This window comes from Mirounga angustirostris, unplaced genomic scaffold (genome assembly GCF_029215605.1).
Source record: "Mirounga angustirostris isolate CCGP_5_RB_7025 unplaced genomic scaffold, mMirAng1.0.hap1 SCAF_16, whole genome shotgun sequence".
NCBI lineage: Eukaryota > Metazoa > Chordata > Mammalia > Carnivora > Phocidae > Mirounga > Mirounga angustirostris.
Window position 1 is genome coordinate 47,287,370 of NW_026991724.1, and position 116,665 is coordinate 47,404,034.

A 116,665-nucleotide genomic window follows, 5' to 3' on the forward strand; every position below is an offset into this window, starting at 1 on the left:
GATGTGTGACTGTGACCCTATTTGAGTGTGTGGCTGTGGGTGTTAACTATTTGTGACCTCTTGTGACTGTATGATGTATGAGTGTGTGACAGTGCAGGATGTGTGACCTGTGAGTGAGTGACTGGTGTGACAAGCTTGAGCGTGTAAAAAAGGGTGTGACGCTGTGTGACTGTGAAACTGTGTGTGACCTGTGAGTGTATGACACTCCTTGTGACCCCATTGGAGTGTGCGACAGTGTATGACATACATACACTGTCTATGTGTGTGCGTGACACAGCGTGGGTGGTGGTGGCACTATTCAAGTGTGTCACTATGTGTGGGGCTGTGGGGCACTGTGCCAGTGTGGGACCCCATGTGAGCGTGTGACTGCGTCTGAGTTTGAGTGTTTGACTCTGTGTGACCCCGTGGGGGGTGATACTGTGTGAGTGTGTGGCTGTGGGTCATGTTTGCGACGCTGTATGTGACCCTGTGTGTGTGTGTGTGCCAGGGTGGGAGTGTGTGACCCCGTGAGGGTGCGTGGCTGTGTGTGACGCTACCTCTGGCCCCGTGAGTGCTGTGGCTCGGTGTATGACCGCGCGTGGGCCGGCGCTGCAGGCGGCCGAGGCGGCGGGGGACGGCGGGCGGGAGGGGGTCCCGGGGGCGCGCTGAGCGCGGCGGCCGCGCGAGCGGGGGAGGCGCGGCGGCGGCGGCGGCGGCGGCGGCGGCGCATGCGGATCTGGTCGAGCGGCGGGGCCGGCGGGGCCAAGCGGAGCCGGGCCGGGCCGGGCCGGGCCCCCGGACGCCTACAGGGAAGGCGGTCGGGCGCCGCGAGCAGCGCGGACAGCGGCACCGGCGGCCGCGGGCCCAGGTGAGCGGCGTGGGGTGAGAGCCCCTCCCTGCAGCATCTCCCCACCTGCCCGAGCATCCCTTCCCCGCGCGCTGTGGGCACGGCCTGAGCCCCTAGGGTCTCCCGGGCTGGAGGAGGGGAAGGGGCCAGGGCGGAATGAGCCCCCACCCCTCCGCCCAGCCAGCCTCCCGCCGTGCGTGGGTCTTCCACCCAGGCCTTGTCCTTCCCGGGCCCCCTCCTTGCGAGCAGTGACTAGACTGCAGGGACAGAGAGGTGCGGCCTTCGAAGGGTTAAAGCATCGATTCCAACCCCCAGCCTCCAGCCTTTGCTGGGGCCGCAGGAGACCTCTCTCCGCCTCCCCCATCTCCTTCTCCTCCCTTCCTTTTCTCCATTCAGCCGCGTAATGGCCAGTGCCCTTCCGCGGGCTGACGCTCACCAAGTGCTAAGTGCCTCCCCATGCCCAAGTATCCTCCACTGAGGAAACAGTTGTGATCAGCATTTAACAGGGAGGGAAACTGAGGCAGAGAGGCCAAATTAAAGATGGGTTAAAGACACAGCGGGAATAAAGCAGGGCTTGAACTCATGTCTGTCTGACTTGAGCACAGGCACTTTGATTTGCTAAGATACGTGACCAGAGGATGAATAATAATAGCAAGGACCATGTATCAAGGGCTTGCATGTACTAGATACCATGTTCCCTGCATTATTAACTGATTTCATCCACAAACATCCCTAGGAAATGGGCACTGTTATCATTACCATTTTACAGATGAACAAACTGAGGCCTAGAGAGAGGAAGTGACTGGCCAAGGTCACACAGGTGGTAAGTAGCCATGTGCCCACTTAGAGCTTTCCGTGGAAGGAGAGAATAACAGTGAATTTTGGAGTGTCCACCAAAAGGGACAGTCTCCACTACACTGACCAAGACCTGGACCCTGCTTTCCTACAATCTGGTGGGTTGTCAACTGTCTGAGTCTTTGAGAAGGACATTGATCTCCCCGCAGTTCCCTCCTTTCTTAGTTTTGGAATCAGGGGGCCGGGAGGGAGGAGGAAACGCATCTGATGTCTCTCACCCCCTTAAATTTCATATTCGCAATCTGGTGGTGTTCTGGATCAGACAATATGTCAGGTAGCTGTTACCACAATAATGCTACGTAAGGAACCACCCCCAAACTCAGTGTCTTAAAATGCTGAGCGTTTATTTAACCATCAAGTCTGAGGTCAGTGATTTAGGCTGGGCTCAGCTGGGCAGTTTTTGGGGTCTCGACTGGGCTTATTCACTTGTTGGATGGGGGGTTGGGAGCAGTGTTGACTGTTAGCTGCTGTAATTGGCCTTGGCTTTAGTGACTGGGGCCTTAGATAGGGACTATGCTGACAATGTTTTCCTCACCCCCACAATCAAGCACAAGCAAAAACATGCAAAGTCTCTTGAGTTTTAGGCTCAGAATTCACCAGCACTTCCACCTACTTCTGTTAGTCAAAGCTAGTCATGGGGCCAAACCCAGAGTCAAGGTTGCAAGGGGACACTCTTCCAATTTTCCCATCCCTACAGTAGAAGAACAGTCAAGAGTTACATGGCAAAGGATGCAGTTATAAGGGTGAAGAATTGGGGCTGTTTAATGCAATCATTTGATCACAGTACCTGCATTTGAACTCTGGCTACCCACTAGCTTTGTGACCTTGGGCCTCAGTTTCCTCCTTTATAAAACAGGCCAAATACTAGCCTATCTTTAGGGAATTAAATTTGTGGGAATTAAATAAGATAACACATATAAAGTCCTGAGGGCAGCACAAATGCTCAATAAATGTTATTTCTTGTTCTTACTGCATTGTGGAGTTCTCCTGCTAACAGTGTCGTCGTTCTAACAATAATACAGGGAGTTTGCCCAGCCCCTACCCTGTGCCAGGTGCTAAGCTTCACCAACAGCTCTATGAAGTGGCCAGGATGAACATGACTGTCAGAAGTAGTCTGTGCACTTGAAAGACAGGGAAACTGAGGGTAAGGGAGTCGACAGGACTCACAGCCTGTCCACTGTTAGAAGCGGCACCTCTGAGCTCAGGCCCTGTTTCTAGCCTAATGTGCCTCTGCTTCTTCCCAGGCCTCACCTTCCCCAATGGCGCAGGTACCGGGGGAAGTAGACAACATGGAGGGCCTACCGGCCCCCAACAACAACAATCTCGCAACCCGCTGGGAGAGTCCTGATCGGGCCTGGGAACGTGAGCAGCCAGCAGCCTCCACTGCAGCCGCCTCCCTCTTTGAGTGCTCCCGGATCAAGGCTTTGGCAGGTACCTGGAGGAGCGTTGGGGTGGGAAGGAGAAGGGAGGAAGAAGGGAGGAGGCTGCTGGGGTGGTCTGTGTACCTCCGCGCTCCAGAACCTTGGTAGCCTGCAAGATGGGAAAGAGACTCACAGACACTTTGCAGGTGAATCTATAGACCAGCACCATCCAATGGAATGTTCCACAGTGACAGGAAAACATTCTCTCTCTGGGATGTCCAATATACTAACCACTAACCACTAGTACTTGTGACTGTAAGCACTTAAAATGTGGCCAGTGCTTCTTGAGGGACCGAATTTTTAATTGTATTTCGTTTTAATTAATTTAACTTTAAATTTTTTTTTTTTAAGATTTTATTTATTTGTGAGAGAGAGAATGAGAGACAGAGAACATGAGAGGGAAGAGGGTCAGAGGGAGAAGCAGACTCCCTGCTGAGCAGGGAGCCTGATGTGGGACTCGATCCCGGGACTCCAGGATCATGACCTGAGCCGAAGGCAGTCGCTTAACCGACTGAGCCACCCAGGCACCCTTAATTAATTTAACTTTAAATAGCCACATGTGGCTGGTGGATGCTGGATGGGGCAGTACTGCCTCAGAACCTTAGAAATGTAGAGTTTCAGAAATGTGGGATTTTATAAGCATATTTTCTTAGAATTGCAAGATGCTGAAATATTGGATTTTTGGACCTTGGAATGTCATGCTCAGAGATTCTTCAAACTTGAGGGCCTTTAGAAATGACATTCTTAGAACATAGAACTTTATAAGCACAGACCTTAGAAATTTTAATCTTTGATTCCCCCCACCACCACCACCAGGATCTTAGACCCTTAGAAACCTAAACTCTAATACACATAGATCCTTGGGGCTTTATAACCCTAAACCTTTAGAATTTCAGATTAGAATTGTAGATCCTGAGAATTTTGAGATAGAATGACCATACCTTCCAGCTTTTAGCACTGAAACCCTCAGTCTGGGGCCAACCAGGATGGTTGCTCACCCAACTTTGATGTTTTAGAACAACATAAGCAAAGACGAGAGAACTGTATAGTTATAGAATCTTAGAACCTTAGACCTTTGGAATTGTAGATCCTTGAACTTTAGGACTTCATATTCAGAGGGCTGTAGAACTTCAGAAGCATTTGATCTTCAGCATTAAAACTATGAGCAAAGGGGCGCCTGGGTGGCCCAGCTGGTTAAGCTTCTGACTCTTGATTTCAGTTCAGGTCATGATCTCAGGGTCATGGGATCAAGCCCCGCCTCAGGCTTCTGCGCTCCGTGTGGAGTCCGCTTGGGATTGTCTCCCTCTACTCCTCCCCACCACCACCATTCGCACTCTCTTTCTCAAATAAATAAATTTTATGGAGCACCTGGGTGGCTCAATCGGTTAAGCGACTGCCTTCAGCTCAGATCATGATCCCAGGGTCCTGGGATCGAGCCCCGCAGTGGGCTCCCAGCTGAACAGAGAGCCTGCTTCTCTCTCAGCTGCCACTACCCCCCTTGTGCTGTCTCTCTCTGACAAATAAATAAATAAAATCTTTAAAAATAAATAAATCTTAAAAAAAAAAGCCAACCATGAGCAAAGAGCCTGAGAACCTTCAGAGACATGTAACTTCATAATCATTAACTTTAAGCCTTTAAAACATTAGACCCTTGGGCCTTTATTATCTCGGGAACACGGTCGGGAACGCGGAATGTTAGAAACATAAACTATAGATTGTAGTAATCATGAAATCTTAAAACCCTAAGGTCGGAATCAGTTCCCTGAGAATCTCAAGAATTTTAGTAACTCAACATTTGACAATCATGGGATCTTTGCTACTAAGAGTCTTGGAACTTCATAATTGTAGGATGTTGAACAGTGGTGTCCAACCCAAGGGCCTCTGGGAAGCAGGTGACATGAAAAAAAGAGTAGACTGGGGACTATGGTCAGCTGGAAAGCAGCACCCTGGTCACCAGCTCCAGCCATGGGGAAATGTGGGCCCCAAATTGCCAGCAGAGATGTTTATCCTCAATTTCCCAATTAAAAAAAAAAAATCTGTATGTGCCACAAAGTATGAACCAATATTAACTCACAGACTGCCGGCTTCCTCTGATTGAGAAACTACAGCGGTATAAAAATGTACTCTTGGAAACTTAAAATCATACTTTCAGACTCTTCAAGCCTTAAAAACTTGGGATCACATCAACTTAGAATTCTAGAATTTATCCACAAAATATTTATTCAGTGCCCGCTCTGTGCCTGCCCTGTGCTGGACAATACGAGGGACATAATGGTGACTGAGCCAGCCCATGGGGCTCCCAGGCCACTGGGAGAGTTAGATCCAGCCAGAGAGTGATGACCCTGAGCAGTCAGGGCCCAGATGGTGAGGCACAGGCGGAGGGCTGGGATGGGGAAGCCCAGGGACTATAGAAGCTCAGATGAGGTACCTGATTCAATCCAGAGGGTCAGGGTGCTTCCTGGAGGAGGAGGTACCAAAGCTGCGCCCTGAAGGATGAATAATAGTGAACCCTGGGGTGGAGAGTGGAAGAAAAGACCTCCAAAAGTTGCGAGTGGCTAGATTGAAGTAGTGAGTAAATGACAATGTGAAAGGAGGCAGTGAGTTAGACCCTATAAGCCACCATGAAGGGTGGGAGGGCACTGGGGAGCTATGGTAAGATTTTAAGCAGAGGTGGGATGTGGTAACATGGGGATCAAGGACTCTTCGCATCTGAGAACCACTGATTCACAGAACATCAGTGCCGAATACCACAGACAGATAAACATCTAGTCCAGGGAAATGTAGGGATCCCCTATAAGAAAAAAAAATTCTCATACACTCCCTGTGTCTACTTAAATTATTGTATCTATAATTTTCCTAAGTGCAACAAACCCACGGTTCTGTTTATATCTCTTATGCCTACAGTTCTCTAAAACTAAAACACGTTATATTGGACTCCAGAACCAAAGTGCAAAACCAGTTAACGTTCAGCTTGGGGTGCCTGGGTGGTTCAGTTGGTTAAACGTCTGCCTTCAGCTCAGGTCATGATCCCAGGGTCCTGGGATCGAGCCCCACATAGGGCTCCATGCTCAGCGGGGAGTCTGCTTCTCTCTCTCCCCCGCCCCTTCAGCCCACTCGTGCTCACTCTCTCTCAAATAAATAAATAAAATCTTAAAAAAAAAAAAGATTCTGCTTAACAGTAACTTCAGGATGCTGTTTATACTGTTTAAATGATATTGCTGCTCGAAATCCTAACATCGTGACGTAGATCGCTAGGGTGCATTTTCTTTTGCATCCCTTTGCTTACTTCTCTCATGGTTTTTCTCTATTCAGACTATAAGGGCAAACCTTTGAGCAGAGTCCTGAGTAGCACGCTTTTGTATGAACACGTTTGGGAAAATTGTCTGGACCCCATGCTCAAGGGAGTTCCCTTAATCATGCTCCCCAGTTTATGGCTCGCTGTCCTCATCAGTCTATGTGAGGACCCTCCCCTCCTCTTTATCTATTCACTTATTCTCTTTGCTTTTTAACATTTTTTAAAAAGCAATCTCTATGCCCAATGTGGGGCCTGAACGCAAAATCCTGAGATCAAAAATCTTGTGCTCTACCAACTGAGCCAGCCAGGTGCCCCTATTCATTTATTCTCTTTTATTCCCACATCTCACACCAATGCCTTCTCTCCTATGGGCCATTCTAATTGCTTGCTTGTTTGTTTGTTTGAAGAACAGGCTATTTGCTTATTCATTTTTATTTTTTGAGAGAGAGAGCGTGTGTGCATTTGCTCTAGTGGGGTTGGGGGAGGGGCAGAGGGAGAGGGAGAGAGAATCCCAAGCTGGCTCCACACTCAACACAGAGACCATCATGGGGCTCGATCCCATCACCCTGTGATGAAGATCTGAGCTGAAATTAAGAGTTGGTCGCTTAATCAACTGAGCCACCCAGGCGACCCCCATTCTGATAGTTTTAATGCAAATTATTATCTTTGCATGCCGATGATTTTGTAAAATGTGCATTGTTAATTAATGTGCATGTATACATATATTTTAACTGTTTATTAAAGTATTACATGCACACAAAAAGGCAGATAAATCGTGAATGTCCAGCATTTCCACAGGTGAACACCCTCTGGTAACCAATCCCCAGATAAGGAAAGAGAATAGGACCGCCCCAGAGAAGTCCCCCTCACGCTGCCTCTCTCACTACATCCCAAGAGTAAACACTATCCTAACTTCTAACAGCACGCACTGGTTTTGCTGGTGTTTGAACTTCATATAAATAGAATCCTGAAGCGTGTACCCCTTTGTGTCTGGCTTCATTCACTCAACACTGTGCTGATGAGATTCATCTGTGTCTACCTGTCCTTGTAGGATATTCCTTCTCGTTGCTGTATAGTATTCCACAGTGTGAATATGCCATAGTCTATCCATTCACCTGTTGATGAGCATTTGGGTTATACCTCGTTTAGGGCTATCACAAGCTAGACTATTGCAAACCCGTAATTCCTGGTATTTCAAACTATTACAAACTGTTGCTGCTTTAAACTTTCTAATACAGGTTTTTGGTGGGCATAAGCCCTCATTTCCACCCATGAGTGAAAGCGTTGGGTCATAGGGTAGGTGTATATCTAACTTCAGTGGAAACTGCCTGTTTGTGTCATTTTATATTCCCTCATATTTGTATGAGGGATTCAGTTCCTGTACATCCAACCCTTAGTATGGTCAGTCTTTTTAATTTTAGCCATTCTGATGGGTGTGCATTCTATTGTGGTTTTAAAAGGTTTTTTTTCTTAAGATTTTATTTATTTATTTGACAGAGAGAGATAGCGAGAGCAGGAACACAAGCAGGAGGAGTGGGAGAGGGAGAAGCAGGCTTCCTGCCAAGCAGGGAGCCCAACATGGGACTCGATTCCAGGACCCCAGGATCATGACCTGAGCCGAAGGCAGACGCTTAACGACTGACCCACCCAGGCGCCCTCTATTGTGGTTTTAATTTACATTTTCCTGGTGACTAATAACAACTAATGAGATAGAGCACCTTTTCATATGTTTATTGACTATTTGGATAGCTTCCTGTGAAGTGCCTGTTCAAGTTCTTTACCTATTTGCATATTAATTTTCCTGCTTTTTTCTGATTGTTTTGTAGGAGTTCTTATATGTCCTGGGTACAAGTCCTTTGTCAGATAGATGTGTTGTGAATATTTTCTCCCACCATGTGGCTTGTCTTCTTGTTCTTTTAATGTTGCCTCTTGATGAGCAGTATTCTTTTTTTTTTTTAAGATTTTATTTGTATATTTGAGAGAGAAAGAGAGAGCATGAGCAGGGGGAGGGGCAGAGGGAGAGGGCAGACTCCCCGTTAAGCAGGGTACCTGATATGGGGCTCCATCCCAGGACCCCGAGATCATGACCCGAGCTGAAGGCAGAGACTTAACTGACTGAGCCACCCAGGCACCCCAATGAACAGTAGTTCTTAACTTAAATGTAGTCTAATTTGATCATTAATAATTATTTCCTGCGTGGCTAACACTTGGTGTCTGAAGACATCTTCGCCTACTTCAAGGTCATGGAGATATTTTTTAATGTTTTCTTCTAAAGTCTTCTTTATCCCTTTCACATTTAGATTTATAAGCCAGCTGATATTTACTATATTTATTACTGTGTACAATGTGAAGCGTCGGTCAGGGTTCTTTTTTTTGCCACATGGATATCCAGTTGACTCAGTTCCATTTATTGAAAAGACTTTCTTTTCCCTACTGAACTGCAATTTCACTGTTATAAATCTGAGAGCTCTATGTATATGGGTTTGTGCATGCAAGCATATTCTAGATGGTGGGTTTTGTTTTTAAGTAAGCTCTAGGCCCAACATGGGGCTTGAACTCATAATGCTGAGATTAAGAGTCACATGCTCTTCCCACTGAGCCAGCCAGACGCCCCTAAGATTGCAGTTTTTGCATTGTTTTCCCATTCAGCACTATGCCTTAAGACTCAGCCATGTGGGTGCCCCTGGTGGGCTCAGTCAGTTAAGCGTCTCACTCTTGATTTCAGCTCAGGTCATGATCTCAGGGTTGCGGGATGGAGCCCCCGGGACGGGCTCGCCTTTGGGCATGGAGTCTGCTTGGGATTCTCTCTTCCTTCTCCCTCTGCCCCTCCCCACTTGTGCCCTCTCTCTCTCTCTCTCAAATAAAATAAAATAAAAATCTAAAAAAAAAAAAAGAAAGAAAAGGCTCAGCCATGTGGCGCTGTGTGCATTTACTATATTGCTCCTAACTGCTGCATGGAGTCTATGGTATGAACTCACCATATTCGATTTTCCCAGTGATGGACAATGAGGCTGTCTCGAAGCCCCAACCTGCCCCTCCCCCTCCCCCCCAACTAGCATTGCATTGGACATCCTCATTCATCCTCCTTATAAACCAGCGTGGAAAAGTTTATGGGACATAAGCACAGGGCAAGAACTGCTGTGTCATGGGGGTATGCCCTAATTTAATTTGACTCTGATCGCTTCCCAAATAGCTGCCCCAGTTTCTAACTCCCACCAACAGGCATGGGGGTTATGATGTCCCCACGTTTCCACCACTACTTGGTATCCACCGGCTCCCTAACTTTTCTCAGACCAGTAGCCAAACATCCTTGACATGCTAAGTGTTACTATATCCTTTCCCCTAACCAACAACGGATAAAAGAGTAGTTAGTTATTCCTCAGCTCTATGAAAGTCTCCATGTATTAAAGATATGAATACATTGAGGTCTTATTCTAAGGAAATGTGTTTTGCTTCTGACTAGTGATTACCACAGCGGAGAATATATAAATGACAACTCATAAGATGCCTGGGTGGTGCAGTTGGTTAAGTGTCTGCCTTCGGCCCAGGTCATGATCCCAGGATCCTGGGTTCAAGTCCCGAGTCGGGCTCCCTGCTCAGCGGGGAGCCTACTTCTCCCTCTGCCTGCTGCTCCTCCTGCTTGTGCTCTCTCTCTCCTTCTCTCTCTCTCTTTGACAAATAAGTAAATAAAATCTTTTTAAAAAGTCACATAAAGGGCGCCTGGGTGGCTCAGTCGTTAAGCGTCTGCCTTCGGCTCAGGTCATGATCCCAGGGTTCTGGGATCGAGTCCCACATCGGGCTCCTTCCTCGAGGGGAAGCCTGCTTCTCCCTCTCCCACTCCCGCTGCTTGTGTTCCTGCTCTCGCTATCTCTGTCTCTGTCAAATAAATAAATAAAATATTTTTAAAAAATAAAAAAAGAAATAAAAAATAAAAAGTCACATAAAGGGGCACCTGGGTGGCTCAGTCGTTAAGTGTCTGCCTTCGGCTCGGGTCATGATCCTAGGGTCCTGGGATCGAGCCCCGCATCAGGCTCCCTGCTCAGTGGGGAATCTGCTTCTCCCTCTCCCACTCCCCCTGCTTCTCCCTCTCCCACTCCCCCTGCTTGTGTTCCCTCTCTCGCTGTGTCTCTCTCTGTCAAATAAATAAATAAAATCTTAAAAAAAAAATAGGCCAGAGTAGCCAACAAAATGTGAGAAATCACTAAGTGATAAGTAGACATTTCAATCAGCTGAACACACTTTCACTGAATTGTAACAAGGGCAGTTTGGCTAAAACCTAGAAACTTAAATTGGAAGGTACTAATTGATAACTGTTCATCAGATGTCTATTTTCACACCCACCATATAAGGTAAATGCTAAAAATTAGTGTTACACACATCATTACATAAGCATTCTCATGTAGGGTAACTTTTCTACAAATACAAACTTGGCTTTAGCGACAACTAAAATTCAACAAGCTTTGAATCCCATTTCATGAGAAAAACTAGGCAGCAGTTCTCAAACTGTGGCCCAGGGACCCCTGGGGGGGATTCCCTGGGACAGTTTCAGGGACTCTGTAAGGTCAAACTTTTCATACTTCAAATACCTTAGTCTTTTTTATTCTTCCCTTCTGAGCGTATGGTGGAGTCTTCCGGGGCTGGAATGACTTCTTCACTCTACTGGCTCGTCGACTGTGTGCTTGTGTAGACTTGTATTTGAAATTTTTCTTAGTTTGAATGCCTAATATGGTAAATATCAATAAGTAAAACCACTATAAACAAGAAAAAAAAAAAAAAATAAAAAGTCACATAAAAAAATGACAACTAGGGCACCTGGGTGGCTCAGTCGTTAAGCGTCTGCCTTCGGCTCAGGTCATGATCCCAGGGTCCTGGGATCGAGCCCCGCATCGGGCTCCCTGCTTGGAGAGGGGGGGAAGCCTGCTTCTCTGTCTTCCTCTGCTGCGCCCCCTGCTTGTGCTTTCTCTGTCAAATAAATAAATAAAATCTTAAAAAAAGAAAAAGATTTATTTATTCATTTGAGAGAGAGTGCCCATGCCCTCGAGTGGGGGGAGGGGCAGGGAGAGACTCTTTAAGCCGACTCCCTGCTAAGCATGGAGCCCGGGATAGGGCTGATCTCACAACTCCTGAGATCAGGACCTGAGCGGAAACCGAGTCCGAAGCTTAAGTGACTGAGCCAGCCAGGCGCCACACCCCCACTGTGTTTTGTTTCTTTTTTTAATAGATTTTATTTATTTATTTGAGAGGGAGTGAGAGAGAGAGCGAGAAGGAGCAGGGGGATCAGGCAGAGGGAGAGGGAGAAGCAGGCCCCCCACCTAGCAGGAAGCTCAATGTGGGGCTCCATCCCAGGACCCTGGGATCATGACCTGAGCGAAGGCAGATGCTTAACAGACTGAGCCATGCAGGCTCATCCCCCACCCCCTGCACTGTGTTCTATACAAACATAAATGAGTTGCCAGCATTTTAAAAATAGGGAGATTTTTGTCTTTAGAAATCCAGATTTAGGGGGTGCCTGGGTAGCTCAGTCGTTAAGCGTCTGCCTTCAGCTCAGGTCATGATCCCAGGATCCTGGGATCGAGCCCCCGCATCGGGCTCCCTGCTCAGCGGGAAGCCTGCTTCTCCCTCTCCCACTCCCCCTGCTTATGTTTCCTCTCTTGCTATCTGTCGCTCTGTCAAATAAATAAATAAAATCTTTTTAAAAACAATCCAGATTTGGGGCTTCTTGTGGAATATCAAATGATATGACAACACTGGGGCTCCGTTCCAAGGAGGCTCCGGTCACAGGGGCTGTGTGGCCGCTGCCCCTGTTCTAGGGCCTCGTTTTCTCAGTTTCAGAGCCTGCCTGGCCCCTGTGGGCATTTCAGTTCTGGACCCCAATTCCATGCTAACAAGATTGTAGTCACAAAAACCAAAATCTCACGGCATCGTGCTTTATGATGTCACCATCCGGATGGCCCCGGAGGTGTTTCTATTCATTTCCTTTGGGTATCATCAAAATGAAATTATGAAATAAAAAAATATTCTCTTGGATCCCTGTCTTCCAAGCATAAGTTCCATTGATAAGAATCCATTGATTTAGTCCAAACCCCTCATTTTTCAAATGGGAAAATGGAGCCCAAAGAAGAGAAATGTCCGCTTGAAGTCAAACAGCGTGTTATCAATAGAAGCAGGACTGAATGCAATTGTCCTCATTCTGGCACCTCACTGGGGAGTGCACAGAAGTCCCACTTTGGCTTCAGCATTGGCCAAAATCTGATGTTTGGCTCGGGCACCCACCATTGGAAGGCAAAATAACCAAATACTCAATTCAGTGTCTATTCCATTACCACTTCCTGGTGTGTGATTGATGATCAGGTGTTCACATGGGTCCTCATCCTCTCCACACAACACAAAACGCACATTTTTAAAAAAGATTTTATTTATTTATTAGAGAGAGCACGAGTGAGCGAGCGTGCGCACAAGTAGGGGGGAGGGACAGAGGGAGAGGGAGAAGCTGTCTCCCTGCTGAGTAGGGAGCCCGATGCGTGGCTCGATCTCAGGACCCTGGGATCATGACCCGAGCTGAAGGCAGACGCTTAAACGACTGAGCCACCAGGTACCCCCAAAATGCACATTTAAACAAACAAGGTATTTCATATGGATTTACTATTAATTTCTGCATATTTACTTTTAAATTAGAAGTAAACATTCAAGATCTTGTTTAAAGTAAAAAAAAAAAATACAGGTCAGTCAGTGGCTATTTTCTAGCAATTTATATATATTTTCACTGCCAGAATCAAGTGCAATATTTAATATTACAAAAGAGGGGCGCCTAGCTGGCTCAGTTGGTGCAGCATGAGACTCTTGATCTTGGGGTCATGAGTTTGAGCCCCACGTTGGGGGTAGAGTTTACTTAATAACAAAAATAATATTATGGGGCACCTGGGTGGCTCAGTCGGTTAAGCGTTCGACTCTTGATTTCAGTTCAGGTCATGATTTCGGTGTCATGAGATGGAGCGCCAAGTCTGCTTCCACACTCAGTAGGGAATCTGCTTGGCCCTCTCCCTCTGCTCCTCCCTGGCTTGTGTTCTCTCTTTCTCAAATAAATAAGTAGAACCTTAAAAAAAAAAGACTCACCCAATTTAAAAATGGACAAGGGATTTGCATAGACATCTCTCCAGGGAAAATACACCAATGGCCAGTAAACATAAGAAGATGCTCACCATCATTAGTCACCAGGGAAATGCAAATCAGAACCACATTGAGAGACCACTTCATATCCCTAGAATGGCTGTGATCAAATGGGGAATAGCAAGGAGTGGTGAGGATGTGGGGACACTGGGACCCTTGTACAGCGCTGGTGGGAATGTAAAATGGTAAAGCCACTTTGGAAAACAGTCTGGCAGCTTCTCAAAAGGTTAATCGGAGGGGTGCCTGGGTGGCTCAGTCGGTTGAGTGTCTGACTCTCGATTTCGGCTCAGGTCACCATCTCAGGGTCGTGAGATTGAGCCCCACTTGGGGCTCTGCACTGAGCGGGAAGGCTACCTGGGATTCTCTCTCCCTCTCCCCCTCCCCTGCTTGTGTGCAAGCTCTCTCTCTCTCTCTCTCATAAATAAATAAATATTTTTTAAGAAGTTTAGTCATAGAGTTAACATAGAACCCAACCATTTCACTCCCAGGTATATACTCAAGATAACTGGAAACATGTGTCCACACAAAGACGTATGTACCCGAATGTTCATAGCCACATTATTCATAATAGCCACAAAGTGGAAACAACCCCAATGTCCAACCGCTGGTGAATAGATGAGTAAAATGCAGGATATCCACAGAATGGATATTATTTAGCCATAAAAAAGAAAGAAAGTACTGACACATGCCACAACATGGATGAACCTTGAAGACATGATGCTAAACGACAGAAGTCAGACACTGAAAAGTCATATATTGTATCATTCCACTGATATGAAATATGCAGAATAGGTAAATCCATAGAGACAGAAAATAGATTCATAGTTTCCTAGGGCTTGGAGAAGGGGGAATGGGGAGTGACTGCTCATGGGCACAGGGTTTTTTCTTGGAGGGATGAAAATGTTCTGATATTAGATGGTGATGCGGGTTGTACTACCCTTGGGAAAATACCAAAAATCACTGAATTTACACTTTAAAAGGGTGAATTTTATAGTGTGTGAATTATAGCTCATACTAAAGCTGTTATTTAAAAAAAAAAAAAAAGACAGGGCGCCTGGGTGGCTCAGTCGTTAAGCATCTGCCTTTGGCACAGGTCATGATCCCAGGGTCCTGGGATCGAGTCCCACATCGGGCTCCCTGCTCGGCGGGAAGCCTGCTTTTCCCTCTCCCACTCCCCCTGCTTGTGTTCCTGCTCTCGCTGTCTCTCTCTGTGTCAAATAAATAAATAAAATCTTTAAAAAAAAAAAAAAAAAGGACAGGCGCCTGGGTGGCTCAGTTGGTTAAGCGTCCCACACTTGATCTCAGCTCAGGTGTTGATCTTAGGGTGGTGAGTTTGAGCCCTACGTTGGGCTTTGGTCACGGAGCCTACTTAACCAACTGAGCCACCCAGGCACCCCTTCGCCGAGCCTACTTTAAAAAAAAAGAAAAGCTAGTAGGAGAGGTTCCCAAGCAATGTCTTTGCCAGTGAGACAGCCGTTGAGCAGTTGCACACAATCTTCCGCCCCCACCTGTTGGCAGTCACGTGCCTACTCTGGGCCCCAGGGATGTGGGAAACTCGGGGTCCAGCTGGCAGTCCAACTACCACAGGGTGGGGGTGGAGGGGTTCGGGTGTGTGTATGACATGGTTCCTGTCCTCTGGGGGCATTCCTCCTAGCATATCCCTTCCTTTTCATCCCCCACACCTCGCCAGTGCTAAGTCTTATTTTTTTCATCTGTGATTAACTCTCCAGTATGTCCCCTTCTCCCATTCCCAGCTTCTGTCCTGGTCTGCTTGTCATCTCTCTCCAGAGTCGCCTCCCCAGTCTCCGCCCTGAGCTGCCATTCTTGCCTTCTCTGACCTACCCTCCCCACTCTCCACGCGGGCCAGAGGTGGTCCTGAAACACAACTCTCATTCTGCCCCACCCCCTCCTTAACCTTCCATAGCTCCCTAGTGTATTATCTGTGCCCCCACTAAACTGAGCTCTGGGAGGGAAGGCCTCTGTCTGTCCCCAGTGCCTTAGAACAGTGCGGGGCACACAGTAGGTGCTCAAATATTGATTGAATCAACAGGGTCAACTGGGATGAGACCCGGGGAAGGCTTCTTGTGGGAAGTGATATCTCAGGAAAGCTTTAAAGGACCTGTCTCCAGGTGGGCAGCGAAGGGTTTGTGCAAAGCCCTGATTGTTGCAGAGCTGGGCGGAAACAGGATCTGGGCCAGGAGTGGAGGGCTGGGGAGAAGCTGCAAGGGGGAGGTATTGGGGATGCGGGGTATCCTCAGAGCCTGTCTTTCAGATGAGCGCGAGGCCGTGCAGAAGAAGACCTTCACCAAGTGGGTGAACTCGCATCTCGCCCGCGTCGGCTGTCACATCGTGGACCTCTACGCCGACCTCCGCGACGGCTTTGTGCTCACACGGCTCCTGGAAGTGCTGTCTGGGGAGCAGCTGGTGAGGGGACCTGAGGGCCTGGGGGAAGGCGGCGGCCCTGGGATCCCGGGCTGGGTTATCATAGGGTCCGGCTTATGGGTGTGTGGAACGTCCTAGAAGGGCCCGGCGAGTTAGCGGCCCTTTATTCAGGTGGGTAGGGCTATGGCACAGAGCTGGGGCTTGGGTGAGCCTGGGGGCGTGGCTGGGAACGGAAGCGGGGTTCTGTGGAAGGTGAGGGCCGCGGTTCCTGCGGACTCTGGGCTTGGGGTGGGGAGGAGCTCTGTTGGAAGGGGTGGGGCTATTGGAGAAGGAAGGGGCTTTTTTAGAGGGTGCTGGCCTGGGTAGTGCGGTAGCAAGGCGGAGGGCTATAAAATAGGGGCAGGATGCTATTGCAGGAGGTCGATGGGTGAGGGTGCGTTTGTCATCGGAAGGGGAGGCATAGGTCATGGAAATCTGGGGCACCAGACAGAACGCTGGTGTGAGTTTGGCTTGTGGTATGGGTTGCAGTTGTATTTCTGGGCTTGGATGAGGCTTCATGGCAAAGGTGATTCTGATGGGAGTTAGAGATTTATTAAAAGAGCTCAGAAATCGTGGGTGGCATGGCTATAGCACAGAAACAAACTAGTGCTGGGGCGCCTGGGTGGCTCAGTCGGTTAAGCGTCTGCCTTCGGCTCAGGTCATGATCCCAGGGTCCTGGGATTGAGTCCCGCATCGGGTTCCTTGCTCCACGGGGAGCCTGCTTCTCCCTCTCCCTCTGCCGCTCCCTCTGCTCGTGCTCTCTCTCTGTCTAATAAATAAATAAAATCTTTAAAAAAAAAAGAAAAAGAAAAAAAAGAAACAAACTAGTGCTATAAACGCGGGGAGACCTGAGGGAATGGGCGTGGCTCTCCGCAAGGGCCTGAAAGGGAGGCAGTGAGGGGTGTGGCCATGGATCTAGTGGCCAGACCAAGGTGGCCTGGAGCAGACATCCAGCGGAAAGGACGGGGAGTAGGGTTATTGGCGAGGTTGCTGAGGCCTCTAGATAAGAGGTGTGGCTATCAGGTTGGAGGCGGAGCTTCAGTAAAATGGGTGGAGACGGGAACTAGAATAAGCCAAGAAGGGAACCGGCTCTTAAAAGGGTCTCGTTACGGGAAGGGGCAGGCTTCTTTAAAAGGACCGGGTCCTGGGCGCCTGGAAAAAAAAAAAAGGATTGGGTCCTTGGTCTTTGAAAAGACCAAAGGGGCGTGGCCTGGGCGTGGACATCCAGGGGGCGTGGCTATGGGGGCCGGTCTTCTTTGGAAGGGGTGAGGCCGAGGGCACAGTGTTCTCGGCCAGGCCGCCCCCCAACGCCCCTGCCACCCTAGCCAAGGCCCACGCGCGGTCGCATGAGGATCCACTCGCTGGAAAACGTGGACAAGGCGCTGCAGTTCCTGAAGGAGCAGCGCGTGCACCTGGAAAACGTGGGCTCTCATGACATTGTGGACGGGAACCACCGGCTGACTTTGGGGCTAGTGTGGACCATCATCCTGCGCTTCCAGGTGATCCCCAGGTGACCCCTGCCCGGTCCGCCCCCCAACGTGTGGCCTTAGGAGGGCATCCCACGCTCACTCCCCCACTTATTCATTCATTCCAAACATTTTCCCAATAGGATCCAGGAAACCTAATCCCAGTGGTGGGGGTGAAAATTAAGATAAAAATAATAATAATTATCACCACCATCACTATGATCATTTACATATTTTTTACTCTGTTCCAGGCACTGTTCTAAGCACTTGGCATTTAATAGCCCAACAACCCCATAAATTAGATACCATTCATTACATTTTACCATAAGGAAAGTGAAGCCCAGAGAGGCAAAGTAATATGTTCAAGGTCACACAGCTGGGGAGTGGAGCTGCAATTCAAATCCAGGCATTTTTGCTCCAGTTCAGAAACAAAATCGACAAATTTTCTGCCTCTATGGAGCTTACACTGTGGTGGGGGAGACAGACAATAAACAAACCCTTAAATACATAGACAAGAGATGGATGAGAAAAGGATCAGCTCTAGGTAAGAGCTATGCAGAGAAGAACAGATTATGATAAAGCATAAAAAATGCAAAATATCAGGTTGATAGTGTTGAGATTTTAGACTCGGTGGTCAGAGAAGGGCTCTCTGAGAAGCTGATGGCTGCATGACATGAAGATGAAGGGAGAAAGAATTCCAGGCCAGAGACACAGCATCTGCAAAGGCCCTGACTAAGGTGGGAAGGAGCTGGAATGTCGAAGGTATAGAAAGGCCAGTGTGGCTGGAGAATGGGAGGCAAGGGGGAACCAGGGAGGAGATGAGGTCAGAAGGGTTGACAGGGCCTAGGTGATCTGCGATTAGCAGTTTTGATTTTTTTCTGTTTGAGATGGGGAGAAATGAGAGAGTTTTATCAAGAGGATAGACATAGGGATGCCTGGGTGGCTCAGTCAGTTAAGCATCTGCCTTCGGCTCTGGTCATGATCCCAGGGTCCTGGAATCGAGCCCCACATTGGGCTAAAATCTTAAAAAAAAATCAAGTGGTTGTCGAAGGCCTCACTGAGAGGTGACAAATGAATCAAGACCTCAGGTTGGGGTGGAGCCATGTGGGCCCCTGAGGGAATGAACAGGCAGTGCAAAGGCCCTGAGGTGGGAGGGCACTGGTGATTAATGAAGAGGACAGCAGGTCTCTGGAGCAGAGTAGGCTGTTGAAGATGAGGTCAGAGACATAACAAGGGGAAGTTTACTTTTGCTGTGAGTGAGATGGACTCACCGAGGGTCTTGAGGATGGGAGGAGGCATGCGATCTGATCCGGGTGCTCACAGGGTCCCTCTCTGCTGTGAGAACAGACTGTGGGGGCAGGAGCAGGGAGACCAGCATGCACGTGACTGCACTAGCCCAGGCCAGAAATGATGGTGGCTTGGATCAAGGAGGTGGGCCAGACGCCAAAGTGCGGAGGCTTCCCTGGAAACTGAGACCCTAGTCCACAACTGCCTCCCCCAATTGTAGATGTCCCGGCCCACTCCAGATCCCACTCTCACGCTCCTGAACCCCCAGCCCCAGCCTGAAGCTGCCTCTCCCATCTCCTCTGTCACCTACCACTCTCCCTGGCAATGGGGGATGCCGGTATCTCCCAGGCTCAAGCCTTCCGGGTCCCAGCAGCCATGTTTGGTATCCTCACAGATTCAAGTGATCAAAATCGAGACTGAGGACAACAGAGAGACCCGCTCAGCCAAGGACGCACTGCTTTTGTGGTGTCAGATGAAGACAGCTGGGTAAGCACACCCCCTACCCGGTGCCCCCACCAGGCCGGCGGGCCCTAACCTAATCTGGAGAGTTCCTTCTGGGACAGGACTGCAAGGGGCCACCCAAGTCCTCAGTGTCCAAAGTTACATCTGAAGTTAATGAACTGATAAATAAAATACATCCACTCTTCTGACCTTGACAAATAAACCCGTGTAACAATCGGGAAGGCCAGGTTCAAATTTAGAACTCGGGCTCGTCAGAGCAGTGTTGTAGAGTAGTGGACTGTCCCCTCCGTCCCCGCACCTCGAGAGGCCTCACGTGCACCTGTGTGGACATCCCAGTCCTATTCCTGAGCTGTGGCCACCCTCCCACCCTGAAAGCAGCCACCCCTTAGCCTAAGAGGGCCCACCCTGGGGCTCGGGCGGGCCCAGGGAGAAGTTCAGGCTTCTGGGTACCTTCAGTGGGACTGAGAACGGAGCTGTGCAGGCTCTGCTGGGAAGTCCCCAGGACCCCCAGCGCTTTACCCTGCGGGAGGGGTGTGGCCTGGACCTCCGCTGCCCTCTGGAGAGCTGCCCCTGGGAGGCAGGGGAAGCATGGATGGAGACCGGGCTTTCTCTGACGCTCAGCCTTCTGGGACTGGCTGCCTGTCTTGCAATGCTGTCTTTCCTGGTGTCTTGTGTTTACCTCCATGTCTGCTTTTCCTTGTTTTCTATCCTCCCTCCCTCTTCTCTCTCCCCTCCTATCTCCTCCCCTCCCTCCTTTCTTTCCCCATCTCTGTCTGTATCTTGTTTTCTCTCCATCTCTCTCTCTTTCCATCTCCCTGCCTCAATTGATCCATCTATCTATCTATCTGTTATCTATCCACCCACCCATCCATCCATCTCTGTCTATCTCTCTCTCTCTTCCTCCCTTCCTCTTTTTCCTCCTGACTGTCTCCATCTGTGCCTCTGTCTCTCCCTTCCATGCTGCCAGTTACCCTGAGGTAAACATCCAGAATTTCACCACCAGCTGGCGGGATGGCTTGGCCTTCAATGCGCTCATTCACCGGCACAGGTACCACCGGCCTGGGGGAGCCTGGCCCCGCCCCGCCCCGCCCCGCCCCCTACCCTGCGTCCCGTGGGTACACGCCTGCACACGTGTGCATGTAGATGCACATGTAGACTTGAGGACCCATCCCTTCACACGCATGCCCTTCACACTTACACAAGGCACACACCCCTATGGAACCCTGTCCAGGCCACGTACTCTGTACACACGTGCCCTCACATGGATGTGTATACACACTCACGCTCCTGTGCACACACGGCCTGTGTTTGCTGCTTCAGTGCCCCCAGGATGGAGAGCTCACCTCCCCATGGACTGTCCTCTCTGGTGTGTGCACGGCCGCCTCCCCCTCATTAGCAAGTCCTTCCTCGAGGCGAGCCCCAGAGCCCCCCTTCTGCCTCCCTGCACACCCACCTTTCACACCCCTACGCCTGGCGCTGAATTGCCCGAGGGGTGGGCATCCAGACAAAGGGCACCCACATCGTGATTGTACACATGGCAGTTTAGGGAAATTGAGGCCCGGAGCCTGGGAAGGACTTGCTCTGGTGTGGTGGGAGCGGAACCCAGCCTTTTCTGCTGTAGACACGTGTTCAGTCACAAGCCTTGCCTGTCACACATACACACTCATACACATGGGGAGACCCAGCCCCACCCCCACAGCTAGAAACCCACCAGCCCTACCCAATGGCAACATTTACTGAGTGCTTCCTGTATATGCGGCATTGTTCTCAGTGCTTTCCAGTAAGTCACTTAATATTCAGTGAGCCCGTGAGGTGGATGCTAGTATTATCCCCATTTTACAGAGGAGAAAACCGAGGCACAGAGACAAAATAGCGTGAAAGCCAGGAAGTGGCCAAGTGAGGGTGTGGGCCCTGTGGGCCGGCTGCGTGATATTGTTTAGAAACACCCCCAAGTAGACACGGATGCGTAGTGAACTCAGTCACACACGTGCCCTCACGCCGTTCTCACAGCCACAGATAAATGCACGGACACGTACCAGCACACACAGCTCTCCCTGGGCCAGGTGGCGCCCCTCCTGCCCCTCGCCGTGGGTGGGGCTCCGACAAAGACGTCCTTCTGCCCCCTTGCCCACTGGCCTGGGAGCCTGCCTGCTGCCTGCCCGCTCTGTGCCCCTGCCCAGGCCCGATCTCGTGGACTTCAGCAAACTCACCAAGTCCAACGCCAACTACAACCTGCAGAGAGCCTTCCGCACAGCTGAGCAGCACCTGGGGCTGACACGTCTGCTAGACCCTGAGGGTGAGCCCTGCACAGCCCCAGCCGGACTTCCTCTTGGGGGGACTTCCGACCCCAATGCCACCCGAAACTCCACTCCATCCTGCTGCAACACCATCCCAAACCCAAGGCCTTCCAAGTCCCAGCTCCCTCCCAGCCCCTCCCCTTCCTCATCTCCAATCCCTCCTCCTCCCCGTCTTCCTGTCCCTTCCTTTGGCATCTCTATCACCAACCCCAGCCTCATCCCCCTTCCTGTCTCCAACTGAACGCCCTCCTCTCCCCAACCCCATCCTGAGTAAGCTCCCCCCAAGCCCAACCCCCTCTCCCTCCCTAACTCCGGTCTCAGCCCCAAAGCCAAGCCCACCCCCAACATGATCCCCATCCCCATGCCCTGACTTCAGCCTCACTCCTAATCCGTGATCATGCCAACACCAATCCCCCAATCTCTGGAATAACAGCTGTTCCTTTTCTCTGGTCATCTACTCTGTGCCCAGCACAAGGCTGGGAATTTTATGGAAACTTCTCCCCTTCATCCTCATACTGACCTGGTTGGATAGAACGTATCCATCCTGTTTTAAAGTGATAGAAACTAAGGCTCAGAGATGTGGAGTCACTTGCCCAGCGTCACACTGCAAACCAGCAAACGGGACTCGTGTTAGCTGTATTCTTGCTCAGTGCCTGGCACATAGTAGGTGTTTAGTGGCTGTCGGTTTCATGAGTTAGTGCAGAGTAAAGGCCAAGTATAATATTGTGCACTCAGTGGGCAAATCAAAATAATAATCGGGATTCGTTGAGTTTGTCCTCTGTGCCAAGCTATTCTTTCTAATACTTATAGGTCTCCCAGGTGGCAGGTACTGTGATTATCCTTCCTGTTACACTGGGGAAACTGAGGCTCAGAGAAGTTAGGTCTATTTCCTAAGGATATACAGTGAGTAAGTGGTTGAACAGGGATTTAAGCACATGCTGCCTACAAAGTCCATGTCCTCAGCCTCCAACCTCACATTATTTATACACTTCATATTTATTGAGTTCCTACTGTATGCTGAGACAGTGGTGAAAAAAGACAGGCAGGGGGGCGCTTGGGTGGCTCAGTCAGTTGAGGGTCCAACTCTTGATTTCAGCTCAGGTCATGATCTCAGGGTCATGGGATCAAGGCCCACCTAGGGCTCTGCGATCAGCTGGGGGGGGGGGTTGCTTGAGGATTTTCTCTCCCTCTCCCTCTGCTCCTCCCCCGACTCACATTCACTTGCACACGTGCTCTCTCTCTCTGTCTCTCAGATAAATAAATACATCTTAAAAAAAAAAAAAGACAGGCCTAGCCTTTGTCTTCATGGAGCTTAAACTCAAGCTAAGGACATGATTGCATAAATGAGTATTTAATTGCAAATTGTAAGTCCCAGGAGGCAATGATAAGATCCATGAGAAAGACTAACAGGCTGAACAGGGAGGCTTATCTGAGGCAATGTAAGTTGAGTTGAGCCCTGAAGGATGTGTGGGAGTTAGGCCTACAGAAGAGGGAACATTGTCCTACATAGTGAAAACAGCATGTGCAAAGGCCCTGAGGTGGAAGGCAGAATGGTGTGAAATAATTATGGTCATTTCTCTATGGTGGTTTGCATGTGTCAGGTACTATTTAATCCCATGAGGCCAATCCCCATTTGGCAGATACAAAAATTAAGGAACAGAGAGGTTAGTTATCTTGCCTGAGGTCACACAGCTAGTACGAGTGGGTTCTCTCTCCCTCTGCCCAATCCCTGTCAGAATGCTCACCGTCATGCTCCCCCACTCTCCTTTCTCCCCAGATGTGAACATGGAGGCTCCAGATGAGAAGTCCATCATCACCTATGTGGTCTCTTTCTACCACTATTTCTCCAAGATGAAGGCTCTGGCTGTGGAGGGGAAGAGGATCGGGAAGGTTTGGGGAGGCAAGGGATGGGGTGGGGGGAGCTTGGGAACCACCTGGAGGTACATCTGGGACAAGGCTGACCCCAGCTTCCTTTGCCGGCTCAGGTCCTGGACCAGGTGTTGGAGGTGGGGAAGATCATTGAGCGCTACGAGGAGCTGGCAGCCGAGCTGCTGGCCTGGATCCACCGCACCGTGGGCCTCATCAGCAACCAGAAGTTTGCCAACTCACTGAGTGGGGTGCAGCAGCAGCTTCAGGCTTTCACGGCCTATTGCACCCTGGAGAAGCCAGTCAAGTGAGGCCCAGCTCAGGAGGGAGGGCGGCAAGTGGAGGTGTGGAGGCAGGGTTCCTGAGCTCCAGCCCCTTCAGGTTTCAGGAGAAGGGGAACCTGGAGGTGCTGCTCTTCAGCATCCAGAGCAAACTGCGTGCCTATAATCGTCGCCTCTTTGTGCCTCGGGAGGGCTGTGGCATCTGGGATATTGACAAGGTGAGGTTGAGAATGTTGGGGAGAGGCAAGGTTACTCTGTGCGGGTGTGTAGGTTGTGCACTGCTCAAGGGAGCCATCTACATTGTAGATATCATGGACTGGATATTCATCCTGATGGTTTTCCATCAGGGAAGTGCCATGAAGGAGCAATTTTCTTTTTTTTCCAGTTTACACAAAGGTGCTGTAAATGCTAGGAGTCACCTCAGACAGAGAAGCCAGGGCCATTAAAATGTGGGACGTTGTTGGGGTCTGACAGCTGCCTCCTGTCTCCCTAGGCCTGGGGCCAGCTGGAAAAGGCAGAGCACGAACGGGAGGCTGCTCTGCGGGCTGAGCTGATCCGGCAAGAGAAGCTGGAACTACTGGCCCAGAGGTTTGACCACAAGGTGGCCATGAGGGAGAGCTGGCTGAATGAGAACCAGCGCCTGGTCTCCCAGGTACCGCGTGCAGGGCTTGGCTCTGGGGGAGATGGAGGGAGGGCGGGGCTGCTGGCCCTGGGACCAGAGAGGGAAACTCTATCTCCTAAGCGACAGAAAAGTGTCAGATTAGTCTCCCAGGTGGCAAATGACGGTGGGAAGGGAGAACTGGTCTCCTAAGTGAGCGGTGGGGGAGGGGAATGGGCCTGATCTCCAAGGTAACAGGAGAGTGAGGTTGGTCTCCAGGGTAACTAGAGAGGACGGAATTAGTCTCTTCAGAAATAGGGAGAGTATTTAATTAGACTCTAAGTGACAGAGAAGGTTGTATCTGGTGTCCAGGGTAACTCGGGAGGATAGAATCAGTCTCCTAAGTAACAGGGTAGGGTAGGCCTGGTCCCCAGTCTCTAGGGCAATGGTAGCATGGGGACTGTTTCCTGAGTGACGGGTTTCAGGCTACAGATGTGATGGAGAAGTGTGGGGCTGGTCTCCAGGGTAACAGAGGAAGATGGGGCTGGTCTCCAGGGTAACTGGGGATGGTGGGGGCAGGGGCAGGGTAACAGATGGATGGCTGGGGCAACATGGGTGAGCGTCTGTGGCCTGGCCTGGCCTGCCCTGCCCCAGGACAACTTCGGGTATGAGCTGCCGGCAGTGGAGGCCGCCATGAAGAAGCACGAGGCCATCGAGGCTGACATTGCGGCCTACGAGGAGCGGGTGCAGGGCGTGGCCGAGCTGGCCCAGGCACTGGCAGCCGAAGGTTACCATGATGCCCGGCGTGTGGCGGCCCAGCGTGACAGCGTCCTGCGCCAGTGGGCCCTGCTGACCGGGCTGGTGGGGGCCCGGCGGACGCGGCTCGAGCAGAACCTGGCCCTGCAGAAGGTCTTCCAGGAGATGGTGTACATGGTGGACTGGATGGAGGAGATGCAGGTGGGGCCGGCCCCAGGGCGGAGGGTGGGCATGGTGGGCCGGGACAGCAAGGGAGGGCTGTCGACACTGAAAGTGTTGTCAGGGAGCTGGAGAGGGATGGAGAGAGAGAGAGATGTTGACAGGGACAAGGAGATTGAGACAGAGATCAGAGTTCAAGAGATGGTTTGGAGGAGCAGAAGAGTAATCCAGGACAGTGCGGGGTGGGGCTGGCCTGAGGGCCAATGCCAAGCATGTGCTCAGTGCTGCCCCCTCTGGTAGGCTCAGCTGCTGTCCCGCGAGTGCGGGCAGCACCTGGTGGAGGCCGAGGACCTGTTGCAGAAGCATGGACTGCTGGAGGGGGACATTGCGGCCCAGAGTGAGCGGGTGGAGGCTCTCAACGCTGCTGCCCTGCGTTTCTCTCAGCTGCAGGGTGAGTTTGGGCTTGGGGGTTGGGTGGAGACTGTCAGGGCTGGTGCTCGTAGAAACTCCTAAGAGACAGTAGGAAGCAGTGAGCTCCCTGTCTTTGGAGGGATCCAAGCACAAAATAGGATCACACTCCATTGGGGATATCATGGGGGAAATTATTGCTTGGAGTGGAGGTTAGACCACATGACTTCTTCCTGCTTTGAGATTCTGCAGTTATTTTTATCGAGCACTTATATGTATACTTTTAAGATTTTTATTTATTTATTTGACAGAGATAGACACAGCGAAGAGAGGGAACACAAGCAGGGGGAGTGGGAGAGGGAGAAGCAGGCTCCCCGTGGAGCAGGGAGCCTGATGCAGGGCTCAATCCCAGAACCCTGGGATCATGACCTGAGCAGAAGGCAGGGGCTTAGTGACTGAGCCACCCAGGCGCCCCTATCGAGCACTTGTCTTATGCTAAGCCCTTCACAGCCAAATGTCAATGAATACCATAAAAAGACTGTGTAAGGTAATATATAGTCAGGGCCTGTTCGGCAGCAAATGAAAGAAGTATCAGTTAGCTTAAGGAGAAAAGGGGAGTCGCTAAAATGTCCAGAGAGGGGCAAGTTCGGCTTCAGGCATGGCTGGATCCAGGGATTGTCCCATGATGCTTTTAAGACTCCGTTTCTCTGACTGTAGTCTCTGTGTTTGTGTCACTGTTGGGCCGTCCCTCCTGTTGTGGTATAAATCTGGGGTCATTCAGCCCTGTGTTTACATCCTAGCAACTTAGACCCAGCAGGAGACAAGCCCCTCTCCTCCAATATTTCTGACAAAAAGTTCAAGGAAAGCTGTCATTAGCGCACTGTGGGTTCCCTCCCCTCTGCTCAGCCAAGCATTGTAACCCCTGGCTCTCCAGTGAGCTAATTGGCCACATCTATGTGACATGGCCACCCCGGGGCCAAGCGTAGGGTCAAGCTCTTTCCAAAGGCATGAACCAAGGAAGAGGAGGGTGGGAAGCCATTACCAGCAGCAGGGGCGTGGATGCTGATAGGCAAGACCAAGACTGGCTCTGATAAGGTTCTCATTGTATTGATGCCGATACCCTCCAGTCACAGACCAGGAGGAATCCCCCTGAGGTCAAACCCAGTTGGGTTTGTCAGCTCGTTGCACGCACCCTGGGAAACCCTGGGGCCTCTCAGTAGGAGGGTGTCAGGACGGGCTTGTTATAGGATGTGGGCTGGCGTTAGGGGATTTGGGCATGATTTGTGCAGTGTGTGTGGCTGCGGGTTGCACACTGTCAGGAGGCGGGAGTAACTAGGTGGTTGCTCATCTTAATCGTTTGTATCCAGGCCGTGGGAGAAACAGGAAGTGGTAGTGGTCATTCACCTGAGCTGGGTGAGGGGGATGGCTGGCAGTTTCTGTGGCTTGCACAGTGACCTCTATTCTGTGTGCACTCTGACATGATCATGGAAGGGCCTTGTTTGCATCCCACTCCCTCGTGGTCGCAGAGTGGCCTTGTCTGAAGCTGGTGTCCTGAGAAACCGTATGCTAGTCGCCGATGCTGCCAAGGCTGCTTTTTGCTTTCTTGCAAAAGAAAAGGAAAGGGGGCCCCTGGCTGGCTCAGTGGGTAGAGAATGCAACTCTAAATCTCAGGGTTGTGAGTTCAAGCCCCACATTGGGCATGGAGCCTACTAAAAAAAAAAAATTAAAAATAAATTATTAACGGGCAGCTGGGTGGCTCAGATGGTTAAGCGTCTGCCTTCGGCTCAGGTCATGATCCCAGGGTCCTGGGATCGAGTCCCACATCGGGCTCCCTGCTCAGCGGGGAGCCTGCTTCTCCCTCTGCCTCTCTCTCTCTCTGTCTCTTATGAATAAATAAATAAAATCTTTAAAAAAAAAAAAGAAAGAAAGAAAAGGAAAGGAAAGGAAGGCCCAGAGCTGTAGAGCTAAGAGGGTTCCAGGCTGGCCTTTCTCACTCCGGTGTCTGGAACCTCAGCCCTTGGGAATCTTGAAACATCGGTAGAAAAGGCAGGGCCTGTCTGGTTTGCAGGCTGGTGCAGAGGGGCGGTTCTCACCCTCATGGGCTAAGTCCAATGGAGAAGTCTTCTTCCAAGCCCCATCGGGACATGGCCACCCTGGTTCAGCCCCTCGCCCACATCCCTACCCCAGGAGATGCTGTTGGGACCCTCTCCTTCCCCTTATGGATGTTTGCCCCAGGAGCCTCCCTCTGTCTTCTCTTTGCGAGATCTTGGCGCCAGGTGGCAGCCAGCAGGCACCACACAAACGGCAAAGAGGCTGGTGTGGGGTCGGTGTTGTCATGGTGATGGGAGGCCGTGCTGCCTGATACGGGGTCCGAAGGTTGGGCCTCCCGGTCTGCCACTTCTTAGCTGATCCTGGGCAAGTGGCTTCCTTCCCCGAACCTCAGTTTCTTCATCTGTAAGATGGGGCTAATAACGATACTGCCCCACAGGGTGGTTGTGAGGATGAAGCGACACTCTGCCAGAGTCAGGTCTGGATACACGGATGCCTGTTGCTGTTGATTATTCAGTTGGATGTCGCGGTATTTGGGTCAGTTTCAGCGAATGTCCAGAATTCCAGAAATGGTGCATTCCATCTAGGGCAGCGTCTCTCACAGGGTTTTGACCCAGTAAGAAATACGTTTACCTCCTGACCCAGAGTTCACATGCACGCATGCACACACAGGCACAAAGGTTTTATGAAACAATGCCTCCTCTTGCCCCGTGTGTTGCATCCTGATATTTTCTATTCGTTCTATTCTATTCCATTAAAGAAATGCTGAGCCATTAAGTTAATTTCACAATTCTCTCGTCACAAACCAGAAGTCTAGGAGGAAGGCAAATGAACTATTTGAAGAAAAAAGGGAGTTCAGGTCATCCCTGGAGTTAAGAGATAAGGTAACAGAGGACGAGAGGGGGAACCCAGAAAATTGCTTAAGAATAGAGACATTTCCCACTGCCTAGCTGGCTCAGGGGTAGAGTTCGCATCTCTTGATCTCTGGGTTCGAGATCAAGAGTTGCGAACTCTAAGTTCGAGCCCCACGTTGGGTGTAGAGATTACTTAAAATAAAATAAAAATAAAAAGAATAGAGATTAAAAAAAAAAATAGAGATGTTTCATTTGGTCCAGTCCTGAAGGAAACACAATTTACCCTAAAACAGAGAGAGTCTAGGATTCTCTGAATCTCAGTTTCTACCCAACATCCAATCAGTATTAAGTCACCATTTTCATTAGCTACTGCTCTGGGCTCCACCCACTGCTGGGCAATGGTGGGGACCCAGTGTGACGGAGACAGCCCCAGGCCCAGCCCTCGTGGGGCTCCCAGTCCAGTGGGGTTAGCGCCGGGATGGGGGGAGCGGTGCACAGGCTGAGGGCTCAGGGCTGGGATGGGGGAAGCAGAGAAGCCTGGGGGAGCCAGAGAAAGCTGCCTGCTCCAGACAGCGTATCAGGGAAGGCTGCCCGGAGGAGGGGACGCGCAGCCTGGCACCAAGGACCGGGCAGGTAGCCTGCACCTCGCTCTCGGGCGCGCCCTGGTCCGTGCCCAACCCGGGATCCTCCCCTTCTCCTGGCCCAGGCTACCAGCCCTGCGACCCGCAGGTCATCTGCAACCGCGTGAACCACGTGCACGGCTGTCTGGCGGAGCTGCAGGAGCAGGCGGCGCAGCGGCGCGCGGAGCTGGAGGCCTCGCGGAGCCTGTGGGCGCTGCTGCAGGAGCTGGAAGAGGCCGAGAGCTGGGCCCGCGACAAGGAGCGCCTCCTCGAGGCGGCGGGCGGCGCGGCGGGCGCGGCGGGCGCAGGGGGCGCGGCGGGCGGCGCGCACGACCTGTCCAGCACTGCGCGCCTTCTGGCGCAGCACAAGATCCTGCAGGGCGAGCTGGGCGGGCGGCGGGCGCTGCTGCAGCAGGCCCTGCGGCGCGGCGAGGAGCTGGCTGCGGCCGGCGGCGCCGTGGGGCCGGGCGCCGAGACGGTGCCCCTGGCGGGCCTAGCGGAGCGCGCGGCGAGCGCCCGGCGGCGCTGGCAGCGGCTGGAAGAGGCGGCGGCGCGGCGCGAGCGGCGGCTGCAGGAGGCGCGGGCGCTGCACCAGTTCGGCGCGGACCTCGACGGGCTCCTGGACTGGCTTCGCGACGCCTACCGCCTCGCAGCCGCGGGCGACTTCGGCCACGACGAGGCGTCCAGCCGCCGCCTGGCCCGCCAGCACCGCGCGCTCACCGGGGAGGTGGAGGCGCATCGCGGGCCGGTGGGCGGCCTGCGGCGCCAGCTGGCGACACTGGGGGGCGCCAGCGGCGCCGGGCCGCTGGTGGTGGCCCTGCAGGTGCGCGTGGTGGAGGCGGAGCAGTTGTTCGCCGAGGTGACCGAGGTGGCAGCGCTGCGGCGCCAGTGGCTGCGAGACGCCCTGGCGGTCTACCGCATGTTTGGCGAAGTGCACGCGTGCGAGCTGTGGATCGGGGAGAAGGAGCAATGGCTGCTGGCCATGCGCGTGCCCGATTCGCTCGACGACGTCGAGGTCGTGGAGCACCGGTGAGCGCGCCTTGTGGGACTTCCGGCGGCCCCTTCCTCACGCACGCAGTCTCGCCTGCCTTGGTTCAACAGTGCCCACTTTCGCTCCGCGGGCACCGGGGTTCCAGGGGAATGGGAATGATAGTAGTTCCCACCTCACGGCTGGCGCGTGATGAGTACTTGTAGAACACTTAGCAAATGTCTCAGTACAGGGAGCATTTCAGGAGCGTTTGCTGTTACCATGAGGCTTGCATTCACCTGGCGGGAAATTAACGTGAGCTTCTCCAGAGACACCCCAGCCTGGCCCCTCCCCTGGGACTGCCACAGTTCCCACACAATTGTCACCTCCCTAGCTCATGAAATAGCTCCGACCCTGTCACTTCCTCTTCCATCATCCTCACCCTGCTTGACGTTTCTTCATAGCACTTAACCACCTGGTGACACGTGAGATGCTGACTCGTCTGTTGGCTGACTTAGTAATGAGTTGTGAAATTAGTGGATGACCCCTTGTATTCATCCACTCATTCATTCAGTTGGTAGTTACTGAGCTCTTGCTGCGTTCTAGGGCTTGTGCTGGGCATGACTGACACACAGGCCTGGTTCCTACCCTTGCTGTGCCCACACTTACCCAAGTCACAGCTTTGGGCATTGTTTTAAAGAGGGGAGGACTGTGCCCAGCTTTAAAAAGATCTCCCTCGCTGCCATGTAGAGGGTGTGTTGGAGGGGTTGAGAATGGTGGCTGGGAGCCCAGAAAGGCAGCTGGGATGGGACCCCGGGTGGGAGGGGACAGGAGTGGACCAGGCTAGGAGGCCAAGTGGAGAGGCCATGGGGGTGAGGAGTCTGGGGAGGGGCGTTGTCCAAAACAGAGCCCAGAGCTGTGGCCTAGGGGATGGTGGGGCTGCCCCTGAGATGGGGACCCAGGGGATAAACAAATCTGGGGGAAGATACCGAGGCTTGTTTGAGTCACAGTGGCTGCAGGGAGCCCTGCAGAGGTGTCCGGCAGCTTTGAGGTTGCAGACATGTTCCAAAGGAACGAAGTTGAGGCTGCAGAGACAGATGTGGGGGTCACAAGAACTGAGACCATGGGGATGGATGGGATGGCCCAGGCAGGGTGGGAGAGAAAGGTAAGGGAGTTCAGGACAGAGGCTTGGGGGATGTAATGTTTAGGGGGCAGGTAGAAGGAGGAGGAGCTGGTCCACGGTCCTAAGAGTTAGAAGGAAGTGCAGTTCAGAAGGCCAAGAGGTGGGCAGGTCCCCAGATCCAGGCCTGCCTGAGCACGACCATCCTCCTTCTACAGATTTGAGAGTCTGGACCAGGAGATGAACAGTCTGATGGGCCGTGTCCTGGATGTGAACCACACGGTCCAGGAGCTGGTGGAAGGAGGCCATCCCAGTTCAGACGAGGTGCGCTCCTGCCAGGACCACCTCAACTGCAGGTAGGCGGGGCCTGGGGCCTCACACCAGTCCTTACCCGTTCTTTCCATCATTCTTTTCCTCATTCATTCAACTGTCAGAAATCAAGAGTGTGCGATTTTGACTCCCTGAGGTAATAATGGCCACCTAGGAAATCAGCAGAATCTTGGGGGGAAATGATAATACCCAGTGCTAGTGATGATGTGGTAAAATGAGGATACAATATATTTTAGTGGGTTATTAGTTTACTTGTATAGAAACAATTGGCTGAGTATCTACTATCTGCCAGGAATTTTTCTAAGCACTTTATGTGCCTGGTTTTATCTTCCAATATTCCAATTTCCATAGTCAAGATTCCAGAATTCAGAACTCTTTAAAAATGGTAACAGATTGGGGCGCCTGGCTCAGTTGTTAGGCGTCTGCCTTAGGCTCGGGTCATGATCCCAGGGTCCTGGGGTCGAGCCCCGTGTCAGGTTCCCTGCTCAATGGGAGACCTGCTTCTCCCTCTCCCACTCCCCCTGCTTGTGTTCCTCTCTCGCTGTGTCTCTCTCTGTCGAATAAATAAAATCTTTTAAAAAAATGCTAACAAATTAATATCTTTCCCCCTAGAACACTACCAGCTGTTCTTCCAATGAGGGTAGGGTTCATAGATGAAGACGCAGATCCAGGGAGGTGAAATCCTTAACATGATTACTCAATCCAGTAAGTAGGAGTCAAACCCAGTTCTGTCTGAATCCGGAGCTGGGGCTCTTGAGCACTTATACTGAGTCTTCTCAACAACCCTATGGGGCATAAATTGCCCCATGTTAGAGAGGGGGAAGCTGAGGCTCAGAGATGTGAAGACATTGGCCCAAGGTCAAACAGCAAGTTAGGAGTCAAGCCTGGATGTGAAGTTGAATTTGTCTGACTCCTAAGACTATTTTTAAATGCTGTGCAGTAAGATTCCAGTAACCAGGGATTTTAATTTTTTTAAATTTTTTATTGTTATGTTAATCACCATTAGTTTTTTTTTTTTTAAGATTTTATTTATTTATTTGAGAGAGAGAGAATGAGAGAGAGCACATGAGAGTGGGGAGGGTCAGAGGGAGAAGCAGACTCCCCGCCGAGCAGGGAGCCTGATGTGGGACTCGATCCAGGGACTCCAGGATCATGACCTGAGCTGAAGGCAGTCGCTTAACCAACTGAGCCACCCAGGCACCCCACATCATTAGTTTTTGATGTAGTGTTCCATGATTCATTGTTTGTGCATAACACCCAGTGCTCCATGCAGAACGTGCCCTCTTTAATACCCATCATCAGGCTAACCCATCCTCCCACCCCCCTCCCCTCTAGAACCCTCAGTTTGTTTTTCAGAGGATTTTATTTATTTATTTATTTATTTAAAGATTTTATTTATGTGTTTGACAGAGAGAGACACAGCGAGAGAGGGAACACAAGCAGGGGGAGTGGGAGAAGCAGGCTTCCCACCAAACAGGGAGCCCAATGCGGGGCTTGATCCCAGGCCCCTGGGATCATGACCTGAGCCGAAGGCAGATGCTCAACGACTGAGCCACCCAGGCGCCCCTTCAGAGGATTTTAAAGCCTCTTTAGCCTTGACTATCTCAAAGCAACAGGGCCTCATGATAACAACAATAATGATTTACAGCTTAGTAAGAGTGTATGCCAAGAGCTTTAGCCACATGATATCATTAAACACTCATTGAAATGGACATTATTATCCCCATTTTCCAGATGAGGAAACTGGATCGGAGGGAAATGATTTGCCCAAGGTCACATGGTGAATCTGGCCAAAGCAGAACCTGAACTTTCGTCCTTTTTTTTTTTTTTTTTTAAGAGAGAAAACACAAGAGGTGGGTGGAGGGAAAGAGGGAGAGAGGGAGAGAGAGAAGCTTAAGCAGGCTTCATACCCAGCACAGAGCTCAATGCAGGGCTTGATCCATGACCCTGAGATCATGACCTGAGCTGAAATCAAGAGTCAGATGCTTAGCCATCTGAGCCACCCAGGCACCCCTGAACTTGGGTCCTTCTGATTTCGGAGTCCTAATCTCTGCCCTGTGGCATGTCCAATCTAGAGGGGACAGAGACAGTGAACAAATAAACTAATAAATGAACAAGATCTTTAGAGAATTCTCGTGACCTGGTAGAACATAACTAGAGGGCTGGAGGTGATTTTAGATCTTGTGATCGGCCATGACATTTTGAGCTGGGCCCTCAAAGGGGTTGAGAAGGAGCCAGCCACAGGCAAGAAGCACAGCTGAGGCAGAAAAGAGCTTGCTATGTTCCCCCAAATTGTCCCCACTCATACACACATACACGTCCCCAAATTGTCCCCACTCATACACACATACACGTGCACACAGATTTACTAAACATATGCCTCCCTGAAAAAAAATAAATAAATAAAATCACAGCCATAACCCCAGGATGTTAACGTCACAATGTATTTTTTTAAATGAAAAATAACTACTTTTCAACACAAAAAATGTAGCGAGAAGAGTGGCTTTGTATTGCATTTTTGCAGATCTCTTTGCTGTCTGGTTGAGGAGAAGGCAGCCAAGTTCTCGGGTCTGTTCCTGCGTTCAGTCTTGGTCATGCAGCCTCTGAGAATTACACGGGACTCTGGGGACAGAATAGGAGAGAAAAGGCAAATAGCATCTTAGCATTATTATAAAGATAGTTTTGACCTCGCTCAGATTACATTTTGAGAACTGCTGCCCTAAGCAAGTGTGCCTTGTAGGGTTTTATTTTACAAAGGCAGAAAGTGGGGCTCAGTGAGATAAAGTGACTTTCCAAAGTCACACAGCGGCCGGGTTCTATCTCAGGTCGGTGGGCCCCCCAGGCCCGAGAGGCGTCCCCGTCCTCCTCAAGCCGCCCTCCTTACCCCCACCCCCACCCCCGGCAGGTGGAACCGCATCGTGGAGCTGGTGGAACAGCGCAAAGAGGAGGTGAGCGCAGTGCTGCTGGTGGAGAACCACGTGCTGGAGGTGGCCGAAGTGCGCGCGCAGGTGCGCGAGAAGCGGAGGGCCGTGGAGAGCGCGCCCCGAGCGGGCGGCGCCCTGCAGTGGCGCCTGAGCGGCCTGGAGGCGGCCCTGCAAGCGCTGGAGCCCCGCCAGGCGGCCCTCCAGGAGGAGGCCGCCCTGCTGGCTGTGCGCTTCCCGGCTCAGGCGGCGCGGCTGCACCAGGGTGCGGAAGAACTGGGCGCCGAGTGGGGCGCGCTGGAGAGCGCCGCCCAGGCCTGTGGCGAGGCGGTGGCCGCGGCCGGGCGCCTGCAGCGCTTCCTGCACGACCTGGACGCTTTCTTGGACTGGCTGGTGCGCGCCCAGGAGGCGGCGGGCGGCGTCGAGGGGCCCCTGCCCGGCAGCCTGGAAGAGGCGGATGCGCTGCTGGCTCGCCACGCCGCGCTCAAGGAGGAAGTGGACCAGCGCGAGGAGGACTACGCGCGCATCGTGGCAGCTAGCGAGGCACTGCTGGCGGCCGACGGCGCCGAGCTGGGCCCGGGCCTGGCGCTCGACGAGTGGCTGCCGCACCTCGAACTTGGCTGGCACAAGCTGCTCGGCTTGTGGGAGGCGCGCAGGGAGGCCCTGGTGCAGGCACACGTCTACCAGCTCTTTCTGCGCGACCTGCGCCAGGCTCGCGCGGTGCTCCGCAACCAGGTGGCCGCCTCGGGGTTCACGCGGTGGGGGTTTGAGGCCGCGGGGGCTCGCGGCGACAGGGAAATGTATGGAGGAGTGTTTGCAGGGACCACCGGGTTCGTGGCTCATCTGAGGTCAGTGGGATGGGGAGGGTATGTGGTATGGATCGCGGGTTTGTGGATCATCCGCGGTGAACATGTGTGGGCGTGTGCGTAACAGCATTGGAGGATTATGATGGGCGGACTGGTGTTTTATCTAAGGCGGCTGACAGTTTGTGGAGTATCCCAAGTGAGTAAGGCACTTGGATTATACGTTGCAGTGACTTCCAGGGTTTGTGAATTGTCTGGAAGGAAATAAGAGCGCGAAGTTGATTGGTGATGGTTAATGGAGTTCAAAGATCTTGGGGTGGATGATGGAGGGTAAAGATCATGGAAATAGGTAATTCAGGCCCAGAGGTTATCTGGATCAGCAACTGTTTGTGGCTTATGTGGTTGTAGGTGCTCAAATGAGCAGATAATCTTACTGGGAATGGCAATTTGCATGCCCTCTGGAGAGGGGCACTGTTTATGGTTTGAGAAATCAAGTGAAGTGCCATGGTTATCTGGGAACAGCTGATCCATTTGGAGGTCATTCTGGGATGGGAAGCAAGTTTGGGGATTTGGACAAGGTAGAACATCCCGTTCTCAGATTGTCCAAGAGTAGCTAGCAAGCTTTAGAGATCATTTTAGAAAGGGTGACCCGGTTTAGAAAGCTCACCCGGTTTGAGGATTATCTGGGGGAGGACAGACAGGGAGCCTCTGGAATTCTGAGGCTACTGAATATGGGAGCGGAGGGGGACTTAAGAGAACCTTTCTGGACCCCCCCCCCCATTTTACCAGTTAGAAAATTAACCCCAGAGAGGGAAAGAACTTCCTTGAGGTCACCCAGCACCCAGTTCAGGCTTCATGGATTAACGAGATATTTACCAAATGCCTTCTCTGCGTCAGGCACTAGTCTTAGGAAACAAAACACCAAATCCCACCTTCATGCAGCTGCCTTTCATGTGTGTGTGTCTGTGTGGGTGGGTGTGTGTGTGTGTGTAGAGGGGGAGAAAATGATAAACAAGTAAATGCATACAAAAATAATAAAGCAGGATGAAGGGATATAGCTGGGGGTGGAGGGTGGTATTTTTTGGCGGATATTCAGAGACCTGAAGAAAGTGAAGGAGCCAAGCACGGGGTTATCTGGGGGGAGGGACTGCCAGGCAGAGGGCCTAGCATGGGCAAAGGCCCGGAGGTGGGATCCTGCCTGGCATGTTCAATGCTAGAGCACAGTGAGCAAGGGGGAGGACAGAGGGAGGCGGCAAGCCCGGCGGGCAGCGTCTCCCAGGTCCTGGAACGGAGCATGGCTGAGCTGAGCCCCACCCCTCCCCCCTCCCCCCCCAGGAGATGGCACTGTCGGGGCCGGAGCTCCCGGGCACGGTGGAGACAGTGGAGGAGGCGCTGAAAAGACACAGGGATTTTCTCACTACGATGGAGCTGAACCAACAAAAGATGCAGGTGGCCGTGCAGGCTGCCGAGGGCCTGCTGAGGCAGGGCAACGCCTATGGGGAGCAGGCCCAGGAGGCTGTGACCCGGCTGCTGGAGAAGTAGGTCCCTCAGACCCCAGGGGCACAGGGGAGGGATGAAGCGGCCAGGGCTCCTCCCTTTCCATCCCGATTTCCGCTTCTCTGCCCCTCTCTGGTTTCTCTTTAATTCCATACTGATTTAGATTTGATTTAACTTGGTGTTTCATGAAAAGGTAACTAACTGGAGGTCAGAAACCCAAAAGATACAGAAGGATATGCAGTGAAGTTTCTCTGCCAGGCCGGCCCTCAGCCTGGGGTAGTTGGACGGGTGGTGAAAATGTTAACTTCGTTTCCTCAGTGCCCTGCCTCCGCCCTGCTGTGCTGGTCCCCAGATCCAGCAGCTGAAGGCCAGACACAGGTTCTGTTCTAGCTTTCCAGACGGGATGACGTGCCCTGCCATACTGGGTTTTTGGATATGGTGAATGAGCCCCTCCGGCAGGCCCCGGCGGCCAGGTTCCCTAGGAAGCTCGCAGAGTGTGTGTGTTTGTGTGTTCCTTTCATGCTTCCCTTGCACATTATCGGCCACCATCTGTCTCTCACCACTATCCTGTCTCTTGTCTGTCCTTGCACTAATTGGGCAAAGACATTGACTGAGTATCCACTGTGTGCCAGGCACTCTTCTAGGCTCCGAACAAAACACTTCCCCCTACCCCCCCCCCAAAAAAAATCCCAGCCCTCAAGTAGAGTCTTTCATAGGGGCTCCTCCAGGCTGATTTCTATCATAGATGTTTCTGCCCCTTGTGGTGAGTCAGTGAGGGCCCAGTGCCCCTCCTTCTGTGCTTCCATCCAAAGCATGCCTGGTCACTCCACCACCATCTACAGCCTGGAGACCCCAGCCCTTCCTCTGTCTGGGGCTCAGTTGTCCTTTTCCCCTAAATTCATCTGGGACAAGGCTGGAATTTTCTAAGGGAAACTTTCATGGGGATTCTGGTCCTGAGGGTGTAAACTCATGATCTAGGGCTCCCAGTGCCAGGCCTGGACCTGTCCTTCCTTTACCCCACATTTCTTTTTTTTTTTTTTAAGATTTTATTTATTTATTTGAGAGAGAGAGAGAAAGAGCACAAGCAGGGGGTAGGGGCAGAGGGAGAGGGAGAAGCAGACTCCCCGATGAGCAGGGAGCCTGATGCGGGGCTTGATCCCAGGATCCCGGGATCATGACCTAAGCTGAAGGCAGACACTTAACCAACTGAGCCACCCAGGCGCCCTAGCCCACACTTCCTGAGCACCTGCTTGCTGTATGCCAGGCTCTGCAGAAGGAAGAGGTGGGGCCTGGGGGACTGCCCATTCTGTGATTTTCCTCTTCCTTCCTTCCTTTTCTGTCATTAATTGCTCCTTTCATTCTATCATTTATTCAGCTAATTAAACAGGTACTGGGTCCATGCCCCGTTCCAGGCCCTATGGAGGAAAATGCTGGGCATGCACCAGTGACCAGGACAGTACACAATTCCTGCCCTCACAGAGCTCACATGCAGTCTGACAAGGGCAGCCTGGGATGGGAGAAATACAGGGGGTTGAGGGAGCCCCGAGGGGGCATCTGCCATAGGCTTGTGCTGGATGAGGCTGGGAACACACCAGGAACCGAGACCAGTCCCAATCCCCACCCCGCCTCACCCTCAGGCTGCAGTTCATTTGTCTAGGGACAAGTTTCCTACCCGCCAGAAGTCATAAAACATCCATTTGCTGGGGCCTGCGGCTCTACCCCTCACCCCGGAAGATGCAGGGCGAGTCACTTAGTTCCTCCCTGTGTCTCACCTCACCTGAAACCTGGACCCTTCCTGTGTGTGTGAACTGCTTGACTTACCCAGGGTCACAGCCAGGAAGTGACCCAGCCCGGATATGAAGGATGTGACCTCTGTTGTTTTCTTGCCCTCCGGGAAAAGAGGGATTTTCCTCATTCCTAGGAATGATGTTTGCAGGTTGGCTGGTAAAGACCTGTAGGGATTATGTCAGTTCAATTTCTGAGGCATTTCCTATTTCCTGGCTCCTGAGCTGAGTCTGGGCAGAAGGGAGTTAGTATTTTGCTTGTCTCTGAGTTGTCCTGTTCCTCTTTCCAGCTGCGCCCCTGGTTCTCAGTGATTTTTCTCTCCCTCTTTGCCTCCGTTTATCTGTGTATCTCTGTGTCTCTGTTTCCTTCTGTGTCTCTGTTTTTCTCTCCCTCCATCTGCATTTCTCTGACTCCGTGTTCTGTTCTGCTCCTTTCTCTGTCTTTCCAGAGACTTTACCTTTGTTTCTGTCATCTCTCTTTCTCTCTGCCTTATGTCTCATTCATTCATTTGTTCATTCATTCATTCAAGAAATGTATATTGAGCACCTGATGTGTGTGAGGCTCTTTATCTAGGCATTGGTGATACATCTGTGACCAAAACAGAATTCCTGCCCTCATGGAATGACATCCTAGTGGGAGAGACAGACAAGATAAATAAGTAACATACAGCGTGTTAGATAGTGCTAAGTGCGAGAGAGAAAATTAAAGAAGAAAAGAAAGCCAGAAAGTATTGGAGAGCGATCAGGAGGGGCCTCACTAAGAAGGTGGTATTTAAGTAGATGTTGGGGGGGCAGGAAGAGCATTCGGGCCAGAGGGAGCTGCCTGTGCCAAGGCCCTGAGGTGGGAATGGCTTGTTCAAGGCAAAGGAAAATGGGATGTCCCCAGCCCCCCCTCCACCAGGACTTCTGGGCACTTTGTACTGTGGGCAGGAGGCCAGGCTGCCTGGGGCTGCGGCCCCTGCTGGCTCCAGGGTGGCGGGGCTTGGGTCCAGCCCGGTCCGTTCACTCAGACCAAAGGTCTGGCCCTGCTTGCCAGTGCACCTGCGTACCCTCTGATGTGGCTCTAGCCCCATCTTTGCCCACGCCCACTCTCTTCCCTTTCTCCAGCTCTGCTGCACCCTCCCATCTGGCTAGCTGTGTCTTTTACTCTGATATCATCTTGCCACCTCTCTGCCCTTCCCTCTCCCCATTGTCCCTGCCCCAACTCTGTCACCTTCCCTCCCTCTGCCTCCTCCTCTCTCTCTCCTTGTCCACTGCTCTTTGTCTGTCTGTCTGTCTGGCACTACCCTGCTGCATTTCTTTACTTGTCTTTCCTTATTTCTTCTCTCCCTGGGTTTCTTTCTCTTTGTCTGTCTGGGGGTCTCTGTCAATCACTTCCTCTTGAGGTCTGTTTCTCCCTGTCTCTGGTCTTGTCTCCGTGTGTGTTTCTCTCTCTCTCTCTGTAGGCCTCTGCACCTCTCTCTCTCTTTCTCTCTGAGTCTGTCTCCCCCTCCTCTCTCTCTAGATGTCTCCTGATCTCTAAGTTAACTGTCTCTTGGTATCTCTACTCTGCAAGTCTCTTATCTCTCTGGGCTTGTGTCTCTCTGTCACTCTTTCTTTCTAAGTGTATTTCTTTCCAGGTCTCTGTCTCTGTCCCTCCCTCTCCCATACTCTCTCTCTTGCTCTTTCCCTCTCCTTCTGCCCCTTTCCAGCTCATCCCTGGCTCTGCCCTCACTGATGTTTCTTTGCCTCTCCCCCCAACCCCACCCTACTTTCTCCTCGTCCTCACTCTTACATATGCCCCGGGTTCCTAGCCCTGCCAAGCCCGATGCCTGCACAGCCCTCCTGCCAGTGCCCCCCCCCCCCTCCAGGCTTGCCCCAGCCCCTATCTCCCCATCCCCAGGAGCCAAGAAAACCAACTACGGGCCCAGCAATGGATGCAGAAGCTACACGATCAACTTGAGCTGCAGCACTTCCTCCGAGACTGCCACGAGGTAGGAACTCCAGCTGTGCTGGGCGCGGTGACTTCTTTCCTAGGGAGGGAAGTGCTCCAGGGCTGAGGCGCCATGGGGGCGGGGACGCCCCGTCTAAGTGGGTCGTGGAGCGATGTGCATTCGGAGCCGCCAGGAGGCGCGCGGATTCCAGCCTCAGTGCGCAAGCTCCGCAGCTCCCGCCTCCTGTCTCGCGGGGGGGGGGGGGAGGGAGGGGCCCTGGGCACCCCTGGCAACGGCGCGCGTTCGCGCCTACGGATCCCGCGGGGACGCGCGGTGATCTCACCTTTCTCTCAGGAGATTTGTGAGAAGCGCCTTGCTGGGGAGAGTGGTGGGGAAGACTGGCAGGGGCGGGGGGGGGGGGGCGCAGGCATGGGTAGACCAGCTGCCCAGAACGCAACTTTGGTTAGAGACGGTCCAGAAGCAATCCTTCACCCCTTTAAAAGTGTCCAGGAATCAAGCTCTACCCCTTTAGAGATGATCTACCCATCTGTAAGGATCGCCCCAAATCAGAGATGGTTCAGGATCCCCTCCCCATTAGAGACGGTTCAGGAGGCATGCTACCTCCCCCTCCTTCCCCTGTATTCCATAGAAACTGTTTTGGACCACATAAAAGATCGCCCCATTAGAGATGACCCAAGAAACATTTTCCTAACCCCCAAAGATGATCCCGGCCTCATCCATCTACCCAGGATCATCACCACCCCCTCCAAAATGATCCAGTGCCTAAGTTTCCCCCAAACAAAGATGGTTCAGGAACCAGGCCCCAATTTCTCCTATGAAAGATGATTTGACACCCTCCACGGTGACCCGCCACGGGAGATTGTTCTCTCCAGATATGACATGGACAAGGGCCTCCATACCTCCCACCTCCACATAACTCAAGCCCATTAGAGATGGGTCTGGGACTCAAGCCCACTAGAGATGGGTCTACGAACACGCTGTCTCCCTCCTCCCCAATGGAGATTGTTCTGGCAGTCCATCTTATAAGTCCATCTGGCAGAACATTTTATGAGATATTCCAGGACCCCTCCTATATCCGCTGTCTATATTCCTGAGATAGCCAGGAATCTGAGTCCCTTCTCATTAGAGATGGTTCAGGAGCCCACCCCACCCCCACCCCGTACTTCACAAAGCTGAGGTAGCCCAGGCCCCAGGCCCTCCCTCCTGTCCTTCGATTAGGTCCAGGAGCTCCTTCTCCCTCTTGTAAGATTGTTCTGGACCAAGTAGCAATAATCTGAGATGGCGCAGAACCACCCCCCCACACCCCCCATGCTCCTCAACCCCCCCAGCTGAGGCCCGGCAAGGAGGCGGGCACGGAGGCAGGCAGGGGGCGCGCGCGGGCGGGCGCGCTGCCGCGGCGCGGGGGCGGGGGCGGGGGCGCGCGTCCGCCGGAGTCTCAGCCGTCGCCACCGCTGCCACGGCCGTCGCAGTGGAGGGGACGAGAGCCCGCCCGCCGCAGGGACGCTCCGCCAACGCCGCCGCCACTTCAGGTCCCCGGGGCGCCCAGGGGAGGGGGCTGACGCGCGTCCCCGCCGAGGTGTGCGGGGGAGGGGGCTCGGGCGCGTGCTCGCCCGCCGAGGCCGCGGGAAGGAGGGGCGCGGGCGGTGCGGGGGCGGGTCGGACCTGCGCCGGGACCCCAGCCCTGGGGAGGGGCAGCGAAGCTGGGAGCTGTCCGCGGTGCTGGTCGGGCGGGACTGAAGGGCTGGGTCCCAAGGGAGGGAAGCGGAAAAGGGGGGACTTCTGAGGCTACTCCGGAGGTAGTCTGGATTTGCCCTGGGGTTTAAGGAGGTCTCATCGTCTCTAGGGGGCTCTCCTCTGGGTAACGGGGGATCTGAATTTTTGCCCTGGGGCTAGGGAGCTCTCAACCTTTTGAGGGGTTTCTTTCTTGGTTCTTGGGCCGTCTGTATGAGCTTTAAATGATGGGAGCGAATCACTTTTTCGGGGGTCTGCTTTGGGCGATGAGGGACTTGGATTTGTTCTGGGTTTGGGGGCTCTGATTTTGAGGGCCGTTTCCTTGGTTGTTCCGGACCCTAGCTTTGCCCTCGGTGATGGGGGTCAATCACTTTGGGGGGACTTTACCTTAATGACGAAGTACTATCTCCTTTCCGGGCTTTGCCTTCACTGTGAGCTGTGGCTGCCATTGGCGAGCTCTTCCCTGTGTCAGAAACCTGTGAATTGAGTTGGAGGGTTCACTTGGCTCGTGTGTGTGTGTGTGTATGACGGAGTCTGAAGCTGACCTGGACCCCTAGGGAGCACATGCTCCGGGGACACAGGGTGGGGTTTGGCCGGCTCAGGATTTGTCCTTGGCTATGACTGCATTTGACTCCCAGATCGAGCTAGAGTCTTTTTTTTTTTTTTTGCAGGAGGCAAGAGGAGGATCTTGTGACGGGGGGGGGGGGGGGGGGAGGAGCAAAATGTCCCAGGTGCTAGGTTTGGTCATGAGTGGGTGGGGAGATTCCGGCTTGGGGGATAACTCATATTGGGGGGGGGGCTCAGAAGGCAGCTTTGTGATTGGTCCTGCTCAGGATAATGAGGGGGGTTATTCTGTGCTTGCATTTTGGATGACTGGTCTTGCTGGTGAGTGGGGGAAATACAACTGGCTTTAGTTTGGGAGGGGGGCTGGCTTAGGAAGGTTCTGTCTGATCCTGTTGAGGAGTCTGGGACTAGATTTTGGGGTAGGCTCATTTTGGGGAGCCAGAAGGTGGCCCTGTTGCTTACATTTGGGAGGTTGGCTTTGGCTGGGGGCTGGAACTAGTCATGGTTTGGGGGAACTGCAGTCCTGGAGTGCCAGGGCTGAATATGGGAAGTCCTGGGGGATCCTTAGGGAAGCTGGGTTGTGGAGGATGGGTTTACCCCAGATTGGAGGGCTGGTTTGGAGGGAACTAAACTTGGCTATGGTTGGGAAGTTGTTTAGGGGTTCATCTGGCTATATTGGGAGGTTAGAGCTAGATAAGGGCTTCATTGGATACCCTTGGGAATGGTTTGAGAATGTTGAATTGATCCTTATTGGAGGTGGCTAAGACTGAATCAAAGGGTCAAAGTGTTGTTATTGGGAAGATGGTGCGGGAAGCTGGGGCTAAATTAGAAGTTAGCTAAATTAGGTGGAGGTCTAGTTTTGGAGGGTTGATTTGTCCCTGGGTGGGAGGAGGCTGACTGGCCCAGGAGCTGTGCCTTTGGGGGCTTATGAGGAGTTGAGAAGGGCTGCCCTGAGGACAGGGCAACTAAGAGATTGGGCATTCTGGGGGATGCCCATCCATCCTCCACCCCCTAGGAAAGAGCTTGAGCTGTGCTCCCCCCTCCCCCAACAAAGACCTTATTGCAAAGGCTCTTCCATTCCTTCCTCCCTCCCTACCCCTAAATCTAGCTGCCTAGGCTTTGAATCTGGGACTTTCTGGAGGGGATAGGGGTACTGTGCCATGTTGGGGGAATCAGCTGAGCTCTTCTCCCTGTCCTGCACAGCTGGATGGCTGGATCCATGAGAAAATGCTAATGGCTCGGGATGGCACGCGGGAAGACAGCCACAAGCTGCATAAGAGATGGCTCCGGCACCAGGCATTCATGGCTGAGCTGGCTCAGAATAAGGAGTGGCTGGAGAAGATTGAGAGGGTGAGGATGTAGAAGGTCCCTCTGCCCGTGCCAGGTGCTGGAGGCCTCCAGGGGACCTACATCTCAGTTCCTGAACCCTCCACTGCCGCCCTGCCATTCCCACCCCTCTGAACCCTTTCAGATCATTTCCACGTCTGCTTCTAGCTGTGGCCGTGAGCTTCAGTTTTGCCATCTGTAAAATGGCTAGCATCTCTTCTGCATGGTGCCCATACCCTCCTGGTTGTTAAATATTTTACCCCTTCCTGTAACCTCCCCCACCAGGTTTTCTTCCACTCCACTTGGAGCATCTAGGCTGGAAGGTCAAGTAGACAGGCTGGAGCAGTCCTGGGAGACCCAGGGTTAACGTGAACTTTGGATTCCTCCAACCCTGGACTCTGATTGTGTCTATGCCTCTTACCAGTTGTGGGTCTTAGCAAATTGTGCTAACCTCTTTGAGCCGCAGTTTGCTCTGCTTTAAAATGAAGGAAATAGGGGAGCCTGGCTGGCTCAGTCGGAAGAGCATTTGACTCTTGATCTTGGGGTCGTGAGTAGAGATTACTTAAATAAATAAAACTTAGGGGCGCCTGGGTGGCTCAGTCGTTAAGCGTCTGCCTTCAGCTCAGGTCATGATCCCAGGGTCCTGGGATCGAGCCCCGCATCGGGCTCCCTGCTCCGCGGGGAAGCCTGCTTCTCCCTCTCCCACTCCTCCTGCTTGTGTTCCCTCTCTCGCTGTCTCTCTCTCTGTCAAATAAATAAATAAAATCTTTAAAAAAAAAATAAAACTTAAAAAAAAGAAAGTTAAATAAGGAAACAATGAACACTGCTACTTCCATGGGCTCTCTTTTTTTTTTTTAATGTTTTATTTATTTATTCATGAGAGTCAGAGAGAGAGAGAGGCAGAGGCAGAGGGAGAAACAGGCTCCCCGCCTAGCAGGGAGCCCGATGCGGACTCGATCCCAGGACCCCGGGATCATGACCTGAGCCAAAGGCAGATGCTTAACCATCTGAGCCACCCAGGCGCCCCTTCCCTGGGCTCTTAACGCAGTGAAGTCCTTAATACAAGGCCAGGCACCTAGGAGCATAATTGCTATGGTATTGTTATTTTTAATATATACTCTACCATATGGAGCTCTAGGCCATCAAAGGAGCTTGACTTCAGTCTTGGAGGAACCCAGCCTCAACTCCCAAAACTGATCCCTACTCTTGTTGAACCCCTAGACCTATAGCCCTCAGTACCCCCACTCTTCTGATGCAAAGGGGACACCTGGGTCAGCCTTAAACCCACTGATGCCCCATAAATGGTGGCACGGGCCAAAGCCACACTGAGTTTAATGGAGGTTCATTCTTTCTGCTTCTTTTGCTCTCCCTCTATCTCTTCTGTCTCCATCTCTCTCTCTCTCTCTCGTCTGTCTTTCTTTGGTCCTCTTCCCATGTTTCTGACTTTATGGGCATGTCCCTGTGTCCATCACTCTATGTCTGTCTGTCTCTTGCCTCATCTTTCTCCCCATGCATTGCTTCCTTCCATCTCTGGGCCTGTCTCTGTCTCCATGTCTCCCCCAGTGTCCCATTGCCCCCATACTTCTCTGTCCCTCCCCACCACGTGCCCCCTCCTGATCATTTCCTATCTCCCACCTGTCTGGGGCAGGAGGGCCAGCAACTGATGCAGGAGAAGCCAGAGCTGACAGCCTCGGTGCGGAAAAAGCTGGGTGAGATCCGGCAGTGCTGGGCCGAGCTGGAGAGCACCACCCAGGCCAAGGCGCGGCAGCTCTTTGAGGCCAGCAAGGCCGACCAGCTGGTGCAGAGCTTCGCCGAGCTGGACAAGAAACTGCTTCACATGGAAAGCCAGCTGCAAGACGTGGACCCTGGCGGGGACCTGGCCACCGTCAACAGCCAGCTCAAGAAGCTACAGGTATGGCCTGGCTGACCCAGACAGGGCCTCTGCATGCCACTGGGGGGCCTGAGTCGGGGTCAGACGCCATTCAAGGTATTGCACACAGAGGGGATGTCATACAGGGGTTTATTTCAGATGCGTTACAAGGGCTGAAGAGCAGAAAGGGAGTACCGAGGGAATCCAATTAATAGTAACTCACTGCTTCCGGCAACCCCAAGAGATTGGTCCCATGATTATCCCCCATTTTACCAATGGGGAAGGCGAGGCACAGAAGGTGAAGCACCCTGCCCAAGGACACACAGCTAGCCGGCGGCTCCCTTGGTACGCGGGGAGGGCTCGGGGAGCAGACGCAGCGCCTGCATTATCTCGGCTCCTAGCTGGCCGCCAGTCAGTGGTCAGGATCTGGTCGTTTGTCATGACCGGCTGAAGGCGCGAAAGCGGGCATTGCTTTTCACCTCTCTGGATGTAACAGCTCCTGCCTGCGTGTGCCAGGAACAATGCCTGACCACCACGGGAAACTGAGCCTCCAGGAGGTGAACTTACTGGCCCAGGGGAGCCAGTGAAGAGCCTGGATTCAAATCCAGGACGCTTGACTCTTCACTGCTCCTTTTGATATATCTCCTTCAGAGTTATGCTGCTAGAGGGGGCTTGGCATAGGATCTGGGGGAAAAAAGAAAAAAAGAAAAAAAGAAGTTAGCCAATAATAAACGCATAAAAACGCTGATTAGAACCTATTCATTCATTAATGCAGCACATCTTTACTGAGCACCGACTGTATGCCAGGTGCTCGTCTCGGTGCTGGAAAGTAGCAGTGGGCAAAAGTGCGCCTTCGTGGGGCTCACGTTCTGGTCGGGGAGAGAGACAAAGGAGCAAAGAGACACACAGATCTGAACCTGATGCTAGTGATGTCATTGCTTTATACAAAGCAGCGGCCCTCACGTGGCCTTGGTCTCCAGGACACCCTTCCCCTCTTAGAAATCGTGGAGACCCCCCAAGAGCTTTGGTTCGGGTGCATTATACCTATCGATATTTACTGCACTAAGAAAACAAAGGATTCACGTAAAAACAATGGTAATAAATCAACTTTTTGATATTAACCCCCGAGCGTTCTTTTATGAAGAACAACTCTATTTTCCCAGCCAAAAGAAATATTAGGAGATTGGCACCCTTTCCAGTGCTGCAACTCTTTCGTGTCTGGCTTAACAGAACATTCACACCTTTGCTTCTGCACACGTTCTGTTTTCTGTGGCAAAAGCACGGATCATATGGTCCCCGACTGAGCCACCCAGGCGCCCTGCATCTTAGTATTTTAATAAAATAGTTGTAACCTTGCAGACCCCTTGGAAAGATATTGGGGATGTGGTGAGCTCTCAAGAAATGGGGATCTGTGGGGTGCCTGGGTGGCTCCGCCCGTTAAGCGTCTGCCTTCAGCTCAGGTCATGGTCCCAGGATCCAGGGATCGAGCCCCATGTTGGGCTCTCTGCTTAGCAGGAAGTCCGCTTCTCCCTCTCACTCTGCCTGATGCTCCGCCTGCTTGTGTGTTCTCTCTCTCTCTCTCTCTTCCTCTGTCAAATAAATAAAATCCTGGGGCGCCTGAGTGGCTCAGTCGGTTAGGCGTCTGCCTTCGGCTCAGGTCATGATCCCAGGGCCCTGGGATCGAGCCCCGCATCGGGCTCCCTGCTCTGCGGGAAGCCTGCTTCTCCCTCTGCCTGCTACTCTGCCTATCTGTGCTCTCCCTCTCTCTCTCTCTGTCAAATAAATAAATAAAATCTTTAAAAAATAAATTAAGTAAATAAATAAAATCTTGAAAAGTAAACATATTTAAAAAGAAAAGAAAAGAAAAGAAATGGGGATCTGTGACTGTCAGGGAGGGCCAGCCAGAAGCAGAAGGCATGCTCCACTGAGGGCAGCTTGAGGAAGTTGGTATAATGGTGCAGTGCTCTGCCATCGCTGTCTTGAAATTCTTAATCAGATCTGAACGCAGGGCTCTGCATTTCCATTGTGTACCGGGCCCCACAAATTATGTAGCTAGTCCTGAGCCGAACCCATCTGGAAGCCAGAAGGCAGGGGAGGCGATTGGGGCGGTCTGTACAGGTCAGCCCCCTGGACCACAGAGCAGGGGAGAGAAGCTTAGACTCTGGGTCAGGAGGGGCAAAAGAAGGCAAAGGAAGGCATCCAGTGCATTTTTCCCCTATTACAGCATTGTTAGTGGTCTTACTGTGCTGAGTCACTCGTTGCCAATAGGACTGTGGTAGACGGTGTGGCACCATGGTCAAGGCCCCGGAGGTGGGAGCCTGGCTGCCCAGGGTCAAGCCCTGGCTCTCTGACTTACCAACGGGGTGACCTAGGGATTAATTCTCGCTTTGTGCCTCAGTTTCTTCTTCCGTAACCTGGGCATAACGAGAGTACTGACCTCATGGGGACGTTGTAAAGATGAAAAGACATAATTCATCTAGTAGTTTCAGACTTGCTGACTCAACAAATCTGAATTTCGGTTTTTTGAATTTTCGGAATTTCAGGTTTTGAACATTTTTATTTTAATGGTCTTCAACGGGAGGGCGTTTATCATCACTCTGCTGTGTTCAAAGTTACTTGGTCATTATTTCCTGACCTTCCTTGTGGCTCTTACTTATGCCAACGTTGTTTCCATTCGGAGCATTTCTCACCCCCTCCCCTGCCACACACACTCCTTTTGCTGCTTAAAAATGTATTTTGGGGGGTGACATATGGAACGTTAATATAGTGCCAAAAGTTAGAATGGTCTTCCGTTCACGTGATCTTGCCAAATAACTTGCCCGAAGCCTGCTGCCATTTAATGCTCTCTCCCCAGTAGCCGATGAGAGTTCCTGGTATTGTCAGACTTCTTCGATTTTTTTCCCCAGTCTGATGGAGTGGTGTTTGCGTTTGTATTTTTTCCTGTGACCAGTGAGCTTGAACATCCCTGTCTTTCTTCTGGCCATTTAGGTTTTGGAGGGAGGATTTGGGGCCTCCTGTTCTTCCCACCCCATGGAAGGAAGCACTGTTCAAGCATTGTTCCTGGGAGAGGCCTAGGCCCAGCAGAGACAAGGGTCTGGCTGGGGGGGTCACACAGAGATGAGAGGCAGGGGCGGGCCCCAGCACAGGACTTTGCCCGGCAGAGGGAGCCCGAGGTGGCAGGGAGTGACTCAGTAGGCCACGGCCCCCAGATGGAGCCCAGCTGGGCCTCAGGAGCTGCCGCTGGGGAAGGGAGGGGCTGCCCAAGGCCCCCCCTGTCCCCTGGGGCCGCCTGAGAGCTCAGACGCTGGGCACAGGCAGGAGGGCGTGCGGCTGCCATCCAGCCGGCAAATTTCCTGGCTGCTGCACCCCTCTGGCCCTGGGGCCAGGCGGGGCTGGAACAGGCTGGTTTAGGCAGAGGGGGTGTGGATGTGTGAGCGGTCTGCCCCCTTGGCCTTTCTCTGGGCCTGTCTCTCTGTCCTGCTCCCCAAGATCCTCTGTGTGGAAACTCTGGGAGTTGCTGTCTCCCGTGTCCGTGTCTATGTTTCTCTTACTTTCTCACTCTCTTCTCTTTTTGTTTCCATTCTCCATCTCTGCCTCTGTCCCTTGATCCCTGCATCCTCCTACATCCTCCCCAGCATCCCCTGCCCCAGCCGCTGCAGCAGGCTTCCTGGGAGCCCACCTGAGGGGTAGGCCACGTGACCCCGAGTCCTCTCTCCGAGCCTCCTGCCCAACTGGCCTTCCTGGCCCAGGGACCAGATGGTGGCGTTCCAGGCCCGTGCTTGCCAGTCCTCAGGGGCCTGACCAGCTGGTCTGGCTCAGCCACGGGCTCCTGCCTGGGGAGGGTGGGGGTTGCTGGTCTCCTGCCATCTGAGGGGGAATGGCCAGGGGAAAATGCACTGGAGACTTTGCAGCTGCTAGGCTGGGTCCCTGGGGACTCCTTACCACCCACTCCACCCCCGCAAACCACCCCCCAACACCAAGCAAGGCTCTTTCTCTGGCCAAGGAAACACCCCCCCCATTCTTTGTGTCATACGTCTTCCTGAGCTCAGCACGGCCTAGAGGGAGAGTTGGGGTACAGGAGCGGCACGGCCGGGGTTGGAAGCCCCATTCCACTATTGCGTGACTCAGGGCAAGTGACCCCACCTTTCTGAGCCTCCATTCTAGAGAAGCAGAGTGACCGAGAGCCGCTGGGATTTTGTGGTCACATGGCCCCGGGGTTCAAATTCCAGCTCTGGCAGTCTTTACTCTGGACCAGGGACAGCTCCTCAAGTCTCAGTTTCCCCGACTGGAAAATGGGCAGGTAGCAAGGTGGATCCAAGTAGGGATGAGAATGATCTGGGGGTCAGGGCTTGTGTGTTACTACCTACCACGTGGTTAGTGCCTGAGGGTTTTTCTCAAGTAGGCTCTTCTGGTTTTGATTTTGTTTTTTTTTACATTTAATGTCCTTTTTAAAATTAAGATTTAATTCCATACCATAAAATGCACACTTTTAATGTGCACAAGTCAGTGGTTTTCGTGTATTTGCAAATCACTCCACCCCCCAAAAAATTCCATTCCCATTAGCTCCCTCTACCAATTTACTCCCTCTATGCATCTTCTTTTTGACTCTATAGATTTGCCTATTTTGGACATTTCACATAAATGGAATCATACAATGTGTGGTCCTTGGTGTCTGGCTTCTTTCACTTAGCACCCTTTTCAAGAGTCATCCTTGTGGTAGAATATATCAGTACGTCATGGCTCCTCTGGTTTTGATGTGTGTAAAGCTGGTTTGCTTTTTAAAATTCTTCATTTTTAATATGGCCCAGCATACTAGCCTGGTGATTGGTCCAACAAATGCAGTGAGCACACATTTACAGAGACCTACTCTGTGCCAGGCACAGGGCCAGGCGCTGGGATCCAAGTGTGAACGAAACAAACATCCCCTGGGGCGCCTGGGTGGCTCAGTCGGTTAAGCATCTGTCTTTGGCTCAGGTCATGGTCCCAGGGTCCTGGGATCGAGCCCCCCATCAGGCTCCCTGCTCGGCGGGAAGCCTGCTTCTCCCTCTCCCACTCCCCCTGCTTGTGTTCCTGCTCTCGCTATCTCTCTGTCAAATAAATAAATAAAATCTTAAAAAAAAATAATCCTGGTCCAATGCTAAGAGCAGTGGCTGGTATGGAACAGGCATCAAGATGTGTTGCCTATCATTGCTGTGAGGGTAAGAAGTATAATGTGAAAAGTGAAAAGGCTTTCTTCTCCCACCACACACGCATGGTCCCACTCCCCGGGGGTGTCACTCTTTTTTTTTTTTTTTTTTAGATTTTTATTTATTTATTGAGAGAGAGAGAGCACGAGCAGGGGCCGAGGCAGAGGGAGAAGCAGGCTCCCTACTGAGCAGGAAGCCCGAAGCGGAACTGGATCCCAGGACCCTGGGATCATGACCTGAGCTGAAGGCAGACGCTTAACCGACTGCCACCCAGGCGCCCCATGGGGGTGTCACTCTTGTCACAGTTTCTTCTGAGTCTTGGAAATCTTCCATGCATACACACACATACACGTGACATAGAGACAGACCAAACTGAAGCTTGCCCTTTTCATTGGACAGAACACCCCAGGTGTCCTTTCTTGTCCAAGAATATATGGATATACTGGTTGCATGGTATTCCATGGGGTGATTCAACAATCTATCTTTTTTTTTTAAAGATTTATTTATTTATTTATTTATTTATTTATTTATTTATTTTATTCCTATGTTAATCCCCATACATTACATCATTAGTTCTAGATGAAGTGTTCCATGACTCATTGCTTGTGCATAACACCCAGAGCTCCATGCAGAACGTGCCCTCCTCAATACCCACCACCAGGCCAACCCATCCTCCCACCCCCCTCCCTTCTAGAACCCTCAGTTTGTTTTTCAGAGTCCATCATCTCTCATGGTTCATCCACCCTAAAGATTTATTTATTTATTTGAGAGAGAGAGAATGAGAGAGAGAGAGAGAGAGCACGTGAGAGGGGAGAGGGCCAGAGGGAGAAGCAGACTCTCCGCCGAGCAGGGAGCCGGATGCGGGACTCGATCCCGGGACTCCAGGATCACGACCTGAGCCGAAGGCAGTCGCTTAACCAACTGAGCCACCCAGGCGCCCCTCAACAATCTATCTTTAACCAGCCCTCTGTCATGAGACCTCTGGGCTGTTTCTCTTTTTTTTTTTTTTTTTTTTTTAAGATTTTATTTATTTATTTGACAGAGAGAGACACAGCGAGAGAGGGAACACAAGCAGAGGGAGTGGGAGAGGGAGAAGCAGGCTCCCCGCGGAGCAGGGAGCCCGATGTGGGACTCGATCCCAGGACCCTGGGATCATGACCTGAGCCGAAGGCAGTCGCTTAACCGACTGAGCCACCCAGGTGCCCCTCTGGACTGTTTCTAATCTTCTGCTAGTATAAATAACACCGCAGTAGACATCCCTGTCCATATGCATTTGAGCCTATGTGCAAATATTTCTGTAGAAAAGAGTCCTCCAGGGGCGCCTGAGTGGCTGAGTCAATTAAGCGTCTGCCTTCGTCTTGGGTCATGGTCCCATGGTCCTGGGATCGAGCCCTGCATTGGGCTCCCTGCTCAGCGGGGAGTCGGCTCCTTCCTCTCCCTCTGCCCCTTCCCTCTGCTTGTGTTCTCTCTCTCTCTCTCTCTCAAATAGATAAATAAAATCTAAAAAGAAAAAAAAAAGAGTCCTCCAAGTAACATTTCTGGGCCAAAAGGTGTACACATTAAAGTTTTTGAGAGATATTGCCAAGTTGTCCCCGTGAAAAGGCAGTGGACGCATCTGCACATGATCGCGCTCTTCTCCCCACATGGTCCCCATGATTAGGTATTATCAAGCTTTCTCACCTCTGCTAATCTGAGAAGTGAAAGATACTGTTTCATAGTTATTTTTTTAAGATTTCATATATTTGAGAGAGAGAGAGAGATAGAGCATCGGTGGCGGGGGGGGGGGGGACAGGGAGAGGCAGAGGGAGAAGCAGACTTCCCGCTGAGCAGGGAGCCTGATGCCTGGCTTGATCCCAGGACCCTGGAATCATGACCCTAGCCAAAGGCAGACGCTTAACTGACTGAGCCACCCAGGTATCCCTCTCTTATAGTTATTTTAACTTGCATTTCCCTTAATGTTGAAGGAGGCTGAACATCTTTTTGTACATTTAATGACCACTGTACTTCTGTATCCTTTGCTCATGTTTGCAGGGAAGGATCCACGTTAAATGGGCGTTCAAAATATGTGGCATTCTTGCAAGAGTAGAAAAGTGTTAGTCCTGGAATTATTCCATCTCGGGTCATACGGCCACTTGGTGGGCAGATTATGGAGAGGTTTTCATCTAGTGGAGAACTGGAATTTATTAGCATTTCAGATTATATTTAAGAGTTTCCAGAATTTGAATGCATTTTGATTTTCTACACATTGCTGCAATGATTTTCCTAGTGAAAAAGGTTTTGGAGTGACTATTTTCTTTGATTTCTGCAGCTTGTGATTGTGCCTTTTGAAATTTCCTTTTATATGATTTTGGCTTATTACAACGTTTGATTTTTATCCATTTTCATGACTCCTACAGATTGTGAACTGTATCAGCTGGGACTCTTTGGGGTGCAGTTCATAGTACTTCAACCCACATTGACTTAGCTGATGGGCGGTTCTTGGCTCACGTTGCTGCAAAACCCAGGGGGTAGGCGGCTTCAGGCATGGCTGGATCAGTTTCTCAAATTATGTCCTCAGCAATCTGTCTCCGTTTCTGGGCCCTGCTTTCCTCTCTGTTGGCCTCACTGTCGGGAGCAAGTTGGCAAGTTGGTGGCAAGGTGCCCCCCGACCCCCACCCCAGGCCCATGTTCTACCTACTGAGGAACCCAATGGCGAGTACCCTCCTGAGTTCACATACATTTTCTGCAAAAGTGGGAAGGGTTTGGGGCGCCTGGGTGGCTCAGGTGGGTTAAATGTACAACTCTTCATCTCAGCTCAGGTCTTGAGCTCAGGTGGTGGGTTAAATGTACAACTCTTCATCTCAGCTCAGGTCTTGAGCTCAGGTGGTGAGTTCAAACCCCAGATGGGGTTCCACACTGGGTGTGGAGTCTACTTAAAAAAAATAAATAGGGCGCCTGGGTGGCTCAGTTGGTTAAGCGACTGCCTTCGGCTCAGGTCATGATCCTGGAGTTCCGGGATCGAGTCCCGCATCGGGCTACCTGCTCAGCAGGGAGTCTGCTTCTCCCTCTCCCGCTCCCCACTCTTGTGCTCTTTCTCTCTCTCTCACTCTCTCTCAAATAAATAAATTAAAAAAAAAAATCCTTAAAAAAAAAAGATAAAAAATAAATAAATAAGTTTAAAAAGTGGGAAGGGCTTTCCTTGGCTGATCTTAGGTCACACGCTATCTCTTACCCAGTCCCCGTGGTCAGGATGGTTTCAGTGTTCTGATTGGCTAGTTTGGCTCGTGTGACCGACCACACTTGGAGCTGTTGGTTTTTTTAGTCGCCCGGAGCTCGGGTCTGAGAGGGGCGTAGGAGGTGCTGCAGAGAAGGCATGGACGGTGGGCTGGCAAAACTAACAGTTCTGCGCTACAGAACCTTGCAACAACAGTATTCACTTGGTTCTTGGGTTTTGACTGTTGAGTTGCAGTCATTTGCTCTAATCTGTTACCACTTAATTTCATTATTGTAATGTTGTTTTCTTTTATGGCTTTCCCCCATCTGTTTGGAGTCACACAAGTAATACGCAAATATATTCTTTTGGTTAAAGATCTTACTAACGTAGAAGTCTTCAGTGAAACATAAAGTCTCCCTTAACCGTACCTCCCATTCCCACACCCCGAAAGGAACCTCCGTTATGATTTGGTGTGCATCCTTCTAGACCTCTTTCTGTGCATTTACTAGCTACCTGTGTGGATTTTGAATATTTTTAATTTTTAATGTTTAATTTAAAAATTTTAAAAATTACATTTTATGGCTCAGACATCAAACGCTTTATAAAAAAATCCTATGTGACAAGTCTCTCCTTCACCCCCGTCCCCATTCACTGAGTTCTCATCCCCCGCCCATAGGTACCATCTGTGATTAATTTCTTGTTTACTCCAGGGAGTTTTTATGCATGTGCGACCCATGACAAATATATCCAAATGTACTAAGTTGTTTTTTTCTCTTAACAGCAAGTCTTGGCCATTATTCCATACTGATGTGGATTTGTTTAACCGTTTCACTCTTGATGGGCGTCATGTTTGCTTTCAGTTGTTTCCCGTTATAAACTCTGCTACAACGTGATCCTTGGGCGAACATCTTTATGCACATGTGCCAGTATTTCTTTAGTTATATTCCTAGAAGTGGAAGTGCAAGTGCTGGGTCAAAGCATATGAACTTTTTTGCATTTTGATAGGATCTGCCAAATTGCCTTCCAAAAAGGCTCTGCTAATTTACACCACCACCGGCCGACAGCGGCTGAATGTACCCATCTTGCATCTTTGCCAATAATAAATATTATCTGTCTTTTACCTGGTTGCCAATCTGGTGAATAAGAAAGGGTACCTTGTTTTAATGTGTATTTTCCTGCTGATTAGTGGGACTAGGCATCTCTTCCATGTGCTTACTTTTATTTCTGTGTGTGGCCTGTTCACTCCGAGAGGTGCCTGTTCACATGGGGGCAGTCTTTTTCTTTGCCAGTGACATTCATTTGTGCATTGATCAAATCACAACCGAAGACCTTTTACATGCCAGACACTGTTCTAGGCACTCAGGAATACAGAGGTCAACTGACACAAACCCTGCCCTCATGAAGCTCCCACTCCAGAAACAGGAGACCAATAAAAAAGCCACAAGTAAAGACAGTATTGGCTGATGGTGGTAAGTGGAGACAGAGGAAGCAGGATAAAGGAAATTCTTTGATTGTCAAAGAAACTAGCTCCTTGTTCTAATAATATGTGTTATGTTAAATATTTTTTTCAGGCTGTCATTTGCCTTCTAAATACATCTAGAAATTTTGGCTGATGCAAAAAAAGTATTTTATGTGGCCAAATTTATAAATCTTTCCCTTTATGATTTTTTTTTTCTTGGAAAGATTTTCTCCATCCTAAGATTATAAAAGCATTTGCCCAGGTTTTCTTCTGTGCCTTATGGATTTACTTATTCCATTTAAGTCTTTAATCCATCTGGAATTGTTTTCAGCATAAAGAGCAAGGAAGGGATCCAGCTAAATTGGTTAGCCAGTTGGCCCATGACCACTCGTTGAATAATCCATCTTTTCCTTGGGGATTTGAAATGGCATCTATAAAATGTATGAATTCTCCAGTGTATTTGGGTCTGCTTTTGCACTTTCTGTCTGTCCCTATGGCATACCAACTATTTAAATCACTATAACTTTGGGGCGCCTGGGTGGCTCAGTTGGTTAAGCGACTGCCTTTGGCTCAGGTCATGATCCTGGAGTCCCGGGATCGAGTCCCACATGGGGCTCCCTGCTCGGCAGGGAGTCTGCTTCTCCCTCTAACCCTCCTCCCTCTCATGCTCTCTGTATCTCATTCTCTCTGTCTCAAAATAAATACACAAAAATCTTAAAAAAAAATAAATCACTATAACTTTATATTTATGACATTTGGAAAGGTTGGCTCTTTGGACAAATTACCTAACTTCTCTGGGCTTCAGTTTCCACCTTTGTAAAAGGGGGATATCACCAAATTTGAAGGCTGGTTCTGAGAATGAATGAGTGAATGGGCCGCTCAGGGGGCCGCTCAGGGGGCCAGGTAAGCCTCTTTTAGAAGGTAATGTTTGAGCTGAAATCTAATTGACAAGGAAGAGCATGCCTGTTAGAGGGAATAACAAAGGCAAAGGCCCTGAGGCAGGAACTAGTGTAGTGTGTGGCGGTTATCAGTGAGGAGCCTAGCGCTTCCGGAGGGGATTGAGCAGGGGCCGAGTGAACCCCTTGCGGAAGGGTTTGGCTGTCACCATAAAGGTACTGGGGAGCCACAGCGGATTGGGAGGGAGGGTGGAGCCTGTTGACTCTGCCCCTGTCCCCACAGTCGATGGAGTCGCAGGTGGAGGAGTGGTACCGCGAGGTGGGAGAGTTGCAGGCGCAGACCGCCGCCCTGCCACTGGAGCCGGCCAGCAAGGAGCTGGTGGGCGAGCGGCAGAACGCGGTGGGCGAGCGCCTGGTGCGCCTGCTCGAGCCGTTGCAGGAGCGCCGCCGCCTGCTGCTCGCCTCTAAGGAGCTGCACCAGGTGGCGCACGACCTCGACGACGAGCTGGTGAGGACCGGCGCGGGGACTGGGGCGGGCCGGGGTAACGGGGAGGAGATGGTTGCGCGGCTGGGGCGGGATGGGAGGCCACGGGAGAGCCGGCGGGCCGGCGGGGGCGTGGAGGTTGGGAGTGGGGGCGGGGCCGTGGGACCTTGGCGAGTTCAAGGGCGGAGCTGGCTGGGAGACCTTCCCACTGACCTGCTGCTAGACTCAGTCGTCCAGGCCTTCCCGTACTCATTCACTCGTTCACTTATCCACTCATTCATTCCTTCGCTTTTTCGCATTTACTCACTTTCATTCATTCATTGATTTATTCATGAAGCCATTTAGTTATTCATTGACTCATCTTTATTCCTTCCTCCACTGATTTATTGCTATTCATTTATTCACTCGCCCTTCATTCATTCATTTCCTAATCCAGTCACTGGCTTCCTGATTTGCTCATTCATTCTTTCTCACTGATTTGCTCATTCGCTTGATCCTTATGGGCCTAGCTCTGTACTTGGATGATGCTGGGGTCACAGGGGGGACCAAGACAGACCCCATTCCTGCCCATAGAGGGCTCAAGAGTCCAAAGGGGAAAATGGACTTATCTCCAGTGATAACCCAGGGTGATTAGGGCTGTGATGAGGGAGTTTAGGAGGCTGTGGGAGCTCAGAGGAGGCAACTGGCCAAGGTCCAAAGTCAGGGAGGATTTCCTAGAGAAGGGGATGTCTTGAGTTGGGACATGAAGGAAGAGTCCCCATGATCCTGCTGAGGGAATTGCAGGACGCAAGACCTGCCCGTGCCAAGGACAGAGGTAAGTAAGCCTGAACCTGGCTTGAGTGCAGACAGCAAAACAGTGCAGCGAGAGAGGAGGCTGAAGAGAGGTGACCAGGTTCTTTGGTGAGGAAGGGTCTTAGATCCTATAAAGGTGGCTTACAGTTTAATTGGGGTGCAGGGGTCCTTGGGTGCATTCTCCCCTTGACTTGCTCCCTGCATCCTCCCCAGGCATGGGTCCAGGAGCGACTGCCACTGGCCATGCAGACGGAGCGAGGCAGTGGTTTGCAGGCTGTCCAGCAGTACATCAAAAAGAACCAGGTGAGCAGAGCTAGGGTGAGGATGTGGGGTAGGACACATTTGGAAACACGTGAGAGAAAACAGCTCAAAGTGGTTAAAGCCAAAATTTGTTGGCTGTTGTGATTGAGAAGAGTGTGGACAGCAGGTATAGATGCATCCAGGTACTTCCATGATGTCATGAATCTCATAACTCCATTGTGTGTGTGTGTGTGTGTGTGTGTGTTTCTGTGTTAACTTTGTTCTCAGGCCAACTCTCTCCTCTCCTGATGGTAAAAGACCTCCAACAGATTCAAGTGTACATTCCACTTGAGAGAAGAGAATTTCTCTTTCTCAATAATTTCAGCAAGTCCCAGGGATAACTCTCATTGGCTCAGCTTGAATCACGTGCCCATCCCTAACTAATCATGGTGGCCAGGGATTTAAACTGTTCTGTTGGCCTGGTCTGGACTCAGGGCCCACTATTGGAACCTGCAGATGGAGTCAGCCTTCACTTAATTACATGGGCTGAGAAGGGAGACAAGGGGGTTCCCCAGAGGAAAGTCAGGGTGCCATGAGTAACAGTAAGGCGAATGGCTTATTGGACAAGGAAAAAGAAAAGCAACAACAAGTAGGAACTCAAAGCACCCATAGGGAGAAAGGACAGAGATGATCAGCGAAACAGTGCAGACTCCTAATGGTGTCCACTTTACTCATGGTGGGGGAGCTCTTGAGCCCCTAAGATCTCTGGATCTCTGTTCACCTCCTGGGCCTCAGTTCCACATCTAAACAAGTAGAGCTGCTCTAGAGCAGTGGTTTTCAAATCACTTAGCAGAGGAACTTTCTGGACAAAGCAACTCCTTCACCGAAGCCCAGTGTAAGACACATGAGAGAGGAATACTACTACTACTACTACTAATTACACGTTGACTGAAGACTTACTGTGTGCCAGGTACGGTCATAGGAGGTTGTACGTAGGCTTTTTAAATTTAATCCCCACAATAACCCTATCAGATGGGTATTCTCATTACTCCCCTTTACCAAAAAATATGAGTTGGGAGAATGGGCACTGAAGGATGGTGGGGAGGTGGGCTTACAAATGATTCTCAAAGGTTTTTGACCATGCTGCCCTAGCTGGAGTTCTTTAAGAGGCTGGAGGGGGTTTTTTAGCTTTCGCTTTTCTATTCTGATGAAAACACTCTTGGCTGTATTTTTTTAAATTTTATGTATTTATTTGAGAGAGAGAGTGCATGCGCATGCGCACGAGCAGGGGGGCGGAGAGGGGCAGAAGGAGAAGGACAAGCAGACTCCGCGCTGAGTATGGACTTGATCCCAGGACCCTGAGGTCATGACCTGAGTGGAAGGCAGACGCTTAACAGACTGAGCCACCCAGGCACACCAGAAAACACTCGACTGTTGACAGTGTTGGGGACAAGTAGAACTGGCCCATCCTTTTCACGGTTGAGGGAAGCAATCAAGTGCAGTTCATGCTTAACCCTGGGGGAGCTCCACTGTGCGTGCACAGGAGCACTGGATGCCCCGGATGGCCCGGAGCCAGAAGAGTAACAGCAGTTACTGTATTATATATTGTATTATATAATATATATATTATAATATATATAACTATTATATAATACAGTTAGTTACTGTATTATCGTATTGACTGAGCACCTACTACGTGCCGGGCACAGTTCTGAGTGCTCCAGGGTACAACAGCCCCACGAGGTGGACATTAAGCACGCCACCCCCAGCCATGGGAAGTTGGCAAGTTCCCCAACCTCTCCGTGCCTCAGTTTCCCCGTCTGTAAAGTGAGACAGAGAACTGGAGCTGCAGCGAGGACTGGATGAGTGGCCACATCCTGCAAAGCCCTTGCTTAGCCAAGTGCCTGGCAGGTGGCAGGCGCTCAGGGTCACCTATTATCACCTCCATTTGCAAGTCGAGGAAACTGAGGCACAGGAGAAGCTAAGTAAGGTGTGCACCAACCACAGAGCTGGTTGAGGGAACCCTCGGGGCTGATGGAAGTGTTCCATATCCTGCCCTGGATACGCGGCGTACCCACGTGTAAATATGTTGACCTGTACCCAGAAGATGTGCACACCTCACTGCACGTGAGTTCTACACCCACTGCCCCCAGCAGCCTGATTCTCAGCCTGTTTCGGCCATTAGGGGGTATCTTACACCACCAGGCGTCTTGGTTGAGAGTACAGTGTCGGGAGCCTGTGTCCTGTGTGGCCCCCTTACTAACTGCTTGTTCCCCGGCGATGAACTGCGCCTCTCGGTGCCCGTTTTCCCACCGGCAACATGGGGGTGTGAGCGAGCGAGGAACGGCAAACTGCCTAAGCGGTGCCTAAGGCGGGGGGCGGGGGGCGATCTGCGGCGGCTTCTGATTACGTCGGTGGGCTGTGCGAGTCTCCGAGGCGCCCGAGGCCCCCCGCCGGGCCTTGGAGCGCCCCTCTCCACCCCCACCCCCACCTCCCGCCCCCAGGGCCTGCGGCGGGAGATCCAGGCGCACGGGCCGCGGCTGGAGGAGGTGCTGGAGCGCGCGGGCGCGCTGGCATCGCTGCGCAGCCCGGAGGCGGAGGCCGTGCGCCACGGCCAGGAGCAGCTGCAGGGCGCTTGGGCCGGACTGCGGGAGGCGGCCGAGCGGCGGCAGCAGGTGCTGGACGCCGCCTTCCAGGTGGAGCAGTACTACTTCGACGTGGCCGAGGTGGAGGCGTGGCTGGGCGAGCAGGAGCTGCTCATGATGAGTGAGGACAAGGGCAAGGTGCGCCCGGGCCGGGGGGTGGGGGGGGCCGGGGGGCGCTGGAGCCCGGGGCCGGCCGCTGCCGCCTCATCGCGGGCGCCATGTGCCCCCAGGACGAACAGAGCACCCTGCAGCTGCTCAAGAAGCACCTGCAGCTGGAACAGGGCGTGGAGAACTACGAGGAAAGCATCGCACAGCTGTCGCGCCAGTGCCGGGCGCTGTTGGAGATGGGGCACCCGGACAGGTGGGCGGGAGGGCGGGGTGGGATTGGGGCCGGGGGGGCGGGGCCAGTTCTTAAGGAATGATCCGGAAGGATCTGAAGCTTCACTATTGGAAATTGGGACACAGCCCGAAGTGGACATTGGGGTGGGAGGGGCGCTCACTGCCAAGAGCTGGAGCCTTGGGATTTCAGCGTGTGGGTGGGGCGGCGAATGGAGGGGCAATGCCCAGGGATGGTTGAGAGGGTGGGGCCAGGGGTATTGGGATTTCAGTGTAGGGGTGGGAGGTGATGTCTCAGACTGAGGAGAGAAGGAAGAGCTCAGGACAGGGAAGGGTCCTCTTCCTACCCAGTGTCTGGGAGGACAGAAAAGCTCGGAGTGCTGTGATTGGGCATAGCCTGATACCTCCCGGGTGGCCAGGCATGGGGCCTCCCTGAGGCCAGGAGTAGGGGCCATATCTGGGAGTCCTGGGCTAGGGGTGAGACCTGAGAGAGGGCACAGGGCTAGACCTCTGTCCTCCAGAGCCAGGAGACGGCCTGGAGGTGAGGTGGGTTGGCTGGGGACCCACGTAGGGAGTCAGCAGCCCCACCCAGGTCCCTGGAGGGGCGGGGAGAGGGACCACAGAGAGGCTGGGGGAAGAGGGAGCAGTGAACTTGTCAAGCTTAGGGAAGCAAAGTTTTTCCCGGAGTGCTCAGCTGCAAGTATTGGGTTCACTGAATCCAAGCCTTGCAGAAAACAGAGGCCCCGGCGAAGGAGTCTGAGCAGATACTACTCCGGCTGAAGGTTCAGAGGACACACAGCCTTGCCCCGAGAGGGGGGTGTCAGGGGGTCACAGCTCTGTCCTGGAAGTCTCAGGGGGCTCTGCCCCTGCCCCTCCCTGTCCCCCATCAGCGAGCAGATCAGCCGGCGGCAGTCTCAAGTGGACCGTCTGTACGTGGCGCTCAAAGAACTGGGGGAGGAGCGCAGGGTGGGCCTGGAGCAGCAATACTGGCTGTACCAGCTCAGCCGCCAGGTGGACGAGCTCGAGCACTGGATCGCCGAGAAGGAGGTGGTGGCTGGCTCGCCTGAGCTCGGCCAAGACCTCGAGCACGTCACGGTGAGCGTCGTTGGTAATACTATGGGTACCGGTGGCTACTGTGTATGCTACTAAGGTTCTCCGGGCCTCGGTTTCCCTAGCTGTAATGTGAGGATAACAACAGCCCCCACCGCCTGGCTCTTCTGTGAGCCCGAAGAGTCGCCCTAGCGTAAAGCGCTTAGGACAATACTCAGCACACACAGTGCCTAACAGAGGAAGTGTTAGTTGCTATCATCTGGTTGTTTGCTTGTTGTTGCTGTGATCGCTACAGAGTAAGTGCTCCTGTAGGGTTAGGTATTACTTTTCATCATGCCGGTCATCGCCAGCATGATTATTGTTACTCTTACCTGCTACAAGATGGACTGGAGGGGGCTTGTGTGCGCAGGACCTTTGCCCATGCCGTATTCCCGGGGGCAGGTGCTGCAGGAGAAATTCTCAGAGTTCGCCAATGAGACGGGCACTGCAGGGCGGGAGCGGCTGGCGGCCGTGAACCAGATGGTGGATGAGCTGATTGAGTGCGGCCACACGGCGGCGGCCACCATGGCCGAGTGGAAGGACGGGCTGAACGAGGCCTGGGCTGAGCTGCTGGAGCTTATGGGCACTCGGGCCCAGCTGCTGGCTGCCTCTCGGGAGCTGCATAAGTTCTTCAGCGATGCCCGAGAGCTTCAGGGACAGATTGAGGAGAAGCGGAGGCGACTGCCCCGCCTGACCGCCCCGCCTGAGCCGAGACCCAGCGCCAGTTCCATGCAGCGGACCCTGCGCGCCTTTGAGCATGACCTGCAGCTCCTCGTGTCCCAGGTGGGCAGGTGGGAGGGCCTGGACAGCGTGGCCAAGGTGTGTTGGGCAGCAGAGCAGGCAAAAATGTGGCTGTAGAGCGGGTGGAAATTAGACAGTGGAGCAGGTGAAAACAGACCAGGGAACAGGCAGAAGCGAGATGATGGGGCAGGTAGAAAACCCACTGATTGCACGGTGCCTAGAAGTCAGACAGTGTCCAGAAAAGGTGGCGGAGTATGTCTGATAGAAATGAGACAGTGTTTCCAGTGGAGACTGGGCAGGGGTTCTCCTAGAAACTGTGAAGGGAATCTTACCCAAACCCAGATGGAGAGCCTAAAGGAAATTTCAGAGGCTTCAGAGAAATTTGGCGGTGAGGCAGATAGAAATTAGATAGCAGGTCTCTGATGGAAATCATATGACTTTCCTGCAAGAAATTTGATGGGGGTGGAAAGTAATGGACACGGCAACAGAGCTAATAGAAATCAGGCTGTGGATCTGACAGGAATTGGGAGGCGGATCTGAGAAATCAGATGAAAATGAGGCTGTGGGCGTAATAGAACTCCCACGGCCGAGGGAAATTGGGCTTCCGGTCCAGCGGACGGCAGAAACAGGACAGTCATCTTTATGTGAACCATCCAGATGACTGTTAGGAATCAGGCAGAGAGATTGATAGTGATTAGGTGGTGGATCTGATAGAAAGAGGGCGGTCACTCCAAAAGAAATCAGGCGGTTGAACCAGTAGAGAGTGAGCAGTGGGTCTGCTAGAACTCACGTGGCAGAACCAATAGAAATTGAGCAGGAGACCCAATAGGAACTGAGTAGCCATTCTGAAGGAAATTGGGCGGTAGGTAGCGATAAGAGGGACACAGTTGTGGGATCATGAGGGTGCGGGTTCCTGGCACCCAGCCAGCCGATTGAAGGAGGGCGGAACCTGGACCCCATGGAGGGACCCCCCTGATGGGGGAAGAAGGGCAGAGCCTGGACCCCATGGAGGGCCCCAGGGCTGGACCTGGCATCCCCCGCAGGTGCGGCAGCTCCAGGAGGGGGCAGCCCAGCTGCGGACGGTGTATGCCGGGGAGCACGCAGAGGCCATTGCCAGCCGGGAGCAGGAGGTGCTGCAGGGCTGGAAGGAACTGCTGACCGCCTGTGAGGACGCCCGCCTGCATGTCAGCTCCACGGCCGATGCCCTGCGATTCCACAGCCAGGCCCGTGACCTGCTCTCCTGGATGGATGGCATCGCCAGCCAGATCGGGGCAGCCGACAAGCCCAGGTGCCGCTCCTCCCCCCTCGAGCTTCCTACCTGCCGCCTCCAGCCCATCAGCTGCCCCCTTCCCATGACAAATCACAATAGCCAATAACTGGGTGGCACCTGGGTGGCAGGCACTGTACTAAATGCTTCATGTGTGTTAGGACCCCTTGTCAGGTCTGGCCTTGGTGACTCAGAGCGCAGGGCATCCTGCCTTCTGGTCTTCCCAGTTGCCCACCACTGCCCTCCCCGTGGGATGGGTTGCAGCCAGGATAGGGACAGCGACGTGTGGGACTGTATTTGTGGCTTAACCTAGTGGGTAGTGGGCACTAATGAAGTGATGGTGAGTTGGGTGAAGTTTTGGGGGAAGGGTTTTCCAGGTGGAGGGATCAGCAAGTGCAAAGACCCTGAGGTAGATTGTGGTCATGCGTGTTTGAGGAAGAGCCAGACCATCATTATGGCTGGACGGAGTGAGTGAGGTGGGGGAGTTAGCGGAAGGTCACTCCAGATGCCCTGTGGCAAAGAGTAAGGAGAGCAAAGGGTAGAAATAGGTGGACCAGGAGGCCGCTGCTATATCCAGGTGAGAGGTGGGGGTGGCTTGGTCTAGTGTGATGGTTGTAGAGATGGGGAGAAGTGATTTATCTTAGGGATTAACATCTTTTCATTACGAAAAATTTCAAATATACCCAGAAGTAGCAGTAACAGTTAGTGACCCCCCCCCATGTGGAGAGTAAACAGCCATCAACATCTGGCCCATCCTCTTTCATCTGTATGCTCCCCGCTTCCCGACTCCCCCACCACCCCTTGCTGAGTTTTTTTTTTTTAAGATTTTATTTATTTATTTGACAGAGAGAGACACAGCAAGAGAGGGAACACAAACAGGGGGAGTGGGAGAGGGAGAAGCAGGCTTCCCGCAGAGCAGGGAGCCGGATGTGGGGCTCGATCCCAGGACTGTAGGATCATGACCTGAGCCAAAGGCAGACGCTTAATGACTGAGCCACCCAGGCACCCCTCACTGAGTTCTTTTCTTTTATTTTTTAAAGATTTTTATTTATTTGAGAGAGAGAGAGAGAGAAAGAGAGAGAGCATGAGAAGGGGGAGGGTCAGAGGGAGAAGCAGATTCCCTGCTGAGCAGGGAGCCTGATGTAGGACTCGATCCTGGGACTCCATGATCATGACCTGAGCTGAAGGCAGTCGCTTAACCAACTGAGCCACCCAAGCACCCCTCACTGAGTTCTTTTAAAACAAAATCTCAGGTTTCACATCATTTTGCAGGGTGTTTTAAAGTTATAAATGTCCAGTGTGACTGATGGATTAGCTTCAGGAGCTGAGAGAAAAAAAAAAAGAGGAGTTATGGATGTATGATGGGTGAATTTACTGAGATGGAGAACTTCAGGGGAGGACACTTTTAGGAAATAGGAGAGAATCAGAGAGATCATTCTAGACATACCAAGTCATAGGTAGGCATCATTATAAGGCGGGACCTTCAGAAATAAGTTTGGACCAAAGGAAAAGAAAAAAGTTTGGATGTATTAGGTCTTATAAGGTGATACTTGCTGCCTAGTGGGACCTTCAGAAATTTGGGATTTGTTTCGGACATATGATAGCTGAGAACAGTCCAATGGTTATATAATGCAAGCCATAAATGTGAGCCACATACAGAATTTAAGATTTTCTTGTAACGGCATCAAAAAAAGTACAAAGAAGCAAGTGAAAATTAATTTTAGTAATTCATTTTGTTTAACCCTGTATGCCCCAAATATTATCACTTCAACATGTAGTCAAAATTAAAATTACTGAGGGGCGCCTGGCCGGCTCAGTCGGTAGAGCATGTGACTCTTGATCTTGGAGTCATGAGTTCAAGCCCCCCGTTGGGGGTAGAGTTTACTTTAAAAAAAAATTTTAAATATTTTTTAAAAATAAAAGTATCGAGATATTTTACCGTCCTCAAAATATGGTGTGTACTTTACATTTCCACACTAGTTCAGACTAGCCACATTTCAAGTGCTGTGTTGCTTACCCATGTCTCGTGGCTACCTACCATTTGGATAGCACAGACGTAGAATGTTCAGATCACTGACTAGTGGAGCCTTCAGACATATGGCTTTAAAAAAAAATTAGGAAAAAAAAATGGACCTTGAAATCTGAGGCTAGAATCATCAAAGTGTGACATTCTAGCACCTTGGAAAAAGTTGGAATCACTGAGTCAGTGAAGAAACTTGGGCCCTCAGAGCCTGGTCTGAGAAGGTGGGTGTCATGTCCCAAGATGCTCAGGAATTGGGGCTCCTCGGGAGTTGCATCTGTCAGGGCGGCTACCTGAGACTCAGATTCCCACCCCTGGCCACCACCGTAGGGACGTGTCGTCAGTAGAGGTGCTCATGAACTACCACCAGGGCCTGAAGACGGAGCTGGAGGCCCGGGTGCCCGAGCTGACAGCCTGCCAGGAGCTGGGGCGCTCTCTGCTGCTCAACAAGAGTGCCATGGCTGATGAGGTGGGAAGGGGCACCGCCGGGGGTCCCCCTCTGCCCTCCGTGCCCACTGCGGTGGGAGCCGCCCTTGACGCCTTTCCTACCCGTGCGCCACTCCCAGATCCAGGCACAGCTGGACAGGCTGGGAACCAGGAAGGAAGAGGTGTCAGACAAGTGGGACCGCCATTGGGAATGGCTGCAGCAGAGTGAGTGGTGGCCCAGACACACGGGGCTCAAGGGCACAGGGACGCGCTCCCGCGTGTTTAGAAAGGCCCGGAGGGTGACGCAGCATGCAGGTGCCCTGCACCAAACATGAAGGCCTGGGAGGGTGGACAGGAGGACTGCCTTGCCATTGAATCCTGGTGGCAGACACCTAGGGGAGAAGCCGGGGCCCTCAGAGATACGCCCAGCCCCCCTCAGAGTGGTCAGGGCTGGGAGACAGGAAGCCGGAGGGCGTGGAGGGCCAGAGAAAACAGCCAGCGCCCTGTGAAGGGCCTGCAGGTGCCGCCCCCATCACTCTTACCCCCAGTGTCTCCCCTCAGTGCTGGAAGTGCACCAATTTGCCCAGGAGGCCGTGGTGGCCGATGCCTGGCTGACCGCCCAAGAGCCGGTCCTGCAGAGCCGGGAGCTGGGCAGCAGCGTGGACGAGGTGGAGCAGCTTATCCGGAGACACGAGGCATTCCGCAAAGCGGCTGCCGCCTGGGAAGAAAGGTTCAGCTCCCTGCGGCGCCTGACCACGGTCAGCACCCCAGACCCTGCCCCAGCCACCCCCACACCCAGCCCTCTGTGTGAGACAGACAGACTCAGCACTGTGTTGAGACTGATCCTTACTGGGCTCCCAGTCCAGTGGGGGAAAAGGGAACAGCCCTGTCACCAGACAGTGACAGCCCAGGGCTAGGATGAGGGAAACACAAGGGGCTGTGGGGGAGCCCAGAAGCGCTTGTCCTGGCTTAGGGGGCTCTGATCTGAGACTTGAAGAATGAGGAGAGAGGTCCTGGGTTGGGGGGACATTCAGGAAGGAGGCAATGGGGGTCAGAAAGGCACCTAGAGAAAGTGATGATTTAGCCTATTCTTAAAAGAACACTAAATGCCAAGGAAAATAGGAAGTAAGTTTCCAGCAGGGGAAAGCATGGGCTCAGGCCTGCACAACCTTGCTTTTTCAATAATAGAAACTACTAAACTGAGCGGGGGAGGCAGACGACCCAGAGGCGTCTTCCCAGACCCCCCCCCCACACACACACGCCCCTCTACCTGACCCTGGCCCCTCCGTTCCCAGATAGAGAAACTCAAGGCGGAACAGAGCAAGCAGCCCCCCACGCCCCTGCTGGGGCGCAAGTTCTTTGGAGACCCCACGGAACTGGCGGCCAAGGCAGCGCCCCTCCTGCGGCCAGGGGGCTATGAGAGGGGCTTGGAGCCCCTGGCTCGCCGGGCCTCGGACACACTGTCGGCGGAGGTGCGGACCCGGGTGGGGTACGTGCGCCAGGAGCTCAAGCCCGAGCGCCTCCAGCCGCGCATCGACCGGCTGCCGGAGATCCCGGGGAGGGTGGAGCCCCCGGCCCCGCCGGCCGCACCAGAGGATGCGGCGGAGACCCCCGGGGCCCTCGCGGCAGCGGAGCAAGTCCGGCCGCGGCCAGAGCGCCAGGAGTCAGCTGACCGCACGGAGGAGCTGCCCAGGAGGCGGCGACCGGAGCGGCAGGAATCGGCCGATCAATCCGAGGAGGCTGCGCGGAGGCGGCGGGCAGAGCGGCAGGAGTCTGCGGAGCACGAGGCGGCACATAGCCTCACCCTGGGCCGCTACGAGCAGATGGAGCGGCGGCGCGAGCGGCGGGAGCGGCGGTTGGAGAGGCAGGAGTCCAGCGAACAGGAGACGCCGACCAGAGGAGAGCTGGCCAAGGGGTGAGGCCCCCGTGTGCCCGGGGAGTGAGGGAAAGGGGACGCAAAGAGTTCCTGGAGCCACGCAGGCCCAGTGGGGAGGGCGTCCAAGGCTCAGAACTGCTTAAGATACTGTCCTGGTACCCGTTTTGCAGAGGGGTAAGCTGGGGCTGAAAGAGGTTAGGAGAGGTACCTCTTGTCCCACAGCTAGGTGGCCTGGGCAGGAATTTTGTCCCCTCTGTCCCGCAGTTTCTCTACTGGGCTAGTGGTGGAACCATCTTCTCCCTGATCAGATGTAAGACCCTTTATCGCAGTCTCAACCTTATAAACCCAGGAGGCTTCTGTCATCTCCATTTTGTGGATGGGGACCCTAAGGCTCAGAAAGGGCAAATCACTCAGTTTGGATGAAGCAGGACTGGAACCCAGGCCTTGCAGACCTCAGTGTTAACCAGAGTGTGAGGAGCAGATTGATCCAATCAGCTGCATCCCCAGAAAGAGGCCTTGGTTCAAATAGGTTTGGAGACAATGACTTCTTGACTCCTTTTTAATTTTGTATATCATGAACAGTTGCTGAGTCCCCATTCATGTGTGGTTTGTGCTAGGGACAGCAGTGACCAAACCAGCCTCAGCCCTGCTTTCATGGAGATCCCAGTCCAGCGGGGGAAACAGACTTGTCACTTGATAGTGATGACCCAGAATGATCGGGGCCAGGATAGGGCAAGTCCAGGGGGTTTGGGAGCTCAGGGGGTGGGTGGAAAAAGGCAGTATAATGTTCAAAGGCTTGAAGGCACCAGTCTGCATTTTTCTCTGGTTAAAACTCAAAGGAAAGGTTCTGTCCTCCATTCAGCAGACATGTCATGTCCCAAGTACCTATGGTGTGTAAGGCATGCATCTCAGAAAGGCAACTGCAGAAGTGGACAGGGACCTGACATCTCAGGCTAAGAGGTGGAGGCTCCTCCAGCCAACCAGGCTGGTCCCTGGGAGAGGGCACCCCAGTTCCATTGGGTCTTTCGGCCTCCCCCTCCCAGGAAGGCCACCCTGGCTGACATTGTGGAGCAGCTGCAGGAGAAAGAAGCAGGCCCAGGGCTCCCTGTTGGGGTAAGTTGAGCCTCAGAATGGGTGGGGGTATGGGGAACCCTCTCCTCAGGAGCAGGAACCAGGACCCAGAAACACCAATGCCCAGCCCTGCTTCCCCCGGATCTGAACCCTGTAGAAACTCTCAGGGGATGCTGGAGAGGTCCCCCAGATGCCTCCCACAATCTGAAAATTTCTCCTTTAGAAAGATAAGGCCACCAGCCTAAGGAGACTCCTACCCCCTCTACACACAGACTCCACACTCTTCCCACATCTGTCCTGGGGTCTCAGATATCCTCACAGACAGACAGACACACACACACAGAAGTCCCAGATTCCTCCTACAACAGTTCGGACACCAACCTGCCTGCACCCCCACCTCCGTAGAGCTAGCGCTTTCCTCCCCAAGATCGAGAGCGATTCCAAACCTAGGAATCCTGACAGTCTCACTCCCAACACCGATGGGGCCCCTAAAAGTTAAGCCTCCAGCCCTGAGGTCCCCCCATACTCGCCTCCAAGACAGATGGGACCCCCAGACCCGTGAGTCCCCCAGACAGATGGCCCCAACAGCCCCCCTATGGACAGCACCCCTCTCCCCCCCTCCCTTCACACAGCCGTCGCTGCCTCAGCCTCGCGAGCTTCCCCCAGGCCGCCTGCCCAACGGGCTTGAGCCGCCCGAGCGGACACCTCGGCCGGACCGGCCGCGGGCGCGGGACCGGCCCAAGCCGCGACGGCGGCCGCGGCCCAGAGAGGGTGGTGAGGGCGGGGGAAGCCGGCGCTCGCGCTCCGCCCCGGCCCAGGGCGGCTCCGCCCCCGCGCCTCCGCCACCGCCCACTCACACAGTGCAGCACGAGGGCTTCCTGCTGCGCAAGCGCGAGCTCGACGCTAACCGCAAGTCGTCCAACCGGTGAGCGTGTGGGCGGGGTTTTGGAAGGCGGGTTCCAAGCTCAGAGTATCCAATAAGTGAATAGCTGGGGCCTGAGGAGGGGGGGGTGGTACTAAATTTCAGGGAATCCAACGGGTGGCGGGAGTAGGCGGGACCTGAAAAGGGGCGGGGTTTAACATCAAAGACTCAAATCTGTAAACTGGAGGAGCGGGACCTAAACTTAGTGTGTCCATTGGGCGAGGGGGTGGCGCTTAGGTGGGAGCCGGGTCGGAAGAAAATGTTCCGAGTGCAAATAAGTTGCAAATCCAAACTCATAGCAATCAGTTCAGGAGTTAACTAGAGCTAAGAGCCAGTTGGACATGGGGTCCGGTCTACAGGGTTCCAGTGGCTTGTGAGGTGGAGCGTGGAGAGGTCATGCAACCAATGAATGGGGTGGGTCCTCCGGGTTTCAAATTGTTGCTGGGGTGGGCGGGAGAGGTCCGAAAAAGGGCAGAGCCCGAGCCCGAGGTCTGAGGTGGGGGGCACATATAGGGGTCCAAAGAGTGATGTGCTTACTCTTGGAGTGAGGCTCATGGTTGTCCAATTGCTCCAATTGGGAGGCAGAATCTGGGGAGAGGTGGAGCCAAAAAGGGAAGCGTTGGCCAATGAGCAGAGTGAGGCCTAGACCCAAGATATTATGTGAAATGGGCAAGACAGGTTGAGATTTTGCCTTGAGGCAGTCTTTCTTCCTTGCGGTGAGGCCAAGGTGGTAATAAAGGGGCACCTAGGGTGTATTTCACTCTTGAGAGACTTCCTCCTCCACTGAGGCTTTGGCTGAATGGGGAGATAGGAAGACACTGGACCAACAGATCTCCTTTCAGGGGATTCCATGGTGGGTGGAGGAGGGGCAAGGAATATGCCCAAGCAAAGGCTTATGTAGAAGACCGCTTAAGTCTTGCCTTCAGGAAATTGAGCAAGGGGTAGGGGGATATGGAAGGGCAACCCCAGCAGGCTTGGAACCGAGAGTCTTAGATTCTCCCCTCAGCTCAGGAACAGCCATTAAGGAAGAGCACCCCAGACATAGGGCCCAACTAGGACAAAGGCCCAGAGGAAGGAAGGGTCAGGCCTTTTCAGCCATGAAGGGTGTTAATGAAGAGTTCCCAGGCAGAGTGCTATGACTCTGCCTTGAGCCCCATATCGTCGCCCCAGGTCGTGGGTGAGCCTGTACTGCGTGCTCAGCAAGGGGGAGCTGGGCTTCTACAAGGACGCCAAGGGCCCGGCGTCTGGGGGCACACACGGCGGGGAGCCACTGCTCAGCCTGCACAAGGCCACCAGCGAGGTGGCTAGTGACTACAAGAAAAAGAAGCACGTCTTCAAGCTCCAGTGAGCCCCCCAATGGGCAAGAGGGAGGGATCCTAGGCCCAACTTCCCCCTCCCAGCAATACCCTGCTCCCCTGGAGGCTTGTTGGTGGACGGGTGGGCCGGGCCCCTGCCCCAGATTCCCCAAGTCCTGTGTCCCCTCCTACAGGACCCAGGATGGCAGCGAGTTTTTGCTCCAGGCTAAAGATGAGGTGAGATCTGGTCCTTTCTCTCCCCTGTCCGGACCTCAAGAATTACCTGGCTAGCTGGTTCCTGGCCCAGAGCGGTGGAGCTGTGAGCCAGAAACACAAGCCAGAGTCACCAGGCTGTGATGGGAAAGCCCACTGGCGTGAGATCACAGAGGAAGTTCCTAACTTATGGGGGGGGAGGGGAGGAGGGGCAGGGATCAGGAGGGCTGCCTGGAGGCCCCAGGACAATGTCCAACCTCCTTGCCTTGGCCTCTGGGATGACACTGGAAAGATAAGAGGTGGGAGTTAGCTAAAAAGGGATGATAGAGGCAGAGAGAACTGCCAAGTGCAGAGAACCAGAGGTGTGGAAACGCAAAACATTAACTGTGCTGGTGGAGGGTTCAAGGAGGAAGGATCCCAGAAAGGTTCCCAGGGGCTGGATCTCAGAGCGCTGTGGGCCATTTGGAGGAGGTTGGAGTTTGTCCTGAAGGCACTGGGGAGCCATGGCAGACTTTTGAGCAAGATTGGGGGTGCTGGAGATTACAGCGATGTGTAAGAAAGATCCTTTGGCAACAATGTGCAGGGTAGACTGGGGGGACGAAGAGGGGAGGTGTGGAGCCCAGGAGGCAACCAGGACAGGGACCCACGTGGGAAAGTACAAGGCTGGACCCCAGCTGGCCTGTGGGAGGAGAGGGGGTGGCTGAGGGTGAACCTTGGACTGGGGCTAAGGGGAGGGGTCGGGGAGGAGAAGCAGGCGTGGTGGGGGTTTAAAGAGATGTTGAAAATAATGCTTGTTATCTCATTCATCCTTACAAGAGGCTCTGGAGTAGGCCTGTATTCTCTCCATGTCTTATTTTCAAAATGGGGATAAAAATAGTTTTCCATTCTAGAGTTCTTGTGAGAAGTAAGTAAGTTGATACATACAGAGCCACTTCCGTGGCCTGGTGAATGTCAGTGCTCTATAAACGTCTGCTGATGTTACTGGTTTTTTGTTGTTGTTTATCTCTATAGTGGGAATTTGATATAATCCTGTTGCATAGGACTAAGTGAACTAACCCGAAGAAGCACTTAGAACAGAGCTTGGAACATACTAAGGGCTATGTAACTGTTTGCATTATTATTATTAACCCATTTAAGATCGGGAAGCTGAACTTCAGAGGGCAGTCCAGTTGCAGGCTCATCTCTTACACAGCCTCTCTTCTTCCAAATCCGGACTCTGTGCCCTGTTTCTCTCTCCAGGAGGAGATGAACGGCTGGCTGGAGGCTGTGGCCGCTTCCGTGGGAGAACACGCGGAGATCGCCCGCTGGGGACAGACACTACCCACCACGTCCTCTACAGACGAGGGCAACCCCAAGCGAGAGGCGGGGGAGCGCAGGGCCAGCGGGCGCCGGAAGTGACTTCCCAGCCCCTGGGCCTGACACACATCCCCGCCCCTTCTCTCCGCACTATGGGCACAAAGACACTTTCTCTTCCGCAGGGGCGGGAGCCCCTGGTTCCACCGCCACTGCGGACGCGCCAAGATGGGCACTGGAAAGGAGGGGACTTCTGCACTCCAGGAAGTGGTGGGGGGATTGCTGCCCCTATAGCCATATCTCGGCCCCTTCCTGCTCGCCACCCCACCCCAGGTGCTGGGGCTCCATTATTTTTATGCAATAACTGAGTTGGGGGGGGCGGGTAAAGGGGCCAGCTGAGCCAAGCCCCCTGCCCGGATCTCCAGATCTTGCCCCAAGAAGCTGGGGTGGTAAGGGGCGATAATTCCTGCCCCCCCTCTCCGCCCTAGGGATGGGCACGGGGCCGCTGGTGAGGTCCCCTGGACCATCCAGGGTGCTAGGGGGTGGGGAGGGGACGCCTCCTCCCCGCCTTTACCTCACTTCCAATGCTGCCTTGATCTCTGTCTGGGAAGGTGGAATGAGGGGGCCTTGGCCCCTACACTCCGCCGTCTCAGAGCCATGCGGTTAATTCCTGAGTTTATTTTTGCAAAACGTCGACCTCCTCCTCCCCCGCCCCGCATCCGCGAAGGCTTTTAATGGGAGGGGCGTCAAAGCTCAAAACTGTCTTCCTCTCTCCTCCCCCCTCCAGCTGTAAATGCCACTTTGTGAGGGGAGGGGCGAGGGGAAGCCCTCCCCCCCCTGCATGCTTCTGGCAGGAGCACCTCCCTAGGGAGTGGGGGAACCGGGTTGTGGGCAGCCCCCATGGCCGCCTGGAGGAGCCGCTGGGGCCCGGGGATGTGGGGCGGTGTGGCAGGCGCACACTGTATGTACCTATAATAAATCCTTTGGCTTTGACGGTCTATGCCTGTTTTTTCGCGTTTCATGGGCTGCGCCTGGGAGGATGTGTGGGGCGGGGTGGAGGGGGCGGCGCAGGGAAAGACTGTGGCTGCCTAGAACATTTAGATGTCCTCTCGGTGTGTACTAATTTCGGGATCTAAACACATGTCCCCGATGAAACACCTAGATTCTATTCTTAAAATGGGAACCAGGAGGATAGAGGAGTTTCGCTAGCCCTTGTATCTAAACTTCCCCAAAGGGGCCTTGCAGTACGCCCCGTCCAGCACAGGAAAGGCGGGTCCCTTTAAGGAGGCGGAGAGTTTAACTGCGACGGGTGAGCTCTTTGTCCAATCGCTGGCGGCTCCGGGAGTCTCCAGGCCAATGAGCAGGCGGCGGGGGCGGGGCCTGAGTACAGACCCGGAAGCGGGTACTGGCCGGCCGGCTCGCCCGGGGGCCATGGCAGCCGCGGCTCCTGCTACCGATGGGGTCCCAGGTCCGGGGCCTCCCGGGGAGGTGATTCATCTGAACGTGGGAGGCAAGAGGTGAGTGTAGGAAATTCCTGAGGCACCACCTCGGGGGCGGGGAGCGGAATGGGAGTACCCGCCTCTCCCGGGGGGAATCCTTGTCCATCAAGAATTGCTCCGCCTCCTGTTGAAGGCGCGAGTGCCTGGAGTGACGCCGTGGCTAGGGAGCCGCATTCCTTACCCTTCCTCCAACCCCTCGCGTCTGCTCACTTTCCCCGCTTAGATTCAGTACCTCTCGCCAGACCCTCACCTGGATCCCAGACTCATTCTTCTCCAGGTGATCGGGAGAGCGAGTTTGGGGCGGGCTGTGCGGGGGGCGGGGGGGCGGTTCGGGAAGAAACTATGGGGAGCCCTAATCCCCCCACTTACCCTCCCCACCCCACCGCCCGCACACACACACCCTGGCCCGTGACACCTGCTCTGTGTCCCCTCCCTGCAGTCTTCTGAGCGGACGCATCTCGACCCTGAAAGATGAGACCGGAGCCGTGAGTAGGGCATAGAGCTGAAATGGGGCAGCGGGGTAGGAGGAGGGACAGGATACTACCGCTCAGCCCCGCTCTTTGCCCCATCCATCCTCTGCCCTCCTTCCCGCAGATCTTCATCGACAGGGACCCCACCGTCTTCGCCCCCATCCTCAACTTCCTGCGCACCAAAGAATTGGACTCCAGGTTTGCATGGGGATAAAGGGACCCCACCATCTTCACCTTCTTCCCCTCAGAATGTTCACTTAAGCTCCTCGATCCTATTTAAATTGTGTCCTTAGAGTTTACCCCAAACACACACACACAAACACACCCACCCACCCATTTTCATTGCCCATATATATCATTGCTGCTTAGAATCTTTATCCAGTCAAAACTTGCTACTGCTTGGGATTCTCTGTGCAGTTTTGAAAACTTCCCCCTCAGAATTCTCCACCCACCCCCACTCCCCAGACTCTGACCCTTAGTCAATTCTGCTACCCAGGGGTGTCCATGGTTCCAGCCTCCTCCATGAAGCCCAGTTCTATGGGCTCACTCCTCTGGGTAAGTGGGGGCCCCATTAGCATCCTCGTTGCATAGAAAACGAGCTCCAGCTTTCCTGATGCTCCCTCTCCCCCTCTCCTGAAAGAAGTTTGGGTTAGAACTGAGAGCACTGGAATTGGTCCTGGGTCTCAGGGGGAGTGGTGGAGAATGAGCTAGGGGAGGCGGATAGGATCTGCCTCAGTACTCTCCCAAGTCCCAGCTTTCGAGTTATTCCGCCTCAGTTCGACGCCTGCAGCTGCGGGAGGAGTTGGACCGATCTTCTTGCGGAAATGTTCTCTTCAACGGTTACCTGCCTCCGCCAGGTGGGCACAACTAAGGGTTGGAGGGGAGGGAGGGTGGACTGAAGACTACATTTCCCATAAGGTCGCAGCTGTGAGCCCTGAGACACTATGGGAGATGTCCTATATCAGAGGCCGGCTTGATGGAAAGGAAGTAGGAAACAGCGTTTCCAATGAGGCAATGGGCCAGCTAGCCTCACTGAGGCTCAGAAGTATGCCCTAGAGCCTGAAGGGGGTTTCAGCCCAGGTTTGATTTCCCTGTGGGGAAACTTAGGAAGAACCAGGGTCCTTTGCATGGAGGGGAGAAATATTAAAGGGGAGATAATCTCCATGGGACCTTGGATCAGCCACCCCACTGGCCATAGAAAATATGCCCCAGTGGTTAACGGGAACTGTAGTCCACTAGGCTTTGCTGATGGGTGGAAGGAACAAAATGGGGAAGTTCAGTTTATGACTATTTCCCTAATCTCAGTACCTTCATGAAGTTTGCCAAATATGAAGATCTCTGCTTTTGTTTTCTTAACTTAGTTTTACTGTGTGGTTTTTAAAAAGTCATTTTTTTAAAGTTTATTTATTTATTTAAGTAATCTTTACACCCCACACGGGGCGCAGACTCACAACCCCGAGATCAAGAGTCACACGCTCTTCCGACTGAGCCAACCAGGCACCCAGCCCAAAAGTCATTTTGAACAGAAGCATTATATCACTACCTTTATACCATAAATAAGAAAACGTGAAAATAAAACCCCCCAAATACCAATGTTGTGATGCTTCTGCCTGCCAAGGAGATAGACTTCTGTTTCTTTTTTTTTTTTTTTTTAAGATTTTATTTATTTATTTGACAGAGAGAGACACAGCGAGAGAGGGAACACAAGCAGGGGGGAGTGGGAGTGGGAGAGGGAGAAGCAGGCCTCCGGCAGAGCAGGGAGCCCGATGCGGGGCTCGATCCCAGGACCCCGGGACCATGACCCGAGCCGAAGGCTGCCCAACGACTGAGCCACCCAGGTGCCCCTAGACTTCTGTTTCTTAAAACAGAAGATTAGCAAACACTGAAAAGGTAGCATATGAGGGCAGCACCAAACTGATTCGTCCTTTGTGATGGGCTCAAAGGAACCGAAAAGGGAGTAATTTGCTGTGTGACTGCATGTCATTGAATGCCGTGTCCCCACACCACCTAAAATCTTTTCCCCAGGAGACTATGCCCCACATGGGGGGAAATCAGTATCTGGCCTATTTAAAGTGCTTGTGACATGGCAGTTATTACAATTATTACAATTATTGTCGCTCTGCTCCTTCTCCCTGCCATAGTGTTCCCAGTAAAGCGGCGGAACCGGCACAGCCTAGTGGGACCCCAGCAGTCCGGGGGGCGCCCAACCCCCGTTCGACGCAGCAACACAATGCCCCCCAACCTGGGCAATGCAGGGCTGCTGGGCCGAATGCTGGATGAGAGAGCCCCTCCCTCCCCATTGGGTACGTTTCTGTCCCCTGGGAGGCTGGGGCACCCCGTGGGGTCCCTGTGACCCCGCCGTGATCCCCATTCTTCCCACCCCCAAGGGCTACCGGAGGAGCCGGGGATGGTGCGCCTGGTGTGTGGACACCACAACTGGATCGCTGTGGCCTACACCCAGTTCCTCGTTTGCTATAGGTGCTCGGGGAGGGTGGTGGCCGGAGGCTGGAGCCCTGTTGATGGGGAGGGCTCACGGTGAGGGTTGATGATATCCCCCCACCCCCCCAGGCTCAAGGAAGCCTCCGGCTGGCAGCTGGTGTTTTCCAGCCCGCGCCTGGACTGGCCCATTGAGCGACTGGCACTCACAGCTCGGGTGCTTGGTGGGGCTTTGGGTGAGCATGACAAGATGGTGGCAGCGGCCACGGGCAGCGAGATCCTGCTGTGGGCTCTGCAGGCAGAAGGCGGTGGCTCTGAGATAGGTAGGGTACCAGGACTTTTCCAGAACCTTCCGCCCTTTAGAATTATGCTTCAGCCTATGGTCTGTTAGAATTCTCTACCCCATTGGAATCCTGTGGCCTGTTAAAATAACCCACGCTATACAGTTCTCACGCCCATAAAGATTCTTTGCATTATTAAGATGATCCAACCCTTTAGAATTCCGTATCCTGTTAGAATTCCTTGGCTTGTAGAAAAACCCACCCACAGAGGATTCTCCTCTCCGTCAGAATTCCCTGCCCTGTTAGATCTCCACGCCAGTAGAACCCCAGAGCCTGTTAGAATCTGCATTCCATTAGAAATCTCTGTTTGCCTTGTTGAAAATCTCCACCGTGTTAGAATTCTATACCCTGTCCGGAATCTGGCCCATGGAATCCTCTGGCCCTCGGAGTTCTTCCTGCCCCCTCCCTTCTCCCTCATGAAGCAGGGGTCCTGGCTGAGTGCTCCTTGCCCTCCGCAGGAGTCTTCCATCTGGGGGTGCCCGTGGAGGCCTTATTCTTCGTCGGGAACCAGCTCATCGCCACAAGCCACACAGGGCGCATCGGGGTGTGGAATGCTGTCACCAAGCACTGGCAGGTCAGGGTGCTGGCCAGCCTGGCTGCCTTCTTCCCGGGTGGGCTGTCCAGACCATACAGACCCAGGGAGGGGTTCCTTTCTGCCCTGCCCCACCTGCAGAGTGCCAGAGAACCCAGCAGTGGGCCAGATCCTGGGGCGGGTGCTGGCACGATAAAGGCCTAAGGGATGTCAGGTCAGGGAGGCCTTCTGGAAGAGGGGCTGCTGGGCGGACAGGAAAGATGGTGGGTTTGCAAAGGAGGACAGAGAAGTCTCCAGGCACTGAGTGGGGGAGTGGAGACACTGTAGGAGGCAGAAACCCAGAGGGAGACGAGCAAATGTCTGTCATTCCCTCTGCCCTCCCAAGCCCTGTCCAGAATGCAAAGAAAAATACACCTGCAGTGTTGCTTTCTCCTGTCCCGTGTGTTTGGGAGAGACAGACAGAGACGGAGGGAAACAGACAAATAGAAGAGAGCAAGTCTGAAAGAGGGGACAGAGCGAGGGGAGGGTGGACAGAGAGAAAGGCAGTGTGGTTACGTGAAGGGATGCAGAGAGACAGACAGAGAGGACTAGGAAAAGCCAGAAATAGAGTCAAAGAGAGGCCAAGAGACAGAGACACTGACTCAGAGATTTCCAGAGATGGGGAGACACAGATGGAGATAGTCCTGGAGCAGGTGAGGCTGGAGAGAAGCGGGCCTAGAAACCCAGGGTGGGTTCTGGAGTTGGGGGGGGTGCCCTGAGGGGTCCTGCGGAGGCGGAGGCAGGGACACCCGCCTCTGCCCCAGCCAGTCCCGCCTGCCCCCAGGTCCAGGAGGTCCAGCCTATCACCAGCTACGATGCGGCGGGCTCCTTCCTTCTCCTGGGCTGCAGCAATGGCTCCATCTACTACGTGGGTGAGCAGCAGCCAGCACCCCACGTGCCCGAGAACCTTCCGGGGAAGTGGGAGAAGAGGGGAAAGCCTGGGCGCCTCGAACAAGCCCGCTGTACCCTCCCCGCCCACCCCAGATGTGCAGAAGTTTCCCCTGCGCATGAAGGACAACGACCTCCTCGTCAGTGAGCTCTACCGGGACCCGGCAGAGGATGGGGTCACGGCCCTCAGCGTCTACCTCACCCCCAAAACCAGTAAGCTCTGATGGGCTCCCCGCCCTGCCATCAGCCCCGGCCCACAGCTGGCTCCCCACCACTTGTGGAGCTTGACCCAGTGAGATTTAGGAGGGGCCGGGAGGGGAGATTGAACTCTTGTTCAGTCATTCAACAAACACTCACCGGGCACCACTTGTGTGCCCTGTGGCGGGCCCCTCCAACCAGGGGCAGAACTGGCCCCTAGTACTTCATCTTTGTGTTTCTTTTCCACCCCTGCATTTAGGGCATGACGCCTGCGTGCTCATAAAACGAAGAGGGTGCACGTTTTACAGTTCTCTCACTTGGGACAGTTTTTTTGTTTTGGTTTCTTGACTTCAAATGCAGAGCAATAGGCCCCTTTTTGTTTGTTTTTTATTGAGCTGTGATTCACATAGCAGAGCATTCACCGTTGGAAAGTGTACAATTCAGTGACTTTTAGGAGATTCACAAGGTTGTGCACGCATCACTACTATGGAGTTCCCGAACAGGATTGTTAGCACCCCAAAAAGGAACCCTGAACTCATTAGCCGTCATACCCTGTTCTCCCTCCTGACAGCCCCTGGAAACCTAATCTACATTCTGCCTCTGTGGATTGGCCGATTCTGGACATTTCATGTAAACAGGACCATAACAATATGCGGCGTTATGTGTCTGGCTTTTTTCACCTAGCATAATGGCTCTTTTGTAAATTTATTTTTTTCTTTCTTCTTCTTTTTTTCATGGGGAGTGCTTTCTGGATCTTAAGATGACCTTGCCTGCTCCCAGGTTGTGAAGGTTTTCCCCTGTGCTTTCTCCTAGAGGCTTTTCAGTTTTAGCTTTTTATATACAGGTCTCTGCTGCTTTTCCCATTACCTTTTATGTATGGCGTGAGGTAAGGCTCACAGTCCATTTTTTTTCCCAGCAGCAGTAAATGAGTAACACACCTAACTTCACACCTGTCATCACCTTTCCTCCATGGAAGTCCCCTTGCTGATTTCATGTATTTATTCCTTTCTTCCCCACCCCTCTGCCCACCGCATGCCTCCACAGTGTCGCTTATCTCTTCATTTGTTTGTGTCCTTACAAAATGGGTGTTGTCGGCAGGCTTTGGATTCGCAGAAATGTTCCTGGGCGTATATGTCAATTGTCCCCTTACTTTTGCCCACCCCGTCCTAGGTTTAATGTCCGTCCAGGTGGCTGTGCACAACCCTAATCCATGGCTTTGAGCCTCTGCACAAAATACGAAAACCCACGTTTTACCTACCCTCATTCCTTAAGATGGTCCATTAAGTCTCTGACCATTGCAAAATAATTGTTCCCGTCTGGAAAGTTGGCGAGGGTGGGCCATCCCTCAGACACTGGGTTGCGTTTTCTTGTCTTGCCGTCTGTTTATATGTCTGTTTTTCAGTCTTTTGCTCTGTAATCCCATCTCCCTCTGGGTCTGTCTGTCGCTATATCCTTCTCCCGAGATCCAGTTTCTTGGTTCCCTTTGCCTCCCTGTTTCTCTGTTTTTCTATCTCTGTCCCCTGTCTTAATGAGATCTGTCTGTCTCTGTCTCTCTCTTGTTTTCTGTCTCTGCTTCTTGCTCTCTCTGTCTCTGATCTGTCCCTCTCTTCATCCTCCACCCCTCCCCAGGTGACAGTGGGAACTGGATTGAGATCGCCTATGGCACCAGCTCTGGGGGTGTGCGGGTCATCGTCCAGCACCCTGAGACCGTGGGCTCAGGGCCCCAGCTTTTCCAGACCTTCACCGTGCACCGCAGCCCCGTCACCAAGATCATGCTCTCGGAGAAACACCTCATCTCAGGTGGGCCTCGCTGGGCTGCCCCTGCTGCGCGTCTCCCTGCAGGACACTGGTCCAGGTCAGAGTGTGAAACCGGCGGGTGGGGGAGAGAATTTTAACCTGGGACAATAATTGCAGAAGTGTGAGATGGGTCCTGTAAGGGGACCCATCCAGGTGAGAGTGAGTAATTCATCAGTTCCCCAAACATGGCTTGAGCACCTGCTGTGTGCCAGGCACAGAGGATACAGTGATGGACAAGACAGGCCAAGTCCCTACCCCTGCGGAGCTGATGTTCTGCTGGGGATGGCAGATGATAAACATGTCAGAGTAGAAATGACCGACAGGCAATGATGAAGACCAGGAATCAGAGCAGAGCTGTGTGAGTGGCTAGAGCTCGGTGGGGTCATTGGGGAAGGATCTTTGAGCAGAAACAAAGGAATGCACACACACACACCCCCCCCCCCGCGCCGCCATGGGGACAGGCATTCCAGCAGAGGGACCAGGCATTGCGAAGGCTCTGAGCTGGGAGGATGAAGGATGGATCTGAGGAGGAGCAGGGAGCCCCTGTGCCTGGAGCAGTGTGGGCGAAGGAGAGGGTGGGGCTTTGTGAGCCATGCAGAAGACCCTGTCCTTGACCCTGATTGGGATGGAGTCTCGGGAAGGAATGCAGTGAGCAGAGGAGGGCCATGACCTGGCACAGGTGTTCACAGGGTCCCCCTGGCTGCGTGTGGGGCCAGGCTCTGGGGGCAGGACAGGAGCGGGGAGTCCAGGGAGGAGGTGATGATGGACAGGACTGGGGGGCTGGGGGGGACAGTGACAGGGTTAGGTGAGATCAGGCTCTGGAACGATTTTGGAGGCAGGGCCAAGAGGACTTTTAACCATTTGGAGTTCTGGGGCAGAGCGAACTCTGAAAGGGAAGAATTCAGAGGGGCCCGAATCCTGACACCTTTGTGGGGGTCATCGTGTGGCTCGGGAGGGTGGGGCGGCGGGGATGCAGGCCTGACCTGCTGCCCGCCCCCCCTTGCTCCTCAGTCTGTGCTGACAGCAACCACGTGCGCACGTGGTCCGTGACTCGCTTCCGGGGCATGATTTCCACCCAGCCCGGCTCCACCCCGCTCGCTTCCTTCAAGATCCTGGCGCTGGAGTCCGCCGACGGGCATGGCGGCTGCAGCGCCGGCAATGACATTGGTGCCTACTAGCCCCTGGCGCCCCCCCCCCCTCGCCCCATGCGCCCTGTCTGAGCCCCACTGGCCTCCATTGGCCCCTTACCCGACCTGCCCAGCGGGCCTGGTCGACCTCCATTCACCCCCCGCCACCCCCCATTGAATTCTGTTACCCCATCGAGTCCTGTGACTGCCACCTGACCCAGGACTCCCACCCCGCCTCCCTGAACTCCACTGACTGTTGCTGACCCCCAGCCCTTTCTGAGCTCGCCCAATTCCAGAAGCCTGGGAATGCAGGCCTGGGGTCCTGGGAGGGATTCATCGGTGGGGAAGGAGGCAGAGCCTTGGGGTCTGGAGTCCCAGGGACCTCGGCTGGCCCTGACTCCCCCCCTTCCCCCCCATCCCGGCCCAGGCCCCTACGGCGAGCGGGATGACCAGCAAGTGTTCATTCAGAAGGTGGTGCCAAGCGCCAGCCAGCTCTTTGTGCGCCTTTCATCTACTGGTCAGCGGTGAGGACCGTCCCATCATATGGGGGGGGGGGCTGGTTGGAGGAGAAGGCAAGATCCCAGCTGGGTCACGGAGGCCAAAAGAGGGGACACTTGAAGGAACAAAGGCTAAAAGGGAGCACAAGGCCTGGTCCTAGGTTTGGGGGCTGGAGGAATCAAAGGTGTGACACATATGGGTGGCGGTGAAGCTGGAGGAACCCCAGGCGCCCCTGCTGGACCTCAGGCAGGTGGCCCAGGTGGTCAGGGCCCTGGGGTGGGGGCAGGAGGCGCGGGCGCAGGTGCCCGGGCCAGGGGGTGGGGCGCGGGCCGCTGTAGGAGCCCGGAGGAGGTGCTCGCCCCAGCCTGGGAAGGGGACCTGTGATGGTTTTTTTGAGGGGGGAGCCCTGGGGTTCCCAGGGCTGGAAGTGACCAAATAGGACATCCGATGGGATGCGCGTTGTCCGGGAGCTGGAGCAGTGACCAGGCTGCAGGGGGCCCGTCAATCATGTGGAAAAGCCCAGATTGCCCTGAGCGGGCTGGGGAGCCGTGGGGCAGCACAGTGGGGAGCACTGTGGGGGCTGGGCTGGAGGTTGGATAGGAGCCCCAGAGCCCAGGGAGGAGGCTGGGACAGGTGCCTGGCGGGAGCAGGCAGCGCTTGACCAGGGCCAGACAGGAGGGGAGGAGGGGGCCCTGGGAGAGACACTGGAGGCCGAGGGGACTGGCCGTGGGGAACGATAGGAGGTGAGGGAGGTGCCCAGGATGACTCCGGCCTTCCTTGCGACGGGACCAGGGGAGAGCTGCAGATCTGGGGGAGAATCCCACTGGGGACGTGTCGGGGCTGCCGGGCAGGCGGGAGCCATCCAGGAGGCAGCCGCACCCAGAGAGAGTGCACTGGGGAAGGATAAGCGGGCTTGGGATGGTGGTTGCAAAGGCAGGAACGGAAGCCGTAACAGTGGGATCTGAGGCCCGGGAAGGGTGTAAGGATGAGAAGACGCACTAGGGCCAGGGTGACCCCCTCCCCTTCTGTCTCAGGGTGTGCTCTGTGCGCTCGGTGGACGGCTCCCCCACCACCGCCTTCACGGTGCTCGAGTGTGAGGGCTCCCGGCGCCTGGGCTCTCGGCCCCGGCGCTACCTGCTCACCGGCCAGGCCAATGGCAGCCTGGCCATGTGGGACCTGACCACCGCCATGGACGGCCTCGGCCAGGCCCCTGGTACTCCCTGCCCCGCCCCCAGGGCCCTCTCCTCAACCCCCTTCCTCAGTCTCCCTCCCCAAGCCCTTGGCCTCTGACCCCTTTCCTCTGCCTTTGAACCCTACCTTGCCCCTGCTTGTCCACCCCTCTCTCTTAGCATCTGAGCCCTGTCCCTGGACCTCTGCATTTTTCCTCCTATCCTGACCTCAGTCCTTGCACACAACGCGTGTCCCTTGCCCAGTGATCCTTGTCTTGCCCGCCCCCCCCAACCCGTTTCCTTGCCCCGCAGCCGGTGGCCTGACGGAGGAAGAGCTGATGGAGCAGCTGGAGCAGTGTGAGCGGGCGCCGCTGTCTTCCTCCAGGAGCTCTCTCCCCAGCGCCTCCCCCCGCACCTCTCTCACCAGGTAGGCCTGACCCCACTTCCCCTTTGTGCAGTGGGGGGGGGGGGTGCTGCTACTCATCTGCCCCGGATGACACGCACTGACCCTCATCACCCCCCCCACTGCAGTCTTCACTTAGCCTCCAGCAACACCTCCCTGTCTGGCCGGCGCGGGAGCCCGAGCCCCCCACAGGCTGAGGCCCGGCGTCGTGGGGGAGGCAGCTTCGTGGAACGCTGCCAAGAACTGGTCCGGGGTGGGCCAGAGCCCCGACGGCCACCGACACCAGCCCCTCGGCCCCCCGCGGGTCTGGGAGCTCCCCTTGCGCCCCCCAAGGTGAAGCTCAATGAAACTTCCTTCTGAACACAGCTGCCATGGTGCCTTTGGATACCCAGGTCCTGGGGGGGGGTTGGCGGGGGGGAGCCCTGGTGCCTCCCTGCTTCCTGTCAGAGCCCTGGGTTCAGGGCCAGGGCCTCCTTGGAGTGGTCACTGTTACTAGGCCCCCACTGTCCCCCCTTTTCTGGAGCCAAAGTCACCCTCCCCTAATAAAGTTCTCACTGCCAACACCTTGCTGACATTCCTAGAGGGTTTGGGGACCCCCAGGGAAAGGGTCGGAGAGATGTGGGGACTGGCCATGTGTCTGGCTATAGATTCAGGAACATCTGGCTCTCTCTCGCTTTAAGCAAAGAAAGAGAACGTAATGGTTTACTCCTGGCTTCAGGCATAGCTGGATCCAGGGATTCAAAAACTCATCCAGAATGTCTTTCCATCTTTTGGCTTTGCTTGCCTCTGGGATGCATCATTCTCAGTCAGGTTTTCCCCTCTGGGTGCCAAGATGACTCCAGGTACCTCCTTAGCAACTTTTTTTTCTCTCCTAGCAGCAGCAGCAAAAAGAAAAAAAAAAAAATCATATGACTGATTCTTACTGGCTCGAATGTAGTCAGATGGCCACCCCTGAACAAATCACTGTGGCCCGTGTGATGGAGGCCTTCCATTGTTCCAAGGGTCCTGTGCCCTCACAAGCCAGGAGGTGAGATCAGCCCACTCCCCCCCTCCAACCAGAGGAGGAGTCCCTGAAAGGTGAATCAGGGTACTGTTCCCACAAGCAGGGATGAATGGCTGCAGGTCAACAGAAACACAGATGTTGGCTATACGATTGCCACATCCTTACTGTTTGTACCCTAAACTTTGCCACGGCCAACACCTTGCCCACATCCCTGGCTGCCCAGTCTCATCCCTTTCCTGCCCCTACCAGAGAGGTTATGTGGGACAAGTTCTGCTCACTCCAGCTTATTATCCTTGAGGTTTTTCCCCAAATAATACCTATTCCTATGGCAACTTCTCAGGAGTTTTCTGCCTCTTTTCCTTGGGTCGATGAAGAGGAGAGGGGGCCAGACTCGGGACAAGGGATTTTAGAATATGCTAATTTGAGAATCCCAGAGTTTCTGGAATGCCAGAGTTTCTGTAACATAGTGGAGAGGGGTCCAAAATGTAAGGGAATCTAGAATGCAGGAATATTCTAGAATGCTAGTGGATAAACAGTATTAGGGTTCTCCCCTGCATTTCAGAGAATGCAGACTAGAGGTTTTGTGACAAAAGGACCTGGAAGTCAATGATTCTAGAACGGGAGTGTTCTAGAATACATATGAATCTACATTCGTAGGAATATTTTGTATGCCAGAGTTTCTGGAATGCTAATTATAGGACACAGAAAGCAAATCTGGAGTACTAGAAAATCTAGAGCATAGGGGCATTCTGGAATGTCAGCTCTTCTAGATCACTAGAGGGTTTGTTTGCATTCCAAGAAACCCATAATGGCAGGGGGTTCTGGATTGTCAGAGAATCTAGAATATGATTGGGAGATGAGTGATTCTAAAACATGAATGTTCTGGAATACCTGTGAATCTCAAACTCTGGAAATGTTTGTACATGCCAGGACATTCAGAATCCTGGGGGGTGTTTGAATGTTAGGAAGTCTAGAACATAGGAGGGGGTTGGGATGCCCGGAAATCTAGAATGTGGGATGTTTTATAATGCTCCCAGATCTAGAATGTTGAGATAGTTTTTCCTTGCCAGGGAATCCAGAACACTTGTGTTTCTGGAATGCTGGTGACTCTAGAACTGAGAGAGAATCAGAAAATCTGAAATACTAAAGAGATTTGTCTGTTAATAAATGGGATAAAACCCTGCGTGTGAGCACATGATGGGAGGAAGCTTCCAGAATGCCACGGCTGTAGCACTCTGAGGGATTCTGAAGGGTTGAGAGCAGATCAGGGTCCAAGGGAGGACATAGAAACGACCCTGGGAGATACTGGCACTGACGGGGAGGGATTGGGAGCGGGGGACTCCAAAGTGGGGGGGGGGGATGGGAAGGCAACACCATCCCCGGAAGTTGTAGTGGTGAGCCAGAGGCTGTTGCCTAGCAACGAGCATTGAAGATGCCCCGGATCCCAGGCAGAAGGGAGAAATTTCGGCAGCGCCCCCAGCAAATGCTCCAGCCACAGGGTAGGAGGTGAGGAGGAGGGCAACGGGAGTGGGGGTGGGGGTTGTCAGGACACGCTGTCCTGCAGGGCCATCTTAACCAGATTGCGGGGGCTTCACAAAAACAGGGACCCAGAGCACATTCAGTGGGCAGTCAGGGATTCCATCATCATGCTAGGACTGCCCACGAATGCCCACGAGTGGGGCCTGAGTGTCATCGTTACTGCTCTAAGGGGCTGCATGTCCCTGGATGGCGAGTGGGCCCAGATTCTGGGTGTCAGTGCGGGATGGAGGCGTGGATTGTTGTAGGTGGTAGTAACAGTGTGCGTGTGGCTGTGTGAGTTACCAGGGTGCTTCGCTGTAACGGGGCGCGGGGGGGAAGGTGACGGGGTCGCCCGTCCATCCTCCACACCCTCGCTGGAAGAAGGAGCAGGAGTGGGGGTGAGGACGAGTCAGCTGGATCGGTTGATATTCTTAGCCTAGGGTGGGCCCTATATGGTCAGGGCCCGCGGCCTAGTATCCTGTGGGGGTGGAGCCTGTGATGCACTGGGGGCGGAGCTAAGGATCCAGAACTGGAAATCTTAAGACTCAAACTGCGTGGAGGGATGGGGCCTGGAACCCGGGGGGCGGGGCAAACATGAAAGGGGTGGGGCTTGGGATGCTAAGTATGGGGCTGCGCCCGAATTCACTGTGGGAAGGGCAGTGACCTGAAACTCAGAGGAGAAGGGGCCAAGTGGGGAGCCAGATCTGAAGCTCAGGGGGCGGTGACCTTAGGAGAAGAGAAGTGGGATGTGTAATGGCGAGGAAAAGGGTGGGGCCTTGAATTTATGATGAAGGGCAGGAGCTGAGCTTGAGACCTACTGCATTGGGAGGCTGTAAGCAAGGCTTGGAGCCTGGGACTCCCTAAAGAGAGTGCAGGTGGGGCCTAAGGCCCCCTGTGGCTTGGGGCTCCCGAACCGACTGTGGAGGACTCAAGGAAGGGAGGGGACTAGAATTCTTTAAAGAGAGAGTCTGTAACTCTATCAGTTGGGAGGGGTGCTGTTGGGAATCTTTAAATATTCAGGCTAGGGAAGGGGGGTCTGGTAACCTCTAGGGGCAGCGGTGGAGAGGGGTGTAAGGAGAACAGCTCTCTCGGAGCAACGTCTGTGGGTCAGGGACCGAGCCTGTGTCCTCTGAGGGCCAGAGGCTACAGCCTTCTGAGGAACAAGCTTTTGCTTGTTGGACCCGGAACCCGTGAGGCACAAGGCCTTGAGAGGAGGAAATCCTTTGGGAAGGTACAGAGTGGGCCTGGGGCCTCAGAGGGGCCAAACCTGGGGCCTACTGTAGGATTAGCACTCCCCCCCCCCGCCCCACCCGAATCCTGAGTCTCTCGCATGAAAAGTGGACAATTCTGGGGGCTTCCAGCGTTTACACCAGTCAGGGAGCAAATTCTGATCAAATTTCTACCACAACTGTGAACGAGGAGATGAGGCCTGTGCGTGACGGTCTAGTTTAGGGGACCCTGACCACTGCCTACGCATCCCTCCCAGCCGTGGGAGGGGTCCCAGCGTCTCCACTCTTCAGCTTCTCCTTCCCGAGTCGGTACCGGACTCCCGATTTCCCCTCCAGCCCTGAGAACCTCAGGCCCCAGCGCCCCCCGCCCGGCACCTGTCCCTCTAGCCCCTCCCCCGCCGCCTTCCGATTGGCCAAGAGGGTAGCGCCCCCTGGCGGCATCGGGCTCTGATTGGCGGGAAGTTAGCCGCCGCGGCTAGGACTGTGGAGAAAATGAGTCGGCCTCGGGCGGGGGCGGGGGCGGGGGCGGGGCCGCGCCGAGCCGGACCCGCTGGACAGACGGCCCGCCTGGAGCGGGACTCCACGCCGGACACGATGCGGCGGCCTGGCCCCAGCGGCCGCCGCCCCCTTCTGCTGGTGCTGCTGCTGCCGCTCTTCGCAGCCGCCGCCTCCGCCGCCAGCCCCAGCCCCAGCCCCAGCCCCAGCGAGGCCGTCGAGGTTGCGGGGACCCCGGGCCGCCCGGCCGGGTAAGCCCCACTGCGACCCCTTCTTCCTTGTGCCCCCTCCACCCAATAAGTCTGGTGGGTCCGGAAGCACCAGAACTTGCGGATTTAGGGGACTAACGAACCCAGTGCTTCGGCGTAGGGATGAAAGAGCCAGACCCTTGGATTTATTAGGACCCTCTATTTTGCAGGGCTTAGAAGCGGGGAGTACTGAAATTTGGAGGCGAGGGATTCGCCACTGGTGTGGTAGATGGACAGTAGGGCCCCAGGGAATTCTAGGGTTTTTTTCGGAGAAGGGTCCCAGCTTATATGGGGATGGGGCTTTGAGTTTTCCTACGATGATAGATGGGTGGGGCGCTCCAGCTGGGATGAGGTTCCCCAAGCTTCTTGGGTGCTTAAGGAAGAGGAGTATCGGAGGTTATGAAGGGATTCTATGGTGGGGTTGAGATGTCCTGGTTTTCTCGGGTTTGGGAACGCCTGGATGAATTAAAAGGGACCCTTGGATTTTCTTAATGACTTAGGAAGGCGTGGACTTCGGGCTTGATGGCGGAGGGGCTTGCAGGGGGGTTTGTGCGGAGGGGGTTCCTCAGATTTCACGAAGGTTGGGGATGCTCTAGTTTCCTAGAATTAGAGGATCCCGGGCTTGAATGAGGGACCAGTGATTTCGCGGCAAGAGATCCAAAATTTCCTATAGATTTGGGGGTTATAGCCCCCCTTCCTGTCTACGGGTGACGAGATCGAAGAAAGCAGTCTGCCCAGCACCCCCACCCCCCGCCCTGCGGCCCAGCGCTCCGTTACAAAGGCCCCGGGCTCCGCTCCCGCCTCGGTCTCTGCGAATGCGTTTAGTAACCCGAGCCGCGCCGGGGGCGGGGCCGGGAAGGGGTTAACCCGGAGAAAAGGCGGGAGGGATAACGGCAAGATCAGGGGTCCCGGAGGCTCCCATCTGGGCGGTATCCTCCCTCACTGGGCCCCACCCGTCTGGAAAGAGTCCATGCGCCCGACGTCCCCTTCACAGCATCTCCCGCACGGCCCTTCTCCCGGGGCTTGGGCGCGCGTCCTCATCCCCCGTCCCCCTTAGCCTGGGGCTAATGGATTTGTCTGGGGGGCCCCCTGGTTGCGACGCACTTGCGCTAGAGCTGAGGACTCCGCTATCCAGAATCTGAGACCCTCTGGGCGCAGAGATTTCTCGAAGAACGACTCCTTCCTCCTGATCAGGCGGGAAACTGAGGCCCAAAGACCAGGAGATGCTGGCTCCAGGACACAGCGCGTGGAAGGGCAGGAACGGGCTAGAACTCAGGCCTTGGGATTCCCAGTTCTGGGCTGTGGCTCCTTCGGTATCCCCCTCCACCTCAGCACCCTGCTGGACCCACAGTCAAAAGAGGATCTCCTTCCCCGGCCGCTGAGGCCTGTGGACGTGGCGCCACCTGCCGGCCATTCTAGGGATGACGACCGAGTCAAGGACAGGGATGTGCGGGGAGGGCGGGGTTCTAGATTCCCAGACAGTCGGGGGCTTGGAAATGCGCTTAGAAATCTTCTTTGCGTCTTTTAAAAATACCATTTAAAAAAAAAAGACTCTAAAATGTCCTTACCAATAAGACTTTACCACTAAACACTTCAGAAAATAAATAAAAGTAGGGTTGCTGTGACCTTCATCCCAGGAGAGTCTATGCCAATTTGCCTCCCACAGTTCAGATGGGGAAACTGAGGCATCCAGCATCATGCCTCAGCTTGATCAAACATCTATTTCGAGTGCTCTCAAGCCTTCTCTTGGCTTTCCCCTCCCCTATCCCCCACTGCCCTCCTTTGGGAGTTTTAGAGGACTAGGGGCCTGAGTGACTTCCACCCCTGTTTATAGTCTTGCTGCTTGTCGATGCTGCCCAGGCCGATCGCCCAGGAGAAGTCGCTGCCTCAGAGGTGGGTTCTTCTAGGTGGGGTATGGGTAGGAAGTGAAAGGGGGTAAGAGCAGAGGGGTCGGGGCTCCCTTCCCCGCCCTTCATCCCAGCTGGAATGCCGGATGCACTTGGTGGAAAGAAAGACTCGGTCCCTTCCTTCTCCACTTAGTCCCTGGCTGTCTCCGAAGCCTCCTGCAGGGTCCAGAGCTGCCCGCCGGAAAAGTGTGCAGGCCCTCAGCAGTGCCTGACCCCAGTGCCCCTGGTGCTGCCGAGCCCCAGTCCCAGCGTGAGCAAGAGACAGGTGTCCCTCAACTGGCAGCCACTGACGTGAGTGTGCGGATCCCTCCCCTACCAGAGGCACAGGAGCTCCCAGCTCCGCCACCATTCCCCGCACACCTTTCTCTCTGCTCCCTTGTCTCTTCTCCCTTCTTCTCTTTCTCTCAACTTGTATCGCTGTTCCTATTTCTCCTTTTCATGCCTGCCCCATTCTCTGCATCTTTCAGTCTCCATTTCTCTGGCCTTGTCTCCATGCCCTCAGTCTGTATGTGTTCTTTTCCATTTCTGTCTCTTTCTGTTTCTCCCATCATTGCCTGTCTCTTGTTCTCTGTGTCTGACTCTCTGTCTCTTTCTGCCTCTGTCTTCTCTCCTCTCTTTCTCTCCCTTCCTCATCTCTGTTTCTCCCCCCACGTTTGTCTCTGTTTCTCCCCAAGCCTGTGAAGAACGCTCAAGGTCTGGTCCCTGGAAAGGGATTGGAGGTGGGGGGCGGGGGTTGGGGAGAGCTGCTACTGGGAGATCTCCTGGCACGGAAGGCCCCTACCAGCTGTGGGGGAGGGGGCGTGGGGGAGGAGGGGGTGTCCGTCTAACCTCTTTTGTCTCCTCTGCCCTCTCCTACCCAGGCTGCAGGAGGCCCGAGCTCTGCTGAGACGAAGGCGGCCCCGCGGGCCGGGTGGCCGGGCACTGTTGAGAAGGAGGCCCCCACAGCGCGCCCCTGCCGGCCAGACCCGGGGTAAGAACATCCGCCCTTCCTCTGCCGGGGGGCAGGGGGGTGGGTTCCGGGCCAGATAAAGCCGTCTGGTTCCCACGGTCCAGCCGCCGCCTAGCTGCCCCCCATTGTAGCTCAGACCCCCAGCCCCCCAGGACACGGACCCTCTAGGGACCCTGGCGTCCGGCCGTGCGAGGTGAGCCCGGGACAGGACCCGACGCTGGCCAGAGGCGCTGACCCGCGGGGGTGGGGCCGGGAAGCCAGGCGTCCGGGCTCCCTGCGGCCGAAGAGGGGGGCGCTGTCCCGGCAGAGAGTGCAGCCGAACTAGCCCAGACAACAAAAGCGATTGCGCGGGTTGGCGCCTGCCCGGTCACCGAATGCCCAAAATTGCGGGGCGGCTGGGAGCCAAAGGCCTCCCCCTGCTTCCCCGACCCTCCCCCTGCCCTCCTCCCACTCCAGCTCTCTGCCCCTGGGCTAGCACACCCCCTAGTCTCAACCACCCTCTAAAGTCCCCCTCCTGCTGTGGCCTTCAGCCCAGATGTGTCCCCTTCTCCCTAAAGTCTTCCAGATGTGGGCATCCGGCCAGATGTTAGGACCCCCGCCCACAGCCTCAATCCACCGTACGCTCTTATCCATTCCGACTTCTACCAGGTGTGGGGGGTCCTGGCCAGATGTGACCGTATCCTCAAATGTGCCCCCCCTCACCGTCCTGCCCACAATCCAGACCCCAAATTCCTTCATGTGCCCAGGTGCACCGACCCTTCTTCTCTCCCCCAGATGTGCCACCTGGCTGCCCAGATGTGCCACGACAGCCCCATATCCCGATGAAGCCTCTTTCTCGGTGTCTAGGGCTGAGAATCGGCCTTTACCGGCCTCCCCAAATGTGGCCCCCACTGCTCTTTCCTCTTCATGGATTCAGCCCTGTCTGGGGGGAAACCGGCCCGCCCCCACCTGTTCCCTTCCCCGCCGCTCCCCTGCGGGCCCCATTCACTTGTTGGTGCGAGGCGGGGGCAGACGGGGCGCCCCCCTCCCCCCTGCGAGTCTAGCGCCCAGCCTGCGCGCCTCTGGCTGCGCGCCCAGCCCCACGCGCCCCCGCGCGGCCGCCGGGGAGGGAGTGGTGGGGAGGGGGGGCCTGAGCGGGGGCGCGGCCGCCCTCCCCCGCAGGCGGGCGGGCGCGGCCGGGCCCCTCGGGCGGGCTGGGGCGGCGGCGCGGCGGAGCGCGGCGCTGCAGCCATGGCGGGCGGCGCGCGGGTGTCGCTATTGGTGCTGCTGGCGCTGCTCGGGCCGCAGCCTGTGCTGGGCCGGCCCCGAGAGCGCCTCCGCGTGCGCTTCACCCCGGCCGTGTGCGGCCTGCGCTGCGTCCATGGGCCCACCGGCTCCCGCTGTACCCCGACCTGCGCGCCCCGCAACGCCACCAGCGTGGACAGCGGCGCGCCCGGCGGGGCGGCCCCGGGGGGACCCGGCTTCCGCGCCTGTGAGTGCGGGGTGGTGGTCCCGAGGGAGGGGTTCCCAGGGGGAGGAGGGTCCCCGGGGATGGGAGAGACAGTCCCCCAGGGAGAGGGAGCCCAGATTCGGTGTGCACCCGTGCTGGGGAATCCCTGGGGTATTTCAGGAAGGGGGACTTAAAATTCCTGGCGTTTGGGGTTGAGTCCTGAGGGTCCCGATTTTGCAAGCAACGAGGGTTCTCAGGGACCTGTGGCGTCCCACGTGAGGGGATTGGGGCCGGCTTTCATGCCTCTGAGTCAAAGGGGGAGATACCAGAACTGAGGGGCCTGGAGCTTGGGGGAAGGGGGCCCCAATTCTGAGACTGTAAGGAGTCCCTGGAGACCAAGAGAGAGTTTCGGGGCCCCGAGGGGTGTCCCAGTTTCTGTGTCTTGGGTGGGAGGGATTAGGAAAGTCCAGGATGGGAGTGCCTGGAAGAGGGGGATTGGGGTGAGGAAAGTTGATCCCAAGAGCTGAGAGGGAAAGGGTCCCTAGAAGGAGGGTCTCTGCAGGGCCCCTGAGTTGCAAAGGTCGCACGTGGGAGAGAAATCCAGATAGGAGGCCTAGGGGAAGGGGCGCCCCCTGGGGGGCAGAGGGGACAGGAGGGTGTGCATCAGGCACCCCTACAGTAGGGTTCCCCCCTCCCCCCCCCGCGGGCTCAGGTGAGGTGGAGAGGGCGGGCCACCTGTTGGCCCCAGGGTGCAGGGATGGGCGGGCTCTCGGGGTCGGGGCCTACCTGCCCCCAACCCCAGAGGCCCTCTGGAGTGGGGAGTGGGGGCCCCTGGCTCTGAGAACTCGCCCAGCCTGGCCCCCAGCCAATCCAGCCCTGGCCGGCGTGAGCTCATCTCCCGCCTGAGCCCCCGCCCGCTGCCACTCCCTCCCTCCTCCCCTCCCTCCCTCCTTCCTACACTCCCTCCCAGCCCAGCCCCAACGTGCCCGTGCCAGGCGCCGTGCCCAGGCGGATGCCAAGCCCCTGGAGGCACAGGAGGGGCATGTGAAGGGGGGCTGACCCCGGCAGGACCCCGATGTCCTCAGCTCCTTATTCCTTCAGAGGCGTGGGACATGAAGTTGGCCGTGCCCATGTATCGACCCGTCCAGGGTGTGGGAGCCCCAAAGGAGCTGGGTGGGGGGCCGGCATTCAGACCGAGAAAAGGCAGAGGAATTCCCAAGGAGGCTGGGAAATGCCCTGAGACCTAGCTGGATTACCGTGACCGCCAGAGAGACCCTTCCTATTTTGGAATCGTGATTCCTAGTTAAGCCTCTCCTGCTACTCAATTAAGGACCCTTATTAGGGCACCCTGGAGTCCTGGCCTGACTCCCTTAAGTAGGGGAGCCCAGAATCTCAGCCTTCAGACCCTAAGCCTCCTCCCCACCCCTATCAACAGACTCCACAGACCGGCCCCTCCAGTAAAGTTCCCTCCCATTCTTCTGATGTAATCCCCCCAAACTGTGCCCCTCACCAGAGAACTCTGTAGTATTGTCCCTCAGCTACTCCTCCCTACTTCCCGGAGAAACCCCAGATTACAAACCCTATACAGTGATAACTCCACTCCCTAGCTGAATTCTCTTTCCACAAAAGACTACCATTCTCTTGTATTTCCAATTGAGTGCCATCAGATTCCTGATTCCTATCTTTCCAAGCCCTGCTTTTCCAGCTGACCCCCTCCCCAGGAACTTCTGATCCGTCTATCTTCAGAGAACCCCAGAGCTGGTCTTGATCAGCTGATTCTCACAAGAAGACTCTCCAGACACTGTGCTCCCCCTACACAGCCATTAATCCAAAGACTTGGGCACCTAATCCCTTAGCTGGGAGGGGATGGAGGATCCACAGTATCTTAGAATCTTCCCAGACAATTGAGGCTCTTGTGTGCTGGGGACTCCCAGGGAATCCCATTTCTCCATGTAAACCCTATTCTCAGCACCCTCAACTTAGCTGTCCCCTAGAAGGCACTAGAGTCCTGTTTTCTAGGTAACTCTCCCCAAAAGAATTTAACAGATTTCTAATGAAAGGGAGCTTTGGTTTCCTCTGAGCTAGGCTCTCTTTCCATTCTAGAAACCTTGAGCCATCTTTGAATCCCAGAGTACTGCACTCTATCTGATGTCTTTCCAGGAGTCCAGTCTCTTTACCCTTCTCAATAGAAGGGGCTCCCTCTATGTTTTCCCTCTCTCCAGTGTGTGGTTCAGAATCCCACACACGCCTTCCTGGACGGCCCCAGCCCCAGCCGCCTGCCCCCTTCCTCCCTCCGCACAGCTGTCTCCAGCTGTTCTCTGCAGCCCCGGGGGAGAAAGGGAGGGGGTGCCCTCGCAGGATACGTCCGGCCTTCTTTGGCTCAGAGGGCTCGGGGCTCCCCAAGGGTCCGGAATGCGGAGCCGCCGCCCTACCCCCGCCGCACCCCTCTCTTTGTTTACCCCGCCGCACAGCTGGCAGTGCCCCGCCCAGAGGTGGCCAGGGGCCCAGCGAGGGCGCGCAGAGGGGAGAGGAGGCGCGTCCCCGTCGCGGCCCCGCCCCGGGGCTACAGGAGGCGGGAAGGCAGAGCTAGAACTCTGCTGCCGGAGCAGACGTGGGCGGAGACAAAGCGCGGTGGGTGGGGCTAGGACGCCCAGATAGCCAAGGAGGTGGGGCGGGAGGAGCGTGAGCCAGAGAGCCGGGGGAAATCGGCGGGAGGAAAGGAAGGTGGGCGGGGCTAAGGGCAGCCGGTTAAACACCTTGACAGGAGAGGTTTAGAATCCGGCGGATAGCAGGTCATGTGGGCGAGTAGCTTAGCAGGGGACGCACAACCAGTGGGCGGAACTTGAGTGTCGTGGACCCGGCCAGACGGGATGTGCGTGTGTCTAGTATGGTAAAGAGACAGAGTTGGGAGAGCGGAGTGGTGCCAGGCGGGGTGGCCAAAACGTCGATTTAGTCAATGGAAGAGACCAGCGCCGGGTCTGCGTAGCTGAAGACCCAGCCGGATGATCAGATGGGCGGGGCTAACTGCTAAGGCAAGAGCGAGAGTGGTCGGGGCCGAGCCAATGGGCGGGGACAGCGCTGTCTGGGTGGGGCTGGAACGCCTGGACTCCGCCTCTAAAAGTGGGACTGGAGAGGAAGGGCGGAGTGACCTGAGAGTGAATGAAGAGCCGGAGGGCGTAGTGAGCTGACCCAGTGGGCGGAACTATAGCAGAGGGCTGTACTATTGGACCCAGCCGGTGCAGGTGGCCAGGGTTGGTGGGGGGTGACACAAGACAGATCAAGGCGGAGCAACTTACAACGAGGTGATACTTTGAGTATCACATTAGGGTCTGACCTAGGCTCTCTCTCCCCCCAGTCCTGTGTCCCTTGATCTGTCACAACGGCGGTGTGTGCGTGAAGCCTGACCGCTGCCTCTGTCCCCCGGACTTCGCCGGCAAGTTCTGCCAGCTGCATTCCTCGGGCGCCCGGCCACCGGCCCCGGCCATGCCGGGCCTCACCCGCTCGGTGTACACCATGCCACTGGCCAACCACCGCGACGACGAGCACGGTGAGGAGAGTGAGGCCGGGGTCCCCTCTGACCCATCTGTCCACTGTCTCGCCGCTTCTCTGACCCTCATCTTTCCTGCCTTGTCCTGAGTACCCTTCTCCAGCGCGCCCTTCCCCCCATTCCTAGTCCCAGTCCGTAAGAACCCGGGGAGACACCCCTTTGCCCCGCCGTGCCTCCCTCCAGGCGTGGCGTCCATGGTGAGCGTGCACGTGGAGCACCCGCAGGAGGCGTCCGTGGTGGTGCACCAGGTGGAGCGTGTGTCCGGCTCTTGGGAGGAGGCGGACGCCGAGGCAGTGGCGCGGGCGGAGGCGGCGGCGCGGGCGGAGGCGGCGGCTCCCTACACCGTGCTGGCACAGAGCGCGCCGCGCGAGGACAGCTATTCCGATGCCTCCGGCTTCGGTTACTGCTTTCGGGAGCTGCGCGGAGGCGAAGTGAGACGAGGCGGGTGGGGAGGGGCCCGGAGCGTGCCACCACGCGGGGGCGCGCTCACCGGACACTTTTCCGCAGTGTGCGTCCCCGCTGCCCGGGCTCCGGACTCAGGAGGTGTGCTGCAGAGGGGCAGGCTTGGCCTGGGGCGTTCACGACTGTCAGTCATGCTCGGAGCACCTGGGTAAGCCCCAGGACGTCCCTGAGGTGCTCGGAGCTGGGGAGAGGTGATAACCCGGTGGCTCCTGGTTACCCTGCCCATAGACAAACCGTGTTCACAAAATCTAGCCACACACCTACCCGGTTGTGGGGATCCTTTCCAGTCTAGATCTATCCAAACCGTTCTGGGACCGCCCACTCCACTTTCTGACTTTGGCTACTCTGTTCTCACCCCACCTTTATGCCACGGCCCCATTCATGCATTTCTGGAACCTCCCACGTTGCCTCTTGTCCCACTGCCTACCTAAGGCTCATCCTGCACTCAAGCCACGCCCAACATCTTTTAATCCCGCCCATCCCTCTTTTGTCCCCGCCCACCTATTTTCGCTCCGCCCGCCCTGGCGCACCCCTCTCTTCTCTCCATAGGGATTTCCGACCGAGTAGGCACCCCAGATGGACCGTGTCCAACCGGCTTTGAAAGGGTTAATGGGTCCTGCCACGGTGAGCGGGGGAGATGGGGGGCAGGAGTGGGAAGGGTTTGGCACTATGAGCTGGGCTGGCAGGGAGCTCATCCCTGACGCCCCTGAGACCACTGCATTCCTCGCAGATGTGGATGAGTGCGCGACCGGTGGGCGCTGCCAGCACGGGGAGTGTGCGAACACGCACGGCGGGTACACGTGCGTGTGCCCCGACGGCTTCCTGCACGACTCGTCCCGCAGCAGCTGCATCTGTAAGCCACCCGGCGGGGGCTGAGGCTGGATCCCACGTCTGTCCTCCCTGCCGTCTGTCCTCCCAGCCCTCAGACCCTTTCCAGAGCATCCCTGGGCCTTAATTCCCTTAGACTCCCCCAGATCCTCCCAGACTCCCCGCGGTCACTCTTATTAGACTCTCCTCAGAACGTCTCAGACTCTTACACATCCTCAGACTCCCTAGACCTTCTTCAGCCCCTCTAGGAACCCTTCAAAACTTTAGGTCTATATACCTTCAGATCTTCAGACTTTCTTCAGCTCTTCTCAGGCCCCGAATCCCTTCATCTCTCTCGACCACCAGACCTTCTGCAGACCCCAAGATCCTTCTCAGATTCCCTCATTCCCTCCTCCGGCACCAAACCTTTCTCAGACCTCCAGACCCCTCACCTCTCCCTCAGACCCTCTCAGACCTCTTCTGAATGGCCTTTACACCCACCAGAGCCTCCCGGGGACCATTCTCTTGTCTCCCAGATGCCCTAGTTCCTCTACACTCCCAAGCCCGCCCTGAGTAATTTTCTCCCCAACACGCAGCCCAGCACGTGATCTCAGAGGCCAAAGGGCCCTGCTTCCGCGTGCTCCGCGACGGTGGCTGCTCGCTGCCCATTCTGCGCAACATCACCAAGCAGATCTGCTGCTGTAGCCGCGTGGGCAAAGCCTGGGGTCGCGGCTGCCAGCTCTGCCCACCGTTCGGCTCAGGTGAGCGCCTCCCTCCTGGACTATCTCTGGGCTTGACTCACACAGTGCCCACTCTAGGCCCCGCCCCTGGGCCCTGAGACTCAAAGCCCTCCATCCGGATTGGGCCCTAGCCTTGGCCACGCCCCCAGGCCCTGAGATCCTCAGACTGGACTCCGGCCGGGCCCCACCCCACCTTTGGCCACACCCACCCCTGAGACTCTTCCCCTGAGTCACGACCCGCCTTGACTACTCCTAGCCCTTTAGATATGCTGCTTGTCCAACCTTGTCCCCAAGCTTTGACCAAGTCCGGAGTTCCTGAGACCCTGCCCTCAGCCTAGGCTCCTTCTTGGGCCCCACCCCAGACACCCTCTTTCCTGAGACACTTCCCCGGCAGTCTAGCTTCTGCCTAAAACCAGACCCTTCAACAGACTAAACCAGATCCCATCCTCAACCCTTGTCCCTGTCCCTATCCCAAGTAAGGAAAAACACCCTTGGTCCCACCTTTAGCCTCTGAAATGTTCCATTCTTTGGCCAGGGTACTACCCCAAACCAGCATCCAACCCAAACCCCTGACCCACACCCAAAACCAAGCCCTGCCCCCAGTCAAGGCCAGATTCTAGACTCCTCTTGTCTAATTTCTTCCTGCTTTCATGTTCTCTCTGCCTCTCTCCCTCCCTTTCTTGTTCCCAGAGGGTTTTCGGGAGATCTGCCCTGCTGGCCCTGGCTACCACTACTCGGCCTCTGACCTCCGCTACAACACCAGACCCCTGGGCCAGGAGCCACCCCGAGTGTCCCTGAGCCACCGGGCTCCACCCTCCACCCATAGGCCACCCACAGGTGAGCTGGCTTCTGGAGGAGGAGATGCCATCTCCAAGGGGCTGCCCCAGCCTCATAAGGAAAAGAGGAGAGAGAGGAGGGGGGACACCCAAATCCAGGTCTCCATTCACTGATACCCCTTCTTTGTCAGGCTTTCTGCCCACCCGTCGTCCAGAACCCCCACCTGAGCCCAGGCCGGGCCCTGAGCTTCCCCTGCCCAGCATCCCTGCCTGGTCTGGTCCTGAGATCCCTGAATCAGGTGCAGTAGAGGGAATCGAGGACATTGATGGGGGTATTACAGGTGGGGATCCTAAGGGGGGGGCTCTAAGGTGAAGATCTCAGGATAGGGATGTTACAGCCAGCGGAGTTAAGGAACGGGTGGGAAGAGAGAAAGGTTTGGAGAGTCAAGCACTGGGTAACATTAGGAACTCGTGTTGGACAGACCTGGGTTTACGTTCTCTGTCAATTGGGCAAGTCATTTAACATCTCTGAGCCTCAGTTTCCTCATCTGTAAAGTGAGGATCATCGTGAGGATTCATTGAACTGTCTCTGAAGAGTCTGCCACATAGTAAGTGCTCAGTTAACATTAGGCAATTACTTTTCACGCAGAGGGCACTAAGAACCTATCTCGGGCAGAGGGTTGGAAAGCAAAATATTCAGAAGTGGAGACTTCGGGGTGGCAATAAAGAGAATTCAGGCAGAGGATGTGATGAGAACATCCCATAATAAAGGAGAGGAGGATCAGAAGCGGAAGACTGGGCTTGGGGAGGGACATCCATGAGGGTGTCTTAGGCAGAGGATCTGAGGGGATTGTACCGGGATGAAGGGGACTCAGAGATGGGGGAACCCTGGCTGTCTGGACCCCCCAGGTCCCTCTGCGGGCGTGTGTCAGCGCAATCCCCAGGTCTGCGGCCCGGGACGGTGCATCCCGCGGCCCAGTGGCTACACCTGCGCCTGCGACTCCGGTTTCCGGCTCAGCCCGCAGGGCACACACTGCATCGGTGAGCCTGGCTGTGGGGGTGGACGGAGGTGGGGCGGGGGCTCTGCCAGTCACCTCCTGACCGGCCCCCTCCGTGCCCTCAGATGTGGACGAGTGTCGCCGCGTGCCCCCGCCCTGTGCCCCCGGACGCTGTGAAAACACGCCAGGCAGCTTCCATTGCGTGTGCGGCCAGGGCTATCGAGCGGGCCCGAGGGCGGCGGAGTGCCTGGGTGAGAAATCCGCCCCGCCCAGCTCCAGGCCCCACCCCTGCCCCGGTCGCGCTCCAGCAGTTCCCGCCCTCCCGCTCTTCCCCCACACCCCTGCTCCCGCCCCCTGACCTGCTCCCACTCTCCCTTCGGCCCCACCACTGCTTCTTCGGCGCCCAGCAGGCTCTGCCCGTCGGGGCCGGTCCCTGCTGTACGACTGCCCGGCTTCTCCCCGGGACCAGGTCCGGCTCCGCTCCTCCCCTGGCCCCGCCCCCTCCATATTCCCGACCGGCTCCCGCCCTCCCCCAGGCCCCGCCCCAGTCCGACGTCGGCCGCAACCTATCACCTGACCACGACCCCCGATTCCCACCCTGCCGCACCCGTGCCTCGTCCTCACCCCGCACCGCGCCTTCCGTCTCTCCTGCCTCCCCTGTGTTCAGTCCCCATAGCTGCCCTTCCCGCCCTGGTCCTGCCCTCCCCAAATTGCCCCCTCGCGGTTCTTCTCTCTGCCTCTGCCCTGGCCGGGTACTCAGTCGTCGTGTAGTCCTCCCCTCTCACCTGCCCTCCTCCCTCCCTCCCCGCCTACGCCTTAAACCTACCCACTCCGGGCTCTCTTACTGCCCCTGGCTCCTGCCCCAGTGTGGCCCCGGCCCAAGTTTGGCTCCGCCCCTGCCCTCCCCACCTCGCATCCTCCCTGAGCCCTCTGAGGGTGGGCGTGGCGGGGGGGGGGAGTGAAGGGGAGTGTCTGCCCCAGCCCCAACCTCCGGGTTGGTGCCTGCAGACGTGGACGAGTGCCAACGCGTGCCGCCGCCGTGTGACCGCGGGCGCTGCGAGAACACACCAGGCAGCTTCCTGTGCGTGTGCCCCGCTGGGTACCAGGCTGCTCCCCACGGAGCCGGCTGCCAGGGTGAGGAACTGGGAGGGACAGAGGGGAAGGGGGTGTGGGGGGAACGGTAGAGCGGCATTGTCATGAGGGATGGAGAAACTGAGCAATGAGGCAGGGGAGGCTGATTGCTGGGAGCCGGGGCGGGGGGGGGGTTGCGGGGGGCCCAGGTTCCAAGAGCCAGGCAGGCAGCCTGATGGCTGTAGAGACAGAGTGACATGGGGGGGATGGAGAGGCCAAGTGATCGGAAACAGAAAAGCTGAGTCATGGAGGATGGAGAAGCAGAGGGATGGAGGATGGAGATGTCAGTTATGGGGCAGGGGGTAGAGTTACGGAGAACAGTGCAGAAAGAGGCCAATTGATGGGGACTGGAGTTCTAGGAGGCCAGCTGGAAGCTTAGGGATTGAGAAGGTAGAGGGATGGAGGATGGAGAATTTGAATAATGGGGAAGAGGAGCGTAGAATGAGACAGACAAAGAGGCCGAGTGATGGGGACCAGGAAGCAGAATGTCAGAGCGGGGAAAGGGAAAATGATGGAGGTCAGGGAGGCTGAGCGGAGCGCAGGGGCGTTGGGGGGCATAAAGGTGTGACTCTGGGCCCCTTGCCCTGGGCAGATGTGGACGAGTGCACGCAGAGCCCGGGCCTTTGTGGCAGAGGGGTCTGTGAGAACCTGCCCGGCTCTTTCCGCTGTGTTTGCCCGGCTGGCTTCCGGGGCTCGGCGTGTGAAGAAGATGTGGATGAGTGTGCCCAAGAGCCACCGCCCTGCGGGCCAGGCCGCTGTGACAACACGGCGGGGTCCTTCCACTGTGCCTGCCCTGCTGGCTTCCGCTCCCGAGGGCCGGGGGCCCCGTGCCAAGGTGAGGGTGCTGAGTCCAACCCATCCCACCCCCATTGGCTGTGGGGACTGGAGAGAGACATGGTTGGGGGGCAGAGAGACAGGGTGATGGGGCTTGGTGAGGGAGAACAGGGGCAGAGAGGAGTGGACGTACTGAGAGGGTGGGGAGGTTTTGACTCCAGAGTCTTCTCCCCTTTCTCCAGATATGAGGGTGCTCTCCATTCCTCCTCCCTTTTGGAATGATACTCTTGTGCTTGTGGGAACCCTGGGGAGGGGACCACCCTGAGGTGGAGAGGGCAACACGCAGGAGGTGGTGCCCTAGCTTCACCGTGGCAGCTGGAGAGACCATTAATGGGGGGCCAGGGAAGGAGTCTGTCCTCCTGGGAGGTGGGATGAGCCTAGGCAAAGTCCAGGAGACTGCCTCCAGACTGGAATGTGGGGGTAGATGGTGACAGCAATGGAGATGATTGGGTCCAGGCCCCTTTCTCAGTCCCACTGGTCTCCTCTGCCCCAGATGTGGACGAGTGTGCCCGTAGCCCTCCGCCCTGCGCCTATGGCCGGTGTGAGAACACAGAAGGTGGCTTCCAGTGCGTCTGCCCCACGGGCTTCCAACCTAACACGGCCGGCTCCGAGTGCGAGGGTGAGGCCGGGGAGGGAGGGAGGAGTGTGGATGGGTGAGGGGGGCTCTGGGCTGCCCCTTCAAGGCCACCTTCTCCCCTGTCCCCCAGATGTGGATGAGTGTGAGAATCACCTGGCCTGTCCTGGGCAGGAGTGTGTGAACTCACCCGGTTCCTTCCAGTGCAGGACCTGTCCTCCTGGCCACCACCTGCACCATGGCCGATGCACTGGTGAGACCAAGCCCTGGCTATGACCTTAGACCTGCATCATGACCCCTGACGTGGCCCATAACCTCCTGACCTGGACCTTAGTCCCCTGGACCATGAATCCTAGAGTCTGACTGTGACTCTTGACCTAGAATATGGGCCCCTGACCCATTTTGCAGTTCCTGATCTGGACCATGAACCTTGACCCTGAATGTGACTTCTGGTTCTGTAATCCATGAACCCTCAACTGGACTGTGACATCTGACCCTAACCATTACCCCCGCTGATTAACCCTCACTACAACCCTCTTAGCAGTTGTAACCCTTTTGATCCTGACTGTCCCATGACCCTGAATGTGACCTGTGACCCCTGAACCTGACTGTGACATTTGACCTAGCCATAACTCCTGCCATAACCCCTGACTCTCTGTGGCCTTTGATCCTGTCTCTCACCGCCCCTCCCCATTCTCAGAATACCTTCCCTGGGGCCTCAGTGGGTGCATGATCCCTGACCTGACACCTGACTAGGGGCCGAATTCTGGACCCTGACTCTTACCCCTGATCCGAATTGGTCTCAGATGACAATTACTGATTCTGACTCCTGCTTCGGCAGAATGCCATCCAGTGATCCTGGCTTATAATACCTGGCCTCTTACACTAATTAATTTCTGACCCCAGTCCTAGTCCAGAGTCCCTCACTGACTCCAGGATCCTAGCACAGGGAGTTCCCAGAAATCCAGATCCACATGACACCCAATTATGGTCCCTAGAATCAGGGAATCTTGGTCTCCCCCACCCACTTCTGCCACGGAGCCTTCACTTCATATCCAACCCGAGACACTACCCACCAATTTCTCCAGATCCCTCGGCCCCAAGGGATCCTCCCAGGTTCCCTAGACCAGACCCCTTCTGAAAGCCGCGTTCCCACAGATGTGGACGAGTGCAGTTCGGGTGCCTCCTGCGGCCCCCACGGCCACTGTACCAACACCGACGGCTCCTTCCGCTGCAGCTGCGAGCCGGGCTACCGCGCTCCCTCGGGTCGGCCTGGGCCTTGCGCAGGTGGGCAGAGGGGAGAGAGGGCGGGGAGAGGGACGGGAGAGCCTGGGAGTAAGGTCTGGGTTCCTGGGCAAAGCCTGTTGGGGAGGTGGAAGCTGGACTAACAGGCAGAGGGTGGGGCTTGCTGGCGGAGTTGCTCCTCCCTAAGCCCCATCTCTCCCGTACCCTAGACGTGAACGAGTGCCTAGAGGGCGACTTCTGTTTCCCCCACGGCGAGTGCCTCAATACCGACGGCTCCTTTACCTGCACTTGCGCCCCCGGCTACCGGCCCGGACCCCGCGGAGCCTCTTGCCTCGGTCCGTACCCAGGCTGAGCCTGGACCGGGAAAGGGTGGGCTTACACCAAGAAAATCAGGACTAGGAGAGGGCGGAAGGCGGAGTCTGAATTTTTGGACTGAGTTCTCAAAGCGTCAAAGTCAAAGCCGGGATTGTGGAGCCTCCTGGCGGCGTCCAGAGGGAGGCGGGGTTTGGAGGGGAAAGGGCGGAGTCGGGGTAAGTTGCGCCGTGATTGGACGGGGCGCCGTGATTGGACACCCCTGAACCCGTCGGGGGGGTGGGGCTTGCGGGGAAAGGAGGAGCGTAAGAAGGGCGGGGAAAAGAGTGGGAGGTGTCAGCTAGAGGGGCGTGGCAAGGGCGGCGGAGGGGCGTGGCCTGCGATGCTAAGCCGCGGAGGTGGGCCGCGGTTTCGGACGCCGTCCCGCAGACGTGGACGAGTGCAGCGAGGAGGACCTCTGCCAGAGCGGCATCTGTACCAACACCGACGGCTCCTTCGAGTGCGTCTGTCCTCCCGGACATCGCGCCGGCCCAGACCTCGCCTCCTGCCTCGGTGAGAGGCGCCTCCCCCGCCGATCTCTGCCCCTCTGCCTCCCCTTCTCTCCCATTCGTCTCTCCTCCGCTGCTTCCTCCCTTCCCCCGTTCTGACTCTCCACTCCCTTCTTCCCTCACCTGTTCTCCTTTGCTTCCCACCCTCCCCTGCTTCCCCCATTTGACTGCTCTGCCTCCTTCCTCAGATGTGGACGAATGTCGCGAGCGGGGCCCGGCCCTGTGCGGGTCCCAGCGTTGTGAGAATTCCCCGGGCTCCTACCGCTGTGTCCGAGACTGCGACCCTGGCTACCACGCGGGTCCTGAGGGCACCTGTGACGGTGAGACTACTCCCCCACCCCTGCCCCTAGGACAAGTTGCTGGAGTCCACTCCCTTGGGGACTGAGGAGGAGCACCCTGCCTTCTGGACTTGAGGGGAGGGAAAGAGCCCCCAACCAATGCACTTAACTGTGTCCCTATCTCTGTGGTCGAAATAAGCCACCAGTGTGCCCTTGCATTTTCTCGTGGAGGTGAGGTGGGAGGATTTGGGGAGCAAATGAAATGACTGTGGGCTGGCTATCTTGGGCTCTCTGGCTGCCAGACCTGTGATCCATGGAAGCCTAGTTTCAGGGGACCTCATTCATTAATTATGCAAGTATTCATTAAGCACCTACTGTGTGCCGGACACTGGGGATGCAACAGGCAATGAGTCAAACAAAGTCCCTGCCCTCATGGTGCTGATGAGGGGATAGGGAGGGGGTGGGGAGAGATAGACAGTAAATATGCAAATAGAGGGCGCCTGGGTGGCTCAGTTGGTTAAGCGACTGCCTTCGGCTCAGGTCATGATCCTGGAGTCCCAGGATCGAGTCCCACATCGGGCTCCCTGCTCGGCGGGGAGTCTGCTTCTCCCTCTGACCCTCCTCCCTCTCATGCTCTCTGTCTCTCATTCTTTCTCTCTCTCAAATAAACAAATAAAATCTTTTTTAAAAATATGCAAATAGATTCAAGGTTCATTCAGCAAACAGTTTGGGAACACCTACTGTGTATCAGGCACAGTTCTACACTCTGGGGCTATAGCGGGGAATAAGACAGACACAAGTCCCTGCATTGTGGAGTTTGTAGTCTAGGGAGGTGACAGTTGGCATGCTAACAGATGCACGGATGATATAATATCAGGTATAAGAAGGAAAATAAAGCAGGATAAATGGACAGAGATGACAGGGCGGTGGAGGAAGGGGCGCTAGGAGGGCTTGATCTCACTTGAGTGAAGTGAGAGAGGGAGCCATGCAGATAGCCAGGGGAAAAGTGTTCCTGACAGCGGGAACAGCAAGTGCAAAGGCCCTGAGGTGGGGCCATGTTTGGACTATGTGAGAAATGGCAGTGAGACCTTAAGAGTCTCAACACTTTAGAAACTCAGACTCCTAGAATACCAGATTTATAGAGACTTCTCAGTCACGGGAACTGGGAGCAGCATCAGGAACTTGTGAATCCAGTCCTGTGACTCCCCTCCGCACCCCACTCTTTTTTGCAGATGTGGATGAGTGCCAAGAATATGGCTCAGCGATTTGTGGAGCCCAGCGCTGTGAGAACACCCCTGGCTCCTACCGCTGCACACCGGCCTGTGACCCTGGCTATCAGCCCACACCAGGGGGCGGATGCCAGGGTAGGTGCCTGTCCGGCTTTGGGTGAGATGTGGAGGGGAGGGAAGGTCCAGCAAGGGCCTGACTGTCTGGTGGTTGCAGATGTGGACGAATGCCGGAATCGGTCCTTCTGCGGGGCCCACGCCGTGTGCCAGAACCTGCCCGGCTCCTTCCAGTGCCTCTGTGACCAGGGATACGAGGGGGCCAGGGACGGGCGTCACTGCGTGGGTACGGGGCTCCAGGGGGTGGCTGGGGCTGGGGTGGGGGGAAGAGGTTGGTCAGTCCCTGCTCCTCTCCACAGACCTGAACAGATGTGAGTTCACATTTGCTGTGAACAAATATGAGCATACACATTGGGCCTGTGGAACTTAGACCTTGGACTATATATCATGTCCATATCAGTCAGGACCCCTTTGGTTGCAAGCAACAGAAACCCTATTCATTCAGATCTTGTTTTGGGAGGACTTAAAAAAATACATGCATAAAGTATGTAAAATGCACACTAATCTTTTTTTTTAATGCACACTAATCTTAAGTGCACATAAACATTTTCGTTTTTCCCAACATTTTGTGAGGAAAATGTCTAAAGGTACAGAAAATTGAAAGACCTATAGAATGAATGTCCACATGCCCATGATCTATATTCCACTATCATTCTTTTATTATACTTCTTGTCTCACCTATCTGCCTGTAATCCGTCTTATCTCTGGGTTTAAAATTAAATCGCAGGCATCAGTACTTTTCTCCCTAAATTCTTCAGTATGCATAGCATTAACCAGAGTCCAGTAGGTGTTTCCAGATATTTTGATTTGAGGTTCAATTTACATACAGTGAGCTGCATGAATCTTATATATATATATATATATATATATATATATATATTTTTTTTTTTTTTTTTTTTTTTAAGTAGGCTCCATGCCCACCGTGGAGCCCAACATGGGGCTTGAACTCATGACCCTGAGATCAAGACCTGAGCTGAGATCAAGAGTCAGATGCTTAATCAGCTGAGCCACCCAGGAGCCCCAGTTATATATTCTTTAAATCTTGACAAATGCAAACACAACAGGCTTTATTTCTTTGAAAAGAATTAAAATAGTGGGGGCGCCTGGGTGGCTCAGTCGTTGAGCGTCTGCCTTCGGCTCAGGTCATGGTCCCAGGGTCCTGGGATTGAGCCCCGCATCGGGCTCCCTGCTCGGCGGGGAGCCTGCTTCTCCCTCTCCCACTCCCCCTGCTTGTGCTCCCTCTCTCGCTGTGTCTCTCTGTGTCAAATAAATAAATAAAATCTTTAAAAAAAAAAGGGGGGGGCGCCTGGGTGGCTCAGTCGTTGAGCATCTGCCTTCGGCTCAGGTCATGGTCCCAGGGTCCTGGGATCGAGCCCCGCATCGGGCTCCCTGCTCGGCAGGAAGCCTGCTTCTCCCTCTCCCGCTCCCCCTGCTTGTGCTCCCTCTCTCGCTGTGTCTCTCTCTGTCAAAAAAATAAATCTTTAAAACAGTGGAGTCCTAGAAAATGTTTGAACTTGAGACACACTTGGATCCAGGGATTCTAACAAGGCTAGTTGTCGCCTCTTCTCAGCTCTGCTTTCCTCTGTTGTATTTATTTTCAGGCAGACTCTTCACAATCATAAAGAAGGCCCTAGCACCTCCAGGCTAACATCCTCAGCTTGGCAACCCCTAGAGCTAAAGAGGGGGTCTCTTTCTTGATATTTCTAGCAAAAGTCCCAGGACTGGCATCGACTGGCCCAGCTTGGTCACCACCCTTCTCTCTGAACCAGAGAAATGCAGTAATCTGGTTGGCCATGCCTGGAACTTGTGTCTACTTGGAGTAGATTTAACCCTACTCAAAAATACATGAGTTGAAAATGGAGGAACAGAGGGCTCCCAAGGGAAATTCAGGGTTTGTTTCCAAAAGATAAGTGAATGAGGGGGTCTGGGTGATCAAAAATACCCATTATATTTGGGTATTTCAGACTTTTAGAGCTTTGGAATCACAGACGTTTACAACCATTGACTCTCCCTCCCCTTTGTCTCTTGCTCACAGATGTGAATGAATGTGAAACGCTACAGGGTGTGTGTGGAGCTGCCCTGTGTGAGAATGTCGAAGGCTCCTTCCTCTGTGTCTGTCCCACCAGCCCTGAGGAGTTTGACCCCATGACTGGACGTTGTGTTCCCCCACGAACTTCTGCTGGTGAGACGGATGTGTCTATTTAACTGATGGCTGCAGGGCTCACAGAAAAATGATGTGATCTAACCATTCCAGGCATGGACAGCTGCCATCAGTTAAATGTTGTTTTAAATAACAATAAAAAATTCAGAACACATGGGTTAACATGGGTGGTGGGACTCGGTGTCAGCCCTGTCCCTGACTCTACCAGATTCCTTCATTCAACAAATGTTCACAGGGCATCCACTGTGTTTAGGCCCTATCCTAGGTCCCAGGGACACAGTAGTGACCAGGAGAGACCACTCTGTCTTTAAGGGGCTCACAGTCTAGAGGGGGCAGGCAGAGATACCAGCAGATAGTGACAACCAGAGAAATCAGGGCTGGAAGGAGGAAGCCCGGGTCAGAGGGAACAAGGCTGTGATGGGGCAAGGCTAGGAAATTGTGGGAATCCAGAGGAGGTGCCTACTCCAGCCTGAGAAAGTTAGAGAGAGTTTCCTATAGGGAGGGATGTCGGAACTGAGAGCAGTAGGATGAGTAGAAATAAGCCAGGTGAAGTGGGTGAGGGAGGGCATCCTGGGCAGAGGATACAGCAAAGGCAAAGGCCTGGCAAGGCAAGAGAGGACCTGACATGTTTGAGGAACAAAAGTAAGTTCAGGGTGGCATGCTGTACAAAGCAAGGGAAGGGGTGGGGAGAAACGAGGCCACAGAAGGATGCAGTGCCAGATCGCACCGATTTATCATCTTCAGGAGGTTTCCCTTTCCTGAGGGCACTGTGACACCATGGAAGGGTTTTGAGTGGGAGAGAGGTATAAACAGATTTAAAAACCTCCCTCCAGCTGCCCTGTGAAGGTGGACTGGAGTGGGTGACACTCCCAGGGGCTGGGAGCCTAGGGAGCAAGCTGGGGCAGGGACCCGGGCAGGAGAGGACAAGACTGGACCAAGGCAGCGGTCATGGGAAAGGAAGGGAGGGTGGGTGGCAGAAGGCGAGAGGCCAGTGGACAGGCTGTGGGCTGCCTGGTGGAGGGGGGGAGATGTGTCCAGGCCCAAGACTAGGTTTGGGAAGACTCTGAGGCCAGCTTAGGATGCACTGGATGTGAGGTTCCAGGAAGTATCCAGGAAGCCAGAGAACACTGCCTACCCCCCCACCCCCTGCATCCCAAACTGCAGCTGGGACGATGGGGCAGACACCTGGGAGGGTGTGAATTGGGGAGGCAAGAGATGGAGAGATGACAGCGGGTGAGAATGGGAGAGGTGAGGACAGATGGGGAGAGGTGTGGAGTCTGGTTCTGCCTCAGTTTCCTCATCTATAACACGGGGGTGGGAGGCTCAGCCCACACTGGGCTAAATTAGCCCCTTGCTTCCCCAGGCACATTCCCGGGCTCACAGCCCCAGGCACCTGCCAGCCCAGGTCTGCCGGCCCCACCCCGCCGGCCCAGCCCGCCCAGGCAGAGCCCTGCGGGCAGCGGGCGCCGGGAGTGCTACTTTGACACGGCGGCTCCGGATGCCTGTGACAACATCCTGGCGCGCAATGTGACGTGGCAAGAGTGCTGCTGTACGGTGGGCGAGGGCTGGGGCGGCGGCTGCCGCATCCAGCAGTGCCCCAGCAGCGAGACAGGTAGGACGGGCTTTCGGGCCGGCTGGAGGCCTGACGGTTTGGGGGGGGGGGGGCGGGGGCATGGCGCTGGGACAGTGGGCACATCTGGACATGGGCTGGGGCACTGACTGTAAGGGCAAGGGTGAGCTGCCAGCCAGGTGGGCGTGAGGCTGAGAGGTGAGCACAAAGGCAGGGGGCCTGGAAACTTGGGCGATGAAGGGTGGTGGTGAGGGGGGCAAGAGTAAGCCCAGGGCCCAGGGCAGGCGCCGGGTTGAGGGTGTCCGGGCTCAGCCTTGTGTCTGTGTGCAGCTGAGTACCAGTCACTGTGCCCCCATGGCCGGGGCTACCTGGCACCGAGTGGAGACCTGAGCCTCCGGAGGGGTAAGGCTAGACTTCAAGCCCCACTCCCCCTCAGCCCCCAGGCCCAGCTCCGTCTCACCCTCTGGGTGTTTACCTCTATCTCTACCCGTTTCTGTCTCCCCCACCCTGCTCTGTCTCTCTACCTCCCACCTTTCGCTACCTCTCTACCTCTGGGTCTCTGTCGCCACCTTTCGGTCCCTCTCTTCCCTGGTCAAGCCTCGGAGCCACACATTCCCCCCCATCCAGCCGCCCCACACCCTGGCCCGCCCCCCTCTCGCTTGGTGTGGGGCGCTCCTCTGACCATCCTTCCCGCAGACGTGGACGAGTGCCAGCTCTTCCGAGACCAGGTGTGCAAGAGCGGCGTGTGCGTGAACACGGCCCCAGGCTACTCATGTTACTGCAGCAACGGCTACTACTACCATGCCCAGCGACTGGAGTGCGTCGGTACGAGGCCCCCCCTCGACCCTCTACCCCACCAGCCCCTCTCTGGAATGTGGCCACCGCCAGCAGGAAGTCCTTCCTGGAGTCTAGACTCCATCTATCACTGTCAACGCGCTGGGGAAGTGGGCAAGGAGAGAGGGCTGCTGCCTAACCACTCCCTCCACGCCTCCCCAGATAATGACGAGTGCGCGGACGAGGAGCCGGCGTGTGAGGGCGGCAGCTGCGTCAACACCGTGGGTTCTTATCACTGCACGTGCGAGCCCCCGCTGGTGCTGGACGGCTCCCGGCGCCGCTGCGTCTCCAACGAGAGCCAGAGCCTCGGTAGCCCCGCCCCCGGAGCCGCCCGCCCCGCCCCTCGTCCCCGCCCCCGACCACGCCCCCTCGCGCCCCATTTCGTCGCGGTGTCTGACGCTCCCACGGGCCGCCTGGCCTGGTGTCCGAGGTTCTCCCGAAAGCAAAGCTTCCAGAGGAGCCTGCCGCTTGCTGGCGTGTGTACCTGCACGTTGCTTATCGCCTCGCGGCCCAGGCTTCCTTTGTGCACACTGGGTGCGCTGGCGATTGCCTCTACCTTAGCGGGTGGCTGTGGGGACGTTTATTTCAGGACCGTTACGGGACCTGGTCTTACTAAGTGCTAAAGCCGCGCTTCCTGTTATGATTTCCCTGTGTATCTCTGTCTCTTTCCACCTCTCTGGGCTTTCTGGAATTTCTGCCACTCTCTGGGTCTTTCTAGGTCTGGGTTGCTGTTGTTTTTTGGGGTTTTTTTTTTTTTGTCTCTCTCTCTCTGCATCTTTGCTTTCCTGTTTTTCTTGGGGTCTCTGACCTTTGGGATGTGTTTGTCTCTATCTCTTTGGGTCCTTTCTTTTTGCCCACTGACCTAAACTCTATTCTCCTTCCACTTCCTGTTCTTACATCCCCCCCCCCCCCCCCGCCCCCGCCCCAACACACAGACCCTGAGACTTCATTCAAACAATGCTCAGAGATGAAAAGGAACTGCCCTTCAGAGCTTGGGCTTGGAGAGAACCCTCTCAGACCCTATCTTCCAGCCTTTGGACCCCTTATGCTTTCTCCTGTATGACTGCCTCATTTCAGACCAAGCCCACACTCGCCTGGAGCTGCCTCAGAGGGCCTCTGGGAGGCAGATCACAGCTGAGCAGAAGCATCGGGCGTTAGGCGCCGGGTGGCTGGGCCGCTCCAAGCATTTGGGGGGACCCGCTCCCACCTGTCCCACCCTGATGCATGCTGTCTCTGCCCTCAGATGACAACCTGGGAGTGTGCTGGCAGGAAGTGGGAGCTGACCTCGTGTGTAGTCGCCCTCGGCTGGACCGCCAGGCCACCTACACAGAGTGCTGCTGCCTGTATGGTGAAGCCTGGGGCATGGACTGTGCCCTCTGCCCTGCCCAGGACTCAGGTACTGCCACCTGCCTGGGCCACACTCAGAGGCCGGGACAGCCTATGAGACCCCTCCTCCCAAATCCTGTACCCTTAGACCTCAAATACCAGCTGCTCAGACCCCACCATCCTGGCCCACAGACCTCCAAGTCCCAGTGTATTGGACACTCACCTCCAGGTGCCTAAGACCCCAGCACACAACCCCAGAGATTCCCAAAGCTTGGCTTTTAAAACCCCCGAGTCCCCTGATCTTTGGCTCTTGGGAACTCAACCCCAGGCCCCAAACCCTGGTCCTTGGTCCTCAGACCTCCAGGTCCCCTGGCTCAGATCCCCTCCAATGCATCCTGGGCCCTCAGGCCCCCAGTAGCACCTGGGACTCCCCAGCTCTGGTCCCTAAAACACCCGCCATCTTATTTCTCTAGGTCCCTAGTCCAAGATCCCCTGGACCACTAGGCCCCTAGTCCAGGATCCCATTCCAGCACTTGACCCTGATTCCTAGCAGCAATACTCAGTACTCTTGACCCCAGCACCTTGGAATCCCAGTCTCAGCCCTCAGCCCCCTAGTCCTGGCTCCAGAACCCCTGATCCTGACCCTGCCATCCCAGCCCCCTCGTTGGGAGCCCCTCCCATGCCTCAGCCCAAGGCCCTCCTCACTCCTCCGCTCCTCTTTCCACACCGGGGGCCTGAATGGTGGGTGCTGAGGCAAGCAAGGGCCAAGGGCTAACCATGAGGCTTGGCTCCTGTTCACAGATGACTTTGAGGCCCTGTGCAATGTGCTGCGCCCCCCTGCATACGGTCCCCCGCGGCCAGGTGGCTTTGGACTCCCTTACGAATATGGCCCTGACCTGGGGCCACCCTACCAGGGCCTTCCCTATGGGCCCGAATTGTACCCGCCCCCCGTGCTACCCTACGACCCCTATCCACCACCCCCTGGGCCCTTTGCCCGCCGGGAGGCCCCGTACGGAGCACCGCCCTTCGACATGCCCGACTTTGAGGACGACGGCGGCCCCTACAGTGAATCTGAGGCTGCGGCGCCATCTGGCCCAGGCAGCCGCTGGCGCTATCGGTCCCGCGACCCCCGTGGCTCCTTCCCAGAGCCTGAGGAGTCCCCTGAAGGTGGAGGCTATCCTGGTGAGCACTGCAGGGCGAGGGACGGAGACTGAGATGAGGAGTTGGGGTGCAGAGAGATGGAGACAGGGAAGAGGGAGAGAAAGAGGATGAGATCTAGAAACAAAGAGAAGCCGGCGGGTGTGGGGGGGGGGGATCGGCTCAGAGAGATGGGAAAACAGTTACAGACGGAGAGCAGTGATGAAGAGGGACCGAAACACACCTGCAGACCAAGAGATGAGGACAGAGAGCAGAGCGAGGGAAACCGGGCCCCACAGCGCCCCCCACAGCCCCGGAGCGGGACGCACAGTTTAGAAGAGAATACCCCGCCGCGGGTGTGGCCCCAGATCGGGGTTCAAGGGATAGAAGGCAGAGACCCCGAACCACAACCACCGAGTCCCCGCCTTCTCCGCAGGGGCCCTGTCTGGGCCCTACGAGGGACTGGAGGCGGAGGAGTGCGGGATCTTGGACGGCTGCGCCCACGGCCGCTGTGTGCGCGTCCCCGAGGGCTTCACCTGCGACTGCTTCAGTGGCTACCGCCTGGACATGACCCGCATGGCCTGCGTCGGTGAGGGGCGGCCAGGGCCAGCCCGCACCGGGAGAGGGTGGACCCCTGACTGGAGCCGGGGGGTGGGAGGTGGGGGGGAGTCAGGGACGTCAAGGGGTCGGGCCAGCAGAGGGAGCAGGAAGGAACTCCTGCACAGGGATGGGGCTTGCTGGCAGGTGAGGTCAGGCTGCGAGGACCTCAGGGACCCCGGCTAGGCTTGAAGCAGGATCGAGGAACCCTGTAGAATCTTGCAGGTGTGATGTCTAAGGACTCCCAGGGCTACCTGGGGCAATTTGCTTCCCCGCTTTGGAGAGCTTCCGTCTTCTCGTCTGTAGAATGGGAATATGAATCACGGCTGCCTAGTTTAGACAGCAGTAAAGCAAAGTGGTTACAGTCAAGGACGCCGGGGGGGGGGGGGGGGGGAGTCGGGCAGACCTCAGGCTCGGTCTAGCAGCTTGCTGTGCGACCCTGGGCAGGTCACTGGCCCTTTAGTTTTTCTCATCCGAAAAAGGAACATAGTTGTAGAACCCATTTCATACAGTTGTGACCATCATCAATACTGATTTACAATGACACTGGGGCCTATGTGTAAACCAAGGCTCAGAAAAGAGGACTGAGTTTCCCTAGGACTCACAGCCAAGAAATAGCAGGGGCCTGGACACTCAAAGACTCTTGAGAGCTGGTCTGAGAACTCGCTGGGCTGAATGGGGGCTTGTGTGATACTGGGCAGGGAGCTTCCCCAGGCTGGGCTTCAGTTTGCCCGTATGTAAACGGGATCACGATACCTACCTCAGAGGGTTATTAGGAGGATAAATACACGTAATGTGCTTTATACAATGTCTGATATAGAGTAAGCATTGGTTGTTAAGATATCATTATCAGTATTATTTTCCTAACAAAAACCTAGTGACCTAGGGGCTACCCTCCTTATCTCACAGAACAGAAAGCTGAGGAGGCACAGAGAGGTTAAGCCACCTGCCCAGGCTCACACAGCCAGCAGGTGGTAGTGGCTGCATTCGAGTCCAAGCAGGAGGCTCAGCATTCGCACCCCTTTGCCCCAGGAGCCGCAGGGGCCAGGCAAGCGGGCTCCGGGGTCGCCAGGCCTGAGCAGCGCTCCCTGTACCCCCTTCTGCAGACATCAACGAGTGTGACGAGGCCGAGGCGGCCTCCCTGCTCTGTGTCAACGCACGCTGCGTCAACACCGATGGCTCCTTCCGCTGTATCTGCCGCCCAGGATTTGCACCCTCGCACCAGCCGCACCACTGCACGCCCGCCAGGCCGCGGGCCTGAGCCTCGGCGGCCCCAGGCCCTTTGCTCCGCGCCTGCGCACTCGGGTCCCTGCCGCGCACCCTCCCGCCCGCTTGCGCGCATGAGCAGGAAGTGCCTGACGGGCGGCGGCCAGAGAGGGGGGACGGGGGGACGCAGGAAGCACGAACCGATGGAAGGAGGGATGCCCTTCACTGCTCTTGCCACCCTCTGCCCCTCCTACCGACGCTGCGGGACCCCGGGACTAGCCCACGGGCCCCTTCACATTCCCTTTACTTTTTATAAAAATTTTCCATTAAAAAACACCTATTTTGTACCTTCTGCCTCAGTCTGCCTATGTATCTCAAAGTCCGGCTCCAGAGTTTATTCTTTGAGCCACTAAATTACATCCTCTTCCCGTCCTTGACTCCATGTCTTCCTCTTCCTTTGTGTTGCCTCTGGCGCTTAGTCTGTCTCTTGGTTTCTGCCTTTCTCCCCCTGTGTCTGTTTCTCTTTGTCTCTCTGTTTTCTCTGTCTCTTGTCTTTCTCCTTCGTCTTCTCTGCCCAAAGCTCTATGACACAGGGACATAGTCTCTCTGTCTGTCTTAATTTTTTTCCTCTCTAATCTCGGGAGGGATCCCCTCCCACTCGGTGGGGCCCTGCTCAGGGTGCTCC

The 116,665-nt window shown here is 54.9% G+C and overlaps 3 protein-coding genes across 11 annotated transcripts; all 3 read left to right on the top strand.

The window, feature by feature from the left end:
* Window positions 1–2,940: 2,940 nt before the first annotated feature.
* Window positions 2,941–74,367, top strand: SPTBN4 (spectrin beta, non-erythrocytic 4). The gene is made up of 35 exons (XM_045891556.3): window positions 2,941–3,112; window positions 15,837–15,988; window positions 17,311–17,484; window positions 19,133–19,224; window positions 20,168–20,248; window positions 21,381–21,496; window positions 23,275–23,387; window positions 23,483–23,670; window positions 23,745–23,862; window positions 24,138–24,296; window positions 24,897–25,199; window positions 25,458–25,608; window positions 29,175–30,117; window positions 31,394–31,531; window positions 34,411–35,161; window positions 36,565–36,767; window positions 40,393–40,483; window positions 43,943–44,089; window positions 45,714–45,977; window positions 56,953–57,177; window positions 58,159–58,248; window positions 60,690–60,968; window positions 61,061–61,191; window positions 62,057–62,261; window positions 62,658–63,038; window positions 64,040–64,284; window positions 66,614–66,752; window positions 66,850–66,934; window positions 67,271–67,467; window positions 68,005–68,624; window positions 69,629–69,698; window positions 70,289–70,581; window positions 71,749–71,922; window positions 72,068–72,110; window positions 73,326–74,367. The coding sequence occupies exons 1-35, from the start codon at window positions 2,941–2,943 to the stop codon at window positions 73,482–73,484; spliced, it is 7,692 nt and encodes a 2,563-aa protein (XP_045747512.1). The 3' UTR covers window positions 73,485–74,367.
* Window positions 74,368–74,762: 395 nt separating this feature from the next.
* Window positions 74,763–85,337, top strand: SHKBP1 (SH3KBP1 binding protein 1). Of its 4 annotated transcripts, none has more exons than XM_045891557.3 (18): window positions 74,763–74,896; window positions 75,102–75,155; window positions 75,318–75,363; window positions 75,473–75,546; window positions 75,845–75,903; window positions 76,125–76,205; window positions 77,490–77,651; window positions 77,736–77,826; window positions 77,917–78,107; window positions 78,584–78,699; window positions 79,481–79,568; window positions 79,681–79,797; window positions 81,412–81,582; window positions 82,591–82,746; window positions 83,134–83,230; window positions 84,239–84,417; window positions 84,686–84,800; window positions 84,905–85,337. In XM_045891557.3, exons 1-18 carry the CDS (start codon window positions 74,811–74,813, stop codon window positions 85,134–85,136), a joined length of 2,115 nt encoding a protein of 704 aa, XP_045747513.1. In that variant the 5' UTR covers window positions 74,763–74,810; the 3' UTR covers window positions 85,137–85,337. The 4 variants fall into 4 exon arrangements, with proteins under 4 accessions (XP_045747513.1, XP_045747514.1, XP_064438007.1 ...); XM_045891558.3 differs by having other exon boundaries at window positions 77,917–78,020; XM_064581937.1 differs by lacking the exon at window positions 82,591–82,746.
* Window positions 85,338–89,105: 3,768 nt separating this feature from the next.
* On the top strand, window positions 89,106–116,408 carry LTBP4 (latent transforming growth factor beta binding protein 4). Of its 6 annotated transcripts, none has more exons than XM_064581546.1 (33): window positions 89,106–89,272; window positions 91,104–91,162; window positions 91,329–91,467; window positions 92,037–92,146; window positions 96,910–97,101; window positions 97,285–97,532; window positions 97,609–97,711; window positions 98,113–98,187; window positions 98,294–98,416; window positions 98,967–99,131; window positions 99,801–99,947; window positions 100,078–100,185; window positions 100,796–100,927; window positions 101,010–101,135; window positions 101,893–102,018; window positions 102,608–102,850; window positions 103,343–103,468; window positions 103,557–103,676; window positions 104,582–104,710; window positions 104,878–105,003; window positions 105,410–105,532; window positions 105,717–105,848; window positions 107,039–107,170; window positions 107,250–107,375; window positions 109,185–109,331; window positions 110,674–110,922; window positions 111,211–111,282; window positions 111,577–111,705; window positions 111,877–112,023; window positions 112,958–113,110; window positions 113,842–114,222; window positions 114,614–114,766; window positions 115,807–116,408. In XM_064581546.1, the coding sequence occupies exons 1-33, from the start codon at window positions 89,121–89,123 to the stop codon at window positions 116,391–116,393; spliced, it is 5,280 nt and encodes a 1,759-aa protein (XP_064437616.1). In that variant the 5' UTR covers window positions 89,106–89,120; the 3' UTR covers window positions 116,394–116,408. The 6 variants fall into 6 exon arrangements, with proteins under 6 accessions (XP_064437616.1, XP_064437619.1, XP_064437620.1 ...); XM_064581549.1 differs by having other exon boundaries at window positions 115,881–116,327; XM_064581550.1 differs by having other exon boundaries at window positions 115,684–115,823.
* The last annotated feature ends 257 nt before the right edge of the window (window positions 116,409–116,665 follow it).

Coding starts and splice junctions, on each gene's coding strand:
- SPTBN4 (XM_045891556.3), top strand. CDS start 2,941: ATGGCGCAGGTACCGGGGGAAGTAGACAACATGGAGGGCCTACCGGCC. Junction 60,969..61,060: donor TGAGTGAGGACAAGGGCAAG/GTGCGCCCGGGC, acceptor ATGTGCCCCCAG/GACGAACAGAGCACCCTGCA. Junction 72,111..73,325: donor TGCTCCAGGCTAAAGATGAG/GTGAGATCTGGT, acceptor TTCTCTCTCCAG/GAGGAGATGAACGGCTGGCT.
- SHKBP1 (XM_045891557.3), top strand. CDS start 74,811: ATGGCAGCCGCGGCTCCTGCTACCGATGGGGTCCCAGGTCCGGGGCCT. Junction 78,700..79,480: donor CTGTCACCAAGCACTGGCAG/GTCAGGGTGCTG, acceptor GCCTGCCCCCAG/GTCCAGGAGGTCCAGCCTAT. Junction 84,418..84,685: donor CGGCCTCGGCCAGGCCCCTG/GTACTCCCTGCC, acceptor CTTGCCCCGCAG/CCGGTGGCCTGACGGAGGAA.
- LTBP4 (XM_064581546.1), top strand. CDS start 89,121: ATGCGGCGGCCTGGCCCCAGCGGCCGCCGCCCCCTTCTGCTGGTGCTG. Junction 89,273..91,103: donor ACCCCGGGCCGCCCGGCCGG/GTAAGCCCCACT, acceptor CCCTGTTTATAG/TCTTGCTGCTTGTCGATGCT. Junction 102,851..103,342: donor GCCGGGGGCCCCGTGCCAAG/GTGAGGGTGCTG, acceptor CCTCTGCCCCAG/ATGTGGACGAGTGTGCCCGT.